This window comes from Staurois parvus, unplaced genomic scaffold, assembly GCF_062004578.1.
Source record: "Staurois parvus isolate SC_StPar_1 unplaced genomic scaffold, SC_StPar_1.0 ptg000306l, whole genome shotgun sequence".
NCBI classification, from domain to species: Eukaryota; Metazoa; Chordata; class Amphibia; order Anura; family Ranidae; genus Staurois; species Staurois parvus.
Window position 1 is genome coordinate 7804942 of NW_028318102.1, and position 144179 is coordinate 7949120.

A 144179-nucleotide genomic window follows, 5' to 3' on the forward strand; every position below is an offset into this window, starting at 1 on the left:
CTGCTCAGACCCCCCTAGTACCTCCTTCTCCTCAGACCCCCTCCAGGCCTCCCTTCTCCTGTTCAGACATCCTCCTCGAATTCCCCTCATCTCTTCAGACTTTTCCAGTCCCTCAGACCCTTCTTCTCTCCCTCAGAACCCCTCCCCTCCTCAGACCTCCCAGACCCCTCTTCCTCTCTCCTCCTCAGACGCCCCTCCCCAGACCCTTTGCCCCTTCTTAATAACCTACACCCTTTTCTCCTTTTCAGATTTCCCCAGACGTCCCCTTTCTTCCCCTGACCCCCTCTCCTCTTCAGATCTAGTCTTCTCTTCTCAGATTCCTCTAAATCTCCTCTCTCATCCTTGGATCCCCAATACTTTCCCTCTTGTCCTCAGATCCCCCAGACCCCTTTCTCCTCAGACCACCCAAATCCTACTTTTGTTACCAAGATTCTTCCAGACATCCCCTCTCCTCTTCAGATTTCCCCAGATATCCCTTCTGCTCAGAATCCCCCAGACCTCTCCTCTTCTCCACAGCTTCCTCCCCCCAGACTTCTGCTCTCCTCCTCAAATCCCCCTAGACCTCCCCTCTCATCTGCAGACCCCCAGATCTCCCTTTTCCTGCTCAGAACACCCCCAGATCTGCTAATTTGTTCAGCCTCCCCACCCCTTCCTGCTCAAACCTACATCTCCTACTAAGATCCCCCAGAAATTCTCTAATCTCTGATACCCCCAGACCTTTCTCCTGCTTATAACCTTCAAAATCTCCTCTCACTGCTCAGAATTCTCCCTGATATCCCCTTTTCTCTTCAGATGTCCCCTCCCAGAACAACCTTTATCTCCTCAGACCTTCTCAGACCTACCCTCATCTCAGACCCTCAAGACTTTTCCTCTCCTCCTCAGACCCCCCATAGCCCTCTTTCCTGTAGATCTCTACCAGACCTCCCTTCTCCTCTATAGATCCCCCAGACCTTTCCTCCTCCTATCACCCCTGACCTTCTTTCTTTTCCTTAGACTCCGAGACCTCCCTTCTCCTGGTCAGAGCCCCCTAGACTTCCCTTCTCCTCTTCAGATCCCCAGACCTCCAGTTCATCCTCAGATACCCCAGACTCCCCTTTCCTCTTCAGATCACCCCACACCTACCCTTTTCTCCTCAAACCACTTTTCATCTCCCTAAGGCCTCCTTCCTCCCACACTTTCCCTCTCCTCCTCAGACTCCCCCACAGACTGCTCTCTCCTCAACCACCCCCCCCCCCCCCCTCCAGACTCTCCTCTCTTCTTCAGATTCCCCTAGACCCAGGCTGTCTTTCTCAGATCCCCCAGACCTCTTTTCTCTTCCTCAGACCCTCAGATCTCCCTTCTCCGTTCAGACCCCCCATACCCCTCTCCCTGCCTCAGATCCCCCAGACTTTTTTTTTTCTGGATCCCTCTCGATCTTCCCTCTCCTCCTCAGACCCCAATCTACACCTCAGATTCCCCCACACCAACCCTCTCCTCCTCAGACCTCCCCTCTCCTCCTCAGATCCTCAAAAAAAACATTCCCCTGTTCAGATCCCCTAGACCTGCCATCTTCTCCACTGACCCTATTTTTTCCTCCTCAGACCTCCCTTTTCCCTTCTTCTTTTCAGAACCCTCTTAGACCACTCCTCTCCTTCTCAGAATGCCCCTGGACTACCCGTCATCTCTTCAGACCCCCAGACCTCCCATCTCCTTCTCAGAACCCCCCAAAAATTTTCTCCAGCTCAGAACCTCTTAAACCTCCCCTCAGAAATCCCCTTTCCTTCCTCAGACCTCCAAACTCTCCTTCTCCTCAGATAACCCCAGATTGTTTCTCTGTTCCTGCTCCTCTGTAGAGCCCTTAGAACTCTCTCTCCTGTTGAGATCCCCCCACACTTCCCCTCTCCTCCTCAGATCCCCCAGGCTTCCCTCTTCCACATATTTCCCAGACCCTCCTTCTCCTCAGATCCCCCCAGACCTCTCCCCTCATTCTAAGATCACCCCAAAACTGCCCTTTCCTCCATAGACCTTTCCCCAGACCACCTGCCAACTCTTTAAATCCCCAGTACTCCCTTCTCTTACTTAGAACCCACCCCCCCCAAGATCCCGTCTCCTCCTCTGATACCGAAAGAAATCCTCTCTCCTTCCTCAGACCCCAAACCCTTCTTATCCTCCTCAGATCCCCTCAGACCTACCTTCCCCTTCTCAGAACCCCCAGACCTCCACTCGTCTGCTCATTAGATTACCCTATCTTCTCAGACCTCCTTTCTACTGCTAAGAACCATCTAGACTCAAGGACCCCCTCTCCTCCACAGATCCTGTAAGAAATCCCTCTCCTTCCTCAAACCTCAAATCCTCCTCACACCCCAAACCCTCCTAAGACCTACCTTCCCCTTCTCAGAACCCGCAGCTCTCTGATCGTTTGCTCAGATCAACCCCTCTCTTTCTCAAATTTCCTTTCTATTGCTCAGTACCATCTAGAATCTTCCCTCTCCTCCTCAGTCTCCAGACCTCCCTTCTCCTGCTCATAACCCCCCAGACCTCCTCTCTACTCCTCAGTCTCTCCAGACCCACTGTGTCCACTTAAGACCCCTAGAACACCCTCTCTTGTTCAGATCCCCCCAGACCTCCCCTTTCCTCCTCAGACCTCCCTCTTCTATTCAGATACTACAGAGCTCTCCTTCAAGGCATCCCTAGACCCTCCTTCTCAGATACCCAATAGACCACCCCTCATCTTCTCAGACCCACCCAGCCCTCCCCTCTTCTCATCAGGTCCCTCAGACTTCCCTTTCCACACACTTACCAGACCTTCCTTCTCCTCAGAGCCCCCTAGACCTCCCCTCTCCTCCTAAGATTGCCTCAAACTTCATCTCTCTTAAGATCACCCTCCTTCTTCAACCCCCCCCCCCCCCAGACCAACCCTCATCTCCTTAAAACCCCAGACCTCCCTTCTCCTGCTTAGAACTCTCCTCCATCTGATCAGACACCCAGACCTCCCCTCTCCCTTTCAAACCACCCCAAGACCTCTCTTCTCCTCCTCAGACCCCTTCCCAACTAGTACCCTCTTTCTGCTCCTCAGATCTTCCTCCATTCAAAATTCCCCAAGATTCCCCTCTCCTTCTCAGACTCTTTCCCCCAGACCAAAACCCATCTCCCTAAAACCCCAGACCTCCCTTCTCTAACATAGAACCCCCAAGACCTCCCCTTTATTCCTCAGAATCAACTCTTTCTCCTCCTAAAGACCTCTCTCTCCTTCTCAGAACCCCCCTCTTTCTCAGATCTCCTGCATCCCCAGTTCTCCCAGATCTGCCTTTTCCTCCACTGCCCCCCCTCCTCCTCAGGCCAACTTAGTTGCTCCTTCTCCTCCTCAGATTTCACAGATCTCCAATTTCCTACTTTGAATTCCCCCAGACAGGAGAGGGGCTTCACCTCAGACCCCCCTCCCCCTCCAGACATCTCTTCTCCTCAGATCCCTCCAGAACCCTCTCCTCCTTTTCAGATCCCTCAGACCTTCCACCTCAGACTCCCATGACTTCCCCTTTCTTTCCAAAATTCACAGATTCCCCCCCCCCCCCCAGACCTCCCCTCTCCTCCTCAGATCCCTCTCTTCTCTTCAGATCCCTCTTCTCTTCAGATCTCCCTCTCCTCCTTAGCACCCCCCCCTTTGCTCAGACCACCCCTAATCTCCTCAGACTCTACCAGAGTTCCCCTCTCCTCTTCAGACCCCACAGACTTGCCCTCTCCTCACACGCCCTAGGTCCCCCTTCTCAGACCCCTCCAGACCTCTATTGTACTCCTCATATCATCTCCAGACCCATCTCTCCTGTTTAGATCCCCCCAATGATTTCACTCCTCCAAAGATTCCCTTAGACTTCCCCTCTCCTTCACTGAACCAGAGATCTTCCTTTTCCTGCTCAGAATGTGCCAGACCCACACTCTCCTTCTCAGATACTCCAGACGTCCCCTCTTCTCTGCATACCCTTCAGACCCTCCTTCTCTTCCTCAGATTCCTCATACCTCCCCTATTCAGATCTCCCGCAGACCTCTCCTCTATAGATCCATCCCCCCAGACATTTCCTCTCCTCATATCACTCCAGACCTTCCTTCTCCTTTAGGGGGCTCTGAGCAGGAGAAGGGATGTATGGAAGTCTAAAGGAGAAGAGGGAAGGTCTGGGGTGATATGAGGAGGGAAAAGTTCTGGGGGATGGATCCATAGAGAAGAGGGGAGGTCTGGGGGAGAGTTGAAGTGTCTGGGGGGGTCTGTGTAGGAGAGGGGAATTCAAGGGTCAAGGCAGAATGGAGGTCTGGTTGGTCTGAGGAGAAAAAGGCAGCTCTGGGGGGGGGGGTCGAGGATAAAATTATAAGTTTGGGAAGAGATCTGAGGAAAAGAGAGGCCTTGGGGGAGGGGTATGAGGAGGTGAGTGGAGGTCTGAGGGAGTATGAGGAGAGTAGGGGCATCTGAGAGAATTCTGAGGAGGAACAGCTGGTCTGGGTGGATCTGAGGAAGATATTGAGGGACTGGAGGTATCTGAAGATGAGAGGGGAAGTCTAGGGGACACTGGAGGTCTAAACTTCCCCCTCCCCTCTTCAAACCCCCCCAGACCTCCCTTTTTCCTCCTCAAAACCCCCCATACCACTTCTCATCTCCCTCAGACCTCCCTTCTGTTCAGAACCCTCCACACCTTCTTCTCCTCCTCACACCCCTCACCCAGACCTTGCTGTCCCTAGACCATCCTCTCTACTTCAGATCCCTCAGACCATGCCTGTACTCCTCAGATCCTTTCAGACCTTTTCTCTCCTCCACAAACCCCTAGAACTTCTCCTGCTCAGACCCCCTAGAACACTCTCTCCCTATCTTTTTTAGATCTCCCTAGATCTCCCCTCTCCTCTCCTCCTCAGGCTCCCATCTTCTCCTCAGATTCTCCGATACCTATCCTCTCCTTCTCAGATCCCCCAGATCTCCCCCTCTCCTGTTCAGATCCCCTTAGAATTTCCCTCTGACTTCCTCCCCTACTTAGACCCCCCAAGACTTCTCTCCTTCACAGATCCCTCCAGACCTCAACTCTCCTCCTCAGACTCCAGACCTCCCTTATCCTGTTTAGAAACCACCAAACCTCCCCAGACCTCCTAGATCCACCCTCTCCTTCTCAGAACCCCTCAGACCTCCCATTTCCTCCTCAGATTCCCCCAGACCCACCCTCTCCTCCTCAGATTTCCTAGACTCCCCCTCCTCTTTAGATCCCCTCCAGACTTCTCTCATTTTCAGAACCCCCCTAGACTACTCTCCATCTTTTCAGACCTCCCTTCTCCTGCTTAGAACCCCAAATTCCTCACCTCTGCTGCTCAGAATCCCACCTTCAGACCTCCCCTCTCTTCCTCGGACCCCCCCAGACCTCTACTCAGTCCCTCAGAGATGCAGTCTGAGGAGGAGGAATTAATTCTGGGGGGGAGGTCTAAGGAGGAGAAGGGAGTTCTGAGGAGATGTTGGTTGGTCTAGGGGTGTTCTGAGAATGAGATGAGTGGTCTGCGAAATTTTGACGAGCAGAAAGGGTGAGGTGTCTGAGGTGTATAGGGGAAGTTAGGGGGGTCTGAAGAGAAGTGATGTGGTCTGGGTGATCTGGGGAGGATAGTGGAGGTATGGGGTGTATGAGGAGGAGGGTAAAGGTCACTGGAGGAGGAGAGGGGGGTTTGAGGATTCTGAGGAGAGGAGGTTATTGGGGTATGAGGATGAGAAGGGAGGACTGAGGAGGAGAGGAGGGGTCTTGGTGTTCTTAGGAAGAGAAGGGGGTCTGAAGTGGAGAGGGGGTGCCTAGTGCTTCTTAGGAGGAGAGAGAGTTCTGGGGGGAATAAAACGTAGTGTAGAGGTCTTGAGGAATCTGAGAAGGGAGGTTTGGAGAGGAAAAGGGAAATCGGTTGGGGTCTGAGAGGAAGAAAGGGGTCTGAGGACAGAGCAGGTCTTGGGGGCTAAGGAGGAGAAGGGAATTCTGAGGAGTGTGAGAAGTGGGGTCTGTTGGATATGAGTAAAGGGGGGTATGTTGTTCTGAGATGTTTTGAGTGGGGTTCTGAGAAGCAGAGGAGATGTCTGGGGGTGGGCAGGTGCGGGGGATTCTTGGGGGTCTGAGGAAGAGGAAAGCTGCCGCCTGGAGAGGATCTGAGGAGAGTAGCGGGATCTGGAGTATAAAAGGAGGGGAGGAGAGGTCTGGAGGAGTTCGAGAAGTTTGTTGGGTCTAAAAGGTCTGAGGAGAAGAAGAGAGGGGGATCTGAGGAGAAGAGGGGGCCTGGGACATCTAAGGAGGCAAATTTTAGGGAGGACTGAGGGGAAATAAGGTTTGCCGGGGTCTAAGGAGTTAAAGGGAGGTCTAGAAGGTCTGAGAGAGGAGGAGGAGGATCTGAGTTTTGTGAAGAGGAGAGAGTTCTGTGGAAGAATGAGGGGCCTGAGGGATTTACAGAGGCGAGGGGAGGTCTGGGGGGGGGGTCTGAAAAGAAGATGGGAGGTCTGAGGAAGAAGTGAAAAGGGGGGTCTGGGAGATCTGAGAAAGAGAGTGGAGGTCTGGGTGGATCTGAGGAGGAGATTGGAGGTCTGGGGGGATTTTAGGAGGGAAGATTAGGTCTGGAAGAAGGGAGGGTCTGAAAAGGATGAGTGTCTGTTGGAGGAAGAGAGTAAAGTGTGGAGGGATGTGAGGAGGAGAGGGGGAATCTGGGAGGTCTTAGGAGAAGGGGAATCTGGGAGATCTGGGGGGTCTGAGGAGGAGAGAAGAAGTCTGGGTGGTCTGATGGGAAAATGAGAGGTCTGAGGAGGAGAGGAGAGGTTTGGGGGGATTAGAGGGGAAGTCTTGGGTGTCTGAGGATCTGAGGGGGAGAAATGCGTTCTGTGGGGGGGGGGGTCTGAAGAGAGGGTTCTGGGGGGATTTGAGAAGAGAGGTTTAGAGAAGAGGGGGGGGGGGTCTGAGGAGGAAAAAGGAAGTCTGAAAGGTGTGAGAAGAAAAGTGATAGTCTGACAGGATCTAAAGAGATGATGTTGAGTCTGGGGGAATATGAGAAGAGCGGGTTCTGTGGGGTCTGAGAAGCAGGGAGATCTGGGGGGTCTGAGGTGGAGAGAGAAGGTCCAGGGGTCTGATGAGAGGTGAGGTTTGGGGGATCTGAAGAGAGGCGGTCTTGCTGGGGGTTTGGGGAGGAGTTGGGTTCCAGGAAATCTGAGGAGTAGATGGGAGGTCTGAGAAGAAGTGAATTCTGGAGGCTCTAAGGAGGAGAAGGGTGGTTTTTAGGGGACCTAAGGAGAGTAGAGGTCTGGGGTGATCTGAGGTGAAAAGAGGGCTCTTGGCGGATTTCAGAAGAGTGGTTGAAGGGGGGGGGGGCTAAGGAGGAAAAGGGATGTCTGAAAGGTTTGAGGAGAAAAGTGATTTTCTGAGGGTATCTAAGGAGATGAATAGAGTCTGGGGGAATATGAGGAGAAGAGAGGGTTCTGTGGGATCTGAGAAGAAGGGAGATCTGAGTGGTTTGAGGTGGAGAGAGGAGGTCTGGGGATCTGAAGAGGGGAGATCTTGGTGTGGGGGGGGGGGGGGGTCTGAAGAGGAGTTTGATTCCAGGAAATATGAGGAGTGAAAGGAATTCTGGAGGGTCTAAGGAGGAGAAGGGTGGTCTTTGGGGTCTGAGGAGGAGAGGTGGTTGTCTGTGGGGTTTTAAAGAAGGAGAAAGGGGGTATGTGGGGTCTAAGGAGCAATGGTGGGATCTGGAGAATCTGAAGATGATAGGGGAGGTCTGGAGTGTCTGAGGAGGGGGTCTTGATGGTCTAAGGTGGAGAAGAGGGTCCAGGTCTAAGAACAACAGTAGAAATCTGGGGGCACTGAGGACTTAAAGGGCTTTGGAGAAATTTGAGGAGGAGAGGGGAGGTAGAGGAGGGGCCTGAGAGTCAGCAAAGGAGAAGGGAGGTATGGGGGGGGGGAGGAACAGAGGCATGTCCTGGATGTTTAAAGAGGAGAGGGGATGTCTGAGTGGTGTCTGGGTTCTGAGGAAGCAAGGGGGTTTTGAAGTGAAGAGAGAGTGCTTAGTGCTTCTAAGGATGAGAAGAGAGGTCGGGGGGGGGGTCTGTAAAGTAGAGAAATCGGAGGAGGAAAAGGGAGGTTTGGGTGTCTGAGGAGGAGAAAAGTCTGGTGAAGGAATGTTGAAAGGTCTGAGAAGAAGGGGGGTCTGAGGAGGAGAAGGGAGGTTTGGTAGGGGTCAGAGAGAGTGGGGGGGGGGCTGAGGAGGAGAAAAGCAGGGGTCTGGAGAGGATCTGAAGAGAGTAGAGGGATCTGGGGGATATAAGCAGGGGAGAGGGGATCTGGAGGTTTGAGGAGGAGGGAGGGCTGGTGGGTCTGAGTAGGAGAGGAATGATCTGGGGACTGGATGAGGAGAGGGAAGGTCTGAGGGGAAATGAGATTTGGTGGGGTCTGAGGAGTTTAGTGGAGTTCTGAGGAGAAGAGAAGGATTTAGGTGGTCTGAAGAAAAGGAGAGGGGATTCTGAGGGGGTCTGGAGGACCTGAGGCGAGGGGAGGTCTAGTGGGATCTGAGGAGAAATAAGGAGGTTTGCTGGGGTCTGAGGAGTTAAAAGGAGGTCTAAAAGGTCTAAGGAGAAAAGGAGGATAATGGGGGTCTGAAGAAGAGAGGGGGCTTGAAGGATCTGAGGAGAGGAAAGATTAGGTCGGGGGGGGGGTCTGAGGAGAGGAAAAGTCTGGGGGTGAAAGGAGAGGTAGGTTGGGGGGAATCTGAGGAGGAAAGGGGAATACTGGGTGAGGGAAAGTCTGAGGAGTAGGGGGTCTGTTGATCGGAGGAGAAGGGGAGGTCTGGGGGGATCTTTAAAGGAGAGAGGGGCTGGAGGATTTTAGGAGAAAAAGTGGGGTCTGAGGAGGAGAGTAGAGAACTAGGGGGGAGGGTCTGAGGAAGAAAGTGGGGTTCTGGGGGATCTGAAGAGGATAGGGGAGATCCAGGAGTCTGAAGGGAAGAAGGGAGATCTGGGGAGTTCTGAGGAGGAGATTGCAGTTCTTGGGAGTCTGAGGAGAAGAGGGAAGGTTTGGAGGAATCTAAGGAGGAAAGGGTGGGTCTGAACGATATGAGGAAGAGGAGAAGGGGGGACTTGAGAAGGAGAGGTCTAGTGGGGTCTGAGGGTGAGAGGGGAGGTTTGGTGGGTTCTGAGATGGAGAGAGATAGTCTAGGGGAGGTCTGAGGTGTAGAGGGGCTTGTGGGGGATTTTAGAAAAGGAGAGTGGTCCTGGAGGGGTCTGAGGAGGAGAGGAGAGGTTTTGGTATGTCTGATGTCTGAGGGGGGAGAATATAGGTCTGAGGGGAATCTGAGCAATAGAATGGTGGACTAGATGAGAGGTCGAGGGGGAGTTCGAGAAAGTGACTGATGGTCTGGGGGATCTGAGATGGAGAGGGATGATTTGAGGGGTAGAGGGGTTTCTGGGGAATTTTTAGAAGGAGGGGAGGTCAGGGGGTGGTTTGAGGATTAGAATGGGGTTCTGAGGTGTCTGATGTCTGAAACGGGACACAGTAGAGGTCTGGGGGGGTTGAGAAATAAAGAGGGGGGGCCTGAGGATAATAGGAGGATCTGGGTTTGCCTGAAGAGTCTGAGGGATCTGAGGAGATAGGGGTTTGGAGGGGGTCTGAGAAAGAGAGGGGATGTCTGAGGGGGTCTGAGAGAGATCTGGGGGGGGTCTGAGGAAAGGAAGGTCTGAGGTGATCTCGTGAAGAGGGGGGTTTGGAGGGGATATAAGTGAGGTTAAGGGAGAGAGCAGGTCACGTGGGTTTGAGGAAGAGAAGAGAGGGAATTCTGGGGGGGGGGGGTTGAGGAGAAGGGGAGGCTGTGGGATTCTGAGAAAGAGAAGGGGTGTAAGGAAAAGGGGTGGGTTTGGGGGGGTGTCAGACTCTTAAGACCCATTCTCTTCTCCTAAGACACCCCCCAGACCTCCCTTCTCCTCAGACTTCCCCTCTCCTCCTTAGACCCACATAATTACCTTCTCCTCTGTAGCCCCCCAAGACCTGCCCTCCTCTTCAGATACTTTCTGAACACCTCCCTTCTCCTCAGATATCCGCTCTCCTTCCCTTATCCCCCAGACCCCTATCTTTTCCTCAGACCCTGCCCAACCTCCCCTCTTTCCAGATAGCCAGATTTCACCTCTCCTCCTCAGCTCTCCCTGATCCCCTCTTTTTTCAGATTCCTCAAACGCCTTTTCGCTTCAGATTCCCCCAACTCTATCCTCTCTGCCTTCGACCCTCCAGACCTGTTCTCTCCTCCTAAGGAGGAAAACAGAATTCTGGGGAATCTGAGGAGTAGAAGGGAGATCTGGGGTGTTCTGAGGAGAGGAGAAGTCTGTGGGGGTCTGGAGGAGGAGAGGGGGGGTCTTAAGAGGAGAGGGGGTTCTGGGTGTTTGAGGAGCAGAGATGGTTCTGGAGAGTCTGAGGAGTAAATACAATGTATGGGAAATCTGAGGAGAGGGGGTCTTGGGTTTTAACGGGGGTCTGAAGAGCATAGGAAAGTTCTGGGGGTGTTTAGGAGTAGTGGGGATGTCTGGTATGGTTTGAGGAGTAGATGGGAACTCTTGGAGAATGTGAGAAGGGAGATGGGAGGTCTGTGGGGCCTGAAATGAAGAGGGGAGGGTCTGGGGGTATGAGCAAAAGCGAGGGGTGTAGTGGGATATAAAGAGGAGATAGGGGTTTGAAGTGCCCAAGGAGAGGAAAGGTCTGGGGGTCTAAGGAAAGAGAAGGTCTTGGGTGTCTGAGGAGGAGAAGAGAATTGTGGGAGGTCTGAGGGGCAGAGGGGAGGTCTGAGGGGATCTTCGGATCAGAGAGGGTCTGGGGGTGTCTTTGGAGAGGAGAGGTCCTGGGATTATGAGGAGAAGGGAATTCTGGGGGTCTCCAGTGAGTCTCCTCAGAGGGGAGGTCTTGGAGGGTCTGAGAATGGTGAAGGGAGGACTATTGGAAACTTAGCAGGAGAGGTGTGGTCTAGGGGGTCGACGATCTGATGAAGAAAGAGGGGTTTATAGGGGTCTGAAGAGTAGAGAGGAGTTCTGGAGGTTTTGAGGAGCAGAGGGGATGTTTTAGAGTGTATGAGTAGAGAGGAGGCCTAGGAGGATCTGAGGAGGGAGAGGGGAAGTATGGGAGTAAAAGGAAAAGAGCAGGTCTGAAGAGGAGAAGGGAGGTCGGGGGGTCGGAGGAGGTGAGGGGGGTCTTAGGATCTTAACAAAAGAGAGGGTCTGGTGGGATGTGAGGAGGTGAGCGGACTCTGGAGGGTCTAGGGAGGGGAAAGGTCTGGTGGTGGGCAGGTCTGAGGAGAGAGCAGGTCTTGGGGTTTAAGGAGGAGAATAGAATTCTGAGGGGTTTGAGAAGAAGGGGGATGTGTTGGTTATGAGAAGGATAGGGGAAGCCTGGTGGGTCTGAGGAGTAGGGTGGTATGGGGTTCTGAGACAATCTGGGGGAAGTGCTGAGAAGTGGTGGTTTCTTGCGGGTGTGAAGAGGAGGAAAGTGTTGATCTGGAGAGGATGTGAGAAGAGGAGATCTAGGAGTTTTAGGAGGTGAAGGGAGGTCTGGGGGGGGGTCTAAGTAGGAGAGGGGGGGTTCTGGGGGGGCGCTGAGAAGTAGAGGAAAGATCCATGGATCTGAGGAGGGGGGTGGTATTAGGAGTTTAAGGGAGTTCTAGGAGGTGTGAGGGGAAAAGGTGGATCTGGGGGGAGGGGGGGTTCTGAATAGGAAAGGGGGTTCTGAGGAGAAGAGAATGCTGGGTGGTCTGAGGAGAGGAGGAGTTTGTGGGAGTCTTAGGGGGAGAGGAGAAGTCTAGGGGGGGGGTTTAGGATTAGAGGGGGGTCTGAGGGATCTGAGGAGACAGCAGTACTGGGGAGAGGTCTGAGGAGGAGAGAGGAGGTTTGAGGAGGAGGGAGGAGGTTGGGGAGGGTATGAGGAGTAGAGGGGAGGTCTTGGAGGGTCTGGGGATGGAGAGGGGAGGTCTGGAGCTTTTGAGGAGGAGAGTGGAGGTCTGGGGGGGAGGGGGGGCAAAGGAAGAGAGTAGAGGTCTAGGGGACCTGAGGAGAGGGGGTCTGTGGGATGTGAAGAGGAGAGGGAAGGTTGTGGTGGGTTGAGGAGGGGACGGTGGTCTGGGTAATCTGATGAGGAGAGGGGTTTATGGGGTTTTGAAGAGGAGAGTGGAGTTTTGGTGGCTTTGAGGATGAGATTGGATTTCTAGTAGTGTATGAGGAGTAGAGTCTTGAAGAAGTTGAGGAGGGAGAGGGGGGAAGTGGGGGATCTGAGAAGCAGATGGGAGGTCTGAAGCTGATTTGTTCTCTTTCCCCTTTGAATGCAGAGATAGCACACAGGCAGCTTCTTCTTACCTTCTCCAGTCATGTGACATGTCACATGACAAGGGGAGAGAGGAAGAACAGCAGTCTGCATTCATTTCTAAGAGATAAGGTTGGCACCTCATGTCTTAAAAACTGAACACATTAACAACACAGTGACTTGTCTTCATTAAATTGTCCTGGGCAGGAAGGGTGTAAAGTCACTGGTATGAGGCCAATTTTCAGGTTATAGCACTCTCACACTTTAATAACTGTGTGGTCATGCAACACTGTAGCCGAACTAAATACCACCAAAAGAAATCTCTAGTTGTGTGAACAAAATGATAACATTTTAATCACCACTGGGGCTTTTTTTGTTGCTAAATTAACCAAAAAAGACAGAAACCAAGAAAAACATGGTTTTCTTTGAAAAATTTTCAGTTTTAAAAGTTTGCAAATAAATAATTGTTCTTCATAAATTTAGGCTAAGATGTATTCTGTTACATTTATTTGGTGAAAATAACCCAAATCAGTAGTTATAGCATTCACAAACTATAGAATTGATCACATTTTCAGATATATCCCAAAGTACTGACAGCCAATCTAATTCCTTGAGGCCCAAAAATGTCAGAATATCTCCAAAATTACCCCTTTTTGCAAAGTAGACAGTCTGACGTATTTCCTAAGAGCCATGGTGTGTTTGTTGAAGTTGTAATGTTTTTGTCACAATTTGTTGGAGAAAGAATATAAATCAAAAACGAATTATATTTTTTAAGATTTTTTTTCATATTGCACTATGACCAAAGTAGTATAATGTTACCATAGTAACATTGTACTACTTTGGGGAAGTGATCAGTATTTTTTTTTTATACACAATTTGATTGCTTATTGCAAAGAATTCCTTTGCTATATGCAAGCATTTAACTGAATGAAATTGATTCATTCAGGGTTTTTTTTGTTGTCATTAGTCAGGGCCAATCACTGCTAATCCCATGACACAGATGGTCTGTGATTGGCCCAGCCTGTGCATGTGATCACTGAGACCATTCACAGCTAGACAAAGTTGTATACAATGGATGGCATGAAAGGAAGCCATCCATTGTATACAACTGTCATGTGACCTGCTGTGATTGGTTACAGCAGGTCACATGGTACTGGCAATGTGGCTGGTACACAAATCTGTCATTGGTCGTGTCTAAGGTACATGGCTGGGGATAGATCTTGCCATAGCGTGGCCCTGCGGGCAGGCGCAAAGCGTGATCTGGGAAGGATGTCACATGACGCTCTCCTGGATGGATGAAGTGTTTGCCCGGCTGTCATTTGCCCATAGGCTGGGTGGTAAGTGGTTAATTAAAACCAAAAACATATTAATTACACAGATTCTGTGGATAATTAAGGTGGTAAAGGGATGAGGTGACAGCCCTACTCAGAGAGCTGTTGCCAAGACTGAGAACAACCTCATCCCTGCACTTTCATCAGGCTGGAAGGAGAAAGCAAAATACCCCTCTCCAGCAGAAGCTGGCTGCTGCTCCATTTGAAAGGAATGACACTGCTATGATTCCCTGTCAGTGAGGAGCAGCATACGTGGCTACATCACTAGTGTCTCCCTTCAGCTTGGCATCTGGGGCACGTGCCCCCCCCCCCATTGTTCAGCCCTTGCTGTTATTTACCTGCAAAAAACAGAAATGTCTGTTTTATGTCAGAGTCGCTAGATACCAACTCAAGTGTGTGTATTTTCAAAGAATTGAAGACCTGACTATGTCATTGTTTCTTCTTTTATATGTTAGCTTTACATCTGGGGATGTAAATGGTATAGAAGTCTGTCTGAGGCCCCACTCAGGTAAGCTTAATAATCCAATTTCCCTTAAAGAGGTAGATGACATACAGTGGGGCAAAAAAGTATTTAGTCAGCCACCAATTGTGCAAGTTCTCCCACTTAAAAAGATGAGAGAGGCCTGTAATTGGCATCATAGGTAGACCTCAACTATGAGAGACAAAATGAGAAAAAAATCCAATCACATTGGCTGATTTGGAAATAATTTATTGGCAAATTATGGTGGAAAATAAGTATTTAGTCACCTACAAACAAGCAAGATTTCTGGCTTTCACAGAACTGTACCTTCTTCTTTCAGAGGCTCCTCTGTCCTGCACTCATTATCTGTATCAATGGCACCTGTTTGAACTTGTTATCAGTATAAAAGACACCTGTCCACAACCTCAAACAGTCACACTCCAAACTCCACTATGGTGAAGACCAAATAGCTATGGAAGGACACCAGAAACAAAATTGTAGACCTGCACCAAGCTGGGAAGACTGAATCTGCAATAGGCAAGCAGCTTGGTGTGAACAAATCAACTGTGGGAGCAATAATTAGAAAATGGAAGACATACAAGACCACTGATAATCTCCCTCGATCTGGGGCTCCACGCAAGATCTCACCCCGTGGGGTCAAAATGATCACAAGAACGGTGAGCAAAAATCCCAGGACCACACGGGGGGACCTAGTGAATGACCTGCAGAGAGCTGGGACCAACATAACAAACGCTACCATCAGTAACACACTATGCCACCAGGGACTCAGATCCTGCAGTGCCAGACGTGTCCCCCTGCTTAAGCCAGTACATGTCCGGGCCCATCTGAAGTTTGCTAGAGAGCATTTGGATGATCCAGAAGAGGACTGGGAGAATGTCATATGGTCAGATGAAACCAAGATAGAACTGTTTGGTAGAAACACAACTCGTCATGTTTGGAGGAGAGAGAATGCTGAGTTGCATCCAAACAAAAACCATACCTATTGTGAAGCATGGGGGTGGCAACATCATGCTTTGGGGCTGTTTATCTGCAAATGGACCAGGACTACTGATCCATTTACAGGACAGAATGAATGGGGCCATGTATCGTGAGATTTTGAGTGCAAACCTCCTTCCATCAGCAAGGGCATTGAAGATAAATTGTGGCTGGGTCTTCCAACATGAAAATGATCCCAAACATACCTCCCGGGCAATGAAGGAGTGGCTTCGTAAGAAGCATTTCAAGGTCCTGGAGTGGCCTAGCCAGTCTCCAGATCTCAACCCCATAGAAAACCTTTGGAGGGAGTTGAAAGTCCGTGTTGCCCAGCGACAGCCCCAAAACATCACTGCTCTAGAGGAGATCTGCATGGAGGAATGGGCCAAAATACCTGCAACAGTGTGTGCCAACCTTGTGAAGACTTACAGGAAACGTTTCACCTCTGTCATTGCCAACAAAGGATATATAACAAAGTATTGAGATGAACTTTTGATATTGACCAATTACTTATATTCCACCATAATTAGCAAATAAATTCTTTCCAAATCAGCCAATGTGATTGTCTGGATTTTTTTCTCATTTTGTCTCTTATAGTTGAGGTCTACTTATGATGCCAATTACAGGCCTCTCATCTTTTTAAGTGGGAGAACTTGCACAATTGATGGCTGATTAAATACTTTTTTGCCCCACTGTATTTCATTTCGTATTCAGGGGTTGCATTGCTGAGGTGAGCAGTTGTGAGTGTTATGTCTTGGAAGAGTGCTGCACTACACAAGAGTGAATATAGAGAAATTCTTTTATTAACTTGGAAGGGACTGCATCCCTGTAGACCATATTAGATTTATTCACTTTTTGGCACTTTTGCACTGTTTTTTTGTGAATTGTTTTGTTATTATTGCAATGGATTATTCACGCTTTGGGTTTTAGAGTGTTTTTTATGAGGATACTCACAGTGAAATTTTTTATCATTTGCAATATTTTTATTATTTGAATGTGGAGTAAAAGTACTATTTAGGCAAGTGTTAGTTGGTTGTGCAGATTTAATTTGGTTGGTTAGTATAAATTGCTTATAATTTTTATGATCGTTGTTGTTCTCTTGGGTTTATATATAAAGCCATATGGGAAATGGTGTTCTTTGGCTCCCTCTTGTGTGCACTAACAGGCATAAATAAACATAAAATGTATTGCAGTTTACATAAAGCATACCATTTTTATAAATGTAGTTTACATTTCTATTTTGATTTGGTAAAAGCACATGTAATGCATGATTCATTAGTGAGTGTTGAACCTAATCTCTTTTTAGTTAGAGGGAATAAAGGAAGGGTTAGTTATTTTGTAGGTATTTGAAGAAAAATCTCCTCAAGAAAAGACAAGACAGTTACTGTCCCAGCTACAAAAGATAAAAAATGTTTGTTTTTTTCATTTGTAAAAATCTTAGGTATGGAAGGCAGGGGGAGGAAAGAGTAATAAGAGGTTAATACTTGTAGTTCAAAATGAACTCCAGGCAGACAGAAGGCACAATTTAATGCAGCTCTGTATTCATCAATACATTTTTTTGTTGTTGTTGTTTTAAAGGATACATTCACCTTTTGTTAAAAAAAAATGTACAGGCTCCTGCAGCAAAAAAAAAAAATTAAATGCAAAGAATTGTACAAGTGATCTGTCATTATATATGCTTGCCTGTCTTGGCTCCACAGTGCTATGGTAGTTTATTGAAAACTGCTAAGGCTGTCAGGACTTGTAGTTTGTCATTAACAGAGGAGAAGTGATGCAGCTGGGTTGGTGGAGGCCTTTGTGGCCACTTTTTGTTTAATTTGACAACTATACCCATGTGGAAGAAAAATATATATCAAAATTGTAGCATATCAAATATTTTTTAAATATATTTCAAATATATATATATATATATATATATATATATATATATATATATGTGTGTGTATATAGCATGTTGAAATACATTTTTAAAAATATTTATCATATATTTTGTAATAAAAATACATTTCAAGTATACTGTATGTCTTTAAAAATACAAATCTACATTTTTGGAATGCATTTACAAATATATGTAAAAATATGTTAAAATTTTCATATATTTTATAATAAAAATGCATTTCAACATGCAGTATGTATGTATGTATATATATTTATTGAAATATATTGAATATGGGCAAAATTGTAGCATTTCAAATATATTTGAGAAGAATATTTTGAAAATATATTTTTTTTCCAGGTGGAAGAAGATCCCAAAGCAGGGGATCTGTGGGGAGTGTGGTCTGCTGCTTTTATAACAAGACAAAAGTCCATCCAGTTTAACCATAGAAAAAAAAAACAAAAACAGCAAAGCACGATCCAATTTGCACCTGCTGGGAAAAAAAAATTCCTCCCTGATCCCCCGAGAGGCAATCAGATCTTCCCTGGATCAACTTTACCTATAAATTAATGGTTAATTAAGCATGCAAGAAGTACACCAATACCTTCTATGGTGGCTTATATTTCTGGGGAGCTAAAGGACATCAGGCATCATGTTACTTTCTCAATATCTGTCCTGTTTGCTTGCGGATGCCATCCATTTAAAAAGTTGACTGAAAACTAGACTAAGTGTCATTGTGCTTTCCCAACAGCTTGAATGGCCTTTACAACCTTGACACTCCTTGCCATCAGCTTCCTGAAAGACATTACAAATATTTCCATTCTAATAATTGATGTACTAACAACCTTGTTAATTTCCTGGGAGGTCACAGAGATTCATTAAGTGCCAATAATTCATTTTGGACATTTGTTGTGGGATGCAAAAATTACTCTTATTCCACAAAGTGCAGGTCATTTTAATGAGTATTTGAATATTTTTTGCCTTGTTTATACCAATCAGCTTGTGAGCAAGTTTAGGGTTTAGCTTCTCACCTTTAATTTCAGTTTAACAAAACCAAAACCATATGTCTGCCTATTTCAATCAAGGCAGTATTACTGCCTTCAAAACTGAGTGAGCATCTTATAGCACCCCTTCAAGATAAATTAAAGTCTACAGGAGGAGAAATGTTCCATAACAAGTATGCACAGCACAATTAATGGTGACCTGAAAAAAATTAAAGCAACAGCTTGACATTGATATCAAAATTTATTGCAGTAGCACATATTACACACAGAGACACACACAAAATTGATACAATTGACCTCTATACAAAACAAAAAAATAAAAAGCATGTCAGGTCATCAAAATTAACATTCCATACAAGTGTCTATATTATATGGTCTACGTCAATAAAATAATGAACAAGGATTACGCTGTCATGAATAACGGGCTTAAAAGTATTGACTATACAGAATTCCCATTGCTTTAGCCTAAATTCATATATAATAGAAATACCTGTACCCAGTGTATCATAGATCGAGAAGATAGATTTACACAGCAAGGACTGTTTGTGCGCTGATCAATCTTTCTTAACTGCTACAAAATATGCTCGTTACATGCAACACTATATATCAGTTGTTCACAGATTATTTGCTACATTGTGTGAAACGCATCAGTAACCCCGAGTTCTGTTGTATTTTGCAAAATTCATGTGCAGCAAGGGCCAGTGTGTGCTCTAATCTTTGTTCTGCATAGATCAAAGTGATGGTGATGAGCCCAGAGAGGCAACTGATCAAGCGCCAACAGGTTGTCATGGACTGATATCAAAGTAGCTTTGTAATCAAATTAGCTTTGACAAAGCTAGAACATCCAAATGAGGACCAATATTGTTACAAAAAAGGGACTGTTTTTTTGGCAGATGAGCCTTGAAAAGTTGCAAGCTTTAGTACAGGATAAGGTTCTTTATTTTCAGAGTTTAAAAATGTTTGTAGTTCTTTAGTCCATGTGCGATTTGTCTGTGGGCCCCATTTATAAAAAATAATGCATATGGAAATATGTACACTGTCCTATTTAATTCCATCTTCCCCATCTATTACACATCACATTGAATGGGTAAAGTGAAAATTTATTTTTAACTGTTCAGTAAGGGAAGTGAATGACCAAGCAGCTCTCAGATCAAATATACAACCCCCTTAGCAACTAAAACTTACCAGGCTTAAGCTGGCTAACAGCCCGTTACACAATTGTGTGACTGGTCATACATCTTTGGTACTCATTTGGAAACATTCATATCTGTGCAACTTCAGGTCACAGTGGATGGAAAGTAATCCCTACACTACTTTGCTCCAACTTTCATGTGACTTGAGGGCCATATACTTCAAGTGTGACTTTGTGATGTGATTTTGAAGGGTTTACATTGAAGGACATGTGTTTGACTTTGTAGAGCCAAAATAGTTGCATACAAAAACCATCCTTCATCAAAACCAAAGTTGCAGGCCTCCAAAGTCACCTCAAGGAGCACTGTAAAGTCACAATGAAAATTGCACAATTTTGAAGTCACACAAGTGTGAATATAGTCTTATCATGCATGAACATATTGCATGATGCTCTTGACAAGGAACCAAATAATTTGACATAGAAAATTGTCAAGGGACACATTCTTTCAGAAGATATAACCAATGACAGTCTGAGAAAAGTTCACAAACTACTCCAGGGATACACCTGGTAAAAATGTTCATGTATTTCTTGAGGTCACTTACCTGGAAGGAAGTTACATTTGAAGTAGGGTATAAATAACCTTAAACCTAGCAATTTCTAAAACTAGTTTTGATACCAAAAAATCTGGCACACGGTGAATTAAATTGCATTTTTTTTATGCCCACTGTGGCTGTATACAAACTGAACATACGCACTTCAACTTGGAAATGTCCTGTCATTGCCATCAGCAAAAATATTCGTTTGGCTGTTCGTCAGTTTTTGGAATGGCCTCAGAGTCTACGCTTGATCGTGCAGAGAGCAACCTATTAGATTCATCTGGATTATGTCTAGTCAAGTATTCTCCTTCAGCAGTCTTTGCTTTATTGTTGGTGGAAAGACTCTCAAATGTCACATAGGAATCCTGAAGGTCTTTAGATTTTCGAACCAATCCCTTTTTGCACCGTCGTTTCAATGCTCCACAGCAGACCACCAGTGTTAGTGGGACGGCAATAACACAGGCCACACTAATCACCACCACATTTATCAGTTTCTGTGTGCCACCAGCACTGACAGCCTCGTCAGTAGAAAAGATGACGCATTGTTCCTTCTTGGGGATAAGCCCTCTCGCACTAACACACGCAATGTATTTGGTTTGTGGCATCAGACCATCTATTGTAATTTTGGTTTTGCCAGGCTCCACATTTATTCTTCGCATATCCCTCTCTCCAAATATTGCATATAAAACGCTAAAGACTGTCACATTTTTGGCAAGAGGAGCTTTCCACGCAAGAGACACACTGTGGTCAGTATCACCAATAACTTTAACGCCTCTTACCAATCGTTCAGTCTCTGGCTGCTTGGTGGGAGAACTCAGTAAAATGTTGCCAGAATCCTTGGTGTCTGGTCTTATGACAGAATTAGGATTTATATTCTGCACATTACTGTCTTGAATTTGGGGACCGCTAAATTTGAAATGCTGCATTCCATTGTTCCCTTCTGCAGATAGAAATTTGCCTGCACAAACAGAGATAACAAGAACTTTAGGGGTACCAATAACTAAAAGGTAAACATTATAGGATAAATTGCACAGGAACAGGATCTTGTTGAGAATATGCCCATTATAACAATAAAAATAGAAAGATACAACGCACATGTTAAAGTGCTCATAATTAATTATAATTTTGCCCTAGAATACAAACCACCTTCTGTAAGTTTGGCATATCCACAATATGGATATCAGTTCAGTATTCAGGAGAGATCACCAATGACAGCCTTCAGAAACTTCCCTTGTACAGGTTTTCATTTTTTTTTTTAAGGTGGTTCATAAGACTGAAGATTTTTTTACCTTCATGTATTCTATGCATTAAGGTAAAAAAAAAAACAGCAGTGCCCCCCCCAATCCTTACCTGAGTCCCCTCTAATAAAGCCTCTGTTGTCTGGGGACTCTTCCTCCTCATTGGCTGAGACTGCAGTAGGACCCCCATGGGACAGAGCCAAGCCACAGTTCTAGGTCTTATGGACACAGAGCACTGGCTCCAGGATGAGCACACAGTCGTACCCCAAGGGCAAGCAAGTTTCCCTGGGGATACTGCTTGAAGGGGAGGAGCCAGGAGCACCAGCAGAGACCCAGAGTCACTTTAACCACTTGCCTTCCTGAGGATTTACCCCCCTTCCTGACCAGTCCTCTTTTTGCTACTCGGCGCTGTACTAATTCAACTGATAATTGCGCGGTCATGCAATGCTGCACCCAAACGAAATGTACGTCCTTTTTTTCACACAAATAGAGCTTTCTTTTGGTTGTGGTCCATTAGCTGGAAAATCTGTGTGCAGGGTGCAGCTGGGCGTGGCATTGTTATGCACGTGACAGCGCGGTTTTAGATTGGCTAGTCCTTCGGTCACGAGTTTGGTGAGAAGGGCTGGGGGCGGACGCCACGATCATCACAAGGAGGTCTAGTGTTTGAATTACAGCCCTTGATCTGACGTTCACGGCGCTACCTCACATGTATGGTGCAACCGCTGTTTACATACCGGCACTGGGGTCAATTCTTGTGCACACAGGTGTGCTTGCATGGGAGGGGCGAGTTTTTTTTTTTTTTTTTAAGTTATTTTGATTTTTTTAATTATTTTTACACTGTACCTTTCTTTTTTCTTTTTTTTATCACTTTTAATGCTATTACAGGGATTGCAAATATCCCCTATAACTTCAATAGGCATTGTCATATATTCTTTTCTGAGAAATCTGGGGTCTGTCAGACTCTGGATATCTCCTCTGCTCTTACATTATCTAATCAAACCAAGATCGGTGTGATCAGATGCTTTCCCAATTTACAAATGGCGCTGTTTATATCCTGCGAAACTGAAGTGATGAAATGCTCGTAGCTTCCGAATTCTTAGACTATAGAGATGATTGGCACCACTCTGGTCTCCAATCAGCTCTATGGTCAGCTGGCAGAAACACCTGCTGCATTCTCAGGTTCCCCCGATGGCACAGGACTGCCCGAGAAGGCCGCGGAAGGCAGCGGGGGAGGGGGGCATCATATCCCGCTGCTTGTAAAAGCAATCCTGCAGTAAATTAGCCACTGGGATTGCTTTTACATGAAAGCCAATCGCCGTCTGAAAAAAACGATACTAGGATGATGCCTGCAGCTGTAGGCATCATCCTGGTATAACCATTCAAAGTCCAGTGATGTACCAGTACGTCGCTGGTCCTTGTTGGGTATATATGCTATGTTCTTTGTTTTTTTTGTATGCAGCCTGTGGACTGAATGAAAAAAAGAGAAGAAATCTCTGCCAGAAAAAGTGTCTGGTATGCCCCCGATTAGAATATACCGCCCTGCATCCACCCACTTCTAATGGTGGGCAGACATTAGGTCACACTTTGCCACATGTGCCAGTTCCAAGATTGTACAAATGTCTAAATAGTGGCACACTTGAATAAAAATTGTCCATGTTTAAGTGGTACCCCATATAGAAAAAGGATGACACCAAGTCCCAAACTATCTTGTAACTGCTCCCCATGTAGTCTGGGCATCCGGGGGACTCTACATGACTATCATTTCCCTCGTAAATCCGAAACTTATAAGTATAGCCTGTTGTCCTTTCACAGGTCTTTTATATCTTGATCCCATATCTGGCACTCTTGCTGGGGAGAAATTGTTTGAATGCAAGGCGGCCAGAAAAATTAATGAGGGACTCATCAACGCAGATGTTTTGCTGGGGAGTATAGACATCTGCAAATTTTTGTTTAGGGTGATTTGCGAGGGGCCGAATTTTGTGGAGCCAATCAAATTCAGGGTCACCCTGAGGATGACAGAGTGTATTGTCGTTGAAATGCATGAAACATATTATACTCTCATATCTATGCCTGACCATGGCAGCAGAGAACACGGGCATATGATGAATTGGGGCTGCGGACCAATACAACCACAATTTATTTCTTTTAGTAATGCCCATGTTGAGGGTTAATCCCAAAAAAAATTTAAATTCGAAAACCGTAATGAGTTTCCATGCGACTGGTCTGGCAAGGTTTGAATTTGGGTTGGCCGCTATAAATTGTATGCGTTGATTGTGGATCAAAGTAATTTATATGCACAACAGATATTCCGTGAAAAACAGCTCCAAAAATCAAGGGGAGTAGTTAAATTTGCTATTTCCACCTGAATTCCGGGTTGGGCAGTGAATGGGGGAAGTACGGATGCTGAAGAATTAGTGGGCTGTCAACTGGGATTTGAAAGCACATCCGGAAGGATACTAGGAGCTCTATGGGCCTGTGTGCGAATTTTTGGTGGCTGCGGGACAATACTTGTGCCACACCAGCTTGTACTGGACTTATAAGACTCGCCACATCACCAAGTCATACTGCAGTGCTGGTATTATTATTATTATACAGGATTTATATAGTGCCAACAGTTTGCTCAGCGCTTACAGTATAACGGGAGACAATACAGCAACAATACAGTTCAATACAAGAGGGTTAGGAGGGCCCTGATCCTGGGAGCTTACAATCTAAGAGATATGAGAAAGACCAAGATGTACTAGACCGCTGGTGCTTGCCAATTCACTAAAAGGTAGCGTGGCACTAGTACTGGCACTCTGCTGCATATGAGAATCATCAAAATTCACCGGCAAGTGCTAACAGAGATCAGGCTTGATTCTGTGAACACTGCAGTTTTGTGCGCAATGTATCAAGTGACAGTGACCTACTGACACTGCACTTGCTGGGGGGGGTAAGCGTAGGGGCTAAAACGCTGGCATGTGTTGGGGCTGATCCTGCTAACGCTGTGTTTTTGGGCACACTATACTAATGTGAACGCTGGTATAGTGCTGATCTGATCAAAGATATTGATCCGTTCAGACACTATACTAGCAATGGAGATTTATTGTTCATGAGCGTGTTCCTGGCAAGCAAGGGGTTAAATGTGATGACTGGTGTATTGACAGACAATCTGAAGCTATCTGGGAGGGGCATGAAAACCACGGGAGCGCAAATTATGTATGTATGTGTATATATATATATATATATATATATGTGATTTTGTGCACCCATGCCGCCCTGTAGCAGTATTTCTGCTATAGGGCGGTCAAGAAGTGGTTACAGAAGCGGTTTGTGTTACGTCACTGCGTTTTTAACTGACAAATGCGCGGTAATGCAACACTGCACCCAAATTAACTTTACGTCCTTTTTCCCATCAATTGGGCTTTCTTCTGGTGGTATTTGATAGCCTGTGCGTTTTTATTTTTTTGCGCTATAAAAAAATTGATATTACATACTGATGTTGTACTACTCTGGTGTCTTTTTGTCATAATTTTTGGGAAAAAGAAGATTAAAAAATTATTTTCAGAATTGTTTTTTCTTAAAACTTCAAAAAAACTCACCATTGCCTCTTATGAAATACAGTACATTGGACTGTCTACTTTGCAAAAAGGGGTCATTTGGGGGATATCTGTACTATTCTGACATTTTTGGGCCTCAAGAAGTTAGATTGGCTGTCAGTACTTCAGGATTGGTCAATTTTCAGATATATCCCATAGTTTGTGAACTCTATAACTTTCCTAAAGACTAAATAATAAATACTGATTTGGGTTATTTTCACCAAAGAAATGTAGCAAAATCCATCTTGGCCTAAATTTCTGAAGAACAATTATTTATTTGCAAACTTTTATAGCAGAAACAAAGAAAAACTTGTTTTTTTTTTTCAATTTTCAGTCTTTTTTTTTTTTAATTTAGCAACAAATAAAACCCCCAGTGGTGATTAAATATGTCATGGAAATTTTCTATTACAGGTTGTCCTTTAAATGTGTCATATATTAGTGTTATTCATATGTCTCTCGTGTGGCTTAATTAAAGCTCTGAAGGCTGCAATTAGGCCATGCGCATTTACAATGTATATACAGTCAGGTCCATAAATATTGGGACATCAACACAATTCTAACATTTTTGCCTCTATACACCACCACAATGGATTTGAAATGAAACGATCAAGATGTGCTTTAACTGCAGACTGTCAGCTTTAATTTGCATCCAAATCAGGTGAATGGTGTAGGAATTACAACAGTTTGCATATGTGCCTCCCACTTGTTAAGGGACCAAAAGCAATGGGACAATTGGCTTCTCAGCTTTTTTATGGCCAGGTGTGTGTTATTCCCTCATTATCCCAATTACAATGAGCAGATAAAAGGTCCAGAGTTCATTTTCAAGTGTGCTATTTGCATTTGGAATCTGTTGCTGTCAACTCTCAAGATGAGATCCAAAGAGCTGTCATTATCAGTGAAGCAAGCCATCATTAGGCTGAAAAAACAAAACAAACCCATCAGAGAGATAGCAAAAACATTAGGCGTGGCCAAAACAACTGTTTGGAACATTCTTAAAAATAAGGAACGCAACGGTGAGCTCAGCAACACCAAAAGACCCAGAAGACCATGGAAAACAACTGTGGTGGATGACCGAAGAATTCTTTCCCTGGTGAAGAAAACACCCTTCACAACAGTTGGCCAGATCAAGAACACTCTCCAGGAGGTAGGTGGTATGTGTGTCAAAGTCAACAATCAAGAGAAGACTTCACCAGAGTGAATACAGAGGGTTCACCACAAGATGGAAACCATTGATGAGCCTCAAAAACAGGAAGGCCAGATTAGAGTTTGCCAAACGACATCTAAAAAAGCCTTCACAGTTCTGGAACAACATCCTATGGACAGATGAGACCAACATCAACTTGTACCAGAGTGATGGGAAGAGAAGTGTATGGAGAAGGAAAGGAACTGCTCATAATCCTAAGCATACCACCTCATCAGTGAAGCATGGTGGTGGTAGTGTCATGGCGTGGGCATGTATGGCTGCCAATGGAACTGGTTCTCTTGCATTTATTGATGATGTGACTTCTGACAAAAGTAGCAGGATGAATTCTGAAGTGTTTTGGGCAATATTATCTGCTCATATTCAGCCAAATGCTTCAGAACTCATTGGACGCCGCGTCACAGTGCAGATGGACAATGACCCAAAGCATACTGCAAAAGCAACCAAAGAGTTTTTTAAGGGAAAGAAGTGGAATGTTATGCAATGGCCAAGTCAATCACCTGACCTGAATCCGATTGAGCATGCATTTCACTTGCTGAAGACAAAACTGAAGGGAAAATGCCCCAAGAACAAGCAGGAACTGAAGACAGTTGCAGTAGAGGCCTGGCAGAGCATCTCCAGGGATGAAACCCAACGTCTGGTGATGTCTATGCATTCCAGACTTCAGGCTGTAATTGACTGCAAAGGATTTGCAACCGAATATTAAAAAGTGAAAGTTTGATTTATGATTATTATTCTGTCCCATTACTTTTGGTCCCTTAACAAGTGGGAGGCACATATGCAAACTGTTGTAATTCCTACACCGTTCAACTGATTTGGATGTAAATACCCTCAAATTAAAGCTGAGAGTCTGCAGTTAAAGCACATCTTGTTTGTTTCATTTCAAATCCATTGTGGTGGTGTATAGAGCCAAAAATGTTAGAATTGTGTCGATGTCCCAATATTTATAGACCTGACTGTATTACAGTACTCAGCTTGGTAATGGATGAGATGGCAGATCTGCGTTTATAGACTGGCATGTATGCCACCACGGCATTCGATGCAAATGCCTCCGGCGGTAGGCCGCGGGCCTGTATCCACATATCAGCAGCATAGTACCACATGGACTTCGTATGGCCAGGCGCCGGGCAGTGCGAACTCCGCGTGTAGGCTCATGTATATCTCTACAAGCCGCTACCAACCTGAACTGTATCTGGATGGAGGTGTTTTAATAAAGATCGTATCGGGCCCATTCAGATACAGACTGGCACTGTTTAATCTAAGGGATGCTTGTACAGACAATGTACATACTGCTGGGAGCTGATAGCATGTAAATAATGATAAACTCGCTCTCCAAAGAGAGCTTACAGGGGAGGGCAGGAAAAACTGGTTTAACTGGTTTTAGTAAGAGGGAACTTTACACTCCGAGCAGGGTGGACATTCTCGTGTATGGACACTCCCTATACATTGTTCTGTGAAAGGGGATTGACTTGGCCCCCGTGCGGAGGGGGGGGGATGTTTTTGTAAGATAATAAAACAGGAGTCTGGTGTTAGACCCAGACAGAGTGGATTCCAACTCCAACCTGGGAGTGTCGTCTGATTATTCCTAGATCACGGGAGCTCCATTTTCCCCACATCTCAAAAGAGCTAAACCTTTGCACACCAGTTGGAGGCGCAGGAATTGTGGAGCTAAGCTGCAGTCGCGGTAAGCGAAGTTCGCACAGCTTTATGGGGGTACTCACGGTAAGAAAAAATTCGTTGAAAGCGTATTCCCAAGACAAATACCACCAAAATAAAGCTCCAGTTGTGTGAGCAAAATTGTAACATTTTCGCTTGGGGACAGTGTTGCATAACCGCACAATTGTCATTCAAAGTGTGAGAGCGCTGAAACCTGAAAATGTCCCTGGGCAGGAAGGGGGTAAAAGTGCCTGGTGTTGAAGTGGTTAAACAAAAACTTTAACTTGTCAGATTGCTTGTTTATATTTAAACCCTTATACACCCTTAGTGAAGTGATGGTAAATAAGGAATTTAAATAAATACAGCTGACGAAACTGTTTGCGTGATTTATTTTAAAATTTTTCAAACCATTTATATTAACATAACCAATCATATGAAGCTACAACTGCTAACTATTATGCACATAGTGACCTCCACTTACTGACCTTAACTCACCATTACTCAACAAAACCATATTACTAGTTCTAGTGTAACCTCAACACTCCTCCATGGTCCCGTGTCTTCCAAGAGGTCCTCTAAGGCCCCCATGATTCAATGCATTTATTTTTTTGGCCTACATTACTTATCAAAATCACAATGCCCTTCCAAACCTAATGCCAACAATGAGTATCAGGCATGCACGTTAGCATACAAGAAAAATCTTTCATGGATATTAGGTCTTTGCACATGGGGTTTCCTTTTGGCCACTGAAGAACTCCTGCACACTTGCAGAATCCTGTACGTGTATAATACTCCTGCAAACTGAAATCTGTTTAGAATAACGCTATTACATTTACAACATTATGTCCCTGATCATTGGGCTCCTTTGCTTGAACTAAAGTGTGTATCATCACCCAGGTTAACATAATATGAATATAACATACAATATTTGATTGAAAATTACCGCTGTCATTTGGCTCTTCGGTTGTGTTGGAGTCAGTGACAAACACTGAAATAAACGCTTCTGTCATTCCCAAAATGTTCTTTGCCTTGCAGATATATTCTCCAGAATCTTTGTAAGAGACAGTGGGCAAATTTAACATGGACCAACTCATTCCATCACTAGATATTTCCTGGTGAACTGCCAATTAAAGAAATAAATCCATAAACAAAAAAAAGAGAATGTGTAAAATGCAGAAAAGCAAAGAGGATTTCCATTTTTAGAAAGCAATCTCCAATATTTCCCATAGATCCTTCTTGGTATAAACTATGCTTCAGTTTGTGAACAAACAGGAAGCTCTATACAGAGGCTATGCCTGTCCATTCATTCTACACAGCTGAGGCTTCAGAGATGGAGATTGAAGGTCTTTGGTGAGCTATTAAGGGTCTAAACAGACCCCTGATGTTCCACCTTTGAGGACTGTTTCTCTTTCTCAAACGGGACTCCTAACAAATTGTTTTATAATTTTAAACTTGTAATTATTTTGTAAAAACATAAAAGAACAAAAAATAAAAAAAAATACTGACACCATTGGCAGAACTACCAGGATTGCAACAGTCACACTTGCAACCTTGCCCTTGCATCCACCACAGTGGAAGGATGGGGGGGGGGGGAGAGCCAAGACAGCAGGAAGGGGGCCCACTGCAAAACCTGTGAAAGGGTCCCACTGTGGGACTGTAATAAAGAGCCTCTGTGATGGAAGTATCCCCCCAGGCCAGGGGTGAGGGGGGCACTTCATGGTTACTTGCACTGGAGCTCTAAACATTCTAGTTAAGTCTCTGCCCTACTTTCCCAAAGTAACCTGGCCTTCTGGACATGCTTTTGCAAGCACTCTTTCGTGCCCTTGTTTTCACTTTTGTCTTTGTTTTGGCCTGGGTCACCTGTATTGTTTGGAGTGTGCTTTCCTTTCCGTTTGGACGGCTTTTGGATGGCCCTAGGTTGTTAGAGAAATTGGTTTGATGGTACAAAAATTCAACTTTCCATTGTGGAACATGGCTTTATCAGAGTCCACTGAAGGACGCAGCTCTCTCCCTTCATATGCTATTGTTTTCTCTGACAACCCAGTAGGACTGGTGTGGTAATGACTTTCCTCCAATTCTTTTATGTATCTACAGTCCATTTCTGCTTTAGGTGGCGGTATAATTCTAGGTTGCTTATCAAGTCCCCCAATGGATTTCAAGAAAAGGATTTTTTAGAGTACCAAAAAATAATTTTACATGACAGTAATCCCCAGATTAAAGTATGTGCTTGGTTAGCAGCATTTATACTGGAACAATGGTGGATGTGAAATGCACACTCATATGTACATTTATGTAACCCCTCCAGTTCAAATAATTGAATAAAACGTCATTACTAATACAGGTTTAAGGCAGTTTCATTCAAACTGGAAATGTATGAATTTCTAATAATTCATATTTAACTATAGATAACTAAAACTAAATTGATAAAATATTTTATTCCAGCTTTTTATACGTGTTATCTAGTTATGCTTGTTTTTCCAGAAAAATGACAATTACAGGTGCATCTCAATAAATTTGAATATCATCAAAAAGTTAATTTCAGATATTCAAATCAAAAAGCAAAACTGATATTATATAGATTCATTACAAGCAGCGTGATATATTTGCAGCATGTCTTACTTTTAATTGGGATGATTATGGCTTATAGCTAGTGAAAACCCAAAATTCAGTATCTCAGAACATTAGATTATTGCATAAGACCAATTAAAAAAAAGGACATACTTTTTAGTAAGCTAACATTTCTGTATTAAAAAATCCATGTACAGTATATATGAACTCAATACTTGGTCGGGGCTCCTTTTGCATGGATATGGCACAGAGGCAATCAGCCTGCGGCACTGTTGAGCTGTTACACAAGCCCAGGTTGTTTTGATAGATAGCGGCATTGTTTGGTATCGTGTCTCTCATCTTCCTCTTGGCAATACTGTGGGAATTAGATCAGGCGAGTTTGCTGGCCACTCAAGCACAGTGATACCATGATCATTAGACCAGGTATTGGTACTTTGGGCAGTGTGGGCAGGTGCCAAATCCTGCTGGAAAATGACATCAGCATCTCTATAAAGCTGGTCAGCAGAGGGAAGCAAGAAGTGCTCTAAAATTTCCCAGTAAAGGGCTGCAATGACTTTAAACTTGATAAAACACAGCGGACTGACACCGTCAAATGACAAGACTCCCCAAATAATCACTGAATGTGGAAATGTCACACTGGACCTCATGCAGGTCGGATTCTGTGCCTCTCCATTATTTCTCCAGACTCTGGGACCTTGATTTCCAAATGAAATGCTAAATTTAATTTCATTCAAAAAGAGGACTTTGGACCAATTAACAACAGTCCGGTCCTTTTTGTTCGTAGCCCAGCTACAACATTTATGATAACTCATCTCTGGTTCAGGAGTGGCTTGACACAACGAATGCAACAGTCATAGCCCATGTTCTGGAAAAGTCTGTGTGTGGTGGCTCTTGAAGCATTAACACCGGCCGTAGTTCACTCCTTGTGAATCTCGCCAAAATTCAAGAATGGACTTTTGATTCTCAATCGTCTCAAGGCTGCGGTTGCTTGTACACCTTTTACTACCATGCTTTTTCCTTCTGCTCAACTGTCCATTATTAAGCTTGGATACAGCACTCTAAACAACCAGATTTTTTTAGCTATGAAAATTTGCGACTTGCGCACTTTGTGGAGGGTGTTGATGACTGTATTCTGGACAACTGTCAAGTTAGCTGTCTTCTCCATGATCGTGTAACCTACCAAACAAGACTGAGACACCATTTAAATGCTCAGGAAGGCCCTCCAAGGAGCAAGGCCCTCCTATCCCTCTTGTATTGAACTGTATTGTTGCTATACTGTCTCCCGTTATATTTTAAAGTGCTGAGCAAACTGTTGGCGCTATATTATTATTATTATTACATCGAGTTTATATAGCGCCAAAGGGTTTGCTCAGCGCTGTACAATAGAGGGGGGGACAATACATGAAACAGTACAGCAACTACAAACAGCACACGAGGGGTTAGAGGGCCCTACTCTTTTGAGCTTACAATCTAGAAGGGAGGGGGTAGTGGTACAGGAGGAAATGGCTGTGGGGGATGGAGTGGTAGGAGGGATGAAGGAGAACGACTGTTAGGTGAGGGTGGGGTAGGCTTCCCTGAAGAGGTGGGTTTTCAGGGAGTGCCTGAAGGTGAGGAGGGAAGGTGACAGTCTGATGGATTGGGGTAGTGAGTTCCAGAGGATGGGGGAGGACCTGGAGAAGTCTTGGAGTGGTGCGTGGGAGGAGGAGACCAGGGAGCAAGATAGAAGGAGGTCCTGTGAAGAGCGAAGGGTACGGGTAGGGTGGTACCTTGGAATCAGGTTGGTGAGGTAGTTAGGGGCAGTGGGGGGTGGTTGGTGAGGTGGATGAGTCTAGCCGCTGAGTTCAGGATGGTCTGAAGCGGGGAGAGCCTGCACTGGGGTAGGCCGGTGAGGAAGGAGTTGCAGTAGTCAAGACGTGAGATAATCAGGGAGTGTACGAGTAGTTTAGTGGTGTCTGGGGTAAGGAAGGAGCGTATCTTGGCGATGTTGCGGAGGTGGAGCCTGCATGTGTTTGTAAGTGATTTGACATGAGGTTGGAAGGAAAGGTTTGAGTCCAGAATGACGCCAAGGACTTTGGCTTGAAGGGCGGGATTGATGGTGGTGTTGTTGGTAGTGATGGATAGGATGGGGGGGGGGGGGGCACGGGCAGGGGGAAAGACGAGAAGCTCGGTTTTAGAGAGGTTAAGCTTGAGGAAATGGAGCGACATCCAGGCTGAGATGTCGTTTAGGAGGTGAGTGATGCGGGCGGAGAATGTGGGAGTGAGGTGAGGGGTGGAGAGGTAAATTTGAGTGTCATCAGCGTAGAGGTGGTAGTTGAAGCCGTGGGAGTGTATGAGTTTGCCAAGGGAGGAGGTGTAGATGGAGAAGAGAAGGGGTCCAAGGACAGAGCCCTGGGGGACCCCAACAGAGAGGGGGAGGGAAGGGGAGGTGGCACCGTTGTAGGAAATACTGAAGGAGCGTCGGGATAGGTAAGAGGAGAACCAGGAGAGAGCGGTGTCTCTGATGCCAAGGGAGAGTAGTTTATTAAGGAGGAGGGGGTGGTCAACTGTGTCGAAGGCCGCCGAGAGGTCCAGGAGAAGGAGGACAGAGTAGTCACCTTTGGCTTTGGCGGTAAATGGGTCGTTGGTGATTTTGAGGAGGGCGGTTTCAGTGGAGTGTAGGGGACGGAAGCCGGACTGTAGTGGATCAAGGAGATTGTTGTCAGTTAGGTGGGCGCTTAGGCGGTCGTAGACTAAGCGCTCAAGGAGCTTGGAAGTGAGTGGCAGCAGGGAGATGGGTCTGAGGTTGTTTGGGTCATTGGGGTCCAGGGAGGGCTTTTTGAGTATGGGGGTGATGTGCGCATGCTTTAGGGGGGAGGGGAATACGCCGGTAGAGAGGGAGAGATTGAAGATGTGGTTGAGGGAGCGGATGAGGGAAGAGGGGGGTGACCGGAGGAATTGAGAGGGGATAGGGTCCAGGGGGCAGGTAGTGAGCCGGGCTTCTGAGAATACCCTGGTGACTTCCTCAGTGGTAGCAGGGCTGAAGGAGTGCAGTGCTGGGGGGTTACGGTAAGCGGAGCCTTGGGTGTGGTGGGGGGCAGTGCGGTTGCGAGGTCAGAGGAGGGAAGAGATGAGGGGGAGATGGGGGGGGGGAGGCAGATTGCGAGTTGACTATGTCCTTACGGATTGCGTCAATCTTGTTGTGGAAATGAGTAGCAATCTCGTGGGTGGTAAGCGAGGTACTGAGTGGAGGAGGGGGGGGGAGAGTAGGGAGTTGAAGGTAAAGAATCGGCGAGGGCAGGTGGAGAGGGTGTTGATCAAGTTTACGAAGAAGGCCTGCTTGGAGGCGTGGAGGGAGGAGGTGTAGGTGAGGAAGGCAGATTTGTAAAGGGAGAATGCACGAGGGGACCTGGTTATGCGCCATAGTCTCTCCAGCGCGCGACTGCAACGTTTGAGGCTATATAAATCCTGTATAATAATAATTAGCTGATTAGAGTGTTTCACCGTGAGTCAAAAATATTGAACCTTTTCACAATATTCTACATTTCAGAGATACTGAATTTGGGGTTCTCACTAGCTGTAAGCCTTAATCATCAAAATTTTGTTTATAAACTTTTTTATTAGGCAAAATACAAAGACTGTGCATTATAAAATGTAGCACAATGAACAGTAAGAAAGAAGCAAACAGGTAATTTTCATTTGCAGAAAGACAATCACAAAGTAACAATCAAGTACATGAAAGAAGCATAGAACAATGTTGGCATATCAACAACACAACTCACAAAAAACGAGGACAGATCTGGTTGGGATAGGCATTCAATCTAACAGCAGATGTTTATGTATCCTCCAACCATCCCATTTATTGTTGAATAAATGAATGTAATGGATACGTTCCATGAGCATGACCATATCAATTCTCCATAGAACAGAAGCTAATGGGACTATGGGTGATTTCCAATGCAGGGCTTGACACAATAGGGTGGAAACGCAGATGGTATGAACCAACCTCATCAAACTGGAAGGAACCCCTGGAATGGGCGAACCCAATAAACAAATCTGTAGAGACACAACAACAGAAGAACCCGCCAAAGCAGAGACGACCTCCGATATCCTATGCCATATCAGGGAAAGACCAGGACAGGCCCAACACGTGCATGAGAGTTCCAGCAAGGCTGCAACCTCTAAATCCGAGGTGCCAGGCTCCCAGGAACATAACATGTAGTCTGGAAGGGGTATATTACCAATAGGTAAGAACCTTAAGGGCCTTCTCTTGAACCGAAAGGGATTTAGAACCCCAGCGTATGTTATCCAACATGGAGTCCCACTCATCATCCGAGAATGTGAGACATTACAGTCAAACTCCCATTTCAATCTATAAAGACAGGGAGAGATATAATAAGCATCCAGGAAAATAAGATATAGATCTGAAATAAAGCTCCTACTTCTAGGAGATACATTCAAAATAGAGAATTGGTAAAGACAGTGCCAGACCAAAATGGGAACTAAAAAAGTGACTTATTTGTAGGTAATGATAATGTTTGCAAAGCGGGACATTAAAGAGGGTGCGCAACAGGTCAAAAGAGAGAAACAACCCCCCTCTTTGAAAGTCCGTTAGTCTAATAAGGGCTCGGTCATACCACCAACGATATGCAAGTGGACATGAGAAAGCCATGGCAAGATTCAGATTCCCAAAAAAAGACAACCCCGGAGGGGCAGGGGAGACAAGGCTCAATTTAGATTTATATCGGCACCAAAGTGTCAATGTTTGAAACACTATAGAGTTATAACCTGACAAGCAGCGTGGCAGAATATTAGTCCATAACAAATCCGGAAGATAAAATGGGATTATCGATTGAGATTCAAATCTAACTCAAGGGATTGGGGATTTAATAATGGCCCATTGCGCAACTTGGGAAAAGCGAGCGGATAAATAATAGAGCAAAAAATTAGGGAGGCCTAGGCCCCCCAGCCCATTGCAAATTGTGCAAGACTAGAGAGGTAAAGCGAGGACATCGATTTTGCCAAACAAATTTATTAACCACTCATTGGAAGTGATCAAGAAACGATATATAAAATGATATTGGAAGCGCTCTAAATAAATAGAGGAGTTAAGGCAAAATGTTATTTTTCACCGCCGTGACTCTGCCCAAAAATGAAATGGGGTACTTATGCCACATTTTGAGCACGGTATGAAGACCAGCCACACATGGTGGGTAATTGGCCGCAAACAGAGCAGAGTCCCTGGGTGCAAGATAAACACCTAAATATGGAATCCGGTCCGTGGCCCAACAAAATGGAAAAGAACCACAGAGGAACTCACCTAAGGGCTGAGCAATATTTATGGGCATAGCTACTGATTTGGAAAAGTTAACAGTAAAACCTGATATGGATGCTAAATCATTCAACAAGGAACATAAATTAGGCAACAATACTAATGGGTTAGGAAGAAAGAGCATATCATCGTCAGCATACATGCATAATTTGAACTGAGAAACCAAAAGTGGGTATCCCAAAATATTAGGATGTGACCTTATGGCAATGTCCAGGGGCTCTAGAATTAATACAAACAGTAGGGGTGAAAGTGGGCAACCCTGGCGGTTGCCCCTATCCATAATGAACTAATTAGAATTACAGCCAGGCAGTCTAATCCTTGTTTGAAGGGAGATATAAAAATGCTTGTACACCTGAGATAAATTCATTATGAAATCCAATAAGCTGTAAAAGCAAAAACAGAAAAGGCCAAAGGACACTGTCAAAGGCCTTATTAATGTCTAGACTTAGTAATAAGACTCCTTTGGAATGCAAATTAGCATCTTTTATGACAGTTAGAGTAAGTCGTATATTATCCGTAATGAGCCTATTTGGAATCAACCCCAATTGGTCAGGCAAAACTAAGGAAGAGATTATAGGGCCAGTCTATCTGCCAAAATACAACTAAAAATCTTAAAATCATTATTTATAACAGAGACGGGTCTATAATTTTGCGGTAAAAGGTGATCTTTTAAGGGCTTGGACAACAAAGACATGTTAGCCAAGAGCATCTCATTAGGGAACCTATCCCCCTGTAAAACCTCATTAAACATCGCAACCAAATACAGGACAAGAAGAGGGGCAAAGTGTTTATAGCAGCTGGCTGAGAACCCATCTGGACCTTGGGCCCTGGACCATTTCAATGTATTAAATTACCCTAAGGACTTCCTCAAGCGTTCATGGGGCATTAAGAGCTGAGGCCTAAGAAGGAGTGAGAAAGGGGAGAGGTATAGAATCAAATAATGATTCAGCCGCAGGAGGAGTGACCGTATGGGGGGAACTAACAGAGACGAATAGAAATCTTTAAAAATATCCAAAACCTCATGGGGCAATGAGGAGATAGTACCTTTTTAATTACATAACTTGTATACATGAAGGGGATGAATTGATTGATCATGTTTGCATGCAAACATAGTAGAGGCCGAATTACTATGTACTTAAAAGGACGCCTTAGACCAACACAGGACGGGTTACCGATATGAGTTCTATTATGAATTTCCAGCTCACTAGTAAGCGTCTGAATCTGCCACCAATGTGCTCTATTTCTAGTAGCCACCTTAGAAATAGGGCGGCTGAGAAGAAGCACCTTGTGCGCCACCCACAGCATAGCCGAAGAAGTGTCAGAAGCGTTATTTAGCTGACAATACTCCTGAATCGACATAGCTACTTCCTGACGAGAGTCGGGGTCTGTGTGCATAGAATCACTCAGATGCCAGAAGTAAGGGGTATCCGTTAGGCCTATAAAACTGATGGACAATGATACATTATGATCAGACCAAGAACACAGATGAATACCAGCATTCGTGGAGTTGGCCAGGATAATCAGAGAGCAAAAAATATAATCAAATCTAATATAGGAATCGTGAGGGTGGGAATAAAAAGTATAGTCCTTAGCCCCAACATTATGCATCCTCCAAGAATGCATCAATTGGAACAAATCTAGGCATTTGGTAAGGGATTTCGGGAAAGCTGGGGAGAGGATGAAGAGGTACTCATCTATCAACAGATTGGCTACCAGATTAAAGTCGACGCCCACCAACAAATGGAAGGGCAGATACTTGTCAAGAATGTTGAAAAAGTTTGAAAAAAGGTTGCCTGAGCCGAATTCGGGGCATAAACGTTAACTATCATAAGTTTACTACCCAAGAGGGTGCCCTTGATAATAATGAACCTACTCTCCAGATCTTGGGAAACCTGCTGAACTTCTAAAGGAAAAGAATTGTGGAGGAAGATTACCACCCCCTTTCGTTTAGAGGAGTGCAATGTGTATAATATGCCTGTTTATATGATTTACAGTATGAAAGAATGTTAGGGCGTTTATCTACTGCAAAATGAGTCTCCTGTAAGAAAAGATTTTTCGCCCCTAGCCATTTGTACTGAAGGAATGCTGTCCTGCGTTTATGTGGTGAATGAAAACCCTGGACATTATGGGAGAGGCAATGGATCACCATTCTTGAAAAAATATAAAAAATCCCATGATAACATTATTATACCAGGAATCATTAAGAAGGGATAAGTCAACCTGGGGGGTAGTAGAAAACCTAGCCCTGTACCCAAAGAAGTTAAATCTAACCTTCACGTTATTTTGCAATACACAAATCACACAGTCATAGTAAGGAGACCAATTACACCATGTATTACAATAGTCGTGTACCAAAAAAGAAAAAGAAATAGAGAAGCGAGGCCAAAGAAGCCCCTATAACTACAGTAATAGAAACAAACCATGGATCAGGTAGACAATTCGCCCCACCTGAAAAGACAGAAAACCATATCCTCCAAATGACCCAAACCCGACAGCCAACAAACATGGAGATCAGAGTAACAACTCCACAAAACGACAATATCTCTGCTGACCCTGCGTGGCAACAAGATGGGGTAGCATGGCACCAGCCTCCATGGATCCAGCCTGCAAGCAAAAAATTAAAGACATTCGACTAATAAAGGTCAAATTCTGGACTTCAAGGGATAGAAGGAGTCAGCCCAAACATGACAGACTCCACCAGAAATAAAATACCAAGGACCTGTCCCACATAATAATCAGATGCGAGCCGGAAGAGCAGGTAGATAAGTTCACTGTCAGCCCGCCTCATGTCGAACCCTCCTCCTGTCACAACATGGGGATGGAGTGTTCCAAATAGGAGATATCCAAGGGGTTGAGGGTGGGCCCAGCTTCACCAATATTTCCTGACCTTCCAAAAGATTAGTGGCCAAGTACAAGCTTCCATTGTGGGGGATGATCAACTTAAAGGGAAAACCCCATTTATAGCAAATACGAGCCAAAGAGAGGGCCTCAGTGATCTCCCATCTTACGTCGCTTCTCCAAAGTGGCTTGGGAGACATCTGGGAACATTTAGAGAGGTGAACCCTCCAGGGATATCGCCGGGGTGTTACGAGCAGCCCTAAGAATGTCCTCCTTAACCAGGAAATCTTTCATGCACAGGACTACGTCACAAGGGGGTACGTCTGCAGTAGGTTTGGGACGTAATGCTCTATGTATCCGATCACAAGCAAAAGCTTTAGAGTCCTGATCTGAGAGAAGGCATTTGAACAACTTAAGCATGGCCTGGGAAAGATCAGGAACCCCACTGACGTGAAGATTATTCCTGCAATTACGGTTCAAATCCTCCACTTGCCTGTAATTGACTAAAGGCAGAATGCAAAAGTTTGTGATCTCTGAAAAGTTCACCATGGGCCAAACTGAGTTCATCATGTTTAGTTTTTAAGCGATCTGATCTGACCCCAAGTGCAGCTACCTCCTGGAAAAGGACATTAGTGCTCTTATGAAGCTCTGATAGAAAGCTATGTACACTAAATTAGCCGCTAAGTTTCAAAGTCCCCTTTTGTAAGCTGCTGAGAGTACTCATGGTCCTGTGCAGAAGGCAAGGCTGCTGTGTCCTGTGAGAAATGTGGAAGGGATGCACTGCTGGCACCATCTTGGGACATGCTGCACGGCTCCTGAATCCTCAGTAGATAGTAAGGGACTTTTGAGCTATCCCCTTACCTTTTTTCTTAGTGGACAGCATACACCAGGTGAGGGTGTTAGGCTTGCTGGTATGAGAATCGGGTGGTAGACCAACCCTGGAAAGCAGGCAATAGCAGAGGTGGAAGCGGAGCTCCTACAACATGCGGCTGTACTCTGGGAAGCAGCGCATGGGCCCCCCATAATCAAGATTAAAAGAAAGAAATGCTTGAAATGTATCACTCTGTGTGTAATGACTCTATATAATAGAAGAGCTTAACTTTTTTAATTGAAATACTGAAATAATTAAACTTTTTGATAATCTAATTTATTGAAATGCACCTGTACATACTGACCTATATTTCAAATGTATGATAGTCATATTTAGCTTAAAACGAGCCAACTAGAAATCACAATACCCTATAGCAAAAATTGTAATGAGCCCTCAACAGAAAAAAAAAAAAAAAACACATTTGTATAAAACCAAAATTACTGTGACAGGTGACAAAGGACATGAGGTGGCTAGATTATCGTTCACATTATATGATTGCCTACAGTCAGTACATCCTTATTACTGTAATGTGCTATGGCCAAGAATATGTACAGTACAACCCAGGTCACAGAGTGAAAGGATCAGGAGTGAGCAATTAAAAACCCAGAACAGAGTGCAGGGGACAGTGACAGAGTTCCATAGCTGGCTGTATGTAAAGTGCAGCTTCCCAGATTAGCTGATCACTGCTGTCACTTGTAAACAAACGGTAAAGATGAAGGCTTCCAACCTCACTTTGTCTGTCAGGCTCTCACTGGTGACTTTGGCTAATATAGAAGAAGCGAGTTGTGAAAGCATTCTTCGTCTAGCTCTTGCTTACAAGTGACAGCAGATGTCAGCTGAGCTGTCACTGCTTCTGCAGGTCCATAATGACTGAGGTCTGGATGAAGATTTAAACCCACAGCTCCTGATCCATGGACTCCTGCCCAAGGCCCACCCGGGGCCAAGCTCCATAGCAGCCATGTGGGCCGCTAGGGCAGCAGTTCCACCGCTGCTCTAACTTCATGTAAATTTAATCTCTATTCCATTTCTGCTTCAGCAGCAGAAAAAAAAATCTAATGCCAGACATTCCTCAGCTGCATGCAGGTACTCTACTTTCCACAAAAAAAAAACAATACGGTCCTAAAAAAGGCCTTAGAAACAAAAAAAATATAACAATTGAAAACCCAACTGCAGACTTACAAGCAGCATGTATGTATATATAATTTTTTTTTTTTTTTACAAAATGGCTGGTAGTCCGTGATAATACAGACAACTGCTTTCTGTGAGTCCAGGGCATCCTAAGCCCACTCTCTGAGGGGTCATTACACTATAATGATGTAGCCGCTCTCTATATTATTACATTGTGAGGCCCATGATGATGCCTTGCACTCATAGCAGGTCCTCGGTGGTGGAAAAGAAGAACTCGAGGTAATAACTCTGGATTGAAGGTGTGTATTGCAGCCTCAGATGCCTTTTTTCTGTACATGGACATTTTTTTTTTATTAAAAAAAGAAAAAACAGGCTTGAGCTTTACCCTGAATGTTAAGGGACGCTAAATGTATTCAACTGTACAAACAAATCCTACCTGATCCATTAATTTGATTCCCATCAGCTCTTCTCCAACTCAGTTCAGGTATTGGGATTCCCATTGTACCACACCGTAGGAGAACAGTACTTCCAATGACTGTCTTGAGTTTGGCCACAGAAGTGTGAATTACGGGACTTTGACACTTGCGCAGTTCCACTTGACTAAATTGCACGCCTGCAAGGCTGCGAGGTGAAGAACACTTCAGGCGTGGTTCTATAAATGCCACAGCTGGGGATGGGAAGTTGAGGAAATGAACCATTTCATAAAGACTGCAGTCGCACAACCAAGGATTATCTTGCAAACCTGTAACGTTTTAGAAAATAAGTTAAAAGAATTATGGTTTGTTGAAGTTTGTACAATGACAACAGTACTTTAACCCTTTTGTGACCATTGACACTTAAATGCCCAGGCCAAATTAAGCAACATCAACGTATGTTAGTTAGCGTAACAATCACTCAATGACTAATGTGTAGACCCAAATAATTTACATATTTTTTTAAAGGACATTTATTTTTCACACAGTTTTAAGAAACACGGCTCTGTTTCTTCTACATGCTGAAAAATCAGCAAAAATGTACAAAAACATTTTATTTAGTATTAAGTAATTTTCACAGACACGTACACTAATAAGTAGATTGCTCTGTAGATCCCCCTACAACCTGAAGATGGCAAGGTTCATCTACAAGCTGGAGGCCTAGTTTCTCAAAGAAACCTCAAGCCTCAACTCCCTGTTGCATAAATGTGAATGAAATGAGTAAAAGATGGTTTCTGCTCCTGTTCTTCACTTGTAGATAAGTCCTCTGACACATTTTGCCCTTCTCTGGGCTAAAAAGTCATCTTTTACTTATTTCATTCACATGGAACAGGTAGTTGGTGTCTGTGTGCAGACGGCCACCATTTTTTTTGATAGTAACTGTGTAGTTACATACTGTAGTTGGTAAGGTTGTAGAAAGACACAAATCCATCCAGTTCAACATGCGATAGCATGCATGCTTGAGGCTACTTCTTGAGGCTTCTTTGAAAAAATAGGACTTCAGCCTGCAGATGAATCTTGCCATCTTCAACACATCGTACTGGAAAACGTTAATATACAGATTAGAAATGGGAAGGCGTTAACTTAAAAGAACATAAATTGCACACTCAGAATATTCTGTAGCTGTACAAATCTCCCATGATATGTCTCCTTTTGTTACCTATTTGAGATTAGTGTTGGGCATGATGTTCAAGTCGAACATCAGCCATTTGTGTGTTTGGCAAACACACAAATGGTAAGGGCGTTCGCCGGGGCATTTGCCCATTGCGCCCCACAATGCACTGCAGGTGCAATGCTTTGGCCAATCACAGTGCATGATAATGTCACAAGGGGCAGGGGTGATCCCACCCCTTGTGACATCATTACAGTATTTAAGAACTGTTATCTTGGTGCAACTGTCAGACAGCTTTTTTTCTTTTTTCGGGTCAGAGCTGGCATAGTAAATGACGTAGGATCTACTTTGGGGGGACATTTTTTTGTCATTTAAATTTTAATAAAGGATTTGTCAAAGATTGTCATTTTTTACACTACACTTTTTTTTTTAATGAGTAGCAGTAACATGTACCCCATACTCACTAACCTGGGGGAGAAGCCAGGATTTAGGGGGCTTCTAGATTCAGATAATCCCCCAGCCCGTAGACCCTCACAACCACCGGACCCCTGCCACAAAGCACTCCCCCATGTTGAGAACATGTGGCCTGGAATGGTTCGGGGAGGGGCACTCACTCATCCCCCTCACTTTCCTGACCAATTGGGCTGCATGTTCAGATAAGGGTCTGCTGTGGAATTTGGAGGGGAAAACCCCACGCCATTTATATTTTTAATTTTGGAATTGGGGTTCCTCTCAAAATCCATACCAGACTCAAAGGGCTTGGTATGGATTGGGGGGGAAACCACACACGTTTTTGATTTTAGTTTTTAAATTACCAGGCAATGCTGGCAGTTCATTTTACATTCAATTGATAACGGGAAACCCCGGTGACAGCTGAAACATGAAAGAATGTTTTCGCTACTAAAATACCACATGACTTATTAATATAACTTGTGCTGTATTTTAGTAGCTGTGCGGTCTCTTACCACATTCTCAGATGTGGTAAGATACCGCTTAGTAAATTGTCCCCTCTGTTCGGTTCACGGTCGAACACTCATGAAAGTGTGACAGGGAACGTCAAATAGGGGGGTGTTCAGCCCATCGCTATTCTAGAATTTGTGAAGTATTACTGTGTTATTATAACATCAAAAGAACAAAAAAAAGGATAATTATGTGTGTTTGCAATTTTTCAACATATTCTGTTGGTGGGATATGTATAACTATTTACATATCTGCAGTCATATTGATTAGCACAACAATCAATAAAAATCAGACCTATGTTCTAATTCTGCCCCAATGGACACATTTTTTTTCAAGCGGTCTGTACCTCTCTTGGTGAAATTTCCTCTCCCTTCTTAACACTCAAAAAATAGGAAGTAACGTTAAAACAAGAACAATGACTACAATAAAAACTTTAAAAAAATGTAAACCCTTTAACACTCAAATAATAAAAATAAACACTGATTCGCTTTGGGGTTTAATGTTATTCAAATGTATTAGGAAGACTATACATAATTTATAGCGGGGCAATGACATCTTCGTTTTAATGGAATTATGTGGGATTTATTTTTAATTTGGGTTAATTGCAGCTATTAGAATAAACCACTATGGATAAGTACAAGTCTCAGCAGTGCACCAAACACATACAGCCTGCCTCTTGGCATTTTAAGTAGCCAAAAATTCAATAGGCGAAACATTAAATTTCAATAACCGATTGGTAAAGCACATGAGAAAATAGTTTATTGCTAAGTAATTTTAATGTTGGCAATCAATACTGAATCTAGATATGCATTGTTTAGCTTAGACACATAATGGATAAGGTTTTACTGGCCAAGAGTATGAAGGGTAGGTCTATTCAAATATGTTATTTCCATTTTAAGTGCATGTCTGCAGATCTATCTAGCTGCTGAAACTATCATAAGGATTTTCATTCCTGTTGCTGGACTGGGATCCTGTGGAGGGTTTTTCGGCAACAAAATGTGTTCCCGGATATCCACAACAAGATGTTTAACAGCGTGAAGAGCCACTGCCTTCTTGACACCAACGTATTTGCCTCTGTAAGGAAATCTCAGTGAATCCCACACTCCTATAAAATTAATTTATTCTGCATCTGGAAGCCACAGATCAGAATAATTTATAACATCTCAGTCTTTATATATAAGATCTGTTTGTATTGTTTGATATTTATTTCACTTCTGTCTGAGGAATTCAGATCCTTTTGTTCACCATACAGTATATTTTAGGAGTGAAGATACTTATTACTAAACACTATATACAAACAACACTCCCAGTGACAACATGCAAAGCCTCCAAACTTGCAGAGACAACATGCAAAGCCTCCAAACTTGCAGAGATTGGGTTTACGAGTTCTTTTATTTAGACAGAGCAAGTATAAATCCATAGAATATACTGTACTGTAGGCACATTGAAAGAAATGTGTAGAAATGTAGAAAAAGAGCAGAAAATATAAAGCAATAAAAGCATGAAGATAAAATTGACAATTATAACAAAAATAATTACTTTGCACTGCAAACTATAAGCAGTCTAACATAAAAAAAAATTGCTGTCCTTTCCTAGTACAGACACACAGGGGAATTCCATAAAGTGCAAACAACACTCTTTGGGTGGTAAGGCCCTTTAAAACTGCCTTAAATATATGGGGCTCTGTTGATGTCAATCATGAACTAACATGTATACAAAATTAACCAAATCCTATTAAAAACATTGCGTTTTTTTGGGGCGCCCCCTTCCCCCAAAATATGAGATCCATTTTTTGCTTATTAGCGGTAATATTATCCACATTTTGAGATAGAATAGTTATAACTAGTTTTTCCTTACCTTCTTATTATATTCTATACATAAGACTTTGTTGGGGGAGTGGCTTGGATGTCACCCGAGATGGCTGCCTGACCTGCTTGCTCCGTCTCAGGGAGCACTGCTACTTGCAAGGGACACCTGCTACACCAAACCTGGGTAAATCAGAGCGCAACTCACCCACTCCACGTCCCCGCTCCCCCCGGGACGTGGGCACCCAACTTGTCCGTAACATACCCGAGCTGTTCTGGACACAGCCATGGGAGGCGGTGGCTTCCGCTCCATGTGCAGACCAGGCCGTAAGCCCGACATAGAGCCAGCCCAGAGCGTCTTCTACACTGAGAGAGAAAGGGACTACCCTCTCAGTGGATGACTTGAGAGAGGTGGCAGCGGACGACTTGAGAGAGGTGGTAGCGGACATTAAGGAGACTTTGTTGGCTGCCATCTCTGATCTTAAACTTAACATTCAAGCTGTGGCCATGCTGCTAGAGGAAGTGGAGGGGACTGCGGTCTGCCATGAAGCAGCGATACATGAGGTAAGGGGCACTGCAGAGGTTCATACAGCTCACATCCGTTACTTTCATAGACATTTAGAGGACTTAGATAATAGGGGCAGACGCAACAATCTGAGGATAAGAGGGGTCCCGGAAACGGTAGAACCAACCCAGCTACCACATGTGATTTTAGTGATTCTAAACGATCTTGGATCAGTCGCCAGATACACCAGTTGAAATGGAGCACCTACACAGAGCATTAGGTCACAGAAGTAGAGATACAGACCCTCCCAGGGATGTAATATGCTACATACAGGGGCGGTCTGACCATTTGGAAACTCGGGCACTGCCCGAGGGCCCGGGGTCAGTAGAGGGCCCCATGAGATGCCCCTGGTACCTTTTTCATAGGCTTTTTTGAGTTTGGGCAAGGACACGGGCCCCATAATCCCCTATTGCCCGGGGGGCCCCATGAGTTTTCAGTCCATCCCTGGCTACATAACCAGCTTTCACCTGAAAGAGGAGATTTTGCGGAGGGCACGGAACAGAGGCTGCATCACCTATCATGGAGCAGAGATAACATTATATCAAGACCTCTCACATATAACCCTGCAGCACAGAAAATATCTACGCCCCCTATTTAACCTTCTTCGTGCCAGAGGAATTCCCTACTGATGGAAGTTCCCATTTTGCCTTACTGCCACCCACCTCGGCTGCACAGCTTCACTTAAGGTTTGCGAATATTTTGCAATACTTTGGATGTCCCGGTGGTTCCAATGCCAGACTGGTACACCGGCCTGCGCCTACCATCTTTACCGGAGGAGGCACCTATAGAGATGCAAGTCCAATATAGACCCCCAACAGCCAGACGCCCCAGATCACAAAGGTCGGGCTCTCCGGCCCCAGCGAACCGACGCTCTCCTCATGAGGGCAGTCAACCAGCCTCTCCTGCTCACTGCAAAGCCAGACATGATTGAAAGAAAAAAATAATCCACACCCCTTACTCCACGGGACGTGGAGCTGACAATTACTTTTGATGGTTTGAGTGCGAGCTGACAATTTTTGGAGGGATGGGTGTTTTTGGTTTTTTTTTGTGTGTTGGGGTATGCATAGATGACCCCTTAGCCTCAGATGTTACCACACTGTTTACCCGTTCTTGACATCTTTATAGACTTTATACATTAGTATATGGTCAAAAGATTAGCAGTCACACCCAGGTCTCATCTGGCGGTACTAGACCACAATTGCACAGAACTCAGCACAAAAACCCTCTCTGGTAATCAGTTTTTTGGTTTCCTTCTACTGAATTATGCTTGCTACCTTACCGTTTTGACCTGAGAAGCCCATTGCTCCTTGTAGGAAACTTTAAAGTTGAGTCATATAATATTACTTATCATTACTATGCTATTGTGTATCTCTCATTTCAGATAATGTTTACTGTACTCATTCAATGCATTCTCTGGGGGTTCTTGAACATTTCTCAGGTTGTACCTGCCTACACTTTTTATATTACTGCATTACTGTATATTTATCTCTTTGGTTGCCTTGCGTTTGACAGTGTGATGGAGCTTTTTGTATCAATGCTGAACCCCATAACACTCAGCGGACTGGCGCACTGCTCCACACAGTCTACAGGTTTGTAGCACAAGTTGCAGAACTCCATTACTTAGGGGTAGTGCTTTGAATCCACCAGGTACCTGCTACCTCTATGTGGAAGTCTGAAGTAAACTACCATTCATGCACTGCTGCCAGTTATGCTGTTAAGTTTTTACACCGTTACTATGTGACAAAAGCTATGGGGTGTGGGGATTTTTTTTTTTTCCTCTCACAACTTTATCACAGTTTTTGTATGTCAGTGGACAAGCTCCATTAGGCCTATCCAGGTTGTAGTGCAATGCGATAGGTGGTTTGCATAGTAACAAGTAATTTAACCCCCTGGACACGGATATCAGATAGACCATAATAACAATCATTCATAGCTGTACTGATATATCAGTCACTAACAAAAAAATGTATCTCCACGTTAGGACAGTAGGTTTCTACGCTATATTGCATGGTTTACATGAGTAACATGTCTAGCAGGACTCCACTCATGATCCAGGCTTTGTATGACCTGATGGTGCTCCTGAACTAAAGTTTTGGCTTCACGTAGATGCTCCCCCAGATTTACTGCTTCGTTCTCTGACTATTTGCTAAAATACATGTGTAAATTGTGTAAGGGCCTTCCATTCAGTTGACCCCATCACTTAAGTAATGTCCCTTGTCATTAATAACGCTATGTTCCTCCCTCAGACGTACAACTACCAGAAGGCGTCCTGACACTTCTCCACACAGCCAGTTCTTGTGAACTGAGCGTCAGTTATCTGGAAGGTTCCCCCCATACGGGTAGGACAGCTGGGCTGCCAACCACCAGAAACTACCTCCCCCCCTTCTGGCAAATACCCCCAGCTGCCATCTTCTTGCTACCTGAGCCCCCAATCCCCTGTCCATAAGGACTGAGGGGGAGCCTGAACTAGGGGAAGGGGGGGGGGCTTAATATTTCCTACTACTTCCTTCCGCCCCTTTTTTCCCCCTTTTTTTTCTCTCTCTCCTATCCTTTTCTCTTGTCCTTTTCTCTTGTCCTTTTCTTAATTCTATAGTTTACTCTCTTCTCTCTGTTCTCTTTCCCCCCTTGCCTATCCGCTCTCACCCTTAATTACTACAGCTTTCTCCTCCTCCCTTTTCTCTTGGCCTCTCTCACTCCTCAGCTTAATTCACCCCGTTCCCTTTTCTCCTTGCATTTTATTCTGTAAGTGCATTTCTCTGGTCATTCCTTATCCCTCTCCAGGGGTGGACTGACAACTCATGGAGCCCTCGGGCAATAGGAAATCATGGGGCCCCTTTGTCCTTGCCCACACTCAAACTACACCCAAAAAGGTCTATGAAAGGTACCAGGGGCATCTCATGGGGCCCCCTACTGGCCCCGGGCCCTCGGGCAGTGCCCGGGTGCCCAAATGGTCAGTCCGCCCCTGTCCCTCTCCCTATACTTCTACAGACTACTTGCATTGCCACGTTGCTTGAACGTCACAACACATCTCAACTAGGTGAAATATCCTCTGCCTCACTTGTCAGTTAAGATGGCAATGATTAAAGTTGTCTCAATTAATGCTAAAGGTCTAAATCTTCCAAAGAAAATAACAAAACTTTTAATGCTCATGTCTGGCATGCAGGCAGATGTGATTTTCATCCAAGAAACACACTTCCACATGGATTGTATCCCTAAACTAACCACAAATACGGTCTACCATGCCACAAACCCTGAAGCCAAAACGAAAGGAGACTCCGTACTTATATCCAGACAGCTACCAATGCAAATTGACGATTCTCTTGCAGACGATGAGGGTAGATAAATTTTCATCAACAGTTCCCTGTGGGGAAGACCCTTGACCTTGGCAAATATTTATAGTCCTAATACAACCAGATAGGATTTTTTAGAAAGATCACCCGGGCCCTTGCTGCCTTCCGTTCAGGATTGCTGATACTGGGAGGTGACTTCAACCTAGCACTTAATCCCCTAGAGGATACCTCAACTCGTTCTACTTCCATACCTTTCCAAGCCCTTAAACGAATTAAACTTCTGTTACATGAGCATTTGCTGCATAACTCCTGCCGTACACTACGCCCTAATGTAAAGGACTATACCTTTTTCTCATCTCCATAAAAAAGACATTCTAGAATAGGTTATCTGCGTGTATCCCAAATTTCACAATGCTTGACGAATTGCTTTACTGACAATGACACACCAGAAACCACACCCCTCATACAATGGGAAGCGCACAAATACATACTGCGGGGAACCTTGTGGAGTATGGTGGCAACACATAAGAGAGAGTCTTGGACAGAAGGTGAGGTCACTGGAAGCAACTCATAAATGTACGCTAGCTTCAGCGACCCTAACGGAAGTACTCGACGCTCACTTGAGACTCCTTGAGGTATCGGGTCGAAAAACCAGACAAACATTTGTTCTCTCTCAGAAGCTCTTTTATGAGCAGGGCAATAAAAGTGGTAATCTCTTAGTGAAGGCACTCCAACGTAAACAGATGACACTTACAATAAGGCATATGCGCTCTCCTCAGGCACATTGGTCTCTTCCTCTAAAGAGATAACACACCAATTTGAAACATACTACTCAAACCTACACAACCTACCACCCACCCCATGCCCTGCGGCCCTCTGTGGATCCAGAGCTGATATTCTGGAAGATATCTTGAGCAACTATGGCCCCAGATTGCCGAGAACATGGCGCATAAACTGAACAAATTCAACACTGCAGTCAAACAATTAAAACCGGGAAAGAGTCCGGGACCTGATGGCTACACAACGTTTTACTACAAAAAATTCTCAAAGACCCTGGTGCAGCCTTTTCTGAAAGCCTTCAACTCTCTAGCACACCTGGGGGTAGACATGGCCTGTCTGTTGGAAGCCCACATAACAGTAATCCCCAAGCCGGGTAAAGACCCCTACCTCAGTAACCAACTATCGTCCCATTTCACTACTCAATGTGGACTTAAAAATCTATTCAAAAATTTTGCCAAATCGACTTCTAATGGTAATACACCCTCACATAACCAAAGACCAAGTAGGCTTCCTTCTGGGAAAGGAAGCTAGGGACAACACAATTAAGGCAATTAACATCCATCATTAGCTCACCACATCTAAAAAAACAAGGCTTTTTTCTCTCTCTTGATGCAGAAAAAGCGTTTGACAGGCTAGCTTTGGATTATCTACACTTGGTTCTCCAGAAGCTAGGCCTTGGAACCCGACTTATCAACTTCATCATGGCCCTATACGCTAAACCATCAGCTAGGGTTTGGGTGAATGGTGGACTACAAATGGAATTGTCTCCCGAAAATTGGACCAAATATTTCATACGGCACAGAGGTACGGTGAATGTCTCAGCACAGGAAACTATAAACTGCTATCTAAATGGTACAGAACACCACACAAGCTACACAAGATTAACCCGGGTCTACCAGACAAGTGTTGGAGATGCCACCAGGCGGTGGGCACTATCCTGCATGTGTGGTGGGAATGCCCCATGATCCAATCTTTCTGGTCGAATATACACACTATAATAGGACAAATTACTTCGGAGTTGCTAGATTTCTCGCCTACCCTGTACCTACTGCACTATTTGCCTACACTTAGACAGACTTACAATAAGTCTCTAGCAATGCACCTGGTGAATGCAGCAAGGGCTTGTATACCAGTACATTGGGGCTCATCACTGACTCCATCCCTTAAAGAATGGTTTAGATGAATAAACAGGATGGAGAAAATGGAGGAACTTATACATACGGCCAAAGAATCACCATCTAAATTTCTTCAAACCTGGATGCGTTGGATTAATTTCAAATCCACTGAGCTCTATCGTGATACTGTAGACTAAAAACAACACCTTCTATTAGCTTTTAGAACAACAGCATGAGCAACAACTCCTCTGATTACCATTATTGACTCTCTGACCGCACTCCCCGCTTTCTTCCACTGCTCTTCTCCTAAACAGGAGACTATTTTTGACCAACCCCATTCTCACGATATTCCATTTTCCCTGATACCTGATCCCTATTGGGACTGATACGGGGTGGGTTTGGTAATAGAGACCGAGATTGACCAACTCTCAGATGGCCAATACAGGACCTTCTGCCTTTCTCCCATACTTATTTCTTACTTCTTTCTCTGCTTTCATGTGCCCCCTTCCCCCCTTTATCCCTTACCCCCTCTCCCCAGCACTATGAAGGTGGATTGCCGTTAGATCGGACCAATAAAACCAATCAAGGGGGGCGCATGCGCGACCAGGGATGATGGTGGACGCTGCTTGCTGAGCTCCGCTCACCCCCGGCCAAATAGTGACTCACCCGCTCCGCTCCACGGCGATCCCGCCGCTTCGGGTGAGTCACATAGTCAAAGCACCCGGCACGGCATTAAGGGGAGGTGTCCATGGGGAAAATAGGGCGCTGGAAGCCCCCCTCCCCGCGCCCACAGGACCCACGGCCCTCGCCGCTTCGGCGGTTTCTCTCTAGGCCGCAATCCCCGGCCTCAAGTTGTGACAGGAGTCCGAGGAGCGATCCCGGACCCCCAGTGGCCGCAGAAGGTACTGCACCTTGCTCCAAATCAGAGCAACTGACAGCCTCTGCTCTGATTCCTCCTCATATGGAGGATTCTGACTCACAAGCCACAGAAGGAGGGGACATGGACCACCCTACACCAGGGTATCTTCCAGCCCCCAGCCAAAATTCTCAGCAGGCTACATCATCTGCACTCACAGTCTCCGCATTGGACGATAAGCTGCAGGTCTTTTTGCGCAACATTACCGCCTCTATTGCCGCTGAAGTTGGTAAATTGGCTATAGATCTGAGGGGAAATAACCCAAATTGGAGACCGCACGGATAAATTGGAAAACAAATTTGATGAATTGGTGCAATATGTTCATGTCCTTGAGGAAGATAACGCATATCTGAAACACTCCATGTCCCAGATGCAGCTCCAACAAGAGGACCTGGAAAACAGGGAACGGCGCCAAAATATCCGTATTCGCGGTATGTCCGAATCTATCACTGACGCACAACTACACCGCCACCTACTGTCCTTCACCGCAACTGCACCAAAGGTTCCAGAGACAGATTGGCGAATGGATGGGGCTCATCGCTCTCTGGGCCCTAAACCTGTTGAGGGCACCAGACCACGAGACGTTATAGTACGCTTACACTACTTTCAAAGTAAAGAAGCCTTACTATTAGCGGCTCGACAAACATCTTCTTTGGAATTCAAAGGTGACAGACTCCAGCTCTTCTGCGACCTTTCTCCGCTTACTCTTGCCAAACGGCGCGCTCTTAAGCCGATCACCACACACCTCCAGCAACACCGAGTCCTGTATCGTTGGGGGTTTCCCTTCAAGCTGGTTGTCTCTAAGGATAATACCCAAGCTGTTCTCCGGGATCTTCATGAGGCGGACTTTTTTCTGAAACAGCTGGGTCTTCCTCCTCTGTCGGATGATGTGTCCTCATTGCCTCCTACTCCTTCTCGTCCCTCCATCACTCCCAACAAGATCTGGACACCGGTCCGCAGAGATCGGAAGAGACTCTTGCGCACCCCGCAACGTCCACGTTCCTCTCGACCAGGAGATCCGCCTGCCTGATGATTCTCTGGGGTGATCATCTGTGGTGAATATGGTGTTGATCCCTCTCCCCTGCTCTATACATGGGTTCTATACCGGTTTTGTTCTCCTGACTGGCCAAACCCTTGCTGGGTGCTCTTTTTGCTTTTGTTTCTTCTGGCCGGGTTGGGTGACCCCCCTGTTGAGTCGGATGTCGTGCTGCCCCCGATTTTGTCTAGCCACTGGCCTAGACGACTTGGGCTTAGTTGACGTTCCCAAGTTTATATCCTTGTGGATATCTGTTTTTTATTATGTTTTTCTTTTTTTTGTGTTATCTGATTGTTTTATGATTTTTGTGTTTTATTCTTCTACATCGATGGTATTTCAATCATTTTTCATTCTACTACAAGTACTTCAATCGTTGTTATTTTATAATGGCTTTGAGGTTTTTGTCATACAATGTCAAGGGCCTTAACTCCATTCAAAAACGGTGGATGGCTTTGAGGGAATTTCGATCCTCAGGAGCAGACATTATTTTTGTACAAGAGACCCATTTCAAATCAACTGGCTCTTTTCGTTTTGCCTCGAGATTTTTTTCCCAAGCTTATTCAGCCTTTGATCCCTCCGGGAAGGCCGGGGTGGCAATTTTGATTGGGTCACACTGCTCCCTTCGGGTTGTTTCCTCCAAGGTTGACCACCAGGGTCGCTTCATTATTTTGAACTGTATGCTTGGTGACACTCCCCTTGTTTTGTTGAATTTATACGCCTCAAATACGGGTCAATTGCAATTCCTTTCCCAAACACTCGCTAACCTAGATTCCATCTCCACTTCACAGGTGATTGTTGGAGGGGATTTCAATTTGATTTTTTCCCCCCATAAAGACAGGAAGTCCCTTTTTGAGTCCACCCCCTCGAAGCGGCAATGCTCCTCTTCAAAATCTTTTCGTAGATTGATAAGGGAACATCGTCTCTTTGACGCTTGGCGGATTAAACATCCCCTCCATAAACAATTCACTTTCTACTCCACCCCTCACCGTAGTTTCTCCCGCCTAGATCACTTTTTTATCTCTGCCCCACTGCTTCCGCTCCTGGTTTCTTCCGAAATCAATCCCATCACTTGGTCTGACCATGCCTCTCTGACTTTAAACCTTTTATTTCCTCCGGTCATTCTCAAACCATGTCATTGGCGCCTTAATGAGACTTTTCTTTCCACAGATCATCTTAGAGATGAGTTGTCCCAGGGACTTGACACCTATTTTGCCCACAATGTTGGCTCCGTAAGCTCTTCCTCAACTCTGTGGGAGGCCCACAAGGCAGTCTTTCGAGGACTCTGTATTTCTATGGGTTCTCGTTTAAAAAAGTCTCCTTTGCTGTTCATTCTTTGTCTGGAACCACTAGCTATCGCCATCAGGTCGAATCCAGATATTCGCGGGATACAATCCCATTCCCATGAGTACAAATTATCGTTGTTTGCTGATGACATCCTCCTTACACCTCCTTACCAATTTTGCATAAGACCCTGAAACAATTTGGGGCTATATCAGGCTACAAAGTCAACACGTCCAAAACTGAGGCACTCCCAATACATGTCCCACCTGTCGTTTTATCTTCACTTCAGGAAGCGTTTCCCTACCGGTGGTGCACCCATTCTTTAAAATATTTAGGTACTAATCTTACTTCCTCTTACCAATCCATATATGAAGCCAATTTCCCTCCACTATTTATAGCAATTTCTCGCTCTCTGAAACACTGGGATGCCCTGCCCATCTCTTTTCTCGGACGCATTAACGTATTAAAAATGACCGTGTTACCAAAACTCTTATATTTGTTTGCAACCCTCCCCATCCCCGTTCCTATGTCCAAACTGCACTCCCTTCAAAAATCTTTCTTGCATTTCATTTGGCATAACAAGCGGCACAGGATTGCACGTTCTGTTTTGCTCTCTCCGCGCACTAGGGGGGGATTGGGGGCGCCGGATATAATAACATACTATTATGCAACTCACCTTCGTTTTCTCTTGTCATGGTCTACCCATCATCCTCCCAACACTTGGACTGAGATCGAATCCTTGCAACTGTCCCCAACTCATCCATGCTCCCTCCTTTGGTCGACCTCAGCAGTGGATGTCTCATCCTTCCGCCACCTATTCCTTGGTCCCATGCACTTTTCTATGACTGTTTGGCAGAAATGTAAGGCTAAATTTTCACTGGCCTCTGACTGCTCCCCACTGACAAATATTCTCTATAATCCTAACCTTCCAGACAATATGGCCATATCCCGGATGTCCCTCTGGTAGTAGCTGACCTTTTTCAACTGCGTCACTTGATTCACCCGGTGACTCGTAAGTTATGCTCATTCGCGGATCTTCAGAAAAAAGCTCTTTTACCTCCCCGACATTTTTATATTTACCTTCAAATACGCCATTTTTTTTCTACCTTATCACCCTTATTGATTCTGGGGAAGCCTACTCCCTTCGAACGTTTATGTATGCAGGGTCCCCATCAAAGGGGTATTATCTCTAATATTCATAAGCTTCTTATGGTTGCCCCCCCTTTAGCCAATGACACTCACCTCTACATGCGTAGGTGGTCTCAATTTGTACAATGTGATATTGATTTATTAACGTGGAAGAAAATTTGGGAAAATGCATCTAGATCTTCTGTCTGTGTGGTTTTTAAGGAAAATATATACAAGATCATGATGTTATGGTACAAAACACCTGAAGTTCTCCATGCTTATAATCCGAGTGCTTCTCCTGTCTGCTGGCGCTGTAGTAGAGATCTGGGTTCTCTCTATCATATTTTTTGGACATGCAGCTCCATTATTCCTTTTTGGGAAGAGGTCCGCTCCTTGTTGCAATCGTTGTTACATATCTCTCTCCCACTTGACCCATTACATTTTTTGCTGGGTTTACCATTCCCGGGTCTACCTAAACCATCCAGAAAACTTGCTGTACATCTTCTGACCGCAGCCAGGAGAAGCATTCCTATGTGTTGGTTATCTTCTACTCCCCCTTCATTGCAGACTTTGTACAAAATTATTGCTGATGTAAGACAGATGGAATATTTGACTGCATTACATGGTTGTTCGTTTGCTGTGTTTGAGATGATTTGGTGCCCGTGGGATTCCTTCACTTCCTCTATGCCGACCTAAAATAAAAGGCCCTGATAATTTCCACACTGTTATCATATGATTCAACTGATCCTGACCCTTTGTAGTTTTGCCATCGATGTATATCTCTGTTATGTTTATTTTCTTTCCCATATACTCTTTTTCTGTACTGTTTGTACTTGCATGAAAACCAATAAAATTGTTATTAGAAAAAAACAATCAAGGGACAGCAATGGCCACAGCGCAATAGGTCTATGTTAAGCCCAGAATCATTTGAGCCCCCCGAGTTGCTTATGTATTCATGTGCTTACTGCCCAGGTCAGATGGTGCATCCACCCCTCTAGGCTATGAGAGCTCACAAAGGAAAGAAACAGGGGGAAATTTCTCTCGACCCATTAGGGTTACTAGAAGCTGGATATGAAATTATATTACTCAACAAATATTACTCAAAGCCAAATATTGTACGGAGATGCTATTCACCTATACATATGACAACATATTGAGAATTTGTTCTTCTTTGTGTTCTCTCTTCCCTCGCACTTATGTGATAAATGTCTCATTGTATTTGAATAGTTGTATTGACTGTACTGTTTCACTTATTTGTTACTATGCAATATTTGTACCTACAGTGTACATTTCAATAAAAAAAAAAAAAAATGTGTTTGGAAAAAAAAAAAAAAAAGACTTTGTTGCTGCCCAAGTCTACTATTGTCCCTTGTTTGTGTTTCTTATTTTGGGCCCTTTAGAGCTGTCCCATGAGTAAGGTAGCACATTGCATTTCCTGGTTGGATCCTGGTCAGAGGATTTTATGCATAGTTTTATCGTGGGATTAAGCCATTTGATTTTTAACCGTTAATATTATTCAATATTATTGTCCATGTACCCCAATGTTTCAGACAGTTCTTATTTAGACATTTGTGTCAATTTTCTTACGTTTTCTTTCTGGCATTTATATTTGAAGCTTTTTTGATTTAAGAGTATTTCCATCTATGATGGTCAAATTTGACATAATCGTATCCAAGGTCTCCTAGATTGTAAGCTCGAAAGAGCAGGGCCCTCGATCCCCTCATGTTTTGCATTGTATTGGTATTGTTCTGTCACATGTTCTGTCCCCCTTTGTAATGTACAGCGCTGAGCGAACTATTGGCGCTTTATAAATACTGTATAATAATAATAATAATAATAATAATGAAATGGCTTTGTCTGCGAAACTCATGGACCAAAGTTATTTTACATGCTGGACGCAATTGACCCTATCCATTTCAAACCTGTTACATTGTTGTTTTAATTGTACATATTGCGATCATTCGTGGGTCACAATTTTTAAGTGTTGTGTGTTTTTTTTAAAAAAAGCACTGTTTTTAATATTATTTGGTAATTTTGTGTATACAGGTGAGCTCCAGTTTGGCATCCATGAAGTCCCACATATTTTCAGCCTTTCTTGTTTTATTCCTTGCATGGGGTGATGCCCCCTAGATAACATTGTGATGTTACTAATTATTTTTCCTGCTTTCTTAAAGTATATGGAGTTGCCCTTTAAAAAAGACAGTGCCAGATTTCAAAAGCCCAGCTGCCAGTTTTGGTAGCCTTACCAAAACATATAGCGGCTTCACAAGTATTAATGCATCAAATTCAAAAGGATTTACCTCTAGAACCTAGATAATGAAACTGGAAGTATACAGTTACATAGTTAGTCTGGCTGAAAAAGAAAGACAAATCCATCCATGCAGTCAGCTGTACAGTGTACACAGACAAGCAATAGTCTAGTTGAAAAAAAGACAAGTCCATTCAGTTCAACCTATACAAAAAAAAATAAAGAAAAATTATATAATCCTATATACACAATCCTATACCCACAGTTGATTCAGAGGAAGGCAAAAAAACCCCAGTAAAGCATGATCCAATTTGCTCCTTACTTAAATATTCCTTAGTGATCCCCACGAAGCAATCTGATATTGCCTGGATCAACTTGACATTATATTTGTATCCAGTTATATTTTGTGTATCTAGGAATGAATCCAGGCCTTTTTTAAAACAATCTACTGAGCTGACAGAACCAGCTCTTGAGGGAGTCTATTCCACATTTTCACAGCTCTTACTATAAAGAAGCCTTTTCGTATTTGGAGGTTAAATCTCTTTTCCTCAAGTTGTAAAGAGTGCCCCTTGTCCTCTGTGATGACCTTAAAGTTAAAAACACCAAGTTCACTATATGGACCCACTTATGTATATATACATGTTGATCATATCTCCCCTTCTCAAAAGAAAATACATTCAGTTCCTCTAATCTTTCATCATGCCTATTATTAGTTTGGTTGCCTTTCTCTGCATTCTCTCTAGTACCCCAATATCCCTTTTGTGAACTGGTGCCCAAATCTCCTCCTAATATGAATGTTTGTATGCATGTTTTTAGCCCTCAAGTGTATAACTTTACACTTATCAACATTACACCTCATTTGCCACATAGTTGCCTAACAGTGCATCGAGGTCAGCTTGTAAAATGGAAACATCCTGTAAGGATGTTATTCCACCGCACAGCTTGGCGTCATCTGCAAGCACTGAATTGGTACATTTAATCCCAGGCTCTATATCATTTATCTCCTAGATTGTAAACTCCAAGGAGCAGGGCCCTCTTAACCTGCTTGTATTGAACTGTATTGTTGCTGTATTGTCTCCCGTTATATTGTAAAGTGCTGAGCAAACTGTTGGTGCTATATAAATCCTGTATAATAATAATAATAGTATGAATCATTAACCACTGCTCTCCAAATATGGTCTTTTAGCTGGTCTACAGGTTTGAAAAATTTGGTTTGTAAGTGGATAGAAAACCAAGGTTCAGTGTTGAGACCCTTACTTTTTAACATATTTATAAATGATATAAGGTATGGGTTTAAAAGTACCATTCCGGTCTCTGCAGATGACACCAAGCTATGCAGTGGCATAAAATCCTTACAAGAAGTCTCCAATTTACACGCTGACCTCAATGCACTGTTTAATTGGGCAACTATGTGGAAATGAGGTTTAATGTTGATCAATGTAAGCGCTGAGCAAACTGTTGGCGCTATATAAATCCTGTATAATAATAAGGTAAAATTATGCACTTGAGGGCTAAGAATATGCATGCATCAAGTGTATGGGGGGGGGGGGTTAGTCCATGGTGGAGAAGGATATGGTTGTTCTGGTAGATCGTAATATTAATAATGGCATGCAATGCCAAGCTGCAATTTCCAAAGTGAGTAAAATCCTGTCTTGCATTGAGAGATATAGACTCAAGAGAGAGATATCCTTTTACCCCTGTACAAAACATTAGTAAGACCTCATCTGGAAAATGCAGTTCAGTTTTGGGCACCAATTCACAAAAAGAACATTGGGGAACTGGAGAAAGTACAGAGAAGGGCAACCAAACTGATAAGAGGCATGGAGGAGCTCAGCTATGAGGAAAGATTAGAGGAACTGAATTTATTCTCTCTTGAGAACAGGAGATGAAGGAGGCATATGATCAACATGTATAAATACATCAGTGGTTCATACAGTGAACTCGGTGTAGAGCCATACACCCTGAGGTCAACACAGAGGACAAGGGGGTACTCTTTACATCTGAAGGAAAAGAAATTTAATCTCCAAAACACGGAAAGGTTTCTTCACAGTGAAAGCTGTGAAAATGTGGAATAGACTCCCTGAAGAGTTGGTTCTGGCCAGCTCAGTGGTTGCTTCAAAAAAGGCCTTGATTATTTCTTAGATACACAGAATATAACTGGATACTAACATTTATAGGTAAAGTTGATCCAGGTAATATCCGATTGCCTCTTGGGGGATCAGGAAGGAATTGGTTTCCCTGCAGGAGCAAATTGGATCATGCTTTGCTGGGGGGGGGGGGGGGTTTGCCTTCCTCTGGATCAACTGTGGGTTTAGTATTATAACTTTTTTTTTTTTATGGTTGAACTGGATGGACTTTTGTCTTTTTTCAGCCAGACTAACTAGGTAACTATGCAAAGATGTCAAGAACAGGCTTGCTTTTTTTTTTTAATGGTTGAACTGGATGGACTTTTGTCTTCTTTCAGCCAGACTAATTACGCAACTATGTAACATCCTAATAACCAATGAATCACCCCATATTGGAGTATCCCTGGCTGAAAGGTGAATGTAAAAAGTGTGGAGAGTGTACAAAAAAAAAAAAAGTTAAGGGATCCCCCTAAAATTCATACCAGATTCCTCATGTCTGGTATGGATTTTAAGGGGAACCCTATTCAAAAGCACATTGGCAAAGGACCTTGTTCTCATGCTGATGAGAACAAGGGCTTCTTCCTGACAACCCTGGCCCAGTGGTTGTGGAGATGTGTATGCAGGGTGCTTATCAGAATTTTAAAGCCCTCATTAAAAATATGGAGACCCCAGATCACTTAATGCAATCAATCTTGATGAAAAACGCCACTGCAAGAAAAAAACTTGCTCCTCTACCAACACATCCAAAAAAGTTGCTCGACACTAAAATGCTTTTAGAGCTTAAGTCTAGGTATGATCTTTATTGCAAAATTATATACTCATACCACATACTGCATATCTCATACTTCTTAAAAGTGATAGCAAGTGTATAATTTTTCTGAAAACAAGAAAAGCTACAAATTCAATATCCAGCTTACGAGTTTCATTATAAATCTGTATATGCTTTCATATATATATATGCTTTCATGTGAACATTAAAAGCAAATAAATATTAATCTTAAAAAACAATAATATAATTACACAAATACACTAAACAGAATATTACAAAAATAATTAGAATGACACTGTCCACCACCACCTTGTAATGGGGAAAGGCGTAGAGAGACAGAGAGGTAGGGAAAAAAAAAATCCATATTTCAAATCTAATCCCCACTAACACAAACAATTCATCCAATGGTTGATGAAGTTGACCACCCTGTTGCCTTTGGGCCTGTGGGGACGTGCATAAAGCCCAACAGAGAGTGGGCAACAAAACAAATTCCATAAACTTACTTTGAAAGCCAAATCTGAAAGAGGAGTGAATATTAGGTCCTTAAGGCAAGATCTAGAGCTCTAAATGCACAGACCACAGATCCAAGGTGCTCCTACAGAGGCCACAGGTGTATAAAATCAAACACCTAGGCATGCAGACTGCTTCTACAAACATTTGTGAAGAAATGGGTCCCTCTCAGGAGCTCAGTGAATTCAAGCATAGTACCGTGATAGGTTACCACCTGTGCAATAAGTCCATTTGTGAAATTTCCTTGGTACTAAATATTCCACAGTCAACTATTAGTGGTATTATAACAAAGTGGAACTTTGGGAACAACAGCAACTCAGCCACAAAGTGGTAGGCCATATAAGATGAAAGAGCAGGGTCAGCGCATGCTGAGGTGCACAGTGAGTAGAAGTCGCCAACTGTCTGAAGAGTAAATAGCTAAAGACCTCCAAACTTCGTGTGGCCTTCAGATTAACAGAACAACAGTGCATAGAGAGCTTCATGGAATGGGTTTCTATGGCTGAGCAGTTGCATCCAAGCCTTACATCACCAAGTGCAATGCATATCATCGGATGCAGTGCTGGTAAGCATGCCGTCACTGGAATCTAGAGCAGTGGAGTTCTCTGGAGTAATGAATCATGCTTCTCTGTCTGGCAATCCAATGGATGTTTGCCAGGAGAACGATCCTGACTGCATTGTGCCAAGTGAGGGATTATGGTGTGGGGTTGTTTTTCAGGGGTTGGGTTTGGCTCCTTAGCACCATTGAAAGGAACTCTTAAGGCGTGAGCATACCTAGACATTTTGGGCAATTTCATGTACCCAACTTTTTAGGAACAGTTTGTGGATGGCCCCTTCCTGTTCCAGCATGACTGCGCAGCAGTGCACAAAGAAAGGTCCATAAAAGACATAGATGAGCGACTTTGGGGTGGAGGAATTTGACTGGCCTACACAGAGTCCTATAGAATCTCATAGAACATGTTTGGGATGAATTAAGAGTGGAAACTGTGAGCCAGGCCTTCTCGTCCAACATCAGTGCATGGCCTCACAAATGCGCTTCTGGAAGAATAGTCAAACATTTCCATAGACATACTCCTAAACCTTGTGGATAGCCTTCCCAGAAGAGCAGCTGCAAAGGGTGAGCCAACTCAATTTTGGACCCTATAGACTAAGACTGGGATGCCATTAACGCTCATATGCGAGTAAAGGCAGGCGTCCTAATACTTTTGACAAAATAGTGTATATGTATGTGTGTATATATGCACACACATACACATATATATATATATATATATATATATATATAAAATATATATATAAATTATATATACAGTTGCAAGAAAAAGTATGTGAACCCCTTGGGATTACGTGGAGTTTTGCATGAATTGGGCATAAAATGTGCTCTGAACGTCATCTAAGTCACAACAATAGAAGAACACAGTCTGCTGAACATAATACTACACAAACATTAGATGTTGCCATGGTTTAATTGCACATAACATGTAAACATTCACAGTGCAGGGAGGAAAAAGTATGTGAACCTTTGGACTTAATAACTGGTTGACCCTCCTTTGGCAGCAATAACCTCAACCAAACATTTCCTGTAGTTGCAGATCAGACCTGCACAACGATCTGGAGTAATTTTGGACCACTCCTCTTCACAAAACTGTTTCAGTGTAGCAATATTCTTGGGATGTCTGGTGTGAATCACTCTCTTAAGGTCATGCCACAGCATTTCAATCGGGTTGAGGTCAGGACTCTGACTGGGCCACTCCAGAAGGCGTATTCTGTGCTGCTGCAGCCATTGTTTTGTTGAATTACTTGTATGCTTTGGGTCATTGTCCTGTTGCATCACCCATCCTCTGCGGAGCTTCAGTTGGCGGACAGATGGTCATACGTTTTCCTGCAAAATGTCTTGATAAACTCTGGAATTCATTTTCCCATCAATGACAACAATCCGTCCAGGCCCTGAGGCAGCAAAGCAGCCCCAAACCATGATGCTCCCTCCGCCATGTTTTACAGTGGGGATGAGGTTTTGATGTTGGTGTGCTGTGCCTTTTTTTCTCCACACATAGTGTTGTGTGTTCTTCCCAAACAACTCAATCTTGGTTTCATCTGTCCACAGTATATTTTGCCAGTAGTGCTGTGGAACATCCAGGTGCTCTTTTGCAAACTTCAAACGTGCTGCAATATTCTTTTTGGACAGCAATGGATTCCTCCGTGGTGTCCTCCCATGTACTCCATTCTTGTTTAATGTTTTCCTTATTATAGATGTGTCAACAAAAATGTTAGCATGTGCCAGAGATTTCTGTAGGTCTTTAGCTGACACTCTGAGATTCTTCTTTACCTCATGCAGCATTCTGCGCTGTGCTCTTGCAGTCATTTTTACAGGACGACCAGGCCTAGGGAAAGTAGCAACAGTGCTAAACTTTCTCCATTTGTAGACAGTCTGTCTTACCATGGACACATGAACATCAAGGCTTTTGGAGATACTTTTGTAACCCTTTCCAGCTTCATGCAAGTCAACAATTCTTGATCGTAGGTCTTCTGAGAGCTCTTTTCTGCGAGGCATGGTTCACATCAGACAGTGCTTCTTGAAACCAGTAAACCCAAAACAGGTGTGTGTTTTTTAAGGGCAGGACAGCTGTCAGCAACACATCCAATATCATCACACTGATTGGAGTCAAGGTTGGCTCACTCCTGGCTCCAATTAGCTCTGGGAGAAGTCATTAACCTAGGGCCTCACATACTTTTTCCTCCCTGCACTGTGAATGTTTACATGTTATGTGCAATTAAACCATGGCAACATCTAATGTTTGTGTAGTATTATGTTCAGCAGACTGTGTTCTTCTATTGTTGTGACTTAGATGACGTTCAGAGCACATTTTATGCCCAATTCATGCAAAATTCCATGTAATCCCAAGGGGTTCACATACTTTTTCTTGCAACTGTATATATACATACATACACACATACATACACAGTACTGTGCAAACATTTTAGGCTGGTGTGAGAGAAATACTGCAAATTAAGAATGCTTTCACAAATACAAGTGTTAACTATTTTTATCAATTAAAATGGAAAATAAATTATTAAAAGAGAAATCCTAATCAAATCAATATTTGGTGTGATCACCCCTTGCATTCAAAACAGCATTCATTCTTTAATTCTTCTAGGTACCCTTCCATACAGTTTTTGAAGGAACTCGGCAGGTAGGTTGTTCCAAACATCTTCGGGAACTAATATCTGCGGATGTAGGCTGCCTCAAATCCTTCTGTCACTTCATGTAAGCCCAGACAGACTTGATGATGTTGGGATCAAGGCTCTGTGTAGGCCACTCCATTACTTCCAGGACTCCTTGTTGTTCTTTATAAATTAATATAGTTCTTAATGACATTGGCTGTATTTTTGAGGTCATTGTCCAGAATACATTTGGGGCCAGTCACATGCCTCCCTGATAGTGTGCATGATGGATAAGTATCTGGCTGTATTTATCAGAATTGAGGACACCATTGATCCTAACAAAATCTCCAACTCTATTTGCAGAAATGTAGCCCAAAATGTGCAAGAAATCTCCACCACACTTAACTGCTGCCTGCAGACGATCATTATTGTACTGCTCTCCAGCACTTCACGAGCAAACTGCCTCCTGGTACAGCCAAATATTTACTCATCAGTCTATAGCACCTGCAGCAATTTCTCTGCACCCCTGTTCCTATTTTTTCGTGCATAGTTGAGTCGCTTTAGCCTTGTTTCCACATTCAAAAAGGTATTTGACACACAGAATTCCACTCCATCAATCTTCTTTTAAAAATGTATTGGCTCAGTAGTCGAGGTAAAAGACTGTTAGGGGATAAAGGATACCCACACTAGAAGCAAACATTCCCTCTTCTAAGTTGAATCCTTAATCTCTGTTACATGCTAATGCAGATTTGGAAGGCCAGATGGACAGCCGCCTTTAACTATATCTGGTACTTGCCAAAGGCAATCTGAAGACCTTAAAGCTGAGAACAGTAATTGACTAAGTAGAACACCTCTTCATTTTCCGCTTCCTTTTCCAGGCAACGGACCTGAGAAGCATGAAGTATACCTTTGTGGAGCTGTACTTACCTCAGGCAGTAGGAAAAATATCTTCCAATGCTACCTCCTTCTCAAGACGATGCCTGGTGGTCATAGACCCTTCCCTTCTACGAGGGATCCCTAAATATTTTTGGAAAATTATTAACCAGGGTAAAAAAAATATTCATGACCTACAACATTCTATCTTATTTTATGATAATACTGTAGAATGGGTTTAAAAATAGTGCGGCAGATACAGTTAAGTGCATGACCAAAAAGAAAAAACACACCCTGGCTATCTACACTATGTACACACCGGTGACAGTCCCTGTTCAAACAACATTTCAACATCACACCATAAAGTGACCATGAATTTGTTGCAACATCTTGAGCACTTCAAATCCTACCACTGGCGACCGCCGTAGACCTGTCATTCGCACAGGAGAGTGGCATGAATGGGCGGGTTTGCGTATGGATGGGGTTTTTCTTTAACCAGGATTAATGCTGGATTTAAGATGCTTTTTGGGGGGGAAATGGTAATTTTTGCAATAAAAGACTTGTCAAAAACTTGTGTGTGTTATAGGGGGCCAGATATCTGGGGGAAGCACTAGGGACGTTGGTTCAAATCCACGGAGTTTACATATTCTCCCAATGCCTGTGTGGGTTTCATCCACGTTGGTAAGTTGGCTCCTCTCCTGTCTATGTGTATGTATGAATGTGAGTTAGGGACCTTAGATTGTCCGCTCCTTGAGGGCTAGGGACTAAGGATTTAAACATTCTGGTAGAAATTTGGGGAAATTAAGTCTTTCATGTTTTTCACAGGGTCCCCCTCAAAATCCAGATCTGAAGACACTGTCATTTTTTTTTTTACAGTTTTAACAAAGGTGACATATAGAAAATTAACTTTTCCCTGCAAGCTTTCTTTACATAGTTTGTAAATAATGCAATGGTGATCGCCACAATATATACCAGACCCTCATCCTCCTTTTCCAAAGGTATCCTTTGTAAATGTCACTTCTGCTATACTACTTTGTTCACATGGTAAAGGTACGCCACGTCACAGACAGGTTAAGGGGACCTCCCCAAGCAGACTTTTAAAGGAATAGTGCCTTTTTAAATGTAAATTAGCAAGGACTTATATCTCTTCTGAAACATGGGTATGAGATGGAGAAGGATGGCAGCGAGGTCCATTAGTCAAAGCAAATTACATGATTTGCTTTATGATTTCCATAACCTGGCACAAAGGGGCATAACAAAAGACAATCCCAAAAGACATACAAGAGCATGGGTACTGCATCACAAACAATTAGGGCTTGGGTGTGGGGTGGGAAGAATTTGGCCAGGGTCAATGTGGTCCTGTACCTGTTGCACTTTAAGCATTATTAAATGTACTGCTCCCCACACAATCTTTAGAAAAAAAAAATAGCATTGGTACATACCCCATGGAGCAGTACTCAGACCCTCGTGCACATTTTTGTCATTACCTTGGCTATTTGCCTTGAAAATGGAGAAAATTGATTTGACAGATTTGGCTCCCAGTGACTTCAATGGAGGTCAGATTTGGCATCTGAACTTTTGTTTTACTGAACCTCCCAGACCTGAACCCCAAGTGTGTTCGGTCTTCCCTACTTTCTAGTACTCAGCAGCTCATCTTTCAAGCAGCATCAGGGTCCAGCAGCTCCTCCCAATTCCTTCTCTAATCACATATCTTCTTCTCTCACCACTAGGTCACATGAAGCCAATAAAAAATGAACCCTACAATCACCAGTTAAAGAGATTAACATTTGTCTCTCCACAAAAGCCCTCAGGGGCTGCTGGATTTTACAGACCCTCCAAACCCTTTTATGTATGTTATAAATATTCCTGAACCCAGACAATGAAAATAAAAAGTGTTCAGGACAATCACAGCCTAGCTTCACAAATCAATTTACTCTAGTACAACAGAATCCTGGATAAAAAAATTGCCAGAGTTGTAATTGGATAAGTTGTGACCAGGAAGGTGATAGGTAATATAAAGGACAAGAAGCTTTTATTTATTTAACAGTTTTCATTTTTTAGGAAAGACTCACCAAAGGAGAAGACAGCAATTAGTAAAGGTCCAAGTTGCAAGCTTTTACAGCTCATCGGTATAATCTAGCAACGGCGGTTGAAAACAACAATATGATACATTTGGTAAAACCCTTAAAATTTTGTAGTGTTTAATCAGGGATGACCCATAGACAGGGGCGGACTAACCATTTGGAAACTCGGGCACTGCCCGAGGGCCCGGGGTCAGTAGGGGGCCCCATGAGATGCCACTGGCACCTTTTTCATAGGTCTTTTTGAGTTTGGGCAAGGACACAGGGGCCCCCTGATCCCCTATTGCCCGGGGGCCCCATGAGTGGTCAGTCCGCCCCTGCCCATAGACACACATGGAGAATGAAATATAGGAACTGAAGAAGGAAAGTTAGTGTATTAGTGTAGGGGGAAGGGGAGGTGGACTGTTTCAGCATGAGGCAGAAAAAAATAAAACAAAAGGGGGGGAAGCAGGGTTGGTGGGGAGGAGGAGCATTAACCTCCGTATTGCATTGTTTAAATTGAGATGAGCATCTTAATTCTTTATAGGAAAACCATTTCTTATTCTGGTCTGCTTGAGGAGCTTGTAGCCGTATTAGTGCACTTGCGACAGAAACAATTGAGTACTGACATGATACTTTTTTTATTTGCAAAGGGGGAGGAAAAGAAAAAAAAAAAAACCCATACAACCCAGCACTAGAAGGAATAAGAAAAATAATCAAAGATTTACAACCCATCATAAACAGAGGATGGAACCCTGAAAGAAATATTCCAGCAACCCCCCCCCCCAATACTGGCTTTCAGACAACCCCACAACCTCATAAATAAACTAATCAATAGGAAACGTCCTTCTGATCAAGATGTCACAAATAATGGAAGCAAACCCTGCAATAAAAAAACGCTGCAAACTGTGCAACAAAATCAATCCATCAAAAAGTGTCAGACACTCAAAAGGGATCTTCAATATCTCCGGATCATACAGCTGCACCTCCAGTAATATTGTGTACTTTATCCAGTGCAGAAAATGCAGCAACGGATCTTATGTTGGTGAAACAGGACAGAAGTTGCAAACAAGGATGAATTTACACAGACACACCATCAAGGAACATAAAGAAGATCACTTCTGCACACCTGTGGGACACCATTTTGCACAACCAGACCACACAATGGGAGACTTCAATATTTTAGTTCTTAAAAGAAATTTCAACTCTATTCAGGAAAGGAAAACTTTTGAACTAAGAATGATAATTCTATTTGGCACAAGAGATAACTGCCTTAATTTGGACATGGGATTCCTCACTCATTATCCAACAGTTTTACAACAGGGGACATACCCCGAAAGCTTTTCCTCAAAATTGTATGTTAGTGCAAATAAAAAAGTATCACGTCAGTACTCAATTGTTTTTATTCTGGTCTGAAAATGTATCTGTGAGAGCTGTGGTAAGGTCTTCCATAGCCTGGTTATAGTTCACCCTGTCAAACCACTGACAGGGTGTCAGAGGGGTTGATTTTTTCCAGTTATCTGAGATACAAGCCTTGGAGAAGTTGGAGAAGGATGGCAACGAGGTCATCAGTCAAAGCAAATCCCACAATTTGGTGAAAACCTGGTGCAAAAGGGTCGTATCAAAATACAATCCAAAAAAAGATGCAAGAGGCAGCCCAGATGGATACCCCATCGCCAACAATTGTCTATTCCAGAATTTTGGAACCAAACTTTAAAGATGATGGAATAACTAGGAGAGGACCAGTATGGTAGAAGTACCTAGGATTTCAAAATGACCCCAAGAGAAGTCTAAAAGAGGACATTAAAGTGGTGAGGTCTCCAAAAATGTTTATACCCTTCAATTTTATATCACAGAAAAATCATATAAAGCCTAAATGTCCAGAACTTCTATTGGGTATGTAGGAAGTCAATAAAAATATCAAACACCCAGTGAGTTCTTTACAACTGCTAGAGTAACAAGCATAATGAAGGGTAACAATCTATCCCTGCTGGTAAAGGTGTTAAAAGACAATATCATCCACAGCTATGCAACGAAAACAAGATAATTTAATTTAGGCTGCTAGGAGACCTGCCCAACAGCACCTAAAGGCACCACTTAACATATGGAAGGAAGAACTACAACAACTTATGAAAACAAAAGTATATTAATACCTATAGATAAGTGAAGGCAGTTCATACAGTTTTGAGTTGTCCTTCAGGAGCAGGTAGAGTTTCAAATGTCTGGAGGCTACTATTAGCCAGAGTGAAGGCTTTAGTATAACTGAAGGTAGACCACCGATTTTAGATTGGATGGCAAGATGCAAGGGAACCTAAACATACTGAAAGTAGAACATTGAAGAAGTATCCAACTGAAAACAGCACCTATATTGTCTAGAAATCAAATGAACTGGCAATGTTTTGCCATCCCCTTAAAACTGCAAGCTATAAGCGAGTGGTATTGGTCCAGTAAGCAAGTTTTGTTTCTCACAGTGTAACTATGACAGAACTTGTATTCACAGCTCGTAGTTTTATTTAGCTTTTACAATCAGAAAAAATAGTAGACCCTGAGGTACCAGGTATAACAACGATCAAAAGGAACGGGTCAAAAAAATCTCACACATCAATATAAAGGAAACAGTCTGAAAAACATAAATGCTTTAAAGTAGGACCAGTGCAATCTCGCCATAAGTATTAAGTCAAGTTACATAGATCTGTACTACGGATTTAGAAAAGGAGATATACAGAGTCCAGCAACCAAGCCCCCAGGGAGGTCATTCGAGAACTGGACAATAGTAGGTCCCACCACAGCTATCTTGAACCAATTACAGTATCACAGGTAGTTAAATGAGGAAATAAGTGGCGAAGTGAAAAAAAAAGGAAATAAAGTAAACGGAAATGAAAGCTGGAGGGAAAAGAAAAAGATGAAAGAAAAAAAAAAAAGGGGGGGGGGAGAGGTGAGAATAAACCAAGGGGGTGTCTGCAGGGTCTCTAGGCATAATGCCAGTAGACATGGCTAATTTGATATATAAGAGGGCAAGAAATGGTTATCTCCTAATTATGTTACACGAATGTATCATTTAAATGAGGTGGAAGAAGAATAGAGTAAACTATCCATATCCTCCAAAAGGCAAAAAACTGATCCGATGTCTCGGTATCCTGAGCTAGTAGTTCCTCCATTTGCATGGTGTCATTCACGACATGTACCCAACGTAAAAGGGAAGGTGTGTCAGAGGATTTCCACAAGGAAGGTGTCAATTGTCTACCAGAGAACATGAAAAGGTGAAGCAAGCTCTTTTTTTGTTGAAGTATAGTCCCCGGTAAAATGCACAGCAAAGCAATTTCTGGAGAAAGAGAGAGCGACTCACCATATACGTTGTTATAGATTTTCATCCAAAAGGGTTTGATTCAGTAACAGTCCCACCAGACATGGAGGTAAGTACCTCTAGTGTGGTTACACCACCAGCACTTTTGAGACTTGAAGGAAAATACAGTGGAGAGAAACTGGATCCTTGTACCACCTAGAGAGAATTTTAGTTTTTCTCTTGAGCATAACAGGATACACCGAATTTATGAGTGAAATGGAAGGCCCTGGTCCACTCGGCAGAGTCCAGCTCCAGGCCCATGTCCCAGTTCCATGCTACAACAAAAGAAGGAGATGGCGAGGAGTCTGAAGGTTGAAGGATCTTATAAATTGTAGATAATAAGTGTCTGGGGGGCTCTGCAAGAGAACACAACTGTTCAAAGTCCATGAGGGGGTGGCAGACATGAGGGGAGGAGTGAAGACTTTTGAGAAACGCTACAAACTGGTGTGCCTAGTCTAGCCCCATTCATGGGTCATCTGCAAGGGGAGAAGACAATATATGATGTGCTTGGGGCCACGTGGATCTATGAAATCCCTCACTGCCTGCAGGTGACAAACCCTTTGAAAAGTGGAGTTATCAAATAATGGAGACAACGGTCAAGAATCTGTTGAGAGATTTTGGCCAGATCTGTATTTGTACCAGATGCATAGGATATTCGCAGAAAGGGGCGAAAGGGAAGAGAAGGAGGAGTCATAGCCCCAAAGCAGAGCCAGAAGATCAAAAGAGGATAGTTCCTTCTCAAGGACAGGGGAAGCTTTCGTGGACGAAGGCAAGAAGCGTAATAGCGGACAAAATCCGGTAGACCAATGCCGCCCACGGATTTAGGTGATCGAAGAGTGCGTAGTTCAATTCTGGAGACTTAAAAAGGTAAAGATCAGCGAGCGCACTTAATAAAAGCAGCTACAGAAGGTAACCAACTAAAACCTTATAAAACTCATAAAATCACAGTGCAGCGCTAAAAAATTCTCTGTATAAAAATGACGCAATAATAACTGGTTGAAAATCCATATAAATCACTCAGTATTATATGATAGGAAGTTCATATAGTGACAATGAATATATAATAATAGCTCATAAGGGGACAATATGTGCTCTTAAGGTGCCAACTCCAACGATACTTCAGTGCTTGTGCATATGAACATATAACCAGAGGTCCTCTTAAGGAAAACGGGGTAAGCCGGGTGATGGATTATCCTCCCTCTGTCTGTGCTCATCTATATGATATAGATGAGTACAGACAAACATGAAAAGGGATCAGGAACAGGAGTTTAGCAAGAAGAGCTCATCAAAGATCCATCCCAGTATCCAGAGAGGAGATTCCCTGTAAACTCAGGCTGCAACACCCATCCATCCCTTTAAAGGTGGCCTCTGGCTGTTTGGATTGACTTAGTTCCCTGGAGTTTTCTGCTGCGCCGCTCGTCATTCAGAGGGAGGATAATCCATCACCCGGCTTACCCTGTTTTCCTTAAGAGGACCTCTGGTTATATCTTCATATGCGCATTTCTATTGCGCATCTGGTGAGTGCATAATCTTACTATACCCATTCACACAAGCACTGAAGTATCATTAGAGTTGGCACCTTAAGAGCATATATTTTCACCTTATGAACTATTATTATATATTCACTGTCACTATATGAACTTCCTATCATATAATACTGAGTTATTTATACGGACTTTGAACCAGTTATCATTGAGTCATTTATAGAGAGAATTTTTTAGCGCTGCACTGTGATTTTATGAATTCTGGAGACTTGTTTATGCCAAATGAAATGGGAAGAAAGTGTACAGAGCATTTGGAGAAACAAAGAAGGAAGAGCTACTGGAACAGTTTGAAAGCAGTAGAGGAGTTTTGGAAACGCCATCTTAAGAGTGTTAATTCTTCCAAGCTATGGGATGGGTCTACCAAATATCTATGTCCTTTCGAAGCTGGGATAGTAGAGGGCTAAAATTGACTGAAAACACATTTGTCAGTCGGGCGGGAATTTGCAATACCCAGGTATTCAATTGAGCGATCAGACCAACGGAAAGGAAAATTAGAGCAAAGGAGTTGAACATTAGAGAGCGAAAGGGAGATATTTAGGGCTTCTGTCTTAGATATATTGAGTTTAAAGTTAGCTAAGTCACCAAAGCGTCTGAATTCAGGAAAAAGAGAGGGTAGGCTGGTATGGGGAGGTTGAATGTATAAGAGTAGATCATCGGCATAGAGAAATTTTTTAATGATTATTGGATATAGGGATGCCTACTATACAAGAGTTTTGTCTGATGGCTTGAGCCGAATGTTCAACGACAAGAACAAATAAGAGGGGAGAAAGAAGGCAACCCTGATGGGTGCCGTTGACAATCAAAGGTTTAGAGCGTACTTCTTTAACTAAGACTGATGCAGATGGAGAGGAATAGATAGCCATAATTTTATTGATGTTATTTGGGCGCAGACCAATTTGTTCTACAGAGAGTCATATAAAGGGCCAGCTAACCCTATCAAAGGCTTTTTTGGCATAAAAAAAAAAAAAGAATACAGAATTGGAGATGTTTCCTAATGTAGATTATGAGGTTTAGAGTTTTACTAGTATTGTCTCTGGCCTCACGACCAGGGACAAATCTGACTTGATCAGGGTGGATAAGTTTGAGAAGTAGGGGAGATAACCTAGATGCCAGTATATTTGAAATGATTTTCAGGTCTAAATTCAACAATGAGATTGGCCTATAACTGCTGCAGCTAGAGGGATCCTTCCCAGGTTTAAGAATAAGTGCTATGTTGGCTGACATTAGTTGTGAAGATGTGGGCATCATCAATGGAGTCAAAAGTCTGGGCCATGATAGGGGTGAGAAAATACGCAAATTTTTTGTAGAATCAAGGTTTAAAACCATCAGGGCCCGGGCACTTACCAATTTAAGGATTTAATAGCGGTAAAGAACTCTGGTATGGAAAGAGGAGACTGCAACTCGGCCTGATCAACGGTTGACAGTGCCGTTTCCTGTATATAAGACAAAAGAGTAAAGGCAGACTGGTGAGATGGAAGGGTTTGGGACGAAGGAAGATTATAAAGGGAAGAATAATACTGACAGAACGTCTCCGAGATGGCAGAACTGTTATGTAGTTTTGCATTTGCAGGGAACATAATGAACAGAATAGTAGTCCAAGTGAGATATGGTGGAGTGCAGTGAAAAAATATCCTGTGCTGATTGTTTTTCAAAGGTGCGTCCCGTGTTTAATAAATACGCCGTGGACAGTAATTTGAGAGCCTCTCACTTGATCAGAGCGTGAGCGTCATCTCGAGCATGTGTGCATACAAAGTGCAAAATGTCTGAATTACGTCTGCTACGCAGACTAAATCAAGTAAAAGATTGTCATTACGATACCAGGATGTGGAGCCTCGAGCAGGGAATAATCTACCGAAGATGAACTGGTGCGTGATCAGACCACAATCGTAATCCTATACCAGCGGAGGGGGAAGAATCAAGTAAAGCTTGAGAAATGAGAACATAGTCAATCCTACTGTAGGCATTATGAGGAGGGGAATAATAACTATAGTCCCTCTTGGAAGGGTGTAAGATTCGCCACACATCAAGATGTAGCTTGTGTAAAAGGGCCTTAAATTGTTGCAGCGAGAAACAGGAAACAGAAGCACTACCCGAAGTAGAATCCATCGCAGGGGCCAACGTTGTTCAGGTCTGCACCCAGTATAAGGCTGTGAGTGCCAAAGGTCTCAAATTTCAATGTGATGGTGGTGAAGAAGTGAACTTGGTCCTGGTTAGGAAAATAAACATTAGCAAGAGTGTAAATAACTTCATCCATTTTTAGTTTAAGGAAGATAAAACATCCCCTTTCATCTATGAGGGAGTCAACAATCTCAGGAGTAAAAGATTTGTGGAAAGCCACCAACACACCTTTAGATTTGAACACAGGGTTAGTACTATGAAACCATAGAGGATAATATTTAGAGTTAATTGTAGGTACAGACCATTTACAGAAGTGCGTTTCTTGCAGGAATAGAATCTTAGTTTTGCTCTTATGGAAGTGGTACAGAATTTGTCATCTCTTCTCCTGGAAGTTAAGCTCTCTACCATTAAGAGAAGAAAATGACAAATCTACGTTAGCCATGGGGGATAGATGCAGAGATGCAAAACGGTCCAGTGAGAGAACTCCAGACTTACCCCAAGAAATTAAAAATAAAAAGGGGAAAAAAAAAGAAGAAATATCGAGAGGAGGATAGAAAAACCTAAAATGGCCAAATCAAACAAATGCAAACCTATGCAAACACATGGCACTCTGAACTAACTACAGGGTCTGAGGTAAGGTAAAGACCCCAACAATAGTGATAAATAGTAACACAGGATAATGTGGGTAATATATTAGGAGTTAACCCTCAAAATGAGAGAATATGAAAGTCACACCTGTGGGCCTATAGGGGAGAATAGAAGGCACATGACACAGCCCATCCACATGGGCCAAATACAGAAGACATTATATGCAATGTGTAAGGGGAGGGAAAGGGGATGGGAGGAACTAGAGAGGGAGGGAGGACGGAAAGGCGGAAATGGGAGGATAAAGAACAAAAAAAATAGTGGGCTAAATGAGCGGAGATGGCCCAACAGAGCCTAAGAACTTCGTTCACAAAGGAGAAAAACCAGTCACCAACTGAACCAGTAGGGCTCCGACAGCCATAATTATGGAGAAACATATGTCCAATCTAAGCAATCATCCAGTGATCTTCAGGGAATGGAGCGGGAACGCTTCTTCCTCAATTGACGTTGCCATTGCTGGTTAAAAGAGATCAAGGGTAGACCTGGGGATGTGGTTTTCATGGGCCAGTCAGGCAAGTTGATGGCAGGGATGTCTAGCTTTCCCTAAAAATCCGGTAGGTCTCCTAAGGTGCGGAAGAGAGTAGTCTTACCATAACGATTCGCTTTCAGGTGAAAAGGAAAGCCCCAGGAGTACTTGATGTTCTTAGCGAGTAGGACTGTAGTGATAGGTTTAAGTGCCTGACGCATGGTCAGGGTGATATGAGACAGGTAGGGTAACAGCATGACAAGAGTGTTGTCAAACAAGATTGTGTCTTGTTGTCTTGCCACCTGGAGGATTTCAGCCTTAACCTTGTAGAAGTGAATTCTACAGATAATGTCGCTAGGAGATGCTGCACCTGGATTTTTGGGGCCCCGAGCCTTATGAATGCGGTCAATCTCAATAGGAGAATCCTTGGGTTTTAGCAGGAATTGATTAAAATGACATGGGCTGCTGATAACAGATCTTTATTGGTCGACAGATTCCGGTAAGCCATGTATAGGGATGTTAATGCGCCTGTATTGGTTCTCTATGTCATCATGTTGATACAGCAATTGATGGATAAGGACTGTATGTTCATTCAGGGTGACCTCATGTGCATTCAGGGCTCTAGCATATTCAGCAAAAACCTGCTCTAAGTGTTCTGGAGCTGATATCTTTGTTTAAAGGTCAACAATCTTGTTTATAGGTACAGTATGTGCTAGTCTGGCAACCAGTGAATCAAAGTCCCGCTTAATAGGCAAGGATTTTAAATAAGTTTAGATGTTGCAGCCATCCCTAGAACAGGCCGTGGTCAGGGAGTCACTTCTTGAGTGGGTAGAAAGCCTGTCGGAGCCATGTGGAGAGGGAGAGTGGTGTGGGGAATGCTCCTGTGAAGCATCGTTAGGAGATGATGGAGCTGGCGCTATCTTGGAAGGACACTGGCAACAGGAATCAGAAGCAGAGCTGGTGAAGAAAGTATTAATAGGGGTGGAAATAGCTCCCTTCTTGCCTTCCCTGGTGCCATGCTTCACCATTGGTACAAGCTGCTCGTAGTTCTGAGGCTTCTGAGCCCCACTGTGACCACTAAAAGACCTGGGTGGATGGGAGCCTGTCTGTGGAAGATGTTACCACGCTATGCGCCAAGCCACGCTCCCTCACAGCTGTTGTTTAACATTGAGCAATGCTGCTATGATGACCATTAATCAGTATTCCATGGCTTATGCTTTCAACATTAAGGTCAACCTTTTTGTTATGCCAATTCTTTCTTATCTTTGCTCCCCAGCCCCTCTGTCTTCAAGTCGCTATGGACAGGACTTGCCGTTAAAAAATTTTTTTCTGCACCTCTGTATGAAAGTAATGGGGCCCCAGAGATTGGTTGCTCAGGCACCCAGTGCTGTATTGTAAGTTGTTTAGGCACCAATGCTGCCTAATTGGGAACTGAAAAGTTCAACAAGGTGAGCAACAAGAAAGTGAGTATTTTCTATTTTGGGAAAGGGGTGGAAATTAAGTGAAATGAAAACAAACTATAAAGGGCTGGACTCAGCAAAGATTCTTGCCAGCCATGTTAACATTGGCCCTATGCCTTCTGTCTCTTAAATAGTTCTTTAACCCATGTGATCCCATTACAAAAAAAAGTGTACCACTCAAAACTGCTGTATATATCCAGCTGCTAACTCCAAAACCCCTGCCAGGTGTGAATGCTCGATGCATGAGGCCATCATACCTAATATCACAAATATCAAATGAAAAAAGCTGAAATGCAGACTAAACAACCTAACAATAGATCATTAGAAGATAGGCTTCAGCTCAGTCTCCTCTAATATGCCATGCTCCTCTAATGCATTTCACCCTCCCTTGGGCTTAATTGTACAGGTGGGAGTGAGTCTACATCAGCATTATATGCATCATGAATTGTGGATGGAATAGGATGCATGATGAATTGTGGATGTAGAGTAAATGAAAAAGTCGTATACCCATGTTCAAACATTTTCCTCAGGTCCTTGTATTCTCTAGGTCTTTCCCAGGATTTTATATTCAAAAAAAGTACAAAATGGTATAGCAAAATGAAAACAAAACATTTCCATCAACCCTACTTTGATTTTGTTACATTTCACGCATGGCTACACAGCAAAAACAGATCATAGGTAGCTCATTCTTCACATGCATTGCTTTACTTTACTTCTTCCTGGAATGCTCAGACATAGGGAGGCTGATTTACTAAAAACGTTGAAAATCTTCACACCAAATATTGTGTGAATATGCATTACTTTTATCCAGTTATGCAGATTCAAACATGAAATTGCTTTTTACTTGATTGGATAAATGAAGTGGATATTCACATAATTGAGTGAATCAGCCTCACCGTGTCTGCCTAATCTGCAGGAAAATTATTAGTACAGGCGGTTTTTTTAATTTTTGGGTAGAGTGGAGAGGGATTAGATCATCAATCAGGTTTTTTTTATTAAATGCCTTTATTTCTACTTTATATGCGGAGGATTGATGACATTGCATTTGCGTACTTAGCCTTAACCTTGATAGATTAAATCTGCACTGATACCTTTAACCTCCCTGGCGGTATGATTATTTCAGACTTTTGGTGCTGAAAGCGGTACCATTATTTTGCATGGAAATTTGGCGTTTTATATTGTAGGCCTGTAATTTTTAGGAATAACTCACTGAAATCTGTCCGAACAAGAGTCTAATAAACATCCCGGGTAGGATAAAACTTGAAACAAGAAATCGTAAATTATAATTTAATAAATAATCATAAAAAATAATATAATAATAAATTTAATTCAATAATATAATCAAACCAAAAACACTGAAATTTGAAATATAGCGCCAAGTTCGCACATCACTGAGCAAAGTCGCAAAATCGTTTTCAGTGTCTGATGATGAATTTCCCCACGAATCATTATCACTCAATTCTGCAAGTGGTTCTGATTTACTATCGCTGTTCTCTAGCTGGTCTAAAACCGCTTTTGACCTAAAGGGACGCTTTTTGGATGCCATGGATGTTTCTCAGTTTCCAGGCAGAGAGAACAGTAAAAATGCAGGCAGGGCACAGGATAAAGCACTAGGGACAAAATGTATGTGAAATGCTTTGATACAGTAATGTTTTACCAAGTGATTTTAGTGAATGTCACTTTTTGTCATTTTCAAATTTCCCGCCGTTCCCTCCCCCGTACGTCCCGACGCTCACAGGGGACGGAACTCAGATGGCAGATGCCGGCATCTGCCGGATTACATTGCCGGGGACACTGCAAGAAGGATATCGCGGGAGTGCAGGACAAGGTAAGTGATCGAGGGATCGCAGAGCAGCGCCGCATGGTAAGCCCGAGTGTAGCTCGGGGTTACCACTTGTGGTACTGAAACTTTACCCCGAGCTACACTCGGGAATACTGCCAGGGAGAATAAAGAGCTTGATCAAAGAGGGTTGTATCCTGACTTGTTGTGCTCCAATTTTTGGACCTTTTTTCCTGTTATTGGCATTTATTTATGACTCATTTCCCACCTCATCCTCACATATCTGCTACAATAGGTTGCCTTTAGTTAATACTTGAAATGATATTGGTTCCTGCTTTCTGACTGTCTAAACCCTGTTTTTGTTCCTCACTTGGCTTTCCTGGCCTTTGGCCTGTCCTGTTCGAGTCCCTGCTTTACAATTTGCTACTTCATTCAAGTCTAGTCCATGTCAGCTGTCTTACATTTCTGTGGTCATTGAGAAAGGAGAAGCTGAGGAGAGAGAAAGTGATTAAAGCAAAAAATAGAGGAAAAGGTGTGGTGAACATTGAACATTTTTGGGGCTAAAATATGTGAGCCTTTGTGAAAATGAGTAAGAACGTAAGTTTGGCAGAATGCATGTAGAGATACATAAGTGGGAGTGCGTTGAGAAAATATAAATTGTGTATGGTGGATTTGCAAATCCAGTATGTTTTTGTGCGCCATGGTTTTATGTAAGGATTGAAAGGTGTATGAGGAAGTATGGGTTACAAGAGGTGACTAGGGAGTGGTGTGATAGTAAGAAAGTGGTGGGTGTGTTAGAAGGAAGGGAAAAATTGGAAATGGTGAGAGGACTGAACAAAATGCAAAGTGAGAAAGTATGGGGAAATGTGTGTGATAGAGAATTCGTAAACAGACAGAAGGATGTGGAGTGGATGGCTGTACATAGGTGTTTGCTGATAAAGTTTCAGAGAAGGAGGTGGTTGGTTGACAGTGAATTGTGTGAGGGAATGGTGTAGGAGAGCGTGAATCATTTGTTTTGGGGGGGTGGATATGCAAATAAGGTGTATGGCAAGAATGATAAAAGGTTTGACTGGGGTGGAGAGCTCGTCCTTCAAAATAATGATGTTTGGGTTATGAACTTTTGGGAAGAGTGAAAGGAAGATGTACAGGATGTTGGTTAATTGTGTAAAAGAAAGTTTGTGGGATGTGAGAAATATTCTGGATTTCAGTAAGGAAGAGGTGACGGTGAGGGATTGTGTGTCTGTGATCCGTGGAAGGCTTTATGCATATAGTAATATAAGAAAAATGGGTTATGAAGAGGGGGTAGAGTACGTTAGGATGTAATGTTTTTGTCTGTCTGGAAGGTTCTATTGTATGGAGGGAGAAAAGGGCATTTTAAAAAAAAATTTATGTGTATTGGGGATTAGTGGGTGAAGTAAGGTAGTTTGGCGTTTTGTAGCCTGGAGATTGTTGGGAGATACTGTGCGACTTAGTGGGAGGAGGCAGGGGGTGTTTTTTCTGATAACAGTTATAAGGTTTGTTTGTTTTTCTGTGTTTTCTTTTGCACGTGCAACAGTGGAAGGAGAGTGCAGTTGTATGATGTCTAGTGTTTTAAGGGAAAGTGTTTGAGGAAAGTTTTGGTATAGAAATAGTGTGTTGTGTAATTCCCATCACTTTTTTTCTAATGTTATCATTCCTATTACTGGCTGTTATATTTGGTGAAATATTATTTGTCATTTATTATCATTTTGTGGAATTTGTTTTATTTTTTTCCCCATAATATGTTTTTTAAAAAATGTGTACAGAAGCAAAAACAATAAAGCAGCATGACATCACCACAGGACTATTACAATATGCTGGAACCTTCAGAATAGTTAGTAGAGGCATCACTGGCAATGCAAGGCCTACCATTTTTGAAGGGTCTGATTCAAAACATGTGTATTGTAAAAACAAAACCAGAAGAGAAAACCAACAAAAAATGGAAAGCACCCCAAGAAAATAAAAAAAAAAAAATTAGTCATAAATTAGTTCCAGAGGTTTCCTCTGGGTGCCATGTCACATGCACAATCCAGTAACAAGAAAGCCCCCAAATCAGCAGCTTTATATATATTTTAAATAAAGGCATTTAAAAAATGTCCAAAGGGGGGCGTGGCTTGGTGCTTGATCCGCATGGCAGCACACTGCTAGAGCTCCAGGGAGAGATCAGCTCTACAGCCATTTAAGCGGTACACAGCAGGGCGACCATGGGCAGGATTGTTAAGCCAACTTCACACAATCGCCCACATCATTTGCAATCAGGGTCCTCGGCACAGCAGATCCAGGATCTTTTCCACAATAGGGGCATACAGCAAAGCGGCCCTGTTGGGGGTAAGATGGTGCCTTTACAGCATGAGGAAGATCACAGTGAGGAGTCCCTGCCAGCTCCTGAGGATATGGTAAGAGAGGACACTTGCTCTGATTCCACCACTCGCATACTCTGAGATGACACAGATCGCTGCAGATCTTAAGAGATTGTTTACATCTGCAATTACTGATTTAAAGGAAGATCTCCTATCTCTCTAAGCAATTGACAGCATTGCAGAAGGCTGGTGCTTACTGGGACAGGGTGATATCTAGGCAGGAAAAAGTTTCTGAAACACATGCCATACACTTGATTAATGTGAACTGCCACCTTGAAGATTTAGATAATATACGAATAACATCAGAGTGAGAGATATCCCTGAATCTGTGTCTGCTGAACAACTTCTGTCAGCCTTACAATCTATCTTTAACAATTTTTAGGAAGACCTGCGGACACGGTCATTGATTTTGAGAGAGGACATAGAGCCCTTAAAGGCCAAGGGGAGCAGACGGATCCCCCCAGGGACATTATTTGCTGTATTACCAATTTCCCATTGAAGGAAGAAATCCTCAAAAAAGCCAGACAAAAGGATCTCATTACTTTTAATGGAGATGAACTAGCAGGACCTTTCCCCTATTACTTTGAAAAATAGAAGAGCACTACGCCCTCTACTGGTCGTCATGCCTTCCTTATACATAGCGGTTTCTTTTTGCTTTGCAAGCTACCCAGAATGGCAAACACTATCTGCTGAGACTGCCTGCAGATGTCCGGGGTTTCTGTAATGACCTCCAACTTACGTATCTGGAACTACCAGAATGGTATGAGAAATTTCGACTTCCATCAGCAGTTCCCGCCATTGAATCAATGCCTCCACAAACCCCTTTTAAATCACAGTATAGGAAAGCCAGGCACCAGAAGCAGGCCAGTCCGGGTTCAAGCTTGTCCTCACCAAAATCTAAGCAGTTCAGAGCAAGAGATGATTTAAATAATACCTGACTGTGATTAGTCGGTTCTCTCTTTTTTTTTTTCCTCTATTACAGTTCTTATCGCTCTTTTCAGTCCATGGTTATTTCAGGATGGAGGGGGCATTGGGAGCTCACATATTGAGGGAGGTTTTGCCTACAGCTAACCATCGTGGGCTTGCTTCCCTCACTGTGTGTTTGTTCTTGCTCTTGTATTTCTGTTTGATATAGTTTGCCTACTTGATGGTTATGTGCTTAATAAGCCAGGTGATACCATTTTATTCTGCTTACGGCTGGACCGCCAGAATGTTCCTTATTGTTGGCTCTCAGGGCTTACATAGCCTAACGGTTATGTGTCTGTTGGCACCTTGTTTGACATTGTTGCACCTATGTAAGATATATTTTCTATAATTGCAAATGATCACTGGATCCTATCTAATCTCTATTATACTGTCCCTGCAGTTATCTGAATCCTGCATTTAATACATATGTTGTTGGCTTTGAGTTCAGATCTCCCTATATGTATTTGCCATTTGTTTATTATTACTTTTGCTGTTCTTACGGTAAGCTTTACCATAGGCATTATCTTTCACTATAGAAATATGGCTCTACATGTTCAATAGCCCCTCCCATTAGCCCCGCACTTTGGCAGAGTAACACCTTGAGTTCGAGATCATAACCTCTGGTATTCCTTCCTGCTTCTACTGATGCTTATTTAACCTTACGATACGGTATTCTTTCCTGTACCATTCACCATTTGCTCTTACCGGTTTGCAGTATCTTAAAGGTTAGAGATAAACTAGGTTTTCTTTCCACACGTTTGTTTTGAATAGATCAGCTCACGCATTCTATGTGGCTTCTTCTTATACCCTTTTCTTGTTTCACCAGCATACCTTACTCAAATATAGGGAAAAAGCCCCTGAACATCTCCCATAATGTTAGGGGCTTAAAATGAAAAGCGTTCCCAATTGTTAAGTGAGCTAGATAAAGCCAGGCCTTCTATAGTGTTCTTGCAAGAAACATATTTTAAAACTGGACAGATTCCAAAATTTTCAAGCAAATACTTTAAAAAAAGCATACCATTCCACTAATGCTTTAGCCAAGACTAAGGGGATCACCATATTGATCAGTAGGGAGGCACAGATTTTGATCACAGAACAATTAATTGACCCAGAGGGTAGATACGTCTTCTTAAAAGTCTCATGGGCGGGTACTCTGATCACCTTGGCCAATGTCTATTTCCCAAACTCAGCTCACATCTCCTTCTGTCAACATATCGTGGATGAGCTCAAAGGGTTTGCAGCTGGTTGTCTGATCCTAGGGGGAGATTTTAAATATGCCACTTAATCCTGCTTTTGACACATCTAATGGGACAACTTGTATCGCATATAAAAAGGTTAAGCTACTTCTGAGATCTTTATTACTGATATACACTTGGAGATCACTTAACCCCACTGGCTGTGATTACACCTGCTATTCCCCATCACACAACCGATATGCCAGGATTGATTACCTTTTTATTTCTCAAAAAGACCTCCCTCTGCTGACTAATGCCAAGATCGGGATACAATCTTTCTCAGATCATGCCCCACTATTGCTGAGTTTGACTCTCCCGGGTAAGACAGCTAAGACATATTATTATTATACAGTATTTATATAGCGCCAAAAGGTTTGCTCAGTGCTGTACATTAAAGTGGGGGACAGTACATGAGACAATACAGTAACATACAATACACAAGAGGTTCGAGGGCCCTGCTCTTTCGAGCTTACAATCTAGGAGGAGGGGATAGTGGTACAGGAGGAAGTGGCTGTGGGGGATGGAGTGGTAGGAGGAGTGGAGGAGAACGGCTGTTAGGTGAGGTTGGGGTAGGCTTCCCTGAAGAGATGGGTTTTCAAGGTGCGCCTGAAGGTGAGGAGGGTAGGTGACAGTCTGGTGGATTGGGGTAGGGAGTTCCAGAGGATGGGGGAAGTCCTGGAGAAGTCCTGCAGTCCGGCATGGGAGGAGGAGACCAGGGAGCTAGAGAGTAGGAGGTCTTGTGAGGAGCGAAGGGCACGGGTAGGGTGGTATTTGGGTATCAGGTCAGTGAGGTAGTTTGGGGCAGCATTATGAATGGCTTTGTATGTCAGAGTTAGTCATTTGAATTTAATGCGCTGGGCAATCGGGAGCCAGTGAAGGGATTGGCAGAGGGGGGTGGCAGAAGTGGAGCGGTTGGTGAGGTGGATGAGTCTAGCAGCTGAATTCAGGATAGACTGGAGCGGGGATAGAGTCTGTTGGGGTAGGCCGGTGAGAAGGGAGTTGCAGTAGTCTAGGCGTGAGATAATAAGGGAGTGTACGAGTTGTTTAGTGGTGTCTGGGGTGAGGAACGTATGTATCCTGGAGATGTTGCGGAGGTGGAGCCTGCATGAATTTGATAGTGATTGGACATGAGGTTGGAAGGAAAGGTTTGAGTCCAGGGTGACACCTAGGACTTAGGCGTGTGGGGTGGGATTGATGGTGGCATTGTTAGTCGTGATGGAGAGGATGGGAGGGGGGACGCGGGCTGGGGGAAAAATTAGGAGCTCGGTTTTGGAAAGGTTTAACTTGAGGAAATGGAGCGACATCCAGTCTGATATGTTGTTTAGGAGGTGGGTGATGCGGGCGGAGAGTGAGGGGGTGAGGTGAGGGGTGGAGAGGTAAATTTGTTTGTCATCGGCATAGAGGTGATAGTTGAAGCCGTGGGAGTGTATCAGTTTGCCAAGGGAGGAGGTGTAGATGGAGAAGAGAAGGGGTCCGAGGACAGAGCCTTGGGGGACCCCAAAAGAGAGGGGGAGAGAGGAGGAGGTGGCAGCGTTATAGGTAACGCTGAAGGAGCATTGGGATAGGTAAGAGGAGAATCAGGAGAGAGCAGAGTCCCTGATGCCAAGGGAGTGTAGTTTAGTAAGGAGGAGCGGGTGGTCGACTGTGTCAAAGGCTGCGGAGAGGTCGAGGAGTAGGAGGACTGAGTAGTGGCCATTAGCTTTGGCGGTTAGCAGGTCGTTAGTGATTTTAAGTAAGGCGGTTTTGGTGGAGTGTAGGGGACGGAAACCAGACTGTAGTGGATCAAGGAGGTTGTTGTCAGTGAGGTAGGCGCTTAGGCGATTGTAGACTAAGCGCTCAAGGAGCTTGGAAGTGAATGGCAGTAGGGAGATGGGTTTAAGGTTGTTCAGGTCAGTGGGGTCCAGGGAGAGTTTTTTGAGTATGGGGGTGATGTGCGCGTGCTTTAGGGGGGAGGGGAATGTGCCAGTAGAGAGGGAGAGAATGAAGATGTGGTTGAGGGAGCGAATTATGGAGGAGGGGGGTGACCGGAGGAGTTGTGAGGGGATAGGGTCCATGGGGCAAGTGGTGAGGCGGGATTCAGTGAAGACCTTAGTGACCTCCTCAGTGGTAGCAGGGCTGTGGGAGCGGAGTGTTGGGGAGGTTATAGTGTGCGGGACGTTAGGTGTGGTGGGGGGCAGTGCGGTTGCGAGATCAGAGGAGGGGAGAGTTGAGGGGGTGATGGAGGGAGGGAGGCTAGGTGGAGAGGCAGATTGTGAATTGACAATGTCCTTACGGATTGCATCAATCTTGTTTTGAAAATGATTGGCAATCTCGTGGGTGGTGAGTGAGGTACTGAGTAGAGGTGGGGGAGTGGAGAAGAGCTGGAGAGGACAGGTGGAGAGGGTGTTAATGAGGGTTACGAAGTAGGATTGCTTGGCGGCATGGAGGGAGGAGGTGTAGGTGGGGAAGGTGGATTTGTAGAGGGAGAACGCTCGAGGGGATCTGGTTTTGCGCCATAATCGCTCCAGCGCACGACTGCGTCATTTGAGACATTTTGTATGGTCATTCTGCCAGAGTTGAAGCGGTCGGGGTCTGATGTTACATGTGGTTAGGGGTGCGAGGGAGTCTAGGGCAGCTGACAGTGAGTCGTTGTACGCAGTAGTGGCCAGGTCAGGGCTGTCATGGAAATTTTGTATTGTTGGTCGAACTTTAAATGTGTCATATATGAGTGTTATTCATATGTCTCTCGTGTGGCTTAATTAAAGCTCTGAAGGCTGCAATTGGGCCATGCGCATGTACAATGTATGTATTACAGTACTCAGCTCGGTAATGGATGAGATGGCGGATCTGCGCTTATAGACCGGCGTGTATACCACCACGGCATTCGATGCGAATGCCGCTGGCAGTAGACCGCGGGCCTGTATCCACATATCAGCAGCATAGTACCACATGGACTCCGTGCCGCAAGGCGCCAAGCAGTACGAACTCCGCGTGTAGGCTTATGCATATCTTACAACCCATTACCAACTTGAAACTGTATCTTGGATGGATGTGCTTTAATAAAGATCGTACCGGGCCCATCCAGGTACAGACTGGTGTTTAGCTTAGGGAATGCTTGTACAAAGAATTTACATACCAATAGGAGCTAGTAGGACAGGAAATATGCCCTCCATAGAAGGCTCATGGGGGGGAAGGGGAGGAAGTTTGCTGACCTCAGAAGGCTCATGGGGGAGGACCAGTGATAGATAATAGGAAAGACTATGCTCCAATCGGAATGTACATCCTGTGTATAGGCACTCCCCATTGCATTGTTCGGTGGGAGGGGATTGACTTTATTCATGTGGGGGGCATGTGTGTGCTTGTAATAAAACCGAGGGCTGAGTCTGAAGCTGGCCCTTATGTGAATTCAACCATCAACCTGAGAATGTCGTGTGATCATTCTAGGGTAACGGAGCTCCATCACCCACATTTCAACAGAAGCTAAAGTAGTTGGATGGGCAGGAATCGTGTAGTTTAGCTGCAGTCGTGGTAAGCGAGATTCGCACAGCTTTATGGGGGATTTCTGCGCATCCAACTGCAAGTACTCACGGTAAGGAGAAATTCGTTAAAGCAAATTTCCAAGACAGGGCATGACAGTGGAAGGATACTGTCGTACAGACGGTCAGCTGCCGAATGGAGAGGGGCCGGGTTCAGGTTGTGGAGGTTATGGCTGGAGATAGTTTGAAGCTTTGGGGGGGGAGTTAGAGGAGGGGAGACGGAGAACGTGAGGAGGTGGTGGTCAGAGAGAGGGAAGGGGGTGTTGGTGAAGTTGTGGAGGGTACAGAGGTGGGAGAAAACAAGGTCCAGGGTGTTCTCATCGGTGTGGGTGGAGGACTGTGTGCACTGTGTGAGCGCGAAAGAGGAGGTTAGGAGGAGGAGTTGGGAAGTAGCCGGGTTGTTGACGTTGATGGGGATATTGAAGTCCCCAAGGATGATGGTCGGTAGCTCAGAGGAGAGGAAGAAGGGAAGCCAGGCGGCAAAGTCGTTAAGGAAGCGGGATACGGGTCCAGGAGGCCGATAGATTACTGCAATCCTCAGAGGGGTGGGAGAGAAGAGCCGGATGCAGTGGGCCTCGAAGGAGAAGGATAGGGAGGGGGGTTAGGGAGGACCTGGAAGGTGCTCAGCGGTGACAGGAGCATGCCAACCCCACCACCTCTGTGACCATTCGGTCTGGGCGAGTGGGTCCAGACGAGGCCTCCATGGGTGAGTGCTGCAGGGGAGGTGGAGTCAGTGGCTTGGATCCAGGTTTCGGTGACCGCTAGGAGGTTGAGGGATTGGGAGACAAAGAGGTCATGGATGGCGGTGAGCTTGTTGCAAGCCGAACGGGCGTTCAGGTGTGCAACCAAGAGAGGAGGGGTGGATGCGGGGAGGAGGGGGATGGGTATAAGGTTGAGGGGGTTGCGGCGGCTGGCGGGAGCAGCAGGGTGCCTAGAGGGGGAGTGGGGAGGTGGGGGCCAGGGTTCGGGGAGATGTCCCCGGCGGTTAGAAGAAGGGTGAGGTGGCATGGGAACGGGATGTGCAGGAGCGTGTGGATCTGTTAGTGGTAGCGTGTGGGTCGGCAGGAGAGTGGAGTACCAGGAGGAGGTGGTGAGAGCCATAGTGGGCAGAAGGAAGAAGTGAAGGAGCAATGTAGAGCTGTTTTGGGGAAGTAGGGAGGCACAGGGAGGCAATTTTGGGAATGGAGGAGAGGAATACGAGGAGGAGGAGTGCAGGTGACATGTTAGGGTGAGCGGAGTGCTGGTCAAATCGGGGGAGGTGAAAGGTTTCACATCAGGGCGTGATGATGCGGAGAGTCTCTCACGCCATGGCGGAGTTCATCTGTGTCCATCTGTAGGAGGAGAGTGAGAGTGGTGGGCAGCTGGGTCAGCAGCTGGCTAGTTGCAGTCTGTAGGTGCTGTAGGCTGGCGTCCGTGGGTGCTGTGGCACGGCGTCGGTGGGTACAGTGGCTCGGCAACTGGACGAGCTGTAGGTCGCGGTGTCTGGTGGTGTTGTAGGTCGCGGCGTCTGGGGGTGTTGTAGGGCCCAGCATCAAGAGGTGCTGAAGGCCCGGCGTCAGGAGGTGCTGAAGGCCCGGCGTCAGGAGGTGCTGAAGGCCCGGCGTCAGGAGGTGCTGAAGGCCCGGTGTCAGGAGGTGCTGAAGGCCCGGCGTCAGGAGGTGCTGAAGGCCCGGCGTCAGGAGGTGCTAAAGGCCCGGCGTCAGGAGGTGCTAAAGGCCCGGCGTCAGGAAGTGCTAAAGGCCTGGCATCAGGAGGTGCTGTAGACCGACATCTGGAAGTGGTGTAGGCCGACGTCTGGAGGTAGAGTGGGCTAGGCGTTGGTAGGAGCAGTAGGGCCTGGCATCAGTGGGTGTTGTGGGCCAGTGCATGTGGATGCTGTGGGCCAGCGACTGAGGGTGCTAAGGGGCCCAGCGTCTGTGGGAGCGGTAGGGTCTGGAGACCGCAGGTGTTGTAGGGCCCGGCGTCAGTGGGTGCTGTAGGCTGCGTGGCAGGCTCGCCTCCGCCGGATTGGACGGGGCTCGGGGCTGTGCAGTGGCAGGGGCACGGCTGTGTGGTGCATGGTGGGAAGCAGGGAAGCAGATCTGGTAGCGGTGGCGGCTTACCCTCTCGGTGCCGGTGGGGGTGGTTGCTGCTTCCCTTCTCTCTGCGTCGGCTGTAGGTAGGGGAGGCGGTGGTGGTAGCTCCCCTCTCTCTGGCGCAGACGGCGGCGTCCTGGTTCAGACATCGGGCAGTAGCGTGGCTTTGAAGGCAGCGGTAGGCCACAGGGGACAGGGTGCCCAGTACTGACTAATATTGCCAATACGCTTAAACAATATTTTGATATCACTAAGGGTACCAAAACTTCTCCTATTAGCATGTGGCAGGCACACAAATGTGTTGTTCGCGGAGTGTTTATTAAGTGGGGGCCAGATGGAAAAATGAGAATTGAGGACATTTCCGCAAACATAGCGAAACCTGAATCTCAACATACACTATCTCTTGCCAATTCCATGGCGATTGAGCTTCAGAAGGCACGGTTGGACGTACCGGCCATTCTAGACACCAACTATAAGCGATCCCTATTTTTCAAAAAATGAGTCTACTATGAGGGAGCAAATAAAATTAGGCGTTTCTTGGCCAGGGCCGTGTGAGAGGCTAAACTAAATGAAAATATTAAGAGTCAGAAACTCGAAATGCACCTTGGAACATGACAGTAAAGTGATTGCCTCCTTATTTCATCAATATTATACCACCTTGTATAACCTGCACCCCAACCCCCCCCCACTCACACCCCCAAAGATCTTAAGGGAGAGAAATTTAATTTTAATCAGAAAAGTAAATTGCCTTCCCTGAAACATTCAGATCTCAAATTGTTAGAATCCCCTATTGGGGAAAGAGTTGGCTAATGCTATTAAAAGTTTAAAATCAGGGAAAAGCCCAGGTCCAGATGGACTGACGTCACAATATTATAAGACCTTTAGCTCCCTACTCTATATGCCTCTTCTGTAGACACTCAATTCTTTGAGCATGCCACAGTCTATACATCCTTTTCTCTTGCACATATCACTGTCATCCCCAAAAAGGATAAAGACCCTGCCAAACGTACAAAATACAGACCAATTTCCCTACTTAACATTGATATAAAGTTGCTTGCGAAAATACTGGCCAACTGGCTTAGACTTTACCTATCTGATACCATTGGACCGGGACAAGTCAGTTTCATGCCAGGCAGGGAAGCACTTGACAATATTGTCAAGGCCCTTAACCTAATTCATAGCGCAAGAGTCGAGGACTTTGTGGGCCTTCTCCTCTCTACCGAAGCGGAGAAGGCCTTTGATCGCATATCTAGGGACTTTATGTTTGCTACGTGTGCTCGCATTGGGCTGGAACCGCATATGTTGAATTGGATCACTGCTCTATATCATCATTCCAGATCAACGATGAGACTTTCAAAACTGCGGCATATGTGGATGACCTGTTATTTTTCATATCTCAACCTCACATTTCTGTATCTAAACATCTGAGCTTATTCAACCATTATCGTTTTCTCTCAAATTTGAAAATAAACTACACTAAATTAGAGACTTTGAATTTAATGGTAAGCTCCTCCTCCTTAGCCCTCATTAAGCAAAACTGCTCTTTCAGATGGGTTCTGTCACGTACCTGGTTGGGGAGCCGGACGTAGAGAGGAGGCGCCTCTTACTACTCCCGCTCGGAGCCCCTGATAGTGGGAACAGAGGGCGCAGAGCCAGGAGTGGCATGAGTGCCGGGTGGGTCTGGAGCTGGTAGCAGGCAGGTGAAGACCCAGGAGATCCAGATGCAGGCCAGGTGCAGATTCAGGAACGTGGGTGCAGCAGCAGGCAGGTATGGCGGCAATCAGGATGCAGACCGGGAACGGACACATGCGGCAGCAGGCAGGTATGGTGGTAACCAGGATGCAGGCCAGGTGCAGGACCATGGGTGCAGCAGCAGGTAAGTATGGCAGCAATCAGGATACAGGCCAGGTGCAGATACAGGTAAGTAGGTGCAGCAGAGTCAGACAAGCCAGGTCAGGATCAAACGAGCAAATCAAGTACAAGGGAGCAGGCGAGCGAATAGTCAGAGATAAGCTGGGGTCGGTGCAGGCAGAGTTCTTTCTTAGTCAGGTCAGATCAGACACAGGCAACACAATCAGGTTATGTAGTGCAGAATGTAATAGACCAGAAGGCATTGACTACACTGTATTGCAGGTTTAAATAGCCCGCCTTGCGGTGACGTGTACGCTACTGCTCCCGCGCACTCACACCGCCGCGGCCAGAGTGGGTCCGGCTCTGTCTCACGGCAGGAACCCTGCCAGGTTCCTACAGCCCTTAAATATTTGGGTATCTGGCTCACTCCAAATCTCGATGACGTATGCATGCAAAATTTTGTCCCTCTACTACGCAATATTCAGAAAGATTTAAAAAATTGGCACACAAACTTTTGGTTTGGTAGGGCAGCCATCATCAAAATGAATATTCTTCCTCGGATACTTTATTGCATGAATGCTCTCCCAATTAGGCTCCCATCCTTTTTTTAAAAATTACAACAGGCTCAAAGAGCCCTTGTGTGGGCTAATAAATTTGATTTCAGTTCATCACACGTACCAAGAGTTCTGGAGGTATGGGGTTACCAGACTTTAAAAAGTATTACTACGCTACTCATATTACCAGAAATATAGACTGGAATTGTCATGCCAAACATAAACACTAGGTTTCCCTGAAAAGCTCTTACATTTCAGCTTCTTTAAGATTTTCACCATGGCTGTCAAAGTCTGCTTATCCAAAGCGTTTGTTAGAACATCCCTTAATTGGCGCAGCATTAGATGCATTTCATGACCTTGCAAGGGTTGTAGGGTTTGCTAGTTCTCTGAGTCCTCTCTCTCCTATTGCTATTAATCCAGAGTCCCCCCCCCCCGGATTGGAGACTGGGGTGATTCCAGTGCATGAGTCAGGCGACTCATTGCCTCAAACATGGGGGAGTTAAGTCCAAAGGAAAGCTCCAGGAGCTATGCAGGAAGGTTTAGATCCCATACTGCACTTATTTTCAAATACACAATTATTTGACTAACCACAGATGGAAGGCAGCTTTTTCCAGGCCCCTCACAACTCTAGAAACACTTGGTTTAAAGGGGAAACCCATCATAAAAACCACCTCTTTGGCCTATTCATGGCTTCAAAACACTCCCTCTGAACCTCCTGACAATTTTCAGATGGGTTGGGAATCAACCTTTCAGGTAGAGTTCTCGGATGAGCAATGGAGAAAAGTGTGCATTTTCAATCACAACTTCTCCATCAGCACTAGGACTCAAGAAACCTTCTACAAATTGTTAACAAGACTGTGTGCTACTCCGGATGGGTTAAAGAGGTGGTTCCCCCAGACATCAGGCTTATGTTGGCACTGTGAATTAGACGAGGGCTCCCTGTTACAAATTTGGTGGCAATGCCCAAGGCTTATGCCATTTTGGGACAAAGTTCGTGAGTTGACATTACTCTATTACTGAGACTGCATTACCTTTAACCCCTGAATGTTGTCTCTCCATATGTCTGAGTGCTCTTTGAAATCGTACAAGCAATCCTTGGTTCAGCACCTTGAATACGGCCAAGTCCCTAATCCCTAGGCATTGAAAGACTACTCATGCCCCCTCGATTCAAGATTGGATAAGAGAGGTTAACATCATTCAGGAATTTGAAAGGACATTGACTATGATCAACAACATTGTTGCCAGATTCCATAAATTATGGTCCAGTTGGTATGCTCTTACTTTTTTAGAAACGTATAGAGGGCTGATGGGCGATTAGCACTTTTCTACTTTTCGATGTGCGTATCATGCTGGTGGATACTTGACACTGCTTGCGGAATTGGATCTGGTCTTACGACTGCTGTTCTCTTTCTTGCTCTACTAAATCTCTTTCTGCTATTCATGCACTCTTATGTTAGATTTGATGTTCGTACCTGCAACTTATAAACGTTTTAATCTGTGAATGCCTCATGTAGACCACTGATCTGACTGTACAAACGAGTTTTTCCAGAAGCCAACATTTGTTACCGTGTACTACAAGAGTTCATAACATGCAACGCTTTTTTATAGTTTATTGATGTTTATATGTTCTGCTTTCTATGAATAAACATCAATTGTTTTAAAAAAAAAATGTCCAAAATGTCAGCTATCGCTACCTGTGCAATCCCCAAGGGTCACATTCTATTGACTGTCTAAAGTGAAACAGCCACACTATTATCAGCCCTGGAGAAGATGAGATTAGAGCCTTTTGAGAGCCTTTTGAGACCTGATGCTAAAGGACACATGCTTGACGGGTCAAAACCAATAACAGGAAGCGATGTCCCTGCTAGAATGATACCTCCTTAAAGAGCCTGGGGATAGAAGAAGATTCTTTGAAAAGAGACCATGTCAGAGCTTTTTAAAACTGCAGTTTTATTCAAAATCACATTAGTGGGGTCCTTTAACTATACAGGACTATTCCACACTTTTTATCCCCATCCCAGAGTTGTTCTTTAAAAGTAATTTTGGATGAATATGTAACAAGACAAAAAAATTTGGCGTGTGATATTTTGCATTGGAGCACCACTTATCGGATTCAGTATTTTAAATTGCTCACGGCTCATAACATATAGAAATTATGTTTTTTAAAACTAACTGAAGCTGGGTTCACACTGATGTTGTGTAGAATTTGCAGCGGTTTCTGTGCAAATTCCGCACCGCATCAGAATTGCACCCCATTCATGTGAACCGATGTGGGTGTGTATGTTAAGTTAACAACACCCCAAAATCGGTCCGCAAAACACGGTGCGATGTGCAGAATCGGACAGCATAGGTATGAAGACCCATGCAATCTGATTCTAATGCGGACCCAAAAAAGGGTCCTGCACCCATACATAATGTATAGCTCCAATTGCACTGCACACAAATCGCATGTGATTTTTACAGGAATGCGGTGCGATTGCTGTGCGAATCACATGCGATGTACCGCACCACATTAGTGTGAACCTAGCCTGAATCCTGAAGGACAATATGCTCAGAGGCACTGAAAAAGCAGTGTGAGAAGCGCAGGAAGACTCAAGCTTCTCGTAATTATTCACAAAACTGATATTCTGATATTGGCATTACAAATAAGTTATTAGACGCTACTTGAACGATCACTTAAAAAACAAAAGCATTAAAGTGGATCTCAACTTAAAAGTGTAGCTTGAATAAATAAAGAATAACAGATGGGCTCAAACACCTGGCAAAAATGTTGCTCTCATTCTTGAAGGCCTAAGTACTTGTTCAAGTCATCTTTGCTGAAGGGATGGATCAAAGTTCAAAGACTATCTGATCCTCTCCTGTAGTTAAAAATCACATTTCCGACAACCGAAAACTTTAGATATGTGGTCAGCACTGACGTCTGCACGTCTATCGATTCATCTACACGGCAAGACGTAAGACACAGTTCTTATGAAGATATTTTAACTGTCCCCTTTAGGCAATATTTTCACATAGAGAAAGTACTTACCAAGGATTAATGTAGAGTGATCACTGGAAAAATATGATGCAGAGTGAAGGTTTAGCCAGGATGCAATCAGTTCCTGAGGGAGTGTAACTAGTCTATTACTAGAAAGATCCAGGTAAGTAATGTTCTTTATGAAACGTGCGGCATCTTTAGGTATTGATGACAAGTCATTATTGTGCAAGTCTAGCAGCCTTAATCGGGGTGTACTGGCTAGGGCTTCCCATGGAAAAGATGTGAGGTCATTGCCATCCAGTCTAAGTTCTTGCAGCTTGCGCAAACCTCTCAATGTCACTACACTCAGGCTTAAAATTGAATTATAGGGCATCCAGAGAAACTCCAGGTTTGAGAGTAGATGGAAAGCGTCTCCTTGCACACGCCTGATAGAGGTCTTTTCTATTCGAAGTTTAAATGTGTCTGTCGGAATATTCACGGGTGTTAGAGTCATCTCTGGATCGTTACAAAGCACTGCCCTGTTTCAAAAGAAAAAAAAACACTTAATCATATGTCACATCGCTATGAATAAGAAGTTAGAATCACATGCAGTTAATGTATGTATTTCTAATTCACAATTTTCTAAATACATATTGAAAATTGTATAAATCAAATTTAGACATAAATCATATACAAAATATGTTTTAAATTTAAATAAAAACTAAAACCTTGAGATGCATACAGGAAGCACAGACTACGCCTGGGTATTTTAAGTACAGGTCTACCTCGTTTTACATAATTTTCGGTTTCTGAATGAAAATCCATTGAAAAGAATGCCTCGGTTTACAAATTTTTTTCGCAATACAAAAAACGGATTAATTGGTTTTCAATGCATTTACAAAATATTTTTGTAATCATGTCCCTGTACAGTACTATGCCTTTAAAGTGCATTTTATAAAGAGTTTTGAACAGATAAGACTTTTTTCTGACCTCCGGAATGAATGAATTGGTTTTCAATGCATTTACAAATTAATTTTTAATCATGTCCCTGTACAGAATTTATGCCTTTAAAGTGCACTTTTTAAAGAGTTTTGAACAGATAAAATACTAACTTTTTTATGACCTCCAGAACGGATTTATTGGTTTTCAATGCAGTCCTATGGGAAACCGCATTTGGGTTTACAAATTTTCCGCAATACAAAAAGTCCCACAGAATGCATTAAATTCATAAAACGAGGTACGCCTGTATATATAAACCCAATCGATACCATCTCATAGAAGCCCTAAAGCTAAAGTTTAAGTATGATTTTTATGGCATAGTTACATTGCTTGAACCAATGTTAGTATGCTTATCACATACCTGACCAATCCCTGTGTAAGCTGCAAATTGCTATTATAGTTCCTGCTACTACAGAATATAATAGCAGCAGTTTATTGGGTTCAGTGCAGAGCAGTTGCCTTTCTGTATAGTAGCCAGAGGGGGTCACTCTCTCAGCACTGCCGCCAGTCAGAGAAAGTTTTGTATTTTTTTCAATAAATACAAGGTGTTCTTTGACATGGAGAGATAGGTTGGTGAAGCCATGGTTTTAGGACATTATTATTATAATTATACAGGATTTATATAGCGCCAACAGTTTGCTCAGCGCTTTACAATATAAAGGGAGACAATACAGCAACAGGGCCCTCCTATCAATACAAGAGTGATAGGAGGGCCCTGCTCCTTGGAGTTTACAATCTAGGATTAGAGTGATCCCTCAGGAATTACCAAAGTGCATATAAGAGACACTCTGGAAAGCAGTACATCATTTCTTTGCATGCACATGGCTGGGCCATCCCTTTGACATGTCACCTCACTGGCCCTGAGTGTAAGCATGTCTGCAGTAAATGCTGATCCACGTGGCACCATCTGTCACTAACCTGGCATATGTTCTTCATAGTTACATAGTCAGGTAGAAAAAAAAAGACACTAATCCATTTAGTTCAAGCAATAAAAAAAATAAAAAGTGCACAAATAGAAAACCTTCACATTCTATACCCACAACTGATCTAGACGAAGGTAAAAAAAAAATCCCCTTAGGGGAACAGCAGCATCTAAGAAACATCTAGTGGCAAGACGTTGAACAACACAGGACGCAGACAGTTCAAGCCTTTCAGTTAAACATTATTGTGGATTGACCACAATGGTCACTGATGCATACTTGCAATATCCCGTTTACAGCATTTCGAGGAGTACAGTAGAATGAAAAGGTTTCATTGAAGCATTACAGATCAGAAATATTGATCTGCAACAAAAGATGAAAAAAGAATTTTATGGCAGTTTATGCACTTCCATTCAGGCATTGTAATGCATGAATCCATCCCAGTTTATTTTGGATTTAATCTGGAGATCCTGGAACACACTTGTTGGCAATGCTAAAAAGGTGCTCCCTATTACCACTCACACAGAAAAAGCCTGATACATTATATACCAATACTAAAAGTTTCTCATAGCCACCAAATAGACTCAAACGTTCACTGAAAATCTGAGCGTGATTGAAATGCAGAAAGGAAAGTAAAAACTTACACAGCACAGATATTGGAAGTGAACTTCTTGCTCTCTGCATGTTTTATTTCTGCAACTGATTACATACAACTTACATTAACTGCTTCAATACCGGGCACTTTTACCCCCTTCCTGCCCAGGCCAATTTACAGCCTCCTAGAGCTGTCACACTTTGAATGACAATTCCACAGTCATGCAACACTGGACCAATATGAAATTTTTATCTTTTTTTCACACAAATAGAGCTTTATGGTGGTATTCAATCTCCACTGGGTTATTGTTTTTTTGTTAAATAAAAAAAAAAAAAGCCTGGAAAGTTTGAAAAAAATGCGTTTTTCTTCGTTTTTGTTATAAAAATTTGCAAATATATAATCTTTCTTCAAAAATTTAGGCCAAAATGTATTCTGCTACATTTCTTTGGTGAAAATAACCAAAACCAGTGTTTATTATTTAATTGGTAGGCAAGTTATAGAGTCCACAAACTATGGGATATATCTGAAAATAAATTAATACTGTGAAGACTGATCTCATTTCTTGCGGCCCAAAAATGTCAGGACAGTACAGATATCCCCCAAATCACCCCTTTCAGAAAATAGACAGTCTAAGGTATTTAGTAAGAGGCATGACAGTTTCTTGAAGTTGTAATTTTCTTGTTATAATTTTTTAGAGAATGATGAAATTAAAACAAATTTTTTCACAATTTCTTTTTTTTTTTTTTTTAACATACTGTCATCAATGCAGTACAGCATCATCATATGGGTGGTGGTGATCAGGGACACTGGTGAAGGTATGTAAAAACTTTTTTTTTTAAATGTATTTATGATTTATTTTACCCCTGTGACCAGAGCAATGTAGTGTTACCATAGTAACACTGTACAAGTGATCAGGATTTTTCTTCTTTTTACACATTATGATTTCGTATACCAGTGAATTTCACTGCTATAACCAACCATTTTTACAGAATGAGAGGGAACATTCAGTATGTATTGTGATTAGCTGTGATTGGCCACAGCTAATCACATGGTACAGATGCGCTGTGATTAGCCCCCTCTGTACCAAGTGATCTCTAATAAATCACAGCTAGCAACACAACTGATAACAATGAATGGCATGAAAAGGAAGCCATTAATTGTTTAGAATTGTCATGTGATCTACTGTGATTAGTCTCAGCGATCACATAGTACCAGTGATCAGACCTGTACAGTGATTGGCTGTGCCCGGTGGACACTGCCAGTGACAGAATGCACCACAGCGTGGCCCTTCGGCCGCGTGCAAGGTGCGTTCTGGAAGGATGTCATATGATATCCACCCGGAACGACAAAAGTGCTGTCCGGCTCTCATATCATAATAGTACAGACAGGAACTGGTTAGATATAGGAATTTTTTTTGTACCTGTTTTTGCCTTTGTTTTACAAAAAAAGTATTGCTTAACATAAGATTCTCAGAGCACTATGGGTTTTAAAAATAACACTCCAGTTTGTATACATAGCACTCTCTAGCGGTGCTAGAGAGTTAGGAAAATTTAATGGCTCACTCAGTAGTTGAAGTGAGCATGTCTGAGTAGGGGTCAAGTCCAGGTCAGTCTAGGTTAAGCTGGATGACTCAGCAGACTGGGCCTCTATCATCTCCATCTGGTTCTGGAGGCCAATGGAAGCTTCCAGAAGCTAGTGAGCAGAGGGGCGGAGACCTGGATTTGTATATCCATGGGAGTCCGATCAATCTCAGGCTGGAGGTTCTGGTAGTGTGGCAGACTGACCCTAGATATAAGGAGCTATCTCAGCAGGGACCCAGAGCTATAGGATACAAGGCCAGTGCAAGTACTTCTACACCCCTGGGGCCTATAGGAGAGAGGGCTGCTGAGTGCAATACTTAACCAGTTCTCCCTGGGACAGTGCTGCATGCCTGTCTTGGAATTTCTCTAGTTCCCACCTGGCCGTGCATAGGGAAATGGGATCCGATACTCAAAAGCTCCTTCAGGGGTGATCGTTACACACAGGTACCTCGAATCTTAGTAAAACTTGAGGTAGAGTAACAGAGAAGTGGATAAGTCCCTGCTTTGAGGCATCCACTAGTGTATATACATATTTAAAGCTGAATTTCAGGAATTAAGCAACTTTGTAAAAACTATATGCATATTATGAGTTAAGTCCATAGTGCATGTCACCTCCTGGACTTATCTCTATTATCTATATACATCTGACAGGTTTATTGCTCCTGGAAGAGACACCAGGGCTGTGGAAAGGGAAAAGCATACACAGAAGCTATGCCTGCTCCTCCCCTCTACTACCCATTCACAGAAGCCTTTGTATTATGTGAACTCAGTCACAAAATACAAAGGCTTCTGTGGTTGGACAGGAAGGTGGGAGGGGCAGGCATATCAGCTATACCGATTCTTCACTTGAAGAGCAGAGACCAGAGCGTCCATCATCTGAGCTGCAGAAGCCATTTTCCTGGAGCACAATAAACATGTCAGATCTAAATTAAAATGATGCATCCATGAAGTGGCAGGGACCTTGTTGGACTTAACTCATAGCATTCCAAAACAAAGTTTCTGAATTCCTGGAGTTCAGTTATAAGCCAGAGCTGCTGATCTGTAAACAAGATTCCTAAAGTATTATTAAACCCGAAGGCAAACATTTATTATACTGCAGCTTACCAATTCTTACATAAGATAGCTACATTCGGTTTTTTTGGCTTTCTTTCTTTTATTTTCTGGTGATCTAGCCAGTTAATCTAGTGTTTTTCAACAGAACAAGCTGTCCTGCAGATGAAGCAATTAGAGGGTTAAGACAAATCATTTACTACTGACAGAAGTGCTTACAATGTTAGCTTTAATGTATGTAAAACCTTTATCCTAAATGGAAAAACAATTTTTGCTGCAAGTGCTTCAAAAGTGTTAGCTGGAGTTCAGCTTCAATTTTTTTTAGTGTATATAAATCTACTAATGCACACTCCCCTCCTCCCAGAGTTATAATGCTGCTGTCCAAAGGTGCCCCTGTGTTCTTTCGTCCAGAGGTATTCCAATAGAGTAGATGTGTTACTTCCTAAAAAAAAACAAAACATATGCAGCCACCACATCTAATGATTGGTAAGCTGCAGTATATTACATTTTTGGTTTTGGGTTTAATACTGCTTTAAGAAGATAAAGAGCTTAACATTATACCTGCTGGCTCACAAGGAGATATCAAAATGTATTTCAACTTGATCTCACTAAAAATATACTGTAAATAATTAAAATGATATTAAAGGCTTGCTCTTTAATAATAAAAAAAAAAAATTGTTATACTTAACTTCTCTGTGCAATAGTTTTGCACAGAGCAGCCCTGATCCTTTTTTCTTGGGTCCCCTTACCGGTTCTCTAGGCCCCTCCCTCCTGCCTATTGCCCCCATAACAAGCAGCTTGCTATGGGGTCACCTGAGCAAGCTCGCTACCGAGCATCTGCTGTGTGTCTATTCCCGCATGGAGCTTGGCCCCACCCCGCTCTCTCCTTACTGGCTCACTTAGCTGTGATTGACAGTAGTGGGAGCCAATGACTACTGTTGCTGTTTCAGCCAATGAGAAGGAAAAATCTGGGAGAGCAGAGGCTCTCGTGCACATTGCTGTATAGGGATGGGGCTCAAGAAAGTTTTAGGGGGGACTGGGGGCACTGAAGCACACAGGTTTTTTTTTTTAACTTTGTACATAGAATGCTTAAAGGTAAAAAATCTTGAGCCTTTACAACCACTTTAAGCACTATCTGTAATTAAACAAAAATATGTACAAAACCATGGTTTATTGTCTTTTAGATAAATTGAATAAACTCTGAACTCAGTTGTTCACTTTATTTTACCCCATCATAGACTGAGGGTCCACTCACATCACGTGCAATGGACTGCTCAATGCAGGCCCAATGAAATAACATGCTGAAACGGATTCAAATAGGTTCAGTTTTGCTAATGCATGTCATTGATGTGCGCTGAGCAAAAATGGAACATGCTGTATTTAAATGTGGTGTGACATGCTGCAACACACTACAATGTGCTACAATGTGTCAGAGCACTGCAACGCACATTAAGAAAAACAATGCAGGGAATATTACTAAGACTAGAGAAGCCAGAATCTGCAGCAGCTGTTCATGGCAACTAATTAGCTTCTACCTTTGATTTTTCAAACTTAACTGAACAAGCTGAAGTTGGAAGATGATCAGCTACTGTTTAAAACTGCTACAGATTCTGTTTGCTCCAGTTTTAATAAATTCCCGCTATGTATTTTGGCTCAAGCTATGAATTAAAGCTATGAATTAAGAAAAGCCACACATCAATGCACATGTTAAAAAAAATGCACATCAATGCAACACAATCCATTTAAAAAAGAATTTTAACACATGGTAACTCAAACGCAATGGACGTGATGTGACTCATCCTCAATATTTTCTGTTTTTTTTTCCTCTTGATTTGCTTTAATTGCCCTTTAATGAACAAAAAAAAAAATCTCCCTTTGAAAAACTAATATTTTATGAAGTAGAGGTTTTTGAAATAAAAACACTATGGTATCTATCTGAGCAGGTTATTAAAGCTGAACTCTTAGCTCCAAAAGAAGAGAAATCTCCTCATTAGGAGACCAATGGAAAAAAACAACAGGGCTAATAACCCCCCCCCCCCCCCCTTACTCTACCCAAAATGAAAAAAAATTTTGCCTCAAGTCCTACTGAAAATATATTCATTGATAGCCAGAAAGACTATAAATCCACTTTGTGTGCACTAATGCCTTTACAAACCCTTATGTTACCTTTTAAAAGTAACAGTGACATTTCAACTTGATATTTTTGGACTAGATATTTGGACTAGATTTGGACATTTGGAATAGATATTTTTTAAAAGGTACTAACACATAATTAACACACTGGGCCCTGGCACCCCGCAACCATAGGGGGTCCCACAATGGGAGTAAAGGGTCCTGGTATCAGTGGGAGTAGCGCTGGGCCTGGAGGAAAGGCCCCGGCGGAGGCTCAGGAGGGCCCTTCATGGTTTCTTCCTCCGGGGCCCCAAAGGTTTTAGTTATGGCTCTGTGCTGCAGTAGCATGTGATGGTAGAAACTCATTCCGCAACAGCCTCTTTCAGTATGCAGACCATTAGGCAATTTTCTAACAATTTTAACAAGTTACATCTATCAGTTGAAGAAATAAAGGCAACATTCTACCATTTAAATACTACCATTCATATGGCAACAGTAAAAGGTAGTTTGCCTTGATCCAGTTGTTAATGTTTTAATATTTATGACCAACAGCTGACTGAAAGTAACAGAACTTCATGAACAATTATGTATATGGCCAGCATTAGAATTCAGAAACTTTGTTAAACCCTTACTCAATACACAAAAGAACCAACTCTGTTGTACACACCAAGAGAAACTTTTGCATGCAGACAAACATATAGCTATGCTACCCCACCCATTCTACAAGCATGTACGTATTCAGAGTTCCATGTTTATCCTCCTTTTTTTTTTACTCCCTTTGGGGTCTAAGCCAGTTTCTCTAATACAGGCCTCCCTATTGGCTGGAGCAAAATAATCCCATGTAGGACATTATCTTTCTCTTTGGGCTCTCTGGTAGGAGTCTTTTCAATATAATCTCCTTTTGGAGGACTCTCAGGTAACCATGGTGGCATGGAAATGTATATGCATATCAATGTAATGTAAGGAAATATGCATGGACAAAGTTTTTGTTTTTAGATAGGTTAGTCTTGTCCCCTTTGTAACTGCTGAAGAAGTGGACGCTATTCATGAAATACATTGAGCATGTTGAAAAGAGTATCTGACCTTAGTATATAAGAAGCGCTTCTTTACCAAAAAGCTTCAGATATGTATTTTTGAAAGAAGTTAGTGAGGGCAAAATTTAGTTTTTTCTTAATGTATGAATTGTGGATTCCTCTTTAATTTTAAAGAATTGTGAATAATAAACATTTATTATTAAATTTTATCATTGGTTCAAGTTGTGTCTTAAAAATCTCAACAGCCCAATCTTTTATTTAGATTTAGTGTACTGTATCTGTTTATTCTTTTTAAATGTACAGTTATTACCAAAGTAGTAAAAAAAAAAAAAACAGGTTTAGAAATTGTCTGCCAGCAGCATAACCTAACACTAAATGTATTGGGCGAAGGGCCCAAACAGCTGTAGAGCAAAGTCCAGATGGGTTAATAGCACTTAGAATTAATGGAATCCTAGGCTGGCTTGACCTTCTCTTCTGCTGCCCTAATGTAAATAAATGAACTTGCTTTTAATTGCAATAAGTTGTTTAGTTGCAGCTGATTGCATTACTGACAGGCTCACATGCCCATGATTTTATCTTCATGCAAAGCCATCTGTAGCCTGTACTATTACAATTGGCATATGATTAAATATACACTTGTCAGAGATATCTAGGTGTTCGTGTTATGTGACATGGGCTATCATCCTAATATTGAATATTAACAGTTTTCTATTTTTTTTCTAAATACATGTATATTTACTGTATAACTGTATACCTGATATATATAGTTTTGTTTAGTATAGCTTGGTTAAAATAACTATCCTGTTTATCATACATGGACCCTGAAGATGAAATGGAATCGATAATTACCAAAATGACTGCTCTAGAAGGAGTCAAATTAATTTCTTTGCAAAACTTCTATCTAATGTTATAATGGGATTCATTAATAATAGCTGACACATTTTAGCATATGTGTTAACATTATTCATTGTGAATGGCACCCTTTCTGATACTGCACTGGTTAGGTTTGATTTTTGGTCTATTGTAGTGCATTAGGCAGCCCATTTAGATGACTAACACACCATCCTGGTGTTAATAGGCCCCAACAGGAATTAAAAGCAATAAAATATTTAAAGTGATATTAAAGGTTCATTAAAAAGAAAAAAAGTCATACTTACCTGCTCTGTGCAATGGTTTTGCACAGTGCAGCCCTGATCCTCCTTCTCGAGTCTCCAGCCAGCACTCCTAGCTCCTCCCCCTTGATCAACTATGGGGGCACTGATATATGCTCGCTCCTGAGCCCCACTCATCGTGGCTCGGGCCTGTCCCCTGCTCACTCCTCATTAGCGCACTGGCTTTGATTGACAGCAGTAGGAGTCAATGACTCCTGCTGCTGTGTCTCAGCCAATGAGGAAAGAGACCTGGAACAGCCAAGGCTCCCGTGCACATCGCGGGATCGAGAGGGGGCTCAGGGGAGAGCAGCACACAGGTGGTTTTTTACCTTCATGCATAGAATGCATGAAGGTCAAAAATCATTCAGCCTTTACAATCATTTTAAAGTAAGTAGCTCACAAACCTAGGTTATTCAAATGGCAGATATGAAAAAGCAAGAAATTCAAAATGCAGTATATCCACAGATAGAGCCATCTGATTTTATAAGCAAATCTTAAGGTTTCCTGTAAAAGTCTGGGACTCTGTCCCATTCTGCCTCTCAAGCCTTCCTATTGGCCAAAAAGCCTGTCAATTTGCAGTGAGAGAGGGTTGAGGTTCTGATCAAAACCACCAGAAAAAGTCAAGTTATACATATAAATTCAGCAAGATTGGGTTCCATGGATCATTTTGATAAGCAGTTTTTATTAAAGGCACACCCTTGCTTAGCGTTTTCATTAAATTCGTTTACAATCAACATAAACCTGCTCACACCTGTCACAATTCATACTATTTCTGGTTGAGCATTAGTATATTAAATAATATTTTAGGAAGCTACATAATTAGTTGGGTAGAAAAGAGTCCATCCAGTTCAACCAATAGAAAAAACAAATAGAATAAATAAAAAATACAGAATACTATATCCATTTTTTTTTTCAAATTGCAATAAAAATATTTCAAGTATTGCTAAAACTTTTTTCCTGGGGAAGAGTTTGAACCCCTGACACATTTTTACTGCAATCTGTGTCCACACTGAGGAAATTGACCCTCTCTACTTGTCCTGGTGACCAATGTCAAAACATTTGTAATAGTTGTATATAAGTATTATAGTTGTTAAAAAAGGAGGGGTGATGGCAATGCTTCAAACTAGTATATTTACTGTAATCAAGTAACAATCATCAAAAAAATATTTCCTCACTTCGAGACAGACAGCAAACATGGACTGACAGGGGTTTTAAGAGATTTAGACTGTCCATACATAGTCCAGTAATACTAAGCAAAGTGATAGACCAAAGCATCATTTGTCACACATACAAGGTAACCTTTTCCTGTTCTGTAAAGACTTTCACCATACTTGTACAGTTTCTGTTTCTGTCTGAACTAAGAAGAAAAGATGGATAGATTTCAAGATTTCAAAACGTTTTGGTGAGACAATGTCCCTTTACAGCCAATTTACAACAATATTGATATAACACATTCATTCATTAATCAACCAATTACTGAACAACCTTTTTTTTTTTAAATCAGGTTACAAGAATAATATATATTAGGGAATCTCAATAGCAAGAATGGCAGAGGACACCCCTATTTTCTAGTAGGATTAACAGCTAATGGCCAAGAGTAACCAACTTTGACTTAAAGACTTTCTTCCAGGAGCAATCTACCTGGGGTCTTTTGTGGTACCCTGCTTCTGAAATCACCATCATCTCTCATCTATGTATTTATCTTAAAAACAGATGCAGTAGTGCAATTTACCTGCAATAATTATAGGTAATATCATCTGTTTACAGTTATAGAAGGATACATCTCTTCTAAACAAATCACCCAAACACATTACTAAACCAATTATAATATAGCTATAAAACAGGAAAATATAAAGACAAATTAGAGAGTACAATTCTCATAAATAACATATACATTAGGAAGTCTTTTTTTGTTTACACAGTGTCGGAGAACAAAAGAAAACAATGTAGTTTGTCTTCAATTATGCAATAAAAATACTTTGTTTTTGGTTTTTTTAGAAGAAAAGGTTATGGAGCTGTGAGAGTTGGTTTATACAATAAATTAGGACTACATTTTTTTTATTAAAAAGGGCTTCCTCTTACAAAAGAGGAGCAAGTACATCTGCATCAGTTTTTTTAAAGACTATGCCCCAATTTTTCACATGTATCTAGCACTGTTATAATTCTGTAGTCTCTGAGCAGAGCAGAAGGCATTCAATGGTTTCTTTAAAATCAGATTACAATGTGCTCAGAAGTTAATCCTTTGAACACAGGAAACAACAGCATACCACGAATGGGAAGAAATAATACACATTATAAAACATAATGATCGCACAAGATGTACTAAAAGAAAGCAACGTGATTGCTGTGAGTGTGAGAATACAAATGTTGGCATACCTGGATTTTGAGCCATCGCTGAGCGAGTGAAAAGTGCAGCTGCACTGAGATGGGCAGGCGAAGCAAAAGAAAGGAAGGCCTCCAAATACTAGGCAACCAAAGATGACCAGCAAAATACACATGATGAACTAACCATAGGTTACCCCACAGTGCACAGGTCGAGATCCGCAGGCAGTAACGGGTCACATTTTGTTAAGGGTCTTCTGCTGTAAGTCACAGAGTGTTGCTTTAGCTGCAGCTCAGTCCATCAGATAAAATAGGATAGGGGATTAGTGAAGGGACTTGCTTATTTTCCTGTCGCTGCCTATTGCTTCCTGGAATGTCATAGGAAAGCGTACTCTTAAGCTCCTGCAGATGAATGACACTAAATTACCCATGTCCAATCGGGAAAATGACAGCAGGCAGATTCCACTGACACAAAGATTCAAGACAGAAAAGCCAACAGGTAATTTCAAAATGAAAATTTATCAACGAATGGATCTATTATTTACACTACAAATGTAATGCTATTTACTACTATGAGTTACCAGAAATAATACAATACATAAAATGTTTAAACAGCAAAATTAAATAAACAATCTCTTAAAATGTTAATGTTTAAAGCTGAATTTTAGTCAAACAGCTGGTGAAATACAAATAAGGGAGCTGTTATCTGCCAAGGGATTTGTAGCTTTGTTCATCCAGTTTCAAAATACAAATATAATAATAAAAAAAAATCATATTAGAAATAATAAATATATTTAAAGAAAACATAGAACGACTTCTGCAAAATACAGTTAAGACTTATACTTTATGTATTTTTTTTTTATAAAGCTATAATGTTTGATATGAGATTTTATTATATATGTACAATAAAAAAAACAACAACTTTGTGTTCAGAGTTTTTTAGTATGTATAATATACAGGTGAAACTCCAAAAATTTGAATATTGTGCAAAAGTTAATTTATTTCAGTAATGCAACTTAAAAGGTAAAACTAATATATGAGCTAGCAAATAAAAAAGTATGTCCATTAGGTATCAAACACCGATCTATTTCAATTTTCAGGAAAAATTTTTTAGCTTGGGTTAGGCTTTCTGAGCTTATGTTATCCTTGGAAGTAAACCACTTTAGTAAGGCCCTTTTCACGCAAATTTTTACAATTGGTCCGCCTGTCCATTTTGCAGGTGGACCCAATCGTAACCTCTGTTCTCCTCTGTGAAATTCTTAGTATATTACTAGGATAACATTTTATTAGAGATGAGCTGGATGTTCATGTCAAATGTAAGTGCGAGTTGAACATTGGCCTTGTGTCCCCTGTGAACACACGTACGGTAAGGGCATTTGGCGGGCTATTCGCTTGCCAAGTGCCCCACAATGCACTAAGCTCTCACAGTGCATTCTGAGAACCAAGATTAGCCAAAGCAATGCACATGCCCACAGGTCAGGTGCAATGCTTCGGTTAATCACAGCACAATGCACTGTGAGAGCCACAATTAGGCAAAGTCCCGGCGACTTTTGCCAATCATGGCTCATGGCTAAGTCCAGCATCCTTGTGTAGAGAGTTGCTGGAGTTTAGCGGGGTAGTTAGTGGTGTTAGGAGTGTAGTTTAGTGTAGGGCGGTGTTGGGAAGAGCAGTGTAGTGGTGTGAGAGAAGTGTCAGTGTGTTTTACAGCACTTCTGCATCACCCGTTTCGTTTTTTTATTGCAGCATCAGATTCTGTTGCTACATGATTACTGTTCCTCCCTCCGCATCAGCAGTAGTTTACTTTTTTTTTTGCTTTCTTCATTTTTTTTTTATTTAATTAAATTTTTTTTTGCTGCAGCAGTAAAAATATTTAGGGAATAATTGCTATTCCCCCGTCTGCATAAGCAGTGGGTTTTTTGGCTTTCTGAATTTTTTTTTTTCTAGCAGCAGCAGAAAAATGTTCTCCATAATTGCTGTTCCTCCTTTTGAGTAGTAGATGTTCTTCCTTCTGTGTCCCCAGTGTTTTTTTACATTTATTTTATTTTTATTTTTTGGCAGCAGCAATAAAAAAAAAAAAAAATTCTCCATAATTGCTATACCCCTCAATTTTCTAAAAAAAATTAAAAAATAATAATAATAATAATACAATTTATAGTGCACCAGGCACAAAAAGTATTGCACCAAGCACAAAATTCCCATCCCACACTCTAAAATATAAAGTGAGAAAAATCCCCATCATGTCCGAAAGGCCAACAAGGAGAGGCAGACATTCACAGGCAGCTAAAAGAGAGCAAGCAGCCTCTGTGTCCTCAGTGAAACGTGGGGGACATGGTGCATCCTCTGCAGGCAGGGCATGCTTTTTTTTTTTTTCCCCCGGTGCTGGCTGTGTTATTGAGCCACAACATGCAGAAGAGGTTGTGGAGTGGATAACCAAGCCATCCACATCCTCCTCATCCTCTGTCACCCAGGCTCATGCTAGTTCGCCTTCCACCACAGCTGCCAAAGCAACCTATTCCACAGGCTCCTTGTCCACAGCAACTCCTTCCGTAGCCCCACCATCATGCATGGAGGAGTCACCTGAATTATTTGAACATAGTGTCAGTCCCATGCTGCTGGAGGATGCACAGCAATTTCAATGCTCTGATGCTTGTTCCCATGTTGAGGAAGTTAGTGATGTGAGCCTCAAGAGAGGGAGTGCCAGTGATGGAGGAGAAATTGGCAGTCATGTTCCCCAAGCTGCAGCAACACTGTCAGGTTGGCTCCAGGGACGAGAAGGGAGGGGATGAAGAGGTTATTCACTGTACTTGAGTGCCTGAGAGAACAGAGGAGGACGGTGAGGAAGAAGTACAACTTCAATGAGGCAGGATGTTCTCCAGGGGCAGGCGTAAAGGCAGCCACCCTTTTGCATCAAAAGAGCTCCATAGTTGGAAGGCACTGCTGACTCCCCGCTGATTTCCAAAAGTTCACTGGTGTGGGCTTTTTCAACATGTGCAGCAGACCGCAGAGTTGCTGTTTGCAGTCTCTGTCTGAAGCGGATCAAGTGTGGCCAAAACACCAGCTGCTTGGTCACCACATGCTTGACAAGACATATGACAACCTGTATGGAGCCCATTGACATCAGCATCTGAAAGAACCACATCATAAATAAGTGCAGACTTCTCTTTGCTCCTCATCTGAGATCTCTACCCCTACTATACCTCAAGTGTTCTCAACAGCCTCCACCCAGAGGGATGATGGTATACTAATGGGTGAAAGGTCCTTGCACCCAATCTGCCAGCAGTACACCACCTGTTGATTTCCCCAGGCAAATTCTGTCACCCCAGTTGCTGAACTGTAAAAAAAACAAAAAAAAACAAAACAAAACTGTGCCGCCCATAGACATGCTCAGTGTTTAAATGCTAGCTTGGCCAAATTGGTAGCGTTACAACCGCTGCCTTTTCATCTGGTGGACTCTGCCCCTTCTGTGAATTTGCGGAATGTGCTGCACTACAGTGGCAAGTTACAAACAGAAATTTCTTTTCACGTATTGCCATTCCAGCTCTGTACCTACATGTAGAAGGCAATGACCTCTTTGGACAGGGCGGCCAGCAGCAAAGTCCAAATTACTGCTGAAAACATGGTCCCGCAGGCATGGTCAAGGACGTTACATTTCCATCATGATGCACTGGGTAACTCTGCTGGCAGCTGGGAAGGATGCAGGACAGGGTTAAGTGCTGGAGCTTGTTCCACCACCATGCCTCTAAAAAGCTGGTGGGGATTCTGCCATATTGGTCTGCTCCACACCCTCCTTCCTCTATGGCCTCTTCTGCTGAATTGTCCTTTGAACCAGCAGTGCCTCCCTAAGCGTTCAAGGGGCTATGCAAGCAGTCAGGCTAAAAGATGCCATGCGGTGCTTCAGCTGGTCTGTTTAAGGGACAGAAGCCACACCGGGGCAGAGATTCTGTCAGCTCTGCAGGGGCAGGCTCAGAGGTGGTTGACACCACTGCAGCTTGAGCCAGGAATGGTTGCATGCAACAATGGCACCAACCTTCTCTCACCCTTCCAACAGGAAGGAGGAATTCCTTTCCTCTCAAGGCCCCCTTTATGCAGATACCTTTCCTGTGGGGCAACAGAATACTCAGGAGGAGGAAGAGGAGGAGGAGAGGATTGTGGCAGCACGGAAGTAGAGGATAACATACAGCAGTCTTCAAGAGATGATTTTCAGTCCCTAGAAACCCAGTCAGGAGTAGTACCTGGCTGGGAGGAGGTAGTTCCTGACAGTGTCATCCTCAGTGACCCAGAGGACACAGAATCTCATGCCTCCTCAAACTTAAGCTGCATGGGCTCCCTGTTTCTCCAAAGCCTGAGACAGGACCCGAGGATTCGTGGTATCAAGGAGAGGGATCATTACTGGTTACATAGTTAGTCTGGCTGAAAAGACAAAAGTCCATCCAGTTCAACTATAAAAAAAAAAAAAGTTATAATCCTATACCCACAGTTGATCCAGAGGAAGGCAAGAAAAACCCAGTAAAGCATAATCCAATTTTCTCCTGCTGGCCAGAACCAACTCTTGAGGTAGTCTATTCCACATTTTCACAGCTCTCACTGTGAAGAAACCTTTCCTTGTTTGGAGATTACATTTCTTTTCCTCCAGACGTAAAGAGTGCCCCCTTGTCCTCTGTGATGACCTCAGGGTGAATAGCTCTACACCGAGTTCACTATATGAACCACTGATGTACAGTGAAGGAAATAAGTATTTGATCCCCTGATGATTTTGACTGTTTGCCCACTCACAAAGAAATGATCAGTCTAAAAATCGAATGGTAGGTGTATTGTAACACTGAGAGACAGAATAGCAACAACAAATTCGAAAGGAATGCAGGTCTAACAAATTATGCACTGATTTGCATGTTCATGAGGGAAATAAGTATTTGATCCCCTTCACAAAACATGACTTAGTACTTGGTGGCAAATCCCTTGTTGGCAATCACAGAGGTCAGACATTTCCTGTAGTTGGCCACCAGGTTTGCACACATCTCAGGAGGGATTTTGGCCCACTCCTCTTTGCAGATCCTCTCCAAGTCATTAAGGTTTGGTGGTTGAAGTTTGGCAACTCGAACTTTCAGCTCCCTCCACAGCATTTCAATCAAATTAAGGTCTGGAGACTGGTTAGGCCACTCCAGGACCTTAATGTGCTTCTTCTTGAGCCACTCCTTTGTTGCCTTGGCCGTGTGTTTTGGGTCATTGTCATGCTGGAACACCCATCCACGACCCATTTTCAATGCCTTGGCTGAGGGAAAAAGGTTCTCAAGATTTGACGGTACATTGCCCCGTCCATCGCCCCTTTGATGCAGTGCAGTTGTCCTGTCCCCTTAACAAAAAAATACCCCCAAAGCAGAATGTTTCCACCACCATGTTTGACAGTTGAGATGGTGTTCTTGGGGTCATAGGCAGCATTCCTCCTCCTCCAAACACTGCGAGTCGAGTTGATGCCAAAGAGCTAGTTTTTGGTCTCATCTGACCACAACACTTTCAACCAGTCCTCCTCTGTATCATTCAGATGTTCAGTGGCAAACTTCAGATAGGCCTGGTGTGCTACCAAATGTATTCTTGGTGACTGTGGTCCCAGCTGCCTGGAGATCATTGACAAGATCCTTATGTGTAGTTCTGGGATGATTCCTCACTGTTCTCATGATCATTGACACTCCACAAGGTAATGTCTTGCATGGTGCACCAGACCTAGGGAGACTGACAATTGTTTTGTGTTTCTTCCATTTGCGAATGATTGCACCAACTGTTGTCACTCACCAAGCTGCTTGGCGATAGTTTGGTAGCCCAATCCAGCCTTGTGTAGGTCTACAATCTTGTCCCTGACATCCTTGGACAGCTCTTTGCCATGGTGGAAAGTTTGAAATCTGATTGTTTGATTGCTCCTGTGGACAGGTTTCTTTTATACAGGTAACAAAATGAGATTAGCAGCACTCCATTTAAGAGACTGCTTCTAATCTCAGCTTGTTACCTGTATGAAAGACACCTGGTAGCCAGAAATCCTGCTGAATGATAGGGGAATCAAATACTTATTTCCCTCATGAACATGCAAATCAGTGCATAATTTGTTAGACATGCATTTCTATTGAATTTTTTGTTGCTATTCTGTCTCTTAGTGTTACAATACACCTACCATTTGATCTTCCTTGTGGTTGGGCAAACATTCAAAATCAGCAGGGGTTCAAATACTTATTTCCTTCACTGTATTTATACATGTTGATCATATCCCCCCTTCATCTCCTCTTCTCAAGAGAGAATAAATTCAGTTCCTCTAATCTGTCCTCATAGCTGATCTCCTCCATGCCTCATATCAGTTTGGTTGACCTTCTCTGTACTTTCTCCAATTCCCCAATGTTCTTTTTGTGAATTGCTGCACAAAACTGAACTGCATATTCCAGATGAGGTCTTACTAATGATTTGTACAGAGGTAAAATGATCTCTCTCTCTCTGGAGTCTTTACCTCTTTTAATACAAGAGGATTTTGCTCGCTTTAGAAACCGCAGCTTGGCATTGCATGCCATTATTAAGCTTGTGATCTACCAGAACTCACAGATCCTTCTCCACCATTGATTCCCACAGTTGTCCTTCCCCTAGTATGTATTATGTATGCATAGTCTTAGCCCCCAAGTGCATAACCTTACATTTATCAACATTAAACCTCATTTGCCACATAGTTGCCCAATTAAACAGTGCATTGAGGTCAGCTTGTAAGTTGAAGACATCCTGTAAGGACGTTATTCCACTGCACAGCTTGGTGTCATCTGCAAAGTCTATAATGGTACTTGTAATCCCAGACCCTATAATCGTTTATAAATATATTAAAAAGTAAGGGTCCCAACACCGAACCTTGGGGTATACCACTGACAACCCTAGACCATTCAGAGTATGAATCATTAACCACTACTCTTTGAATACAATCTTTTATCCAGTTTTCTATCCATTTACATACAGATTGTTTCAAGCCCGTAGGCTTTACCTTACACATTAGCTATCTGTGGGGAACTGTGTCAAACGCTTTTGCAAAATCCAAGTATACCACATCCACAGCCACCCCTCTGTCCAAGGTTTTGCTCACCCCCTCATAGAAAGAAATCAGATTTGTTTGACAACTTCTGTCTTTCATGAATCCATGCTGTCTATTGCTTAAAATAATTTTTCCAGCAAGAACTCATCTATGTGGTCTTTTATTAAACTCTCCGGTATCTTCCCAACTATAGAAGTTAAATTAACAGGTCTATAATTACTTGGTAAAGATTTTGATCCCTTTTTAAATATTGGCACCACATTGGCCTTACACCAATCCAGAGGTACTATGCCAGTCATTAAAGAGTCCCTAAAAATTAAAAACAATGGCTTTGAAATGACAGAGCTCAATTCTTTAAGGACTCGTGGGTGTATGCCATCACAACCCTTCTTGATCCAGATTACAAGGGTAAAGTTGCAGAGCTCATCCTGCTTTCACAGATGGAGCAGAGGATTAAACATCTTAAGGATGCTTTGAAGAAACATTTGTGTAAACACCTTTCCAGACACTGGGAGGTTACCATTTCCTGGACAACAGGTTTCTGAGGCTTCCTTCATTCAAAGGAAGAGCGATGGAGAAGGTGGCCGACTGATGCCTTTAAACAATTCTTTAGTCCTCAGCACCTAGGGCTGTTGTGATGGTGATGATGTAGACACTGTCGATTAAACCTATGGTGCAGAATTATCTAGGAGCAAAAGCAGACTTGGAGACCTTTCCAACTTAGGGTCCACTGGGTTACTGGCCTGTCCTGCATCCAGTGTGCTTTCGGAATGGGCATTCAGTGCTGCTGAGGTTTTGCGACAAATAAAAGAGTGCATCCGTCCACAGACTCCGTTGACCGGCTGACATTTATCAAAAGCAATCAGTCCTGGATCAACAGCAGCTATCAAGCCCCTGATGCTGATGTAGCTGATTAAATTTGTTAGGGATCTGGGATTCCTTGAAGCCTGCCTATGCTGCTTATCCTATTTCTGATTATACTAGCTTCCAACAATGTTTTTGGTTTGGGGCACCTCCAACACCAAAGGCCCAATTTCTCTGCACCTGTTTGACAGGTGCATATCATTTCAGTTTTTTAGAGCAGTGCCAATTCCTGCACTCATCAAGAGTAACTGTAAGGGGTTACAGTGCAGAGGCACCCACACTCAAGGCCCATATTTTCAACACACTGGGGATGATTTACTAAAGGCAAATATATTGTGCATCGCAAGTGCACTGCAAGTACATTTGCTTTAGATCCAAGGGGAAGCTCTGAAATGAGGCAAAGCTCTGATTTCTTTCATCCAATCATGTGCAAGCAAAAATTATGTTTTTTTATTTCTTTTGCATGTGCCCCTCAAATCTAGAGCAACTGCACTTTCAGTGCACTTGCAGTGCACTTCCAAGTGCACTTACAGTGCACAGCCTATTTGCCTTTAGTAAATCAACCCCATTGTGTGACAGATGCATATAATTTGAATATTTAGAGTAGGGTCCAATCCTGCACTCAAGAATAACTCTGAAGGGCCAACTGTTTACCCCCCAAACAACCCATAATGCACAGTCCCCGCCCCGCACTATATAAGGCTACATACACTGCAGCCTTATACAGTGAGTTGCTGTACACTGCCAAAGACAGAGGGGAGGATACTCTCTCCAAATAGATAAAAAAAAATTATAAAAACAAATTAAAAACAAAACAAATTAGAAGTACGTAGAAATAAATTAATTATATTTATAGAGAGAGAGAGAGAGAGAGAGAGATCTCATGGGTCTCCCCTCTCCCCCTCAATCCATATCAGGCCCTTTGGGTGAGGAGAAACCTGGTAGGACTTTTTGGAGAACCCCACCCCCAAAAAAACTGGTATGGCTTTTAGGGAGAATTCCATGCACTTTTTTTTTTTTTTTTTTTTTTTTACTGTGGGATCCCTCCTAACCTTCCTACTAGACCTAAAGGGTCTGGTAAGGATTAGGGGGAGGGTTTGTGTTTTTTTTTTTTCTAAAAATGTCATATAAAAAAAAAAGTCAGTCCTGCTGCAGCAGGTTCTATACATTATACAGATGTGCAACTTTGCAGGTAGTTTAAGGGGAATCCCCAGGCATGATATTTAAAGGAATGTTTCATTTTTTTTAAAGCAAGCAAGCACTTTAACCACTTGAGCTCCTGAGGATTTACCCCCCTTAATGACCAGGCCTTTTTTTGCTGTTTGGCGCTGCACTAATTCAAATGATAATTGCGCGGTCATGCAAGGCTGTACCCAAACGAAATTTACGTCCTTTTTTTCACACAAATAGAGCTTTCTTTTGGTGGTATTTGATCACCTGTGCACTTTTTATTTTTTTGCGCTATAAACAAAAAAACACAAAAATTTTGAAAAAAAACAATATTTTCTACTTTCAGCTATAAAAAATATATCGTAAACTCAAAGTTAGTCATAAATTTAAGCCAAAATGTATTCTGCTACATGTTTTTGGTAAAAAAAATTCCAATAAGTGTATATTGATTGCTTTGTGTGAACGTTATAGCGTCTACAAACTATGGTATAGATAATTTGAAATTTACACAGCTTTTACTTTCTGACCGCCCATCACATCTCTTGAGGTGCTAAAATACCAGGATAGTACAAACACCCCCAAATGACCCCTTTTCGGAAAGCAGACACCCTAACCTATCTGCTCAGAGACATATTGGGGTTTATTTACTAAAGCTGGAGAGTCCAAAATCAGACTCCCTTCTGCATAGAAACCAATCAGCTTCTAACCTCAGCTTGTTCAATGAAGCTTTGGCAATGAAACTTGGAAGCTGATTGGTTTCTATGCAGAAGGGAGTCTGATTTTGGACTCTCCAGCTTTAGTAAATAAACCCCATTGTGTCCATGGAAGATTGATTTTTTTTCCACAAGTTTCTGGAAAATGACAAAAACGTTTTTTTTTGTTTTTTTTTTTTTACACAAAATTGTCATTTAAATGATTTATTTTTTGCACAAGCCATGGGTATATGTGGAATTACACCCCAAAATACATTCTGCTACTTCTACCGAGTAGGAGGATACCACACTTGTGACACTTTTTGGGAGCCTAGCCACATACAGGAGCCTGAAATCCAATGACCACTTTGAAAGCCTGAAGGTGCGTAACTTCTTCATTTCACTTCCCCACTACCTATCACAGTTTCGGAGGCCTTGAAATGCCAGGATAGCACCAAACCCCCCCAAATGACCCCTTTTTGGAAAGTAGACACTCCAAGGAATTTAAAAAGAGGCATGGTAAGTATTTTGCAGATCTAATTTTTTCTCACAAGGTTTTGAAATATAAAAAAGAAAAGAAAAAATATGTTTTTATTTTCTCTCTTCATTTTCCAAAAACTTGTGGCAACAAATGAGATCTTCAAAATACTTACCATGCTTCTTATCAAATTCCTTTGGGTGTCTACTTTCCAAAAAGGGGTCATTTGGGGGGGTTTGGTGCTATTCTGGCATTCCAGGGCCTCCGAAACTGATAGGTAGTCAGGAAGTGTAATGAGGAAATAAAGCCCTTTAAAAGCCTGAAGGTTCTTATTGGATTTTGGGGTCCTGCACTTTGCTAGACTGCCAAAAAGTATCTCACATGTGGTACCCCCATACTCGGGAGAAGTAGCACAATGTATTTTGGGGAGTATTTCCACATATACATATGTCTTGTGTGAGCAATAAATTATTTCAATGACAATTTTGTGTAATTTTTTTTTTTTTTTTGTCATTTTCCAAAAACCTGTGGTAAAAAAATAAATTCTTCTATTGATTCAACATGCCTCTCAGCAAATAGTTTGGGGTGTCTACTTTCCAAAAAGGGGTCATTTTGAGGGGTGGGGGCATTTTATGCCCAGCATTAGAAGTTTATGCCACACATCACTCACTCTTCTAACCACCTGAAGACCAAGCCTTTTCTGACACTTTTTGTTCACATTAAAAAAATCTGTATTTTTGCTAGGAAATTAAATTGAACCCCCAAACATTATATATTTTTTTAGAGCAGACACCCTAGTAAATAAAATGGTGGGTGGTGCAATTTTTTATCTCACATATTATTTACACAGCGATTTTTCAAACGCAATTTTTTTGAAAAATATACACTTTTTTTCATTTTAATGCACAAAAACACAATAAATTGGCCAAATATTTGGTATGCTATAAAAGGTGATGCTATGCTGAGTAAATAGATACCAAACATGACATGCTTTAAAATTATGCATGCCCTGCGCAATGGCGACAAACTGCATACATTTTTAATATCTATAGGCAACGCTTTAAAAGCCTTTACAAGCTACCATTTTAGATTTACAGAGGAGGTCTAGAGCTATAATTACTTCCCTTGATCTGACGTTCATGGCGATACCTCACATGCATGGTGCAATCGCTGTTTCCATACTGGCACAGGGTCAACGCTCACGACCGCAGGTGGGTGATGGTCCTTTTTTTTTTTTTTTTTTTTCTTTTTTTCTGATTTATTTAATTATTTTTACACTGTCCCTTTAATTTTTTTTTTTAATCACTTTTAATGCTGCTATCTCAGGGAGGGGGAGGGGGGGGGCATTTTCTCCCGCTGCTTGTAAAGGCAATCATGCAGCTAATTAACCACTAGGAATGCTTTTACATGAAAGCCCATTGCCGGCTGAAAAAAATGATACCAGGATGATGCCTGCAGCTGCAGGCATCACCCTGGTATAACCATTCAAAGTCCAGTGATGTACCAGTACGTCGCTGGTCCTTGTTGGGTGTATATGCTATGTTCTTTTTTTCTTTATGCAGCCTGTGGGCTGAATGAAAAAAAAAGAAGAAATCTCTGCCAAAAAAAGTGTGTGGTATGCCCACCATTAGAAACCTCCCTGCATCCACCCACTTCTAATGGTGGGCACACATGAAATGTGCCAACAAATATAAAATATATATGCCGAAGCACCCCCTCCTCCTTAATAAACAGTCGACCACCCCCTCCTCCTTAATAAACTACTCTCCCTTGGCATCAGAGATACCGCTCTCTCCTGGTTCTCATCCTACCTATCCCGACGCTCCTTCAGCGTCACCTACAATGGCGCCACCTCCCCCTCCCTCCCCCTCTCTGTTGGGGTCCCTCAAGGCTCTGTCCTTGGACCCCTTCTCTTCTCCATCTACACCTCCTCCCTGGGCACACTCATACACTCCCATGGCTTCAATTATCACCTCTATGCTGACGACACCCAAATTTACCTCTCCACCCCTCTCCTCACCCCCACTATCTCCGCCCGCATCACTCACCTCCTAAACGACATCTCAGACTGGATGTCGCTCCATTTCCTCAAGCTTAACCTCTCCAAAACCGAACTCCTCGTCTTTCCCCCTGCCCACACCCCCCCCATCCTATCCATCACCACCACCAACACCACTATCATTCCCGCCCCGCAAGCCAAAGTCCTTGGCGTCATTCTTGACTCGAACCTCTCCTTCCTGCCTCATGTCAAATCACTTACAAACACCTGCAGGCTCCATCTCCACAATATCGCCAAGATACGTACCTTCCTCACCCCAGACACCACCAAACTTCTTGTACACTCCCTCATCATCTCACGCCTTGACTATTGCAACTCTCTTCTCACTGGCCTACCCAAGTGCAGGCTCTCCCCGCTCCAGACCATCCTGAACTCAGCGGCCAGACTCATCCACCTCACCACCCGCTCCACCTCTGCTACCCCCCTCTGCCTCTCCCTCCACTGGCTCCCGATTGCCCAACGCATCAAATTTAAACTTCTAATCCTGACCTACAAAGCCGTTCATAACACTGCCCCTGACTACCTCACCAACCTGATCCCCAAGTACCACCCTACCCGTACCCTTCGCTCCTCACAGGACCTCCTTCTATCCTGCTCCCTGGTCTCCTCCTCCCATGCACGACTGCAGGACTTCTCCAGGTCCTCCCCTATCCTCTGGAACTCACTGCCCCAATCCATCCGACTGTCGTCTTCCCTCCCCACATTCAGGCGCTCCCTCAAAACCCATCTCTTCAGGGAAGCCTACCCCACCCTCACCTAACGGCCATTCTCCCTCATTCCTCCCACCACTTCATCCCTCTCAGCCACTTCATTCCCCTCAGCCACTTCCTATTGTTCCACTACCCCCTCCCTCCTAGATTGTAAGCTTGAAAGAGTAGGGCCCTCTTACCCCTCGTACCCTGTCTGTTTTTGTTGTACTGTGCCATGTATTGTCCCCCCTATTGTACAGCGCTGAGCAAACCCTTTGGCGCTATATAAACTCGATGTAATAATAATAATAATTGAAATATCTCTGCAAGGAAAAGTGTGTGGTGGTATGCCCACCATTAGAAACCTCTCTGCATCCACCCACTTCTAATGGTGGGCACACATGAAATGTGCCAACAAATATAAAATATATATGCCGAAGCATAGGGGCCATCCACCCACTGGCCACCCCAGGCCCCCATGCTTTGGCATATATTCTCTTTTTTTTAACTGTGGATGAAAAATCTCATCCAACAGCGCTGCCCACGCTGACTTATGTCTATTCTGAGAGCAAGTCCCTTTTGCTGTCGGAATAAACAGGTCAGTGCTGCAGCTGAAAGCATTCCTGCAAACAGAAATGGTTAACAATAAAACAGTAACAATAAAACAGTAAAAGTAGAACAATCACAAAAATGACAACAACAAAAAAAACAAACTATTTTTGGTTTTTACATTTTTTTATTTTTTGGGGGGATTTGTATTTTAAATTTTTTTTTTTTTTTAACTTTTTTTTTCAAACTTCAAACATTTTTAAAACAGCTGGTAGGGTCTCTCCAAATGCGATAGCCAGTTTCCTGACTACCTAACATCTTTCGAGACCCTGTGTAAATGTGCCCTGATCTGTGCCGTGCTGTACCCTATACTAGTAGTCAACTAGTGTATGGTAGAGGCGGAAGCAGGGCTTGACGCAGAGGCCAGGTTGGCCAGGACAGGAGGGACAATAGCGGCTGTCACGCCTAATTCCACGTTTGCTGCAGACACAACATCTTTTTTGGGGTCTTCTTTGGGTTGGGTTACCAGGAATGGTATCGGGAAAATGTCTCTCATGCAGACGGCTAACTGCATCTGGGAGAGGGGTTTGGGGCGCAGGGCCCTGATGTTCTCTAACTGGAAATTTAGGTATGATCCACTATGTCCAGTTGCTTTATAGAGAACAAAAGCGTTATATACAGCCAATTGAAATAAATAAACTGACACTTTTATGTACCAGCGTTTGGCTTTTCGAGAAACTAAGTACGGCTTCATCATCTGGTCGTTGAAGTCCACCCCTCCCATGTTAAGGTTATAATCGTGGACACAGAGGGGCTTCTCAACAACACCAGCTGCCGTGGTAACTTGGACGGTCGTATCTGCGTGAATGGAAGACAGGAGGTAAACATCCCATTTGTCCTTCCACTTCACTGCGAGCAATTCTTCTTTTCTCAAGCAGGCTTTTTCCCCCTTTTTAAGACGGGTATTTACAAGCCGTTGGGGGAAGCCCCGGCAATTAGATCGCACAGTGCCACATGCGCAAATTCCAAAGATTGAACAAATGTCTAAATAGTGGCACACTTGAATAAAAATTGTCCACGTATAAGTGGTACCCCATATGGAAAAAGGATGACACAAGTCTCAAACTATCTTGCCACTGCTCCCCATGTAGTCTGGGCATCCGGGGGGCTCCAAGTGACTACCTTTTCCCTCGTAAATCCGAAACTTACATGTATAGCCTGTTGCCCTCTCACAGGTCTTATACATCTTGATCCCATATCTGGCACGCTTGCTGGGGAGATATTGTTTGATTAGAAGGCGGCCAGAATATTGAATGAGGGACTCATCGATGCAGATGTTTTTATGGGGCGTATACACATCTGCAAATTTTTGGTTAAAGTGATTTACGAGGGGCCGAATTTTGTGGAGCCGGTCAAATTCAGGGTCACCCCGAGGACGACTGAGTGTGTTGTCGTAGAAGTGCATAAAACGCATTATCTTCTCATATCTATGCCTGGCCATGGCAGCAGAGAACACGGACATGTGAACAAGCGGGTCTGTGGACCAATACAACCGCAATTGATTTTTATTATTAATGCCCATGTTGAGGGTTAGGCTCAAAAAAACTTTAAATTCGGAAACCGTAATGGGTTTCCATGCGAATGGTCTGGCAAGGTATGAATTTGGGTTGGCGGCGATATATTGTCATGCATATAAATTGCTTTGATCCACAATCAACGCATAAAGATCTTCTGTGAAAAACAGCTCACAAAAATCAAGGGGAGTATTTAAATTTGCTGTTTCCACCTCAATTCCGGGTTGGGCAGTGAATGGGGGAAGTAAGTGTGCTGCAGAATTTGTGGGCTGCCAATCGGGATTTGCAAGCACATCCGGAAGGACACTAGGGGCTCTACGGGCCTGCCTGCGAATTCTTGGTGGCCGCGGGACACTACTTGTGCTCGCCACCGCACCAGCTTGTACTGCACTTATGGGACTCGCCACGTCACCAAGTGATACTGCAGTGCTGGTATGTATACGACCAGGATGTACTAGGCCGCTGGTTCTCGCCAGTTCACCAAAAGGTAGTGCGGCACTAGTACTGGCACTCTGCTGCATATGAGAGTCATCATGCATTTGTACCACCTCAGCAACCTGGGAATGGGATCGGGTACACCTGATCTTAGCAGGGACCTCTTCCTCGTCGTCTGAGTTATCTGTCAGGGTTCCGCTGCTGTCTATAGGTTCGTATTCTGAGCCTGATTCTGCCAGTGAGTCTTCCCCTTCGCTCTCACTTGACATGCTCAGAATCCTATAGGCCTCTTCACTAGAGTACCTTTGCTTGGACATTTTGGCCACTAAATTTACAGGTACCTAGTGCGACTCACGGGAAAAAGAGTGCCTGGCTGTCAGGGACTGCTTGAACCGCTACAAAAAATTTACCGACATGTGCTAACAGAGATCAGGCCTGATTCTGTGAACACTGCGGTTTTGTGTGTAATATGTATCAAGTGACAGTTATCTACTGACACTGCACTTGCTGGGGGAGAAGGGGGGCGGCATAGGGGCTAAACGCAGGTGCTGGCAGGTGTCGGGGCTGATCCCGCTAACGCTGAATTTTTGGGGATATTATAGTAATGTGAACGCTGGTATAGCGCTGATTTGATCAAAGATATTGATCCAATCAGACACTATACTAGCAATGGAGGTTTAGCGTGCAAGTACGAGTGTTCCTGGCAATCAAGGGGTCAAATGGGATTACTAGTGTACTGGCAGGCAAACTGGCGCTATCTGGGAGGGGCGCTAACACTATCGGAAGTCGCCAGTGACACTGATACAGTGATCAGTAAAAATTGGTTCACTGATCAGTGACACTGGTGACAGGGCAGTGAAGGGGTCAACTCGGGGGGGCAATCAAGGGGTTAGACGGGATTACTGGTGTATTAGCGGGCAATCTGGCGCTATCTGGGAAGGGCGCTAACACTATCGGAAGTCGCCAGTGACACTGATACAGTGATCAGTAAAAATCGGTTCACTGATCAGTGACACTGGTGACAGGGCAGTGAAGGGGTTAACTGGGGGGGGGGAGATTAAGGGGTTAAATAGGATTACTGGTGTACTAGCGGGCAATCTGGCGCTATCTGGGAGGGGTGCTAACACTATTGGAAGTCGCCAGCGACACTGATACAGTGATCACTAAAAATCGGTTCACTGATCAGTGACACTGGTGACAGGCCAGTGAAGGGGTTAACTGGGGGGGGGGGCAATCAAGGGGTTAAACAGGATTACTGGTGTACTGGCGGGCAAACTGGCGCTATCTGGGAGGGGCGCTAACACTATCGGAAGTCGCCAGCGACACTGATACAGTGATCAGTAAAAATCGCTTCACTGATCAGTGACACTGGTGACAGGGCAGTGAAGGGGTTAACTGGAGGGGGGCGATCAGGGGGTTAAATGTGTCCTAGAGTGTTCTAACTGTTAGTGTAGTGCTTTGTACTCACTTTTTGTATGTCTTCTTCTCTGTCTGGAACGGAATGTGTCCAGGCAGAGAAGAATGACATCACATCCTGTCCTGTGTAAATGTCAACACAGGACAGGATAGGACAGGGACCGATCATCCAATTTCAGCCAGACATCACTGGCTGAAATCTAATGATTGATCTCTCCGGGATCGAATGGTGTCATCCGCGGGTCGGCGGGATCGCGCGCGCCCCCTGCCGGCGAAAACGGCGGGAGCGCGGAACCCGTTTTAAAACGTGGGTTTGCGCCTGAGTGCCGCCCTGCACACGTATATATACAGTGGCAGGGCGGCAAGCGGTTAAGCAATAAAAAATTACTTCCCCTTTAAAAACAGTACTTTTTAAAAAAAATGTTTCATTGATTCATGACCCTCAGGGCAGTATTGAGTCCCGATACCCCTTTTATGGCCAATAACTTGCATATAAGCCTTTACAATGGGCACTTTTGAATTTACAAGTTCGAGCTCCATAGACTTGCATTGAGCTTGAAGTTTGCTGTTGAACTTTCATGTGAAGGAAGTGAAGGGCAGACATTAAAATCTTTCCCTGCTGTAACCAGAGCGTACAAAAAAATTTACTTACTTTGGGCTTTACGAAATTATATTAGTTCTGTTTTTTTCATTAGGTCCTTCTTTGCTCGGTTCACAGGTGTTAATTTCTCCTCCAGCAACCTAAAAAAAAAGGATAACATTTTTAGCATTGCTTTGTCTGTACAAATCTCATATGTTAGCTTTATCTTTTTGTTTGAGACTATGGGCCTACAGTTAGTCCATTTCATTAAAACATGGAATTTGGAATTTTTCAGATGTCAGATATTTGAATTCAGTCCAAAACAGATATTTAAATATTAAGATGAGGTATATTTTATCTTATGAATAATTTAAAATAGTTCACAGTTGTATTCCTAAAAAAACAGGCCTCACTCAATTTTCATTTTTCTCCACCACTGATCTTTACCTTTTCCAGTTACCATTTTGCATATTATACAATCACATTAATCTGTCTTTGTAATCCATTTTCATAGCCATGTGATATGGCTGGAAGGGCAGAGGTGAATGTATTTTATGGATCTCGAACCACTTTATCAGACAAATTATCAGGATAAATATCCAAGGTCTGTAGACCAAAATAAAAAAAAAAAAAACCATGAAATAAACATACCTCTTCAGTTTATAGTGATATACATTTACCATATATAACTCATTGTTTACTTATTTCATTTCTTTCCCATTTTCTTCCAAAGACCCACAAAAATGCCACGCACAAGAATTACAATTAGAAAATGAGAAGTAAACCACAGTCTCAAGAAATGTATCCCCCACACAAATGTAAAACCCTCCATAGATCAAACCCAAATTAGAAAACCATTTATTTGGTATATACACATTGCCTCACTGCAATAATATGTATCCCACCAATCTGCGCCACCTGGGAGTTCCATTTCCAGGGAGAAAAGAACCAGCTGAGGTAGGGCTGAAAGATAACAGACCATCTTTCAAGCTTTTTTTCTCTTTAATGTCAAGGCTTTTGTAGTGCATAAATATATACTAGCATCTGTGTGTCCATTCATGAATAGAGGTAGTTTTGAGAGTAGTCCTATAGGAGGGAGTCCTATTTTCTCCATAACCCAATTATAATAATTTAAGGCAGCAACAGAATATGTACTTACTATGTCATATACTTCTCTTTGGTATATCTCATGCACTTAAGTTTTGCTTTTTTTTTTAATTATAATCAAAATTATTTCCCAAAACTCCTTTTGGGGTTCTTTAGCACAATGTCTTATGGTGATCATAACTTAACAAAATGTCTTCAAGCAGAACTAGCAACCAACATAGATTTCTATTTTTTTTAATTCCTTGAAAAATTAAATAGAAAGAAATAATTTTAAAATATTACACATACTATATCCCCATTGAAAACAAAAAAATCAAACCTTACTTGCTTTCCAATCAACCTCCAGAAAGTTTTTTTGATTAATTTATCAGAGATGTGACTGACTTGTGTAGACACATTTAACATAGAAAACTGATGGCAGAAAAAGACCGAGTTGTCCATTGTTCATCGAGTCTGCCCTTTTTCTTTTGTTTTTTTTTTTGTTTTTTTTTTAACTTGTACATGGTCTCTAAAAAATAGTGTTTTGTACTTATACTGTGTATGCATTCTCTTAATATGAAAAAAAGACTGATGGTTGAGAGGAGTGAATGCTGGAGGGAGAGAAGGCAAAATCTTATAGTAGGCTAGAGAATGGGGGCTGATGATGGTGGATGATGTAAACTGATGTAGTTAAGGGACAAGAGAGGTGAAGTGGGGTAGTGAAAGCTAAAAAGAGAAAATCAGGATCTCAATCTGTGTTTAATTTAGGAGTCCTGACTTAGGGACTACCAAAAAACCTTTACAAAGACTCTCACATTAATGAAGTGTCCAAAACGCAGCAGCCTTATGTACTAAAAATGTATGTCACAGACCTGCCACTTTCACATAGGAAAAAAAAAAAGACAACAGTGGCAATGAAAATGAAAGGAGAAGACTAGAAGACTATGCCAAGTTTCACTACTGTCATAGAACAGACACTGTTGATATCAATTAGCTGCACATACAGGCATTAAACACCATAACTTCCAGTCCTGTCAGAGTTTTGTACCCAAGAATTTAAGCTTTGAGTCCAATAGAGACCTTTTGTTGCATTGTCTAAGTCTTGCTTGGGGGGGAGGGGGGGTTGGCTCTTGAAATGTGTTGGTTCTTTTTGTGTTCCGATCACATTTGGAATGTTAATAAAGGACTTTTGAACTCTTGAGATGATCATTTGGTTCTCCTTTTGGATTATTTTTAGCAAGTTTGGATTTCCTAGCCCCTTGACTTGGTGGGTCCCCTACTTTTGTGACATTTTATTACATTTATTGTATATACAGTGAATCACATCATCACAAATTATTCTGTGAATTCTAGAATCCCATGCAATACTTTTAAATCCAGCATCCACAACGTAAGTTTTACAACACACATACAGTATAAAAGTAAAAACATTTTATTTACACATTAATGTATTAAAATGCCACTGAATAATGCCAGATTTACAAGTCCCATCTGTATTGGTATAGTTATTCAGATGTTTTTATTAATGAAATTGAAATCCAAGTCATTAGGCTCAACCAATCATTTCTTTGACAAGTAAAGATTTGAATTCATCACCTCACCTTTACTTCCACTTAGAATTCTTTCACACTGGCAACAATCAGCACAGCCAGGGTTTTTGCCACCCACCAGAATTTTAACATTACAGCAAGATAGGACTGTATACCAATGCCTTTACTGCAGCAATTTTAGCTTGGGCTGCAGAGTTTAGCAGTCTGTACTGCCTGTCAAACTCACTCATTGAGATCAAAGGTGCTGGAAATGCTTGGCTTGCAGTTGCAGAGCGGTCTTGCTATTGCTAATCAGCAATTAAAAGAAAAAAAAGGCATCAGGAGATAGCAGTAGTGCCTCCGTAAAGCTTGCTAGCCACTGTTATACTGCTTTCTAGAAAGCAATTCACTGATTGCTTTTCAGAGGGTGGTAAAGCTTTGCTGCTGGTCTGAAAGAGCCCTTAGTCAAGAACAGAAAGTTGAGCCTGCAGTGCGCACTGGCTCACCAAGACTGAACAGTTAACCTGAATCTTAGTAGGAATATTTGTGGAATATGGATTCCATACCACAAAGAATGAAAACAGTTTTTAGAATAAAGGAAGGCCCATGTAAAGTTATATATGTCAGAATGCAATTAGGCTTAATTACCCAGGGTTATTAAACTGTGAATTTGTGTGCTGACATTTCTAACACTGAAACTCCTGCACCAAAAACAACCAAGACAGTTTTTAGAAGCTTAAAAAAGATCAATGACTAGTTCTGACCAGCTCTGTAGATGGTTAAAAAAATTTATAATTGGATGTAATTCCAATTGCACAAAATCTAATTGGATAATTATAGGTAATAAGAGATTGTTGATCCAGAAAACATCTGAATGGCTTCTGGGGGATCAGGAAGAAATTTATGTCCCCCATTGGTGCAAACTGGACCTTGTTTTAAAAGCATTTTTTACCTTCCTCTGGATCAAATATGGGTATTAGATTGCGTATATGGTGGTTTTCTCTCTATCTATTCGATTAACTAGATGGACCGTTTGTCTTTTTTTTTTCAAGCTAACTACATAAAAACTATAAATGTATTGGGCAGTGCAGGGCTGAATAAAATAATGTTTATTGAGTTTGCGGGTTAGGATAAAGCTTGGTGGTTATTCAACCAGGTACAATTGTATAAAACTAGAGCCAACACAGCAATGCCCCCTACATTCTAACTTGCAAAGTGAGCAGGATGTTGTACATCAATAACTCGATCGTCAACCATACAGTAACACATTTATGCATCTGCTAACCCTTCTTATCTTTACCAGCTAAGATCAGGTAATTACTTATGGCATTCTACAGATGCATCTTCACTGCCACAAACTTAAAAAAAAGATACAAAGTACTTACCCCTCCTCCATGTTCCCACCTGACTCTGGGTTACCATTGTTGCACATAAAATAAAAAAATACACAAAAAAAGTTCCCCTTGGACTTTTAACTGCAGCATTAATGTTTCAAAAAGAAAAAAAAAATCACAAATTGGTGTTAAAAGAATTGCATCTTTATTTGTACAACAATCACAAAAATACTTAAAATATGAGCTCTGGTACACAAAAAATCTCATTAGTACACCCTGTTTAACAAAAGGAATATAGCAATATTACAAGAGAATTTCATATATGATGTTTTGCCATTATGGAAACCCCAACACGTTCGATATACAGCTTTACAATCTTCCTCAAGGGGATCAGGGACTGTCTAAACTGGAGAATACATACATGTTAGATCAATACCAAATATATTAACATATAAAATTGCACTTGGGGAAAATTGCCATCCACTTACAAAATTGTGGGTAGCAACCCAGAGCAATTAAAAAAAAGTTTGTTTCCAAGCAACCCTCTTCATGCATTCAAAAGGAGGAATAAACCTGGTATTGGGCCTGCAAATGAAGAAAAGGAGTGTACTTAATACTAGTGTACCAATCAAATATCAGTCGCTATGATATGAGCTGTTACCTTCTAACAGTGCAAGTCAGCCTGTTGCGATGCGAGTTGTCAGAGGAAATGCAAGAGGGAGATTGTCTAAGGTTCACTAATATACCACTCCTTTGGGGAGGCACTTAGGTCTAACTAGATTAGTTGTCACATGAGAGGAGAATCAGGTGTGTGGGAGTTCCTCCCCTTTCTGGTGCCGTGATTGTTCCTGCAATCAAAGAAAAGGTGTCGCCCTATGGCTATCTCAGCGTTCAGGGAAGGAGAAGCCTCCTGGCTGATCTGACATCTCCGCCATAATACATGGCGTGATGACGTCATACGCACGTGGGGGGCCACCACGCAGCAGCGAGGTATGCACCCAAATGCCACTGAACAGAGACAACCACAGAACACCGCCAGCATAGATATCTTCCCCCAAGTGACAGGCCAAGGCTGATGCTCACTCATGAGACATGAATAAGAAGGTGAATAGAGCCAAAGGCTCCCACCCATGCGGGGAGATCTGGACTAGGAAGTCCTCCCAGATGCAAACAAACAGAGTGGCTGGGAAAGAACCTATTAAAAAGAGAAAAGTAAAAAAAAAAAAATTATAAAACAAAATAAAAAAATAACAATTAAATATAATAAACACCATAACCAATATATAACTATAACAATAAATCTTCAAACTGGGGGAGAGAAAGAAAAAAAAAGTATTGATCGAATATGTAAGTATTCTCCAGTTTAGACAGTCCATGATCCTCCTAAGGAAGATTGTAAAGTTGTATATCGAAATGCGTTGGTGTTTCCATAAAGGAAAAACATCATATACGACATTCTCTTGTAATATTGCTATATGCCTTTTGTTCAACAGGGCGTCTCTGTAATAATTATATTTTTATGTACCAGAGCTCATATTTTAAGTATTTTTTGTGATTAGTGTACAAAGATGTGATTTCTTTTAACACTAATTTGTGAATTTTTTCGAAACATTAATGCTGCAGTTAAATTTCCAAGGGGAACTTTTTTTGTGTGTGAGTAGTTTAATATAATTTGATGTGCAGCGCTTTAGTGGATATGTGATTCTTTCTTACTGTTGTTACACATTTGCTATCTACTGTGATAAGTGGAGTGCTCGCTGGGACTTGCAGTTCTACAAAGGCAGGTAACACATCAATGGAATGTGCTAGACTTCAAGCTCTACAGAGACAAGAAAGCTATCACAGGTATATGATGTGTCTTGTAGCTCTACAGAAACAGAAGAGTTGCTACTGGGTCATGTTGGGATGAGTAGTGTGTCCAGAGACTCTTCTCGATTTTGCATTTTCAATGAAGGCAAGCTACCCTTAAGAAAAGGTTGAGTAATGGACAAGTCCCTGGTATTCCATGCACTGAAATGTGTTTAGGCCAAAACGTTTTTTTTTTTTTTTGGGGGGGGGGGGGTTTAAATAATGGATCCAGTATGTAAGTTTTAAAACCCCTGTCAATTTTTTTTTTAGATGTATGTGACTATCTCCAGGTCATTGTCATGGGAGCAGAAAGTGATGGGAAATCAACATTTTTCATTTGGCACTACAACCAATATTTTTAGATGTAATATTTGTGTATGTTTCTGGACCCACATCTAGATTTACACATTTTTTTTTAGCCCCAGTAAACTGAATGAATGGACTGCAGAATGCATTGGTTTCTGCAGGTGTTTGTAACATAAAACAATTCATCATTGCTTGAAAATTTGTAAAAGCAGTAGAAACTGCAGTTTAATGTCCCTAAATGCAAAACAAGACACCAAGAGGAAAAAAATCCCCTCAAAAAGGTATTGGGGGCACAGTATTGGCCTAAGCTACAGAAGAAAATGATTAGGGGTTGCTCATGTCAAATAATCGCAAAATGCACAAACAATATGGCCATGCATTGGGAGAAGAAAATACACTTCTGGTTAACATCACTAGTGGGATCACCAGCAAAGGAATGGGGATTTGCACTTCACTAAACAGATAGACCTCAGTTAGAATACTGTGTGAAATTCTTGAGACTTCACTTACTGAACAATATTGGTAAGCTAGAATCCAAAGACAGGTGACAAAAATGATGCAAGGTATGAGGGTTAAAACATGATAGGAGGATCTGCAGGAACTTTTAAATACATTATTGATGTGAATAAGGGTCAGGACAGCAACATTTTTACTATAAAGCCTATATCAAGAACACAGTGACATAACCCCAAAATTCCAGAAAGAATCTTCAAAATGAGCATAACTTTAAGAAGCAATTTCTATATAGCAAAATACTTGGACTCTACATCAATACTGTATGAAAGCTAGATCCTTCTCTACAACAAATGGATGGGACGATGGACAACGCACAAACTACACTACTACATTAACAAAGATCAGTCTAAGAACAAATATCAACAGTGGGGCCTTATTGTAACAGCAGATCATTCCTCTATACAACAATATAATGCAACTGCGCCATGCTGAATTTACTACAACAAAAACTTATAATTCAACTAGACTGTAGTCTCTTAGATGAAAGAAATACTAACGCTGAACATCCCTCCATCCTGTACATCTAATACAAGTGAATTATTTGGTAATAACTGAAATGCCCGGAATGGTAGGTGTTATAAAGAGCTAGGTTTTGTAGCAGTGGTTGTATGTTGCTATATAGTTAAAATACACAATGGTCACTGGTCAACAATAGTGAAATAAGTGGACTCAAATAATGCGTTAATTACTATCTTAATAATATATTGGATGTACATATGTTTCTAGCAAACCCTATCTTGGGGCTGTACAATAAATTATGTTTGGAAAAAGTTGTTGCATTATTGAACTCCAGTGTTTTAACATTAAATACCCCAATCCGGATAAAGCAGAGTGTGCACAAAAAGATTTGCAACTGTGAAAGTTTGTGTCTGGCAGACCCCACTGCACGCAGGGCTGCCCTATGGCATGTACTGGAAGAAAGTTTAGTTCACAGCAAATCAATTTCAGTGTCAAGCAGAATATAGAAGCCATCTACACACTATAAATAGAGAATTTCAAACAACTGGGAATCCACATGTGCATAACACATTTCACTGTATAAACAACAAATAAATAAAATGCCCAGTGTTGGTGGTCAGGGGAAGCAAAACACCTGGTGCAGTTGGAGGAAAAAATGCCCAGCACTGTTAATGATCTCTTAGTAATCATGTGGATTCAGGAACAGAGTTTGTAAAATGTGCAAAATGAAGAAAGGAACAATTTCACCAAGTGGAACTATCACCCTCAATCTTTTGGCAAGTCAATGGCTGGGACCCTGCAATCTGAGTTACTTAATATTTACCACGAACACTACTTACCCCTTCACTCTGCATTACTTTTTACTGAACACAGTGTTACTTACTAGTGACCTTTGCACTTTAGTGATCTAATGCACACAACATTCATTTTTACTAAACTATAACTTTGCGCTACTTGCTACGTACTACTGACTCCTGTACTCTGTCAACTGAACTCTGCGTTATTTACTACAGACCTCCTCACTCTGCATTACTTACTACTAACCTCAGAACAGTGTGCTACTGACCCCTGCAATCTGGGTTACTTACTCTTGACACCCATGTGGGATAGATATTTACAACAACCTACTGTAGTTTGTGCATTACATACTACTGATCTCTGAACTCTGTGTTATTACATACTACTGACCCCCTGCTTTACTTACCACAGACCTCTGCATTTTGTGTTCATGAATACTGACTCCTGCACACTGCGTTACTTACTACTGAACTCTATGTTATGTACTCCAGACCATTACACTCTGTTTTACTTACTGTTGACCCCTGAACTTTGAGCTACATTCTACTGACCCCTGCACTCTGAATTGCTTATTACTGATAGAAAACTGGCTAAAAGACCATATTCAGAGAATAGTGGTTAATGATTCATGAGTCTGGTATTAAAAGTACCATTTTAGACTTTGCTGATGACACCAAACTGTGCAGTGGAATTACATCCTTACAGGATATCTCCAATTTACAAGCCAACTTCAATGCACTGTTTAATTGTGCAACTATGTAGGAAATGAGATTTAATTTTGATAAACAAAGTTATGCACTTGGTGGCTAAGAATATGCGTTCATCATGCATGCCAAGCTGCGGTTTCCAAAGTAAGCAAAATCCTTTCTTGTATTCAGAAGGTATAGACTTCAGAGAGAAAGATATTATTTTACTCCTGTACAGATCATTAGTAAGATCTAATCTGGAATGAATGAAGAACTGAATTTATTCTCTCTTGAGAAGAGGAGATTAAGGGGGATACCGTATTATTAACATGTATAAATACATCAGTGGTCCATATAGTGAACTCGGTGTAGAGCTATTCACTTTAAAGGTCATCACAGAGGACAAGGGGGTGCTCTTTACATCTGGAAGATAAGAGGATTTAATCTCCAAAGATGGAAAGGTTTTTTCACAGTAAGAGCTGTAAAAATGTGGAAAAGACTCCCTCAAGAGCTGGTCCTGGCCAGCTCAGTAGATTGCTTAAAAAAAGATTATTTCCTAAATGCATATAACATAACTGGATGCCAACATGTATAGGTAAATATCCAGGTAATATCAGATTACCACTTGGGTAATCAGGAAGGAATTTTTCCTCCTGCTGGAGCAAATTGGATTATGCTTTGCTGGGGGGGAGGTCTTCTGCCTTTCTCTGGATCAACTGTGTGTATAGGATTGTGTATATAGGATTGCTTAATTGTTATCCCATTTCTTTGGTTGAACTAGATGAACTTATTTCTTTTTTCAACCAGTGTAAGTATGTAACTATGATCCCTGAACTTACATACTACTGACTGAATACTTCAACATATGATATGATAAATTAATACTCTGAGATTCCTATTTAAGACTTGGGATTGTCCAAGAAAGCATAGCAATGGCCTTGTTACAAGCCATATATTCGGTGCTTGAAGTATGAGTTATATATAGCACTTTTTAAACGGTTACTAAACCCACAACAGTAAAATCAGTCTATATATGCAGTAAAGCATGCTTGTTATACTCAAAAGGGGTTAATCATCTGAACTGTGTAAAAAGGATGTTTGATACTGTCTTCTCTGATCCTCCCCTTCTACTGTCCCCAATCTATCTGCTGATAAAACAGCACCTTGGAGTCAAGCTGCACTTGCTCAGCTTGGTGTGCATTGCTACAGATTTTGTTTTCTTGGGAGAGTGCATGTGATCAGTACAGGGCCAATCAGCACTGTCCAGACAGAGGGTCAGGGGTCCTGCAACCTCATAAAACAATTAGGGGAGAATTAAAACTCTTCCTACAAGCTTTAAGCAGTGCTCTGCTGGACACAGATATGTCACAAGACTGCTCTAACTGCTGATGAGAAAATGTATTTAGCAGTTTGTTTACTAAAATAATTGCATTTCCATGTACTGTGGGAGACCAGATATAGTGAAAGGGTCATGGGTTTAGTAACACTAAGTGTTTGTTACCTTTTATTAAACAAATTCCTTTCTACAGAATAAAATCGACTGTGCTTTAAAACAGCAATAATAATAATAATAATAAGCAATTATAATAATAATGTAGACTGCTTTTATACTTGTATACCATTTATTCCCAATAGTTTGGGGTTTTATGTTTATTTGGCATAAGGTATGCCCTTTAATGGCGAGTTTGTTAAAATCCTCATGGCTTCTTTTTTCCTGTTAAACTGTTTCTAGGCTGATAGAACAGATTCAGTTCAACTAATCTTTCCTCATAGCTGAGCTCCTCTATGTTTCCCATCAGTTTGGTTGCTCTTGTCTGCATGTTCTCCAGTTCTCAGATATCCATTTTGTGAACTGGTGCCCAAAACTGAACTGCATATTCAAGATGAGGTCTTACTAATGATTTGTACAGGGGCAAAATTATGACTCTCTTTCTGGAGTCCATGCCTCTTTTAATACAATAAAGTATTTTGTTTGCTCTAGAAACTGCAGTGTGGTATTGCATACTATCATTAAGTCTATGATTGACCAGAACACCCAGATCCTTCTCCCCCATTGATTCCCCCAGCTGTTCTCCTCCTAGTATGTATGATGCATGCATGTTTGTAGCCCCCAAGGGCAGAACTTTACATTTATCAATATTAAACCTAGATTGCTACATAGTTAGCCAATTAAATAGTGCATAAAAGGTCAGCCTGTAAACTGGAGACATCCTGTAAGGACGTTATTCCACTGCACAGCTTTGAGTCATCTGCAAACACTGAAATGGTACTTTTAATCCCAGACCCTACATTATTACACTGAACCTTGGGGTACACCACTAATAACCTTAGACCATTCTGAGTATGAATCATTAATCCCAACTTTCTGTATACAGTCTATTAGCCAATGTGTAAATCTAAAGGCTTAGAAAATTCGGTTTGTAAATAGAAAGCTGGCTGAGTGTGGGGAACGGTGTCAAATGCTTTGGCAAAATCCAAGTACACTATGTCCACAGCTACTCCTTTGATTAAATTTTGGCTGACTTCCTCATGAAAAAAAAAAAATCAAATTTGACATCTTCAGTCTTTTGTGAATCCATGCTATTGCTTAAAATATTATTTTCTAACAAAACCTCTTTTCTATGGTCTTTTAATAAACTCTCCAGTATTTTCCCAACTATAGAAGTTAACCCATCTGTAATTACTTGTAGATACTTTTTTAAATATAGGCTTTATACCAATCCAGTGGTACCATGCCAGTCATTAGAGAGTCTCTAAAAATTAGAAACAATGGCTTAAATATAACAGAGCTTAGCTTTTTGAGGACCTTGGATATAGGTTATCTGATCCATGTCCTTTATTCATCTTTATTTTGTCTAAATGTTTCTGAGCCATGTCAATTTTGGGTCAATGCAGATCGTTTGGGGCTATGACAATACTATTTATGTTATGGAGTTGAGCTTTCCCATGCTACTTTGTATACACAAAGATGAAGCAGGTATTTAATAAATTTGCCTTCCCTTTGTCCCCAGTCACTAACTCTAAAATAAAAAGTGCCTACATACTCAGACATGACCTTTTTATAGATAATATATTAGAATTTTAGGGGGTTTCGTCTCTCTTTTTGTTCATTTTCAATTCTTGCAGCCTTGATTACCTTTTTACATATTCTGTTATATTCTTTGTAACTTTTAAATGATTACAGTGTTCCTTCATTTTTATATTTTTTAAATGCTTTTTTTCTTATTACTTCTAGCTATTGTAACTTTGGATGTGAGACACAGATTTTATATTTAGAGTTTTCATCTTATTACCCATGGGAATTTTATTTTGCAGTGTTCACATACATTCGATTTGAAGAATTCAGATTCCTGTTCTGTGTTGTGCTCTTATAATTAGGTGTTTATATCTTTCCAGTATGTGTTTGTTGTTTACAGCCAACATTAAATTAAATAATGTCATGGTCACTGCCACTAAGTTTTTTTATATGAACATTAGTAATAAACACCACATGGTTTGGGATTAAATAGTCCAGCAGAGTATCATTTCTAGTTGGGGCCTCTGTGAACTGTACCATAAAATTGTATTGTAATAAATTTATAAATGTCTTCCCTTTTACTGTGCCAACAGTGCCATTACTTCAGTCAATTTCAGGGTGGTTGAAATCCCCATTATCACTGTCCCAGCCCTGACAGCCCTTTCTATATGTGCAAGGAGCCACATTTTCACCTCTTGATTAACACTGGGTGACCTGTAACAAACTCAAATAATTAACTTTGAAGTATGCACACCTGTATGCAGCTCCACCCATAATGCTTCAGCATTATCACACTCTCCATCAACAAGGTCCTCTTTCTAACTTGCTTTGGGATCACTGCTCACAAACACCACCATCTTTTTGTTTTACCCTGTCTTTCCAAAAGAGAGTATAACCAGAAATATGAATACCCAGTCGTGTGAAGATGAATCAAAGATTCAAAAATACCAATTAAATCTTCCTCCATTCCAGTCTCCATTAATGTCTCACACTTGACTAGCTTGTCTGCCCCATTACATTCTAAGTCTCCCCCTCCAATCCTAATTTATACCCCTCCAACATTCCCATAAACCTCTGTGACATGGGGGGCTGTTTAGCTCAGTGATAGATGTGCTTCAAGTTCACTTCAGTCTGGAACTACAGTATATTTAAGGGCCTGGTGATCCACTTTTATTAAAAGAATAATTAAAAAAAAAAAAACACAAAGGTTTCACATACAGGGGTTCTTCTCCAGCATATGTTAAATGAAAATGCTAGCCCACTTGGCTCATATGCTCTCAGCATTAATCACAGTACCTCTGCTTTGTGCACCAGTCACACAGCCCATAGGTTCTCCAGTGCAGATGGTTTCACTCTAACCCCTATAACCACAGCTCCTCTGACCTTAATCCTCAGACTTATCTGCCTCTTGCAGAGAAACATGCTCTGGCTGCCACATGCAGCCTCTCTGACTCCTGTATGAGACCTCCTGTCTCTCTTGGGTGGAGCCCTGAGGTATTCCCAAACCTTCATCATAAGGCCTGTGAGGACCTGAACACATGCCCTGATGACCCTCCACAAAACCTGGACACTGGGTTGGAGGTTCCATCCCACCCAAGACACTATGGAATCCCCAAACTACGGAGCCCCATTCAGGAATACTAAAACCTGGAGAAAGCTGAAAAAGCATTCCACTCAAACCAAATACTTTTTAGTCCTGCACTCGACAAAAGTGCAAACCCTGTGTCCTTTTGCTGACCAATTCCACAGTGACAGAACCTCGTACTGCCACATTCTCCCACAGCACAGCAGATCCCTATCCATTTAGGTGCAAACTATCTTTAGCATATAGGTTGTACCCCAACAAAAAGTCAGCCCAGTGCTCTAGAAACCCAAATCCTTCCCTCTTACATCAGGTCTTTAGCCATATACAGTTGTGTCCAAAATTATTCAACCCCCAATGCTGTAAAGGGGTTTAGGGACTATAGTGTACATTTGGAATTGTATTCAGAATCAAATCCTACAAGGACGTTGTAACTACCCAAATGCAACTAAAATGACATCAATTGTTTATGTAATACAGTAGTAAATGGTTCTTATGTGGTTTCTTCATTGCCACAATTATTCAACCCCTTAAAGACTACCACTCTGAAGAACAGAGGTTCATACAGGTGCTTTCCATCAGGTATTGAAAACACCTGTGGATGTCACCGAGCAGCAATCAAGCATAATAAGCACCAATTAGGCAGCTTTAAAATGACTGTGATACTCAGCTCCTTCTAGACATTTACTGGTGTGGTTACAAACATGGTGAAGGCAAGAGAATGGTCCAGGAAGACAAGAGAAGAGGTGATTTCTCTTCACAGGAAGGGCAATGGCTATAAGAAGATTGCAAAGATGTTAAACATACCAAGAGACACCTTAGGAAGCATCATTCGCAAATTCAAGGCAAAGGGCACTGTTGAAACGCTACCTGGTCGTGGCAGAAAGAAGATGCTGACTTCGACTGCTGTGCGCTACCTGAAGCGTAGAGTGGAGAGAAGTCCCCGTGTGACTGCTGAGGAACTGAGAAAAGATTTGTCAGATGTGGGTACAGAAGTTTCAGCCCAGACAATAAGACGCACACTGCGTAATGAAGGCCTCCGTGCCAGAACTCCCAGGCGTACCCCCTTGCTGTCTCCAAAGAATAAGAAGAGTCGACTGCAGTATGCCAAAAGCCATGTGGACAAACCACAAAAGTTGTGGGATAGTGTTCTGTGGACTGATGAAACAAAATTAGAACTGTTTGGGCCCATGGATCAACGCTATGTTTGGAGGAGGAAGAACAAGGCCTATGATGAAAAGAACACCTTGCCTACTGTGAAGCATGGTGGAGGGTCAATCATGCTTTGGGGCTGTTTTGCTTCTGCAGGTACAGGGAAGCTTCAGCGTGTGCAAGGTACCATGAATTCTCTTCAGTACCAGGAGATATTGGATGGAAACGTGATGCAGTCCGTCACACACCTGAGGCTTGGGAGACGTTGGACCTTTCAACAGGACAATGATCCCAAGCATACCTCCAAGTCCACTAGAGCATGGTTGCAGAGGAAAGGCTGGAACATTTTGGAGTGGCCATCGCAGTCACCAGACTTAAATCCGATTGAGAACCTCAGGTGGGACTTAAAGAAAGCAGTTGCAGTGCGCAAGCCTAAGAATGTGACTGAACTGGAGGCCTTTGCCCATGAAGAATGGGCGAAGATACCCGTAGATCGCTGCAAGACACTTGTGTCAAGCTATGCTTCACGTTTAAAAGCTGTTATAACTGTAAAAGGATGCTGTACTAAGTACTAAGATTGAATGTCACTTGGGGGTTGAATAAAACTGATAATGCTGTGAGCACAGAAAAGACATTTGTGGTTATTTCATTATAACTGTTATGTTATATTTGTCTGACCTACAAGTGCCTCTTTAATGTAAATGTAAGCAAGATGACTGAATGATCAAAAGCAATGTCAAACTGGCCAAAACACTCAATTTCAGTGGGGGTTGAATAATTTTGGACACAACTGTATTCAATTCTCTAATCCCCCCCTGTATTTCCTGTGTTACACTTTGCCACAGGCAATATTCCAGAGAATATAACCTTGGAGGTCCTTCCCTTCAGATTGCAGTCTAGTTCACTAATTTGATTCTTAAGGATCCTCCATCCATGTATACTGTCATTGGTTCCAACATGGACTAGGTCGTCCCGGGCCCTGCATATAGCATACTGGTACCACTGCACACTGTATGGTGGTCCAGGCAATAAATTATTCTATCAGTCCTTCCGATTATAGAATCTCCTGTTACCACAAACTGCCTTAAACATCAATTAGGCTTAAACGTTTTAGTCTGTAAATGCATACAAAACTGGTTTGCAATTAATGATTTATACGCTAATGTTGTTGGCAGTATATCTCAAGATTTAGTTGTGGGACTGTTAATTTTTTATTATGGAGTTAAGGATTTTAAATATGTTTCTGGTTGATGACATTTAAGTGTTTGTTGTAATTACAATGTCCCTAAGCTAGCCATACAAGTATAGATTTTTTCTGTTCAGCCTGCAAGCTGATTAAAAATAGTCAAAGATTTCTCCATCCACACTACACAATGCAGACGGATGAATCTCCTGCTGCAGCTATTGCATTATGTAGCTGAAACAATCTTTAAACCAACTCCTGGGCAATTATGCCCCTAAAAATTCCTCTCCTTGGCTTTAAATTTATACTGGAGCCCCCACTATTATGTGTTCCCACATATTAACTATACAGTATTAGATAAAAACCAGTGCAGCACAGTATATCAGTATGCTTTATGAAACGTACATAGTGTCCTTCCACACATTATGATTTCCCTAAATCATTAATGTAAAAAAATATATACTTTTTTTAATATGAGCATTGTGTGTCAGCAAAAATCCCCCCCGACCCTCCGAACATTTCAGCACTAACCTGCACTCGTACCCCCTAAGCAAAAAACACCCTTTTAAAGCCAAATTGTCCAAAACATAAACTCCCCCTCTTCCCAGTTCAAATTCCACCCTCTCATTGCAATCCCCAACCCTGCATAAATCTATGCTTCCACACCCATACAGCTCAAATGCTCTCCTTCCCCAAATTCCCCCCTCCTAGCACAAATCCTCTACTCCTCAAATTTCCCCTCCAAGCACAATTCATCTTAATCATCCCTAATAGCATAAATCCCCCCCAAATCCTCCCTCCTTGCACAAATCCCCCTAAATTACCCTTCCAAGAACACCCCTCAGCACAAATCCTCTCCCCCACAAATTTCCCCTCCTAGAACAAAGCTTACCCCCATCACCCCCAGAATCTCCCCTCTCACCACAAATCTCCACCTCATCTTCCCTTACAGCACAAGTCCCCTTTCCACTCTTCCAGCACATATCCCCTCCCCAAACATCCCCACTAGCATAAAACCTCCCCCTCAAATCACCTTTAACACACCCCCCCAAAGTTTGCCCTCCTAGCACAAATGCTCCCCTCCCAAATCGCCGCTTCTAGCACAACACCCCCTTCCCCAAAAAAAGACCACCTCCCAGCACAAATCTCCCCTCCTACTGCGCCCCCCCCAAACTGCGCCCCCCCCAACTTCAAATGTTTTTTCTTGTAGAACAAATCTCCCCCCACCCTTCAAATTCTTCCTCCCTGCATAAATCCTCTTCATCAATTCCCCTCTCCTAGCACAAATTTCCCCTTCTACCCCTATTCCCGCACAACTCCCCCCCCACCCCCAGTCTCCACTCCTGCCGCATATCACTCCCCCAAACCCCTCCTCCTACTACTAATCTACTCCCCCCCCTCCTAGCACAAATACATGCTAATCCTCCCCCCCCTCCAGTTGTGTACCCAGTTAAAATTCCCCTCCCTCACACACAGACCTCAAATACAATGCTGCTGCAGATGTCTGTGGGATGTTCTCCCTGCCAGCGGGAAGCTTCATTTGACTGTCAGCCAGCAGGGAGGGGTGCGAGGATATCGGATAGTGGCCGCAGAGACTCACAATAGAGATTGGACTGAGCAGGGTTTGCATACCTGCCCCCATTTCCTCATAGCAGATAATGTAGGTAAGGGGCAGGTAAGCAAAACCTAAAAATCGGTCAGATGTGACAATCCTTATCAAGAAGCGTGGTAGTGGCAGGAGGAAGAACCTGGAAGGAAGATAGAGTACAGTGCGGACCTGTCACATTGTAGTGATAGAACTTCTTCATGGGGTGCCCCCCCTAACATGGTGCCACCCTGCCTAGGGCTGCCGCCCCTTTCACCCACCAGTAGTCCCGTATCTAGTATACAGGCACCGCTGCACACTGCATTCAACTTCAGTGTAAGGTAAATGAAAGGCTGGATTCAGTTTATGAGCTGAAGCCAGTCATTCATTTACCTTACACTGGAGTTGAACACAGTGTGCGATGGTACCTGTATTCTATATTATATCTTGAAGCGAGATGTGCTCCATCTCCTCCAGCAACTGAAGACAGAGTGTAAACCTATACTGATACTGCAGGCTTGGAGCGGCGCCAATCTATTATAGTTACATTAACTATATATAAAAGCACATAACCTATATGGCAGAAAACACTGAATCCAGGGAAAGCATCATTTTAACATCAAATTATTGATATGGCACCAGCATATTCTAAAATTTGTATGGTAGAATGGAAGGAAAAATACAAAGAGCACATAGTAAAGTCTACATTATGATTAAAAATAGCGCATACAGTATAGACAAAGTGTTATGGCAAACAGTAGAAGGTTCATAATTATCTAGGAGTAAGCCAATTTCTTACCAAAAAGTACATTATAGCATACTATATACCAAAATTTAGTTTGACCCATGAATAACCCAGTGCTTCATTTTCAGTCTATTATCAATCAAATTCTAACCATAGTATGCTCAGAATTATAAGACCCCTAGGGTAGGTTTTCTGGCATTGGAGAGAGCAAGCTCAGATCTACAAGGAGACTGCAACATCCTTTTACATAAAAGGACTTTGTTGGATGTATAACCTGTGGGCCACTATTCCCCTGGATTAAAAGAAGCCGTTACCTATAAACCAGTTTTAAAGGGTTTCACTACCAGAAGTACAGAAAATGGCCGCTACCCCCAGTCTATAACTGGCCATCACAGCATGGAGCACATGGAAGGGCGACGCATGTCAAACAACAAAAGAAAAAAATTCCCAGCTCAACTTACCAACCAGCCTGCAAACAAACCAAATTAATTTAACAATATGCATTAAAAACAAATACATGCGTAAGCTGCAGAGCCTCATTATGACACCCCGATAGTATGCAGTATCTAACTCAACAAATTTTGAGAGCCCCCATAGTAGAGGCACATGTATTTTTTTTTATTATTTAAATGTATTACATTTTCCAGTACAAAACAAAAAAAGGAAAACCTAGTACATAAACACTTCACATGTTCCATTCCATTTTACATCACCTTACCCTCTACCCCCCCCCCTCCGTTTGCCCCAGACCACGTCCTATAACCCAGTTTTCGTCTTCTCTCATAGTTGTCTATCTATACCCATATCTCTTCTCTCACACCTCAACTCTCTCTTTCGGGTACTCCATTGAGCCCTCTCTAGATTTCCCCCTAGACTCCAACCAACTCTGGATATCTTTTAGGGGTTTTAAAATTTAACCAACTACTCTACGTTTTCCTAAATCTTTCTGTTTTATCCACCTCTATGTGATATAGCGCCTCCATCCTATAAATATTTTCCACTCTATTTATCCAATCATTTATTCATGGCAGCTCTAGAGCTTGCCAAAATTTGGGAATCAAGCCCTTAGCCGCACTAATTAGATGGTATAGTACCCTATTATTATGCAGTTTCACTCAAGGATCAAGATTATAAAATAAGCAGGTCCATGGGTCCCTCTGTACAGTAATACCACATATTTCCTGAATATATTGGGTTATTCCATTCCAATAATCCTGTATTTTTGGGCAATCTCACCATATATTTGCCATTGTTCCCTTTTCCCCACAACCTCTCCAACACAGCAGTAATACCTCTAATTGTTGTTTATGTGCCATACTCTGTGTAATATACCATCTCACCATATATTTGTAGTTAATTTCAACTATGCTCATGTTTATCACCTTGTGTATTAAATGAAATATTTTATTCCTTTGTTGCTCATTCAATTCTGTTCCAAGTTCCTTTTCTCATTTTTCCCAGAACTGGGGAGGATCAGCTCCTTCCTTATCCATAAGGATCTTAGAAATCCTAGTGGTGGAATGCTTTAGAATTGTAGTTACATTCAACAATTTTTCAAATGGATACTGATCTTCCGACGTCCTCAGTGGTTGTGGGAACATTGAAATAAAATGCACTATTTGGCCATACCGCCACTCATCTAATGTAAAATAAATCTTTTTTTCCTCTTTAAAACTAAAAAAGTGTGCAATTTCCCATTATTCAAAATATCCTTCAAACATGCATTTTTATTTCCGTTCCCACCAAGGGAGTCGATACTGATTTATATTTGCATCCTTTTTGCTTAAAAATTCTATCCCAAACACTTAAAACTTTGTGGACTAGTATTCACATCCAATGTGTAAAATTTATGTGGAATCCAAACAATCTTCTCTAACTGTGCCTTACTTAAAATCCCTTATACGTTAACCCAACCTTTTCTATGTGAATTAAATGTCCAGTCTACTATTCGTGATAACACCACTAGATGATATTTGCTAACATTAGGCAAACACAATCCCCCCTTCCCTTTTACCCTACATAATACCTCATACCTAATTCTCGGTTTCTTATTAGCCCATATAAACCTGAGTATCATCTTCTTTATTATTTTTAAGAAATAACCTGGTAAGTGTATTGGGAGCATGTGGAACTTAGTACCAAAAATCTTGTATATCACCATCTTTATACAACCCATCTAGGAGGCTGTTCCCTTTAAAAGTCCCTTTAATTCCCCCTAATTGAAGATATAGAAAGAGTTGGTTACAGAAAAGATCGCAGAACAAGTGGAGTAAGGGCAAACGTTTACTAAAAATGAGATGGCAGAAATGTTTTTGAGATTAAAATGGTCCATACAACAAGAGCTGTCGGTAAAACAAAGACCTGGGGCAAGTTTTGTCTCAGGTAGAAGAAACTGAGGGAAAATTGGACAAACATGCCCAAGTAATCACCAGTCTAGAAAAACAGATAAAAGAGGTGCGGAAAGAGCAAAGGAAACTGTTATATAAATTAGAAGACCAAGAAAACAGACAGAAGGAACAGCCTGAGGATGCAAGGTTTGCCTAAGACTTCACAAGGAGAGGACTTGGAGATAACAAGGAAAATGTTTAATATAATAATGGACAGACCAGTAACAGAGTACCTGAAAAGAGATAGAGTACATACTGTAGAATAGGAAGAGCTCAAGGAACAACTGCGAGAGGAAACCCTAGAGATGTGATCATACGATTTCATTATTATAAGGATAGAGTGGATTTATGGAAGAAAATAAGAGGGATACAAGTAATTCAATATGAAGATACAAGTTTACAGATTTTTGCTGACATAACATCAGAAACACTGGCCAGAAGGAGATTGTTAAAACCACTCCTAGAACAAATGAGAAAACAAAATGTACATTATAGCTGGGGATTTCCTGCATGTTTAATTGGATGGAGAGATGGCCGTTCTACAAGATTGAGGTTCCCAGAAGATTTAACGGATTTTTGTGAGAGACTAGAAATACAGAAAATGGACATTCGGAGGTGGGAGGTGAGGGTGGAGGAGAGCGGGGGAATAGAGAACCAGAACTGTGGTGCCAATATTTAAAAAGGGGTCAAAATCTTTACCAAGTAATAGACCTGTTAGAGAAAGGAAAGAAAGAAAGGAAAGAAAGAAAGGAAAGAAAGGAAAGAAAGGAAAGAAAGGAAAGAAAGAAAGGAAAGAAAGGAAAGAAAGGAAAGAAAGGAAAGAAAGGAAAGAAAGGAAGGAAAGAAAGAAAGGAAAGAAAGAAAGGAAAGAAAGAAAGGAAAGAAAGAAAGGAAAGAAAGAAAGGAAAGAAAGGAAAGAAAGAAAGGAAAGAAAAGAAAGAAAGAAGGAAAGAAAGGAAGAAAGGAAAGAAAGAAAAGAAAAGGAAAGAAAGAAAGAAAGAAAGAAAGAAAGAAAGAAAGAAGGAAAGAAAGGAAGAAAGGAAAGAAAGAAAAGAAAAGAAAAGAAAAGGAAAGAAAGAAAGAAAGAAAGAAAGAAAGAAAGAAAGAAAGAAAGAAAGAAAAGGAAAGAAAGAAAGAAAAGAAAGAAAGGAAAGAAAGGAAAGAAAGGAAAGGAAAGAAAGAAAGAAAGGAAAGAAAGAAAGAAAGAAAGAAAGAAAGAAAGAAAGAAAGAAAGAAAGGAAGGAAAGAAAGAAAGAAAGAAAGAAAGAAAGAAAAGAAAGGAAAGGAAAGAAAGGAAAATGGAGGAAGTTAATTTTATGACATATAATGAAAAAGGGCCTGAATACCCCAGGGAAGAGGCATAAGATTCTCAGAGAATTACAACAGAGATCTATCACAGTAGCATTCCTACAGGAGACCCACATATTACAGGAAACAAATGTTAAGTTGTATTCAAAATATTTCCCAACCTGGTACTATGCTGACTTACCAATTAAG

The 144179-nt window shown here is 42.7% G+C and overlaps 1 protein-coding gene across 1 annotated transcript; it reads right to left on the reverse strand.

Moving 5' to 3' along the window:
- Positions 1–18167: 18167 nt before the first annotated feature.
- On the reverse strand, positions 18168–105306 carry LRIT1 (leucine rich repeat, Ig-like and transmembrane domains 1). The gene is made up of 5 exons (XM_089683350.1): positions 104968–105306; positions 93223–93689; positions 40496–40801; positions 28290–28466; positions 18168–20631 (listed from the first exon to the last, which is right to left on the reverse strand). Exons 1-5 carry the CDS (start codon positions 105087–105089, stop codon positions 19862–19864), a joined length of 1842 nt encoding a protein of 613 aa, XP_089539476.1. The 5' UTR covers positions 105090–105306; the 3' UTR covers positions 18168–19861.
- Positions 105307–144179: the final 38873 nt, after the last annotated feature.

What these genes read in the sequence shown, in the direction of transcription:
- LRIT1 (XM_089683350.1), bottom strand. Translation starts at nt 105,089, where the DNA reads ATGTGTATTTTGCTGGTCATCTTTGGTTGCCTAGTATTTGGAGGCCTT. An exon ending in AGCGATGGCTCAAAATCCAG is followed by an intron (nt 93,690 to 104,967) that starts GTATGCCAACAT and finishes CTTTTGAAACAG; the next exon opens with GGCAGTGCTTTGTAACGATC. An exon ending in CGAAGAGCCAAATGACAGCG is followed by an intron (nt 20,632 to 28,289) that starts GTAATTTTCAAT and finishes CTGTTTGTGCAG; the next exon opens with GCAAATTTCTATCTGCAGAA.